We start from the raw sequence: 135,323 nt of genomic DNA, 5'->3' as shown, positions 1-135,323 counted from the left end.
AGAACTCATATATGATTTGAAATTTTGATATATACTCTTATTTTCATCTATATTAGTAAAGATCCACGTTTTCATCTTCAATAATTATCTAAAAATATATTTGCGCCCGGTGTTTACACCAAATCACATTATTTTACTATTGTTAAGTCAAAAATTAAGGTTAGGATATGTATTAGTTAACTATGATTAAACAATAATGATATAAGTTAAAACACGTGTTATATATTTATTGAGTAGGTGTAAAAATTGCGCGTGTGTAAATTTTTAGGCAAATAAACCTACTCCCTTACCCTCCGTCCCAATTTATTCGATGCACTTAACTTCTTTTTAATTCCGTCCAAAAGAATTATACATTTCCATATCTAGAAACAAATTTAACTTAAAACTTACTCTTTTACCCTTAGGGCTGCGTTTGGTTGGAAACAACTTATCTCGGATAACTAATCCCGTGATAAGTTATCTAGGGATTAGTTATTCCACCCTCAAGGTGGGATAAAAAAAACTATAATCCCGGATAACTAATCCGGATTAGTTATCTCAAAGAAGTTTTTTTCCAACCAAACGTGGGATAAGGCGGCACTAATTTTTATCCCAGGGCTATTTTTGCTTATCCATCATACCAAACGAGCCCTTGATGAAATGATTTATAGCCACATAAGTAAATATGGCTTGTTTTAGACCACAAGTTTTAAAAGTGTTCGTTTCTTTTTTAAACTCCGTGTTTTATCAAACTATATTACATGAATGGGGACAGAGGGAGTAATGGTTTTATCGGAATATTAATAAATATTAATTCAAGCAAATTAGTAAAGTTAAAAAATTAAAACTCTACCTAAAAATAATTCTTGGACAGATTATATGAACTCACAAAAGAAGCAAAATTTTAAAGGTTTGAAAACAAATAGATAGAAGAATACTAAGAGTAAAATATGACGTAATTTAACTATTGTTATGTCTAAGTGTTCAAAGCAGTATTTTAGTAAAATTAGTTTCTGTTAAATAACAAAAAGAACCAGAAAAAATGTTAAGAACAGAAGCTAGATGAACAGAAATATTCAAGCCCACAAGTTTTGTGTTAAGAAAATCTAATCCCTCCTAACCTTGTTTGTCGTGGTTAATGGATTAATTTCTCCCATGATAGAACGGAAAAACTATTCTACAGTAGCGGCAATGCAAATTGCAGAAATTCGATGAACTCAAATAGCGGCAGCAAATCACACTGGGCACTTACGTTTTTTTCTTTGGAAAATATGCGAGAAAAAATGAATGAAGAGAGAGAGGGAGTAAAAAACGATTATATTTTTCGAAGTTCGAAATATAAAGAAGAAAACTCGAGGCGAGCCTCGGAAATTTATATCCACGGGTTTGCGAAGACATGACTGTTCGTCAAAGGCAATGTATGTTCGGTAGTGTCCATTCGGTTATTACCATTTGGAAAAAAACAATTAAATTCTGTGATTTTTTTTAATTTAAAATATCGCAAAAAATATCAGAATTTGAGAAAATAAATAATGGCATTTAGAAAATAAATTTGGTCCAAAAAGATTATTAATCAATCAAATCAATTGATCTAATCCAAAGCCGAAACCGAATGACAACAACGGCGCGAGGAGTCCCTCTTCTCAACTCTTTAAGAGCTAGAGGAGGTGATTCTATGTAGAAGAAGCTCACATGAAGTGCTTTATGAGGGACAAAGTGCCACAAAATGCCTTTGCAAAATGAAATTTATTTGAAGTCCTTCATTTTATTTTCCCACTATTTTTCAATTCACACTACGCATAACAAATGCCCAACCGGAAACAAAAAATTGGCTCCAAAATTACTTAAATTCACTAAAATGCGAAAAACACAAATTTAAAATAAAACCTAATAAGAGCAAAAGTAATTTGCAGTAGCATAGACCAACAACAAAGGCCCACGTATTTATTTCCCATGGAAAAGGTAATTCAAAAAGTCAAATTCTGAGGACTACAAAATCTACATCTTTAAAGCCCAACAAATATTTTCTAAAACATAACAAATGCCCAACCGGAAACAAAAATTTGCAACATCTAATATAATTACTTAAATCTCACTAAAAGATAAACACAAATAATGAAAAATAAAACCTAATAAGAGCAAAAGTAATCCACAAAAAAGTTGCAGTAGCATAGACCAACAACAAAGGCCCACGTATCAAAGAAAAGTAATTTGCATGGAAAAGGTAATTCAAAAAAGTAAATTCTGAGGACTACAAAATCTTTTTTTCCTCTTTTATTTATATAGTAGTAAAGCAATATATGATGCATATTAGCTAGTAATTAGTATTAATCAAATTACCACAACAAACTGAAAAGCATTAGGTTGTACCCAATATGTTCAAGTATACAGAATGTAAAGAAACCGAAAATGTCCATTAATTGATCAACTAGTGCTAGTTCTCAATGCTGCAGGAATAAACCCCTCGCCATTTCCGAATCTTCAGTAACCATAGTCCAGAAAAAAGGGCCCGAGATTTCAGATGTCCATTCAGATTTATACATCTTAATCTTAATAAAAGCATAAAATGAGGCCTTAGTGTAGAAAACCCAATGAAACGTTGATATTTTTTTCCCGGAAAACGAAAATTTCTATCACATGAGGGAAGGGGAAGGAACTGAAAACCCAATCTCTCCAAAAGAAAGCTATGGTTCATCGCCTTCTTGCTAGCACCTCGATCTGAAACCCAATCTCCTTTTCCTGGGTAATTCAACAAATAATATATAATCCAGAACTTCAAGCCTAACTATGACAAGTTAATAAGGAGTATAGACTCTTCTTCCAAATAATACACATCAGAAAGACTAAAATGAAATAACTTTGAGCTATCAAATCAAATATAGAGAATATAGAAGCATTATTTATCTTATATATGCTCCATCTCACTTAAATGACTTCACACCGAATATGGGGGAGAAATATCAGTGAGCTGACATAACTCTCTTGGTAAATCAGTATCATCCTTCAATAGTTCAATGTTAATAATGTAAAGCATAAAGAGCATGGAAAATAGCGGATTGGTGTAAATGTAGACCGATATTGTCAGATTCCATAAACTTGGAACTGGATTGAGAAACTTTGAGCTATGAGCCTCTCATGCTCTTGAATCTCGACCATGAAGGTGTTCATAATTCTACTTCAGAGGCTGCAGAGTTTGTGCATAGAAGAGAGTCATATACAGTAGAATCGAGGCGATTGATCTTCTTCATAATCTCGCAGAACTTCTCAACTCTAACAGGGTCATTATTTTCCTCAAAATATGCTAGAAACATCTTGACGGTTTCATCCATAGGGAACCAACTTTTTTTCTTAGGATTTTCCTTGCTGGCACCCATCTCCAAATACTTCAGAGCGGAATCTATCTGCGAATTTTTTATATGGAAATTTGTGAATGCATCGAAAGTCCTTAAGTTGGGTTCAACACCTTGTTTCAACACATTTTCATAAAGCAAATTTGCTTCTTCAATCATATTTCTGTTGAGATAGGACTCTATCATCACATTTGAAATTTTGATGTCATAGAATTTACAGCCTGATTCCCATTCTCTAAAACGCTTCTCAAGGGTTTCCAAGTCCCCCAGTTTGGATAGAGCCAAAAGCGTGATGAGATAGCTAATCTTGCTGGGAGTTGGGAAAACTTTCTTTAATAATTCCCATGCGCGATTGACTCCTGACGGATTAGAAGCTTTCTCATACAATGTGATTAAGGAATGGAAAGCCTCACGGTCGTGCATATCTTCCATTTTCTCCATTTTTTGGAGAGTATCATTCGCCTTATCAAGGCGCCCGGTATTGATATATATCCCAGCTAGGTTTGCATATGTGAACCAGTCAAACTTTACCTGCTGCTTTTCCATCTTTTCAAGAACGTCCTCAACTGATACTATATCCTTCATTGAAGCATAACTGTTCATCAACTGATTATATGTGTACAAATCAGCTGCAACATTTCTCTGCTCCATTTCTTGAACTAGTGCAGAGACTTTTCCAGGCTGGCCATTGTTTAAATGAAGAGATATCACATTGTTATAATTTAAGGTAGATGTAACATTGAGCTCTTTCATCTTCTCAAAAAGCTTCAAAACTTTATCAATCTTTTTCTGCCTGCAATAACAGCTGAGAAGTGCTCCATATGTTTTAATAGTTTTTTCTGATTCTTGCAGGCTGTCGAAATACTTTTCGGCTGAATCTGTGCCCTTTGTCTTGGCCAGAAGGTCTATCCGTATTGCACGATCACCATTGGTGATCATAATTTTGCTGCTTTCCATCCATTCAGACAGCTGCATTTGGAAGTTTAATGATTAAGACAATATGTCCAAGACGGAAATAGCAGCTTATGCAATTGAAGGGGAAAAAGAAAGAGATCAACTTAGATAAGATAGATAAGACTATCAGATGATTCTTGAAACAAGAGTAGTTTAAATTGTAGCAGTCACTGGAATATAGTAGATATAGCAGGCAGTCTAAAAAATTGGACTAACGCAGATCCAAGCAAGTCTTCTGCTCTTCTTTTGCTGTGATTATTAGTAATATATCATAGTCATTTCATTATTAACTGGTCAAAGATCGAGACACTAAAATGAAAACACGATAACACAAGCAATAAATTTGTATGTCAACACAAGTCTAGATTATGATGCATAAACCATATATAGCTTATAACTTTAGCCGTTCTTCTCCAAGCTCAATAAAAGATGTCATACATATACATATTTTTTGGCATAAATAAAGGAACTCGAACATGTCTAGGCTAATTAGTGTCCTTTTAGGAACCAAAGCCTGCTGTACTCCATAGCTTCCAAATCTTAAATCGCATGATAAAGTTAGTCTTGGAGCTGCCAACTGAACACCACAAATTAAAAAAACATACTACCTGCATCTTACCACCAAGTCATCTCTAGTAGGTATTTTTTTTCCAATTCTGCAGCACCTATATTTTCCTATGCATGTAGAACTAGACAATACATTTAGCTTCAATTCTTTGTCCATCTCTTTTCTTTCCCATTCTGGTCAAACCGAGTTCAATTCCACACATAGTTTTTGCAAATGCATTCAGCACTATGCAAGTCACAGAATATTCTCCTGTTTCCTCTTTTATTTGGAGTACAAGTTTCTACTCCTAGCTGACTAGGCTCAGTAGTTTATGAGTGAAATTAGCTTGATTTTCGTTTTGCTAGTGAGAGATTTATAGCAGATTAAAGAATTAATTTCTGAAGCAAAAATGTGATATTGGAGACAATAAGTCAACAAGCATATTTATTCGAGACTCCACTAATTGCAAATGTATTGAATGTTTGACAAAACCAGTAAAAGGGTTATGTCTTTCCACTCTGAATCTCAAACAAAGACAAAGGCAATGAAGAATTAGAAAAAACTTACAATTTTTTAATACAGGTTTTTGCTTTTTGCTTTGTTCAGCTCCAAATAGTTCTGTACTTGCGTTTAACAGTTTACCTATCTGTAGTTTTTGCATCTTCTTTATGCCTTTTCTAATACATTTTATTACCTCGGGGAAAAAAAAAAACTAGTACAATTTCTTTCATGCTAAATGTTCAAGGAAAACTCAGTTGGGTGTGTTTGGCATGAATACATTTACATTAAGAAGTCATTTTTTGGTGTTTGTTTAAGGGAAACACTGATTTCCATAACTCACTTATGGGCGGAAGTCATTTTTCTTTGTATACTTCCCCCATTCTTACTCCACATCACTTGCTCTAGTCAACACTTTTAGGCATTATTATCAATCTTTAATACTCATAAATTTCACCAGAACACTATCCAATTTGCTGACATTATTATGCAGAAAATATTTTCCATTCACCAACCAAACAGTTGAAATGTAAAGATTTTTCAGGAAAACACATCTCCATGGAATGTAAACTTTATCATACAATACTGAGTCCAATTAGCTACTTTGCAAAAGTGAACTAATAATAAACTGACAAATACTTAATCACTTGAATAATAAAAAAGATATAATACCTATCACCTTAACTTGGCCTCAACTGACAACTAAACACGAGAATGCACATCTAGACACCTTAACTCGTCTGCATTGTGTCTCCTGGACACCCGACAACTACCAAAAAATCACCATTTTCCCACTGAAATTTCCCCCTGAATGTAGCAGTGTTTTCACACGGAAAAATTAGAAAGTTTCCCAGCTTTCAATGGGAACCTGTTTCTCACCATGAGTTTCCTTAGTGAAACGGTTAAGTGGGAATGAGATGAGAAAATCATGTTTTATAACACAAATTTCAAATTTCCCACTGCATATCAGTGAGAAAAACCTCTATTTTTGGTAGTGGACATAAATTTTGTATTATGCCTGATAAAAGAATAAAGACAGGAAGAGATAAAAGATAGATACCTGAAGGGCAAGATCAAACCTATCGGTTCTACGTAAATGGTTGATACAGTCAATAATATCTAGCTTTCTTAAGGGTTTCCCTTCGTTATGCAATTTGTTTAAAGCATCTTTCAAATTAGTTTCTGCGTCTGTTCTGTTTAAAAGGTCCGACAATTTCCGGCGACCGGCGTTTCTTCGGTTGTATTGAGTAACGACCGGAGTTGATACCGCCACCGGAGTTTCTGTTGAGAAGCATCGGCGATACGTCGTCGTTGATCGGAGAAGCTTCAAACAGGTAGCTCTGCTCACCATTTTTTTCCCTGGTGTTTTGCGATTAAGAAGAATGGGTGGGTTTAACTAGGGTTTTACTTAGAATGAAATGTTTCCATTTTAACAAGTACGACGTCGTTTTACAAAGAACTTGGCCAATGTTTGACCTAACTCACTCAAAAATTAACCTCCAATTAAACCAACCCTATCTTTTTTTTTTTTTAATGACATGGAACCCGCAGCCGCTACCCTTCGGGTGCGCACAGTAAACCACCCCTACCTTTATAGGGCAAAGATCCATATTTTATTGGTCTTCTTTGACCCGCTGGTGCGAATCGGTCGGTAGCTATGAAACTAGTTTGGGCTTGATGGTTGTTTTATTTTTCGCTTTTTCCTAGGATGGATTTAGGAATTCATACCTGATAAGAGGGTGGATGTAATTTAGCTCGGACGAAGCGTGAGGGAGGATTTCGGCTTTTTTCGATAGACCTCCTGCTCATAAAAAGTGTAACAAAACAAAATAGTCAGGAAAATAACGGCATTATAATAGCAAGATAAACAGAGCGAATCAAGGTAACAGGTACGAGTAAATTTGAAGAATAGGATACGTACGGATGCTAGGCATGCTATTAAATGAGAAGAGGGGTAAACGAAGTAACAATGAGTGATCTTCAAAAAAAAAAAAAAAATTAACAATGAGTATAGAGGTAGAATTACTTTGGCTCCTAATGTATAACTTTTCTGTTATTTTTTTTATTATAACAGTTTGTTATTTAAAGTTTGATTAATCCACTTTAACATCACATAAACTATATTAAAAAGAAAAGCGTTCACTATCAGAATTTTTTTTTTTTCGGAGCTCGCAAATGATCGCTAGGTTAAGTATAGAGGTAGAATAATTTTGGTCCTTAATATATAACTTCGACGTTAATGATTTTTAAAGTCTATAAATACAAAGGTGGTTTACTTCAATCCAAAGGGTTGTTTAATTTATATGTTAGTTAGATGGGAATTATAATGCTAGAATTGTTTATGTGGTGATTACTAATGAAAATTTATTATGAATAATTAATAATGAAGAGAGTACAACCATGGATTAATTACTTTTACATAACATATTATGTCTTTAAATTGTCTAATCTTTGTATTGTTAATAAATGTATTCTTATTTTACATAATATGCACAAAAATACATTTATTTTTTGTATAACTTAGGCAAAAGACAAAAAATTGACCCTTAAACTATACCTCAAATGTCGATATCACACTTAAACTTTACTAGTGACCTATTACACACCTAATATATGAAAAAGTGATATTATTTACCCCTCTAGACACCCAACCCAAGCGCGTGAACAGTTATTTATTATGCATTAAACTAAAAAAAAAAAAAAAATCAATTAAAATCCCTACAACTTAAACGGTCATATTACCGTTACCCATACCCGATCCATCAATATAAGAACCCTAATTTTTGTCTCCCAAATTCGTTAAATCAACCCAAATTCGAACTCAAGCCAGATTTTTGAAGCAAAGGTAATTTTTGTCTCCATTTTTCATTAGTTCTTCTCCAACTAATTTTTTATTAGTTCCTCTCCTTTTCCTTTTTTATTTTCCATTGTAAAGCTTCTTATTTTGCATGTATCTTTTTTGTTCTATGTAGGAACTATTTTTTTCGATTTGTGAATGTATGTTTTTTTCATTTGTTTTAATTAGTTCCTCTCTTTTTCCATTGTTTTTTCCGTGTGTGACTAGCTTCGTTTGTGCCTTTGGATTTCGGGTAATGAAGGTTCCATAATGGATAGATTTGGCTTGTCTAAGATTTGTAAGGAGGAAGATGATCATGACCTTTCTGAAGTGCGATGCAACCATGGATTTTTATTGCCTTTAATGACCTCTTGGACCCCAAGGAACCCTGGTAGAAGATATTGGAGTTGTCCACCATACTATAGTGTAAGTGATTTTTCATCAAGAATTGAACTTTTCTAGTTGGAAGTTTTATGCCTTTTACCTATATTTGATTGATTGTAGGGTGCTAGATCATGTGATTTTTATCGTTGGAAGGATGATGAGATTGATCCAAGATCCAAATTTGTGATTCCTAAACTAGTGAGAAGAATTGGTGAACTTGAAGCATCATTTCAAGCTTCCGGAAAAGTTGATGACAAGCCTACTATGTCTACAAAATCTGTAGAAAGCAAAATTGATATGAAAAGCATAGAGATTGAAATGGATAATTTTGGAGAACAAATTAAGAAGATGAAAGAAAAGGAGAAGAAGTGGAAGAGCAAGTCGGCAAGTCCAACAAAAGGAGACGAGTACTTTGGATTGCCTTGTTGTCTATTGGCATTTTAGTTTTAAGTTTTGTGTTTTAAAACATGTACTTAAGAGGTTATTATATGAAGTTGCCCTAAGAGGTTGGTGTACTTGTTAAGTCTTTTATTAGAACTTGTTGGTGGTATTGGTAATGTTTATTAGAACTTCTTGATGGTATTGGTAATGTTTGGTTTAGTTTGCCCTTAATGTTTGGTATTGCCAAGTATGTATCAAAATTCGGAAAGCGGAAAGTAACGAAATTCGGTAAGAAAACATAAATAAATTACATTCCGAAAGAAATTTCATACATAAATTACTTAAAAAGAAAACAAGGAGATCTAATATATCACTATGATCTCCCGCTTTATCTTAACAATGAAGACTATGCGGTTCCTACCTTGACAGGCTTAGAAACACAACACATTCCCTTCCCTCAATCCGTTAGCATCGATAAATTGTTTCCAGCCTTGAGAGAGGCGTATATATGCACCAATTTTATATTTCATATAGTACGCACGATGGTCGTAAAGAACAACAATTTCTTGGCTAGAGTTTGGAAGAAATTCCAAAATGTTAGCAGGAAGGATCTGCAAAAAATACATGTTATTACTAAAACTAAAACAATTGAAAATAAAAAATAAAATGGCATGATGAAATTAACACTTACGAAATCATCATTTTCAATATATGATCTCGTCAACTTTTTCTCAAAATATGCAAGCATGTTAGACTGAAGGCTCATGTTAGAGATAGAATGAAGGCAGCCTAGAATGAATAATGAGGTGTGAGTGAAATAGATTGCCTATTTATAATGTGTTATGCATTTAGTGTCCCTAACTACTAACTAATCACTCACAAATATTGCCTTCAACGTTGTTGACCGGTCATAATCCCTGAGTAATCCATTCAAAGTTATGACCACCACAACCATTCAATACACATACGATCAAGTTGAAAGTTAAACCACCACGACCATTCAACACACTACCATTCAATACACATATGTCAATACGTTCAAAGTGTTGAACACTACAACTATTCAATTCCATTCACTACTATTCACAAAAAAATAGTTAATCACATATGTCAATTCAATACAAAACACTAAGGCTAGTTAAATGCGATCGCAAATTTGCCCAAAACGATCTTAAATGCGATCTCGCTAAAAAACGAGTGAATTGCGGTCATAACTGCAAAAACGGTGTTGCTAACGATCTCAATGCCAAATCGAGTCATAAATCCTAACCAAAAAGCGACATGGTTAATTTTTTACAATGCGGTCCTTACCAAAAATACCTGTGAGAATGCGATCATAGTTGAGTAGTGGAACTTCCTTGGCTTGATTGTGTAGCTTTGGCCATTTTTTGAATATGTTTTTCCGCACATTCACACACCATTTGCCTTGAGGTCATAGCATCTTTTCCCTTCTACTTCACACCACTTGTTGCTTTATGTCCAAGATCACCAGTTACCACTGCTGAAGACTTAACAGTTCTAAACCTTTGACTTGGCAGCCCAGGCTACACAAATGAATAGAGAGTGTGTTAATGCTATTTGTAAGAGGCTCAATTTAATAGAAAATGATAGTTGAGTGATAAAAAACTTATATTAATGATAGTTTGTCCACTTTGTATGTGCAGCACCCCCATTCCAACCATACTTGGCCTGCTAATACCAACATTACAAAACAAAAAAACATTAGAAGCTATTAATTTATAACCTATTATTGCTTTATAAAGTAGATTTACCTTCTTTGAACCTTTTTATCTACCCCTTCCTTTGCTAGTTGGAGCACTGCAGTAGTTGAATTTGGGATAGCAGCAGTTGTAGGATGTGGGATAGTAGCAGCAACATTTGGGACACTTGGGCCAGCAACTGTATTACTTGAACTCGGGCCAGTAGCAGTAACATTTGGGACACTTGGGCCAGCAGCTGCATTACTTGAACTTGGGCCGAGTAGTATTAGGTTCTCTAAAACATCTCCTTTTGTTGTGACCCTTGGTATGATATTTGTTGCATGTCATCTCAATTCCCCTCTTGGATAATTTTCGAGTTTTCTTATTTTTAACGAACTGCTTTCCTCCTTACTTTCTTGGGTCTACCAGGAAACTTCCTTACTTCAGGTAGTGCAACATAAGGATTTGTTGATTGTGGCCATATTTTCATATTCAGAACTGGCTGAATGAAATGGTTGTATGTCTTCATGTATGTTTCTCCTTTATACTAATGAGAATTGTAGTCCACTGGGTTGAGCTTCTTAAGGTGAAGAGCTGCTATCGCATGAGGATATGGTATGTCCTTCAACATCCATGCTCTACATGTACAAGTTTGCCTAGGCAGATCCACAATATGCCTATACACTCCATGAAGCACCTCATACCCCGTATCAGAATTCCACTTAATACTACACTTCATCGATTTCTTTGTGTTGTCTCCTAGTAATTTCATTGCCATTGGAGAAACATCACAGATTCAATTGTTACAAAACTCCCTCGTTTGTCCTACTCTCTTCATCATTTTTACCCTTATCTCTTCAAGCATTGTAATTATACTTTTGTGTCTTGCAGCTAATATCCAAGAGTTAAAACACTCAGCCATGTTATTATCTACACTATCAACTTGTGTGGTATATTTGAAGTAAAGCTTACTCCATCTTGATGGATTGTAGTACATCAACTTTCCATTCACCAACCTAACAGTGAAAATGAAAAACATTTTTCAGGAAAACACAACTCCATGGAATGCAAACTTTATCATAAAATACAAATTCCAATTAGCTACTTTGCAAAAGTGAACTAATAATAAACTGATAAATACTTAATCACTTGAATAATAAAAAGGCATAATGCATAGATAAACATATCAACTTGGCCTCGACTGGTAACTAAACACGAGAATGCACATCTAGGCACCTCAACTCATCTCGATGTGTCTGTGGATATAAATTTGAACACGAAAAATCGAAAACCAATAGATAACCAAACCAATAGGAAAAAAAAACCCGACATTTATTTGGTTTGGTTTTTAAATTAAAAGCGACTATATTTGGTTTGGTTTTGGTTTCAAGTCTAAAAAAATCGAACCAAACCGACTTTATGTATACATATTTTAAAAATTAAATTTGTATATATATGTGTGTATATTTTAATTTTTTTATGAAAAAATTACAATTTATATTGTGTTTTTACACTCTTGATCTTGGGCCATGCTTTTGAATTAAACTAGATTGGGTCAAAATATTTTGATGGACTTCTAATGAAATGAGCCCATCTTTGCAGTTGCGCTAAGTAAAAAGTAAACAAAATGTGGACTTCATCTGCAGAGCACTCAGCCACTCACAATTACAATTTACACATTTCACATTTGTATTGCCTCTCTCTTAAAAGTTAAAAGTACATTCTCCAAAAACCCTAACTCAAGAGGTGTCCATGGAAGCAATATCTCTATGGCGATTGATCGTAATTTCATCTCTTAAGCTTTTTCTACATTATCTTTTCGAGTATATTGTTCTTTGTATTGTTAGTTTCTTCTTTTTCTTCTTTCCTTTTTCAATAGGTGATTTAGAAATTACTTTTTTGGTCCATGAGAAAAGATTATGCCATTTTTGAAGCCTGGGACAGTGAAGCAGTCCATTTTGGGACCGTGAAACACTAGGGTTTGCAGAGAGTTTTGATTTTCTATTTTCTTTCAATTTGCTAAAGAGAAGAACTAAATGGGGGAACCAAATAAGAATAATTAACAACGAAATAAATGGAAGGTGGGGGGGATGGGTAAAAAAAAGAGGGAGCGAAATTTCTAGTTTTTTCTATCATCATTTTTTTTTTAAATTTGTCTTCACCTGTGATTCCATCTTTTGTCTTTCTCATGAGATGGAACCAAAAAACGACGAGAGGTGAAAAGATCCTTGAAGCCGGGGAGACAATTTCTCGACAGAGAAGGTAACAAAAGGCGAGTTCTTGATTCAAGTATTCCTACTCCTCCAAAAAAGCACAAAAAAACAACACGCACTTTGAATACGATCTTGGCATTGAAACGGGAAGGAAACATCTCAAATTTGGAAATACTTTTCCAAATGTATTGATAAAGATGGTAGCGAAAGGCCTCGTGCAATTATTGTGCTAAAAAATTTGTACGATAGTAGGACAAATGGAACAATTGCGTGATGGAATCATTTGAATAATACTTGTAAAAAGTCCGTTTAGATTCGTTGACGGAAGCAAGGGAGAATCGGTCTTACTCTATTGAAGGAGGGGGACAAGGAGGTAATAGTGGTCTTGGTAAGATGGAAAAGGTCGTGTTTATTATCAACGAAGTGCGAAAGGCTATTGCTGAATTTGTTATAATTGATGAACAACCGTTTAGAGTCGTCGAAGGGGAATGTTTTAAGAGATTGATGTCATTTATTTTGCCTAATTTTGTTTTGCCCTCTTGTATTGTTGCTAGACATTGTTTGAGAATACATCACGAGGAAAAAGAATAGGTGAAAAAGCTTATTAAGAACCAACATATATGTCTCGCTAGCGATACATGGACATCGGCGAAACCTAACCTATATGGTTATAAGCGCCCATTGGATTGATGATAATTGGAACTTGCGAAAAGAAAATTCTTAACTTTTTTCAAGTTCCGGATCATAAGGGTGAGACAATTGCAAAGCCCATCGAGGCTTGTTTGATAGATTGGGAGGTTGACACTCGTTCACGTGACCATAGATAATGCTCGATGATCTTTGATTAGACACTTAAAGGTGAGGATTGATGGTGGAAAGGTATAAATCTTGAACGGTGACTTTCTACATATGGTGTAATGCTCGCATTACGAATTTAATTGTAAAGGAAGGGTTAAGTGATCATAATGAGTCCATTTCTCGAGTCGGGGAATGTTGTGAAGTATGTTAAGTCCTCTTACGATTTGCTTCATTTAAGTTGTTTGTTGAAAAGGTTAAAATAGATAGTCGTGGTCTTTTGAGTTTAGATGTCGAAACTAGGTGGAACTCAACATATATGATGTTGAGTGCAGCTATTAAGTTTGAAAAGGCCTTTTTCGAGGATGTTTGTTGATGATCGCAGTACCAAAAGCATTGTCTTGAAATGGCGGGAGCGAGAGGGCATCCAAGTGGGGATGATTGGAAGAAGGTAAAAGGTTTTACAAAGTTTCTCGACATTTTCTATCGGATTACTTTGAAATTTTGGGAACTTTGTATGTTACTTCAAATTCTTTCTTCCATGAGCTTTTTAATCTTCTTGGTTTTATTAAAAAAAAATTCTCATGGTGATGATTTGGTGTTGATTGATAGCTGATAAGATGCAAGTCAAGTTTGATAAATATTGGGCGATTTTGATAATATAAATATTTTATTATTTGTCGTTGTTGTATTGGATCCCGGTACAATATGAGGTATGTGAAGTTCATTTTGCCCGATACTTATGGTAGTTTGGTGGGAAATTTGAGATCGGAGAAAGTGATGAATACTTGACTCGTTTGTATCATCATTACCAAGATTAACTTCTTCTAAGACTTGATATTAATTTGGGAGGTCAATTTAACATGTTGACTGAAAGTGATAGTGGCGAGATATGTCAATCACAATGGGAAAAATATTTGCAAGAGGAAGATAATGTTGGAAATAAGAATGATCTTGAGAGGTACTTGATAGATGATATAGAGTTAACCAAAGATTTGAATATCATGGCTTGGTGGAAAGATGCAAGCAAAAGGTATCCAATTGTTTCTAGGATTGCGAGAGATGTTCTTGCAATTCCTATTTCTATTGTTGCTTAGAATCGGCTTTTAGCACGGAGGACGGATTCTTGATTCATATCAAAGTTCTTTGTCCCAAAAGCGTAGAAGCTTTAATTTGCACTCAACAATGGCTCGAGGTCAACTCCCAAAGAATACAACATTGAAGATATTCTAGAGGAAATTCAAAACTTGAAATAGTTGAAAAAGGTAATTTTATACCTTTAACTCTTTGTGAATATGTTTAAGTTTAATTCGTTCATTTAATGTTAATATTTTAATTCTTTTCTTTCGGAATATCCAGGATGATGTTTTCGGCATTAATTAGCTCAAATGATGGAAGCAACTTCTGCTATATTCTTGTTGCTTGAAGTTAGGATGAATTTTGTTTTAATTTATTATGTGAAAGAGTGTTTTACAGGAGTTTTTATTATGATTTTGTTATTGTAATACAACTCTTTTTAAAGTTGGATGATGAAAATGACATTACTATTTTTGTTTGTGTTGAGCCCTCTATTTAAAAAGTTGATTCATGTTGAGCCATGTTTATTTTATTTTATTCATATGTATGGTACATTAAATATGAAGTAGAGACTAATGAACTTTAGTAGATTTTTTGAGTAGCTTCATAATCCTAAGCTTGCCTGAAATTATGAAGAAAATGGAAACTGATTGAAAAGACTTCTCTTTCTCCATTTAGGATATCTGAATTGCAGCAAGACCTTCCATCAATATTTCATGAAATCTGGCTATTGTTAAGATTTATTATTCTACTTAAAAGAAGAACGGACGAACAAGAGCCACGTTTTCTTTTTCTTTGTATAAGATTTATTATTCTTTTGTTGTATAAGATTTATTATTCTTTTTCTTTGTATAAGCTTTATAAAGCGACTCTTTATAAGCAAAAAAGTATGATTTTTGAAGCCATGAGATACTATGGACTATAGTCTTGAAGGGGCATCTTGCTATTTGAGGAATGGCTTTAACAATTTCAACTTTTGTTTTGTGCCGGCTCTCTCTTGTTCTTGGCAATACTACCCATTGCTAAGAATAAGTATGCTCCTGAGTTTTAGGAGTGACTATTCTTGGCAATACTATTTCAAATAAGTTTAAATTCAAATAGTGACTACAAGGTGTTTTAAAAACCGACAAAAATCGAAAAAATCGATAAAAACCTACAAAAACCGATATAGTTTGGTTTGGTTTGGTTTGACAATTTGAATAACCGACTCAATTGGTTTGGTTATTTTTTAAATAAAAACCGATCAGCGAGCCGTGACGCACCTACTGTGGACATCAGACACTGACGTGGCACATAAATTTTGGAGGTGTCTACCTAATCATTTTGTAAGTTGGAGTATTCATCTGATAAAGTGTAGATGAGTTGAGGTGTTTACGTGTACATTCGAAGTTAAGGCATTTATCTATGTATTATGGCTAATAAAAAATTAAAGTCAGGAAGAGATGAAAGATAGATACCTGAAGGGCAAGATCAAACCTATCGGTTCTACGTAGATGGTTGTTACAGTCAATAGTATCCAACTTTCTTAAGGTTTCCCTTCGTTATGCAATTTGTTTAGAGCATCTCTGAAGTTATTTTCTGAGTCTGTACTGTTTAAAAGGTCCGACAATTTCCTGCGACCGGCATTTCTTCAGTTATTTTGGGTAATGGCCGGCGTTGACACCATCACCAGCGCCGAAGTTTCTGTTAAGAAGCATCGGCGATACGTCGCCGTTGATCGGAAAAGCTTTAAACATGTAGCTCTGCTCACCATTTTTTTCCTGGTGTTCTAAGTTGCTATGAAGAAGAAGAATGAGTGGGTTTAACTAGGTTTTACGAGAATGAAATGTTTTTGTTTTTACTACTTCGATGTGTTTGACAACGAACTGGCCAGTTTTGAATTTTTGAAGTTGGAGAGGGAGTTGCCTGTGATTATACTTTGCAAAAAATCATATCGCTGTTTGAATGTACAGTGAAAAAATAAATTAAAATAGAGTTTAGGTGTTTTTTAAATTTCAAATACAACTTTAAATTGTATTTGAAATTTTCATGGTCAAGCGCTGAATTTTCAAATAAAGTGAAAAATAGTTTCAGAAAAAAATAAATAATTCTCATGGCTTAACAGGTCCTATTTAAGAACTATTTATTCTATTTATTATTAATGAAAAATAATAATATATCTAGACTGATTTGCCCTCTCTTAGATCCTGCTCTTTTTGATTAATTATTATTTTATTAATAAGTTTGTATTGAGTATATCTTTGCAGTGTGAGAGAGTAAAAGAAGAGAGGCCTTCGTTGTGACTGAAAAGTTTGTCACTCTTATCCTTCATTGTAATTGTAATCCGAAGGAAAAGAGAAGATGGTCTTCTTAGATAAATTGTTTAATATTAAAGAGAAGATGGACTTCTTTTTCTTGCCGTTAGACTTATTTGATTATTATACAAAATTTCTATTAGGGTAAAACCTAACAGAATAAAAAAAAAAAATTAAAAAAAGATGGTCTTCATTTAATATTCCTAAGTAAGAAACTTTTAAAGAAGATATTAATGAAATAATAATTAATCAAAAGAGAATGATCTTAGGGAGGGCAAATTAGTCCAGATATATTATATTTTCATTAGTAATAAATAGAATAAAATGGTCGTAATATAAAAGTTAAAATAGTGGAGGTAGCCGTAATATTGCAAACGTGAGGGGAGGTCAGTGAAACGAAGGAAAACGTAAGGGGAGATTTATGAAATTTTCCCAATATATTAATTTACCACAGAATCTTAATTAGGTATTTGTTACTTCTATTCAATTAAATTTTACTCCTTTTTTCGTAAACTCTATGTTACCAAATATTTTAATGTAGTGAAAGAGGCTGTATAATTTACTATATTTTTACTTGTATAAGCTTGTTTTTCCATTATTATTCAATATTTCTAGCTTGTGTTGTATGTTCGATATTTGCTTGTTAAATCTTTCACCGGTATTTTATTGTTTAAAAGTTAAAGAGCAGTTGACAGTAACGTTCATTATTTTAAATGATTATCGATAGTATTTTGAGTTTTAGTTTAAACATTGGTTGGGGAAATGTTGAAATTTACAAAGTTTGAGATTTGAAGACACTATAAACATGTGTCTCACTAATCACTAGTCAATGAGTATAGAGGTGGAATTAATTTGGTTCCTAATGTATTACTTTACAGATTTTTTGATATAACAATTCGTTATTTGAAAGTTTGATTGATCCAAATTTGCGCATAAACTCCATTTAAAAGGAAAGCGCTTGCTATCATGATATTTTTCTTTTTGGGGCTCAAAAACGACCGCAATTAAGTATATAAGTAAAGTTATTTTGGACCCTAATGTATAACTTTGACATTAATGACTCTTCAAATTTACAAAAATACTTACTTTCAATCCAAGACTCGGAAAACTTCAAAGCCGTTAAAGTCAATTAATACTAGTAGTAGTAAACAACTAAGGGGTCGTTTAATCTATATGTTAGCCAGGTGGGGATCACGATGTTAGAATTATTTAAGTAATGATTAATAATGAATGTATTACAATGAAATAATCAATAATGAAGAGATTAAAACCATGAATTAATTACTTTTGGAAAAATCTAAAGCATATTTTGTCTTTAAATATTTTAATCTTCGTACTGCTAATAAATGTATTCTTATTTTATGTTATATGCAAAGAAAATCTTGCCAACTTAATACATATATTATCTAACAGTGTTAATCAACCACAACATTAGTTGTTCAGCAATTATTTTATCTTGATGAGGCATATCAAATATTATACTATTAATTTATAGAAATTTTATTTTGGAATTAATTATATTGCTTCAGTTTATTTCTTTATTATTGTTCAAAATATTGTGCTTTTTTTGGTCTTCACATTCTTTTCTCTGTATTCTAATTACCTGTTTTTCTTTATTTTTCACTCGGTGTCTAGTATCTGCATCTGGATTCACGTCGAAAAGTTCCACTTTGAGGGGTAAAGCGATCCTTAACAAAAGTAACTTTGTACCCGGAGGACTCGAAGCCGAGACTCTAGTCAATAATGAAGAAGTACTTACCACTCTATCACAATCCTTATTGGTCCATATTCTAATTTCCTTGCATGGATCCCTTCACGTGCCTCTGTTGTTAGTTGTGCAGAAGTAATTTTCGAATATTTTTTTTGCACTTCAAGATAAATTATATTTTTCAACCTCAATCAAATATTATTCAAATATCTACTTAAAATTTACAAGAGTCGATTCAAGGAGCACGAAAAGCAAATTCATAACAAATGAACTCTACCTTCTCTTCTGATTGAGGTATTATTGATGAAATCAACAAGCATGCCAATCAAATGCTTGAATTGTGAAGAACCGCTTTATAGAGTAACAGTTTATGATATAAACATAAGTAAGACTAATATGCATTTGCAGATTTAGTCATTATAAGAAATTTGAACTTGATATGAGATCAAACGTGATTGCGGTGTCTAAATACAACCAATAGAGAATTATAGGCTCAACACCGCATAAAACTGGTATGACAGATAAAGATATGACACATATGATCAAAGAAAAATTATCGAAACGAAGAAGTGTTATGATAGGTGTTGTGTGTCATGACGTACCTATCAAAATGAAAGGTAAGTTCTATAAAGCAATTATAAAACAAAACAATCAACAACATCTCACTAGTGGGGTCTGGGGAGGTAGAGTGTATGCGAAGCTTACCCCTGCCTTGGGAGGTAGAGAGGTTGTTTCTGAAAAACCCTCGGCTCAAGAGAAAGCATGACAAAAAAGGCCAGAAAATCATTGATGAAAGTAAAGATGTCATGGAAAAATACTATAAATAAGCATTATGAAGAAAAGTAACAGAACTGCAGCAAACTAATACGTTAATCGAAGTATAAGAGACAACATATAGTAACAGGATTCCCAAGGAGAGGAAACTAAAAAGATGATACTACACCTACTAGTATGGAAGGATACACGAGACAACGCTTTACTACGTACTAACCTTGTACCCTAATCCGCGTCTTCCACAAACTTCCATCTAAGGTCATATCCTCGTTAAGCTGCAACTGCGTCATCTCCTGCCTAATCACTTCTCCCCAATACTTCTTCGTTCTACCTCAACCTCTCCTGAAATCATCCATAGTCAACCTCTCACACTACTACACTGGAGCCTTCATGCTTCTCCTCTGAACATGCTCGAACCATCTCAGCATCACTTCCTGCATCTTGTCTTCCACCGAAGCCACTCCCACTTTGTCCCGGATATTTCATTGCTAATCCTATCCTTTCTAGTATGCCCACACATCCATCGCAACATCCTCATTTCCGCAACCTTCATCTTCTGGACGTCGGATTTATTGACTAGCCAACACTTTGCCCCATGCAACATAAAACCAAACAATGTTATATGAAATAAGTGTTGGGTCACTAATGTATAGCATATCCACAAGATGGTGTCAATGAAATGCGCATGCTAAGATTGATGCATGGTCATAGAAGATTAGATAAAACTGCCATTGACCACATTAAAAGGAAGGAGCAAGTAGCACGCATCAAGAATAAAAACGAGAGAAGAGTGCTTAATGTTTATTCGGTCATGTCCTGTGACCTCTAGATGCACTAGTTTTGAGGTGTGAAATCTTGATAAACTAAAATAATTAAAGGAGAGTAGACCTAAAATCACATGGAAGGAAGTCGTCTCGATAAATCTTTAATCTCTTGGAATTCATCCCGGCATAGCAAAAAATATGGCACACATAAAGAAGATATATTTATATAGGGGATACCAATTTGTTCGGACTAGGTTTTAGTCACACCAGTACCTTCACTTTAGGTCTTACGTTTTCTAAAGTCTTTTAATCCTGTATTAAATTATATGTCAATAGAAAATATAGATAACTTTTAATGCTTTACTATTATATCATTATTATCACATTCGTTGTAACTTGCCGTCGTTGTTGCGCCGTCGTCATCATCATTATCTTTGTTATTATTATTATTATTATTATTGGATAATATGGGTGTATGTTGTGCTCAAATGAAGCAATATGGTCAATGATCATAGGCAAATCTAGCTTGTAAATTACGGGTTCACATGAACCTAGCAATTTTTGTTCATACCAAATATATTTGTATTAAGAAATTTATTATATATATCTATAAATATTAAATTATGAATTAGATTTTTATTATATTAAATTAAAATCACCGTAGAAATCTTAATTATTAAATCCCAAATCCTCCTCTACCAGTAATGACTTATATTAGGCCAAATCCACATCTGGATTACTATACTGTTAATTGAGCCCAATCCATATTAACCTCAAATAGCCCAATTCATAACCAAGCCCGAAATTGGGCCTACCTAATGCAGCCCAAATCTTATTTTTCTGAACAGCCCAAGCCTTATTTCCCTTCCCCTAATTTTTTTTCCCACTATAAACCTCTTATAAACCCTAAACCTAGCACATTTGCTCTTGTACAAAAAAAACACAGGAGAAGCGAAATTCCAAGCAACTTTGTACAATGGCGTTGTATCTATTGTACGAGTCGGCGTCTGGTTATGGTTTGTTCTATGCTCATGGTATTGATGAAATTGGTCAGAACACTGAGGCTGTTAGGAACTCTATTACTGACCTTGTTCGCTTTGGCAAAGTAGTAAAGATTGAAGCTTTTAACCCTTTTGAATCTGCACTTGATGCTCTCAATCAATGCAACGCTGTTTCTGAAGGTTAATAGTTTTTTGCTTCTGTATCAGTTTTTGTGTGTATTCAGGTTTGGGGTCTATGCATGTGTGGTTTTACCTCTATTATGTTAATGGGGTTTAAATTTTTCTGAGTTAGTGATATTGTGGTGCATGGTGTTGAAAGTCTCATATTTTTTTGAAGTAGAAGATACTCCCTCCGTTTCATAATAAGTGGTGTTTTTATCTTGCGCGCACCCCTTAAGAAAGCTACTCACTCTTAGGGAGTAAGAAGTGTTTTTACTAGCTTACCCTTACAACTTACTTAAAAAAAGAAGTTGTTCTTTAATGTTTTCTTGGTATCCCTTATTATGAAAACGAGAGAGTATATCTTTTTGTGTTCCAAGATTTTCATGCGGTCAAACAATTATGCTTTTGATATATTTTTGTGTTGCATTAGCTAAGTATTTATGCACCAAAATTACCAAGTACGAATTTAGAAGCTGAAAATATGTTGTTTTTAAGTTTTATTCACTGGATATGTTGTGCAATGTATCGAATTTTTTGCACTATTGATGTGATTTTACTGCTACTAGAATTAACCTACTTTAGTTTCCAGGTCCAATCCTCATTTACTATTAATTGTTACTTTTAGTTGGGTTTTAAGTAACTGGATAGTGTTAAAATGCTGAGAAATGTGGTTGAAGCAATGGTCTGTCAGGCCGAGCTATTTGATGTACTTTATTTTTCATTTTTCCTCAGTTTTGTTTGTTAGTTTATTGTGCTGACTGGATTTTTTGAATTGGTGTTCCAGGCCGAATGACTGAGGAGCTACAGAACTTCTTGGAGCGTAGTCTCCCAAAAGTCAAGGAGGGTAAGAAAGCTAAGTTCAGTTTAGGAGTGGCAGATTCTAAGCTTGGGTCTCATATCCATGAAGTAACTAAGATTCCATGCCAATGTAACGGGTTTGTTGAAGAGATTTTGCGTGGAGTACGATCGCATTTTGGGAAGTTCATCGAAAACCTAAAGGTTTATTTTCTCCCTTTGCTTGCCAAACAATTTATCCTTGCCTTAGTTCACTTTGAAGTATCCCTAGTTTTGTTTTTATCTCATCTGTTCGAGTGGCTTGGGCCTTTAATTGATATTTTGGCCTTTGTTTGGGATAAAAAAAAGAACAGCAAACAGGCAGTTGACCCTTGTTATTCACTATTCTTTATTGCTTGATTATCTAACATAGGTCAATCAGGAGTGTATATCTTAAACTAGTGTATATCTTAAAAGTTTAAAACATTCTCAGATATGTGAACTCCTACTTATTGTTTTGACCTTTTTCTTGTAGCCCGGTGATTTGGAGAAAGCCCAACTTGGTCTGAGTCACAGTTACAGCAGAGCAAAGGTCAAGTTCAATGTTAATCGTGTTGACAATATGGTTACTCAGGCAATTGTCCTACTTGATACTCTTGATAAAGATATAAATACCTTTGCCATGAGAGTCAGGTATGCTTCTTCTTTGCCTTATCTCGACTCATATGTTCTCAGTATTAACACGATACAGACGACGTGCCATACCATAATCAGATTGGTACTAATGTAAACTTACATTGCTGATGCTTGGTTTGTAGTTTTCGTGTCTTCAAATGGATATGTGTTTGTATGACATGCGTGTAATTGCATGGAGAGTCTGATGCATGCTTGGAACTTCCTTGCCGTTTCTCTATCAGTTCAACTTATCTCAGTAACAGATAATATATTTCAAAAAATATTTAGGCCACTATTTGGTATCAGATCCGATGTTCTTGCGTCTGCATGGCTTTCTGGAATATGGATGAAACATATGTTTGTTTGAAGGCCACTCTCAATCTCATTCTATTTTGATTCCTGAATTGAATACATATTGATGCAGAGAATGGTACTCTTGGCATTTCCCGGAGTTGGTCAAGATTGTCAATGACAATTACCTATATGCCAGAGTTGTGAAATTTGTTGATGACAAATCCCAATTGTCTGAAGACAAAATTTCAGCACTGACCGAAATAGTTGGAGATGAAGATAAAGCAAAAGAAATTGTAGAAGCAGCAAAAGCATCCATGGGTATAATATTAACCTTTTACAAGTCATGGAAAAGATGCTTATTCCTTCTGTTAACTCGTTTGGTTCTAATTCCCAGGCCAGGATTTGTCGCCAGTTGACATGATTAATGTCAACCTATTTGCACAGAGGGTAATGGACCTTGTTGAATACAGGAAGAATCTTTATGATTATCTGGTTGCCAAAATGAACGACATAGCACCAAATTTGGCTGCTCTGATTGGTGAAGTTGTGGGTGCTCGCTTAATTTCTCATGCTGGCAGTCTCACAAATTTGGCAAAGTGCCCTTCTTCTACCCTTCAGATCCTTGGTGCTGAGAAGGCACTATTCAGGTAATCTGCTCTTATGAATTTTAGTTTGCACTTGCTCATCGTCTCATGTCAGGTTTGCTTTATTCAGCTACACATGATACCTACATTTTGTCTAATCACATTCTAAGTGTCACTTCCTATCATTTTGTTTCAGGGCCTTGAAAACCAAAGGGAATACGCCAAAATATGGACTCATATTCCATTCTTCATTCATTGGCCGTGCCTCTGCAAAAAACAAAGGTCGAATGGCTCGTTATCTCGCAAACAAGTGTTCTATTGCTTCTCGTCTCGACTGTTTCTTAGGTCAGTGTCTTACAGACTAGAGGCAAACATTTCGTCACTTCATTACCTAATGGTTTTCGTACAAGATTTTGTTTCTTCGTTTTTTTTCGTTCTCACTTCCTTTCCCGTATTTGTCTACAGATAACAGTACTACTACTTTTGGAGAGAAACTCCGTGAACAAGTTGAGGAGCGCCTAGACTTTTATGACAAGGGGGTTGCACCACGAAAAAACCTAGATGTGATGAAATCTGCTATTGAAACAGTCCAAGACAAAGGTGAGTTTTGGGAGCATGATGCTAGGTTTCATATTGAGTTACAATCTCTACACTGGACATACTAAACGTAACATAATGAAATGCTCATTTCCTAAGATATAAGGAGAATATATAGACTTAATGTTGTTCAAATAGATGGAATTGGTACAAGTATACCTGAATGGTGCACATTCTTGACAACTTGTTGCTAGTATAATAAGAGTTTTGAATGTTGTATCATGCTTCTCTTGTACTTGCTCAGTAAATGCTATTAGGCTTTATCTGCATGCATTATTAAAGATGGATTAAATGTATGTTTATTGGCTGAACATCAGTTTCAACTAATTCCTAGAATTTTGATTGGATATACATATTTTGGCTTCCACATTGAGTATCTATCAACCATTTGTGTGCTGCAGACACAGAAATGGACGTCGATGAGACTTCCGCAAAGAAAAGCAAGAAAAAGAAATCCAAAGTTGAGACAGTGGAATATGCTCAACCCATGATTGAGGACACAAATGGCGATGCCTCCGAAGAACCAAAGTCCGAAAAGAAGAAGAAGAAGAAGGAGAAACGGAAATCAGAACAGGAGGCAGAGCATGAAGAGGATCAGACTGTTGATAACGCAAATGGTGTGCATGAGGATGGAACAGCAAAGAAGAAGAAGAAAAAGATGAACAAGGAGGAAAATGGAGAGGAACTCCAAGCTGCAGTTGAAAGTAAAAAGAAGAAAAAGAAGTCCAAAGTCCAAGATGATGAATAAATGTACAATTTTTCCAACCTTGGTCTTGACATTCTTCCTCACCTCTTCAAAATAGTGCTTGTATGCCCCACCCACACCCCCTTTTTCTATTCGTAGGTTCTTCCAGTTTTGCTTTGTGAACGAAGTTAGTATTGCTAGAGAGCTATGTACCAAACTCTCATCTTCGTTACTAGTATCAGAAAATCAGAATGGCCTTACTGTGATTGCTTTCCTTTGATGTGGGTTGGTTCCCCTGGATTTATTTTTAGTGTATGTCCTTTGTATTCCAGATTTAAGCATACAAGCATCTTTTGTCACGGGGAAATCTTTTGAGATCTGGATATGGGCATTGAAAGTTACTTTTATGCATTATCGTTCAAGCTCCTTTACCTCAAAATCAAGCAGTATCTACCTGTCCTTCAATCAATTTGTTTCAGTAGTGGTGCAGTCCTGTAAGAATTAGAAGTTCCTTTGTTTTCTGCTTTCCGGGATGTCTATCTCACGTAACATGTCTTGATCTGAGTTTTGGTAATACGTATCATATATAGAAGTCTCGGCGTGTAACTGGATTCCAGCAGCATCAATTACTTTTTAATTGGTCTTCTCCATTTTGCTAAATTTATGCGTAAGCTGTCTAGTTTTGGGTGGAAAACAAATTTACCCAGTTTGTGTTGTATCCTAATTCCCATGCCTTTAGTAATTGGAATAAATCTCCAAGCTATAAACCAAATGATGACTGCAAAAACATACTTCTAATGTGTGGTATAAGAGGAATATAGGCATGTCCAGAGAGTACATTGATGATGATAACAATTGATTGCCCCATAGAAGCTGATGTCCGTGGGTGCGCGCGCTTCCCCATCTCTTTCTGGATTGTTTTTTCTCCTCCATTTGTTTCTGGATTGTTGTTTCTCCTCCATCAAAAGATTCCTCGTGTTCTTCGCTTAAGGACATGAATTCCTTGTGTGTACATTCAGAACATATTTGACAGACGTGGAGGCTCAAGCTTAAAAGCAGAATACAGATGAAAAAGAAGAAGCTAGAAAGTCCCACCTAGTTAAAGCCTCCAAAGTTTATTTGAAATTCATCATGGCTAGACATATAAACATATTTCTTACTTTGATATGCATTTTGAGTGTGTATAATGAAATGTAATTGCCTATTAGTAGGTTCCTAGTTACAGTCCGACATATTTCTCTTCAGTGCCATCTCCATAAAGGGCTCATGAGCAGCACGTATGGAACGATAAGTAGGAGGAAGCCGAACAGAACAAGTATTCTTCGAGCTAGTATCTCCCAAAACATCATCCCAGAATGGATTAACAATATCTCTCTCTCCACTTGCATCTTCACAGCTTGGTTCTCCTAGCACTTTTGGCTCTTCACCATGCAGAATTTTGATCCCAAACTCCATAACTGTGATTCCATCTCCTGAGGTAACTGTGACCTCTATACCATCATCACTACTCAACTGATTCTCAAGTTTCCAATGGCTTAACCACATCATTCCTTTCTTCCCTTCTGGAACTCCGTAGAACAAGGGCTGGTAAGACCATTTCAAACTCCGAGTTAAGTTATTAACTGTAATGCATGGGCAGTCAAAAGTTGATTCATATGGTTTATTTTGCACTGGCCGATAACGAAGGGGTCTTCCTTGAGCTTTGCGCATGGGAAGTTGAGCTATTCTTGGAGACGGAGTTAGGCGTGGGGGACGGAGAATGCTTGGTGAGAGCCCAATCGTGGAACGCTTGTACACAATACAAAAACTCAAGCCTTCGATTCTGGAATTACAGGTAGGCACTTTGAAGGATGTACGTGACTCATTTGTAAACTTTGAGCTAAACCAAGAACGAACATGTTCACCTGGAAGAAAAGTGCTAAAGACACCTGGTTGGTACAGTCCCTGCAAAAAAATAACCCATAAACATTTATAAGTTCTTGTCTATGTGAATATTCCAGGTGTGTGCTCACAAAAGACGAAAAAAGACGAGCAAGATAAAGTGAAAATAAAATATCATATCTTTTATAACTAATTAAGCATTTGCATATGTTGCATTTAAGAGAAGATACGCCTGTATAGGTAGCAGGACATACCTGAAGAACAACTTTCTTCGTCTTCCTTGATGGAGTCCAACCTTTACCGTGTATTCGGTAGTAACTCAGTATATTAGATGTAAGATTGATCATGACATTGTCCATAGGAGCCAAGTTCCACAAGCCCAACTTGCAAAGCATCTCTGCTTCAGTATTTCTCAAGGGTTCTAACTTGAAATTTCCGTCTATTTCAACTAATTCAACGCAATTTGACACAAGCAAATCCTTCAGTCTAGATGATTTAGATTGATATGATATTTTCTCTAACAACCTGCAGTTAGTAACATTAAGATGTTCTATACTGGGAAGCCCTAAGAGCGACTTGAGCTTTTCACAGCTTTCCACTTCTAGCTTCTGAAGTCTAGTAAGATAAGTTATGCCCTTTGGTAGACTGCAAAATTTATTTTGGCTCAAATCTAAGTTTTGCAATAAGGAGAGGCTACCGAAAGCAACTGGAAAAGCATCGTCAGATAGATTGCATTTAGCAAGGCTCAAAGTAACCAAAGAATTAGGTAAACTAATATGTGAAACTTCAGGACATATTGTTCCCTTCCACATCCAGGATCGAAGGAATCCATACCATGGTTGGACCTCTTCTGCAGTAGAAATCATTTCGTGAACTGCAATTTCATCAGCATACAGCTCTCTCAGCGAATCCATTTTATCCAGATCCATCAGTACATATTCAAGATTTGAGCAACCAGAGATATTTAGTGTCTCCAGACATTTTAGCATGCAAATGCTATCTGGAAGTCTCTGCAAATTTTTGCAATTTTTGAGGTTCAACAGAGTAAGTGATTCTAGACATCCGATGGTCTCATGAAGTTCAATCAAGCTTGTACAATATCGAAGGATCAATTTCTCAAGATTGGGGAGTCCGGAAAAATCAGGTGTTCTTAGAAGCTCGTAGGAATGGCTGAGATCGAAAATCTTCAGATATTTAAGGAACTGAATGACAAAGATAGAAATGATAACCGTGTTAGATAAAACTAAGTTAGTTTCTTCTACACCTTAAAGAATGAAGCATATTATCAACACACCTTGACTCCATGCCAAATTTTCCTCAAGCTGCTACGTTGTAATTCAATCACTACAAGGCTCTCTAGAGGAAAATCAATTGGCATGCATTCTAGTTGCAGCTCTGACCAGCGCAACCATCTTAATCTCTTAGGAAAAACATCAAAAGATCCTTGAAGCTCAACGTGATCGAATTGGAGCAGTCTTAACTTTTGCATATTTGCAAATACGTCTGTTTCCAAAATCAGCTCATTTGTTACTTCTTTGGCATCTGCCAAATGCCGTGGAGAAAAACCAAACCTTTTCTGTTTGAATTGACCTCTCTCGGGATTAGAATATTTGAGAAAGTTTTTTGCTTTGTGTTTCTTGAAATCAATGGCGGAAAAGCTTGAGTTAACTATGTCATTCTCCATGAGCATATCCATGTCGAGGATAATGCCCTGAATTGTTTGAGTGGCCTGTTCAGATAGAGGACAGAAAATGATGAGTAGAGGCAAGTAGGCATTAAGAAGGGAATGACAAAAAAAGAAGATGATGAACATAACCAAGAAGAAGAAGAAGAAGAAGAAGAAGAAATAGTTAGCTCAATAAATGAAAATTTACAAATATTGCTGGTTCAAGAATATATAACTGTGAAGCAAAGGTACTCCTCATCTTCAACCCATTTTATTGAACTTAATTGAGAACTATGTTAACTACTGAATCAACATGAATAGCGCTAGTTTTAGCAAAGGATAAGCTATCAGTGAAAATCTACTTAATTCCCTTGAATTGTTACTTTAAGAGACATATAAGAGAGCATTCCTTACACGGTTCTGGATTAAGACATTAAAGGAATCCTTCGAACGCCACAGTCTAGAGCGTTTCCCAGGCTCGGCTGGTGATTCTTGGCGAACAATGTCTCTTCCCATATCTCGAATCATTTGATGCATAATCAACCTGTTAGACGTACTAACTTTTATAAAATTTCTGTCAATGAGATTCTCAATTCCGATTACAGTGTAAAAATTGCACCTATTGAGAATAGCTATTGCTAGATCTCTGTCCTCCCCAAAGAAAAAGCAAGCTAGGTGGAGAAATAAATTTTTATCATGATCATCCTCCAGAGATTCGTAACTTATTGTTAGTTTCCTGATAATTTGATGATTCGGAATTGTTTCCAGTTTCTGTATTGTACTTCTCCAAATATCCATGTTTCTTCCTGCCAAAGTAGCACCTAGAACTTCAAGTGCTAATGGAAGCCCTCCACAATGGATTGCTACTTGTTCAGAAAACACTTCAAAGCCTTTAATAGGACAATGTTGACCAAATGCATGCCAACTTAAGAGCTCAACCGATTCGTCTCTATTCAAAGCTTCAATCTCATAAAGCTTATGCACATCAAAAGGCCTAAGCAATCTCTTGTTCCTAGTTGTCACAATGACTTTACTTCCGGGGTATAACAAGTCCTTCATTTCCAGTAAAGCATCCAATTGATCACGGTTATCTACATCATCAAGAACAAGAAGGATTCTTTTACAACTTGCAGCATTTCTCATCTCAGCCATTCCCTCGTCCACAGAAAAGATAGGTTTCTGCTTTCTTTTGCAAATATCAGAAAGAAATTGCCTTTGAAGAGTAACTAAACCTTTACGGTGTGTTGAATTTTCTCTAATCTTGGACAAAAAGCTGCTACCATCAAACTTACTGAAGTTCAAATTATACACATACTTTGCCATTGTTGTCTTGCCTATCCCACCGAAGCCAGAAATAACAAGAGTGTCAACATCAATAGATTCATCCTCTAGCCATGAGTTGATCTTTTCAACACGCCGCTCTATTCCTATCAGATGAGGGCAAACATACAGGACTGGCCTGCTCAGTTTATTCTCAACCACTTTAAGGATCTTCTGGATGAATTTGGACTCATGTCTGAAATGTTTTAACAAAAATGGAAAAGTAACCAACAAAATTTCCGTAGGTTCGTGGAATCGAGAACTAAATCACGCAGCATGAATAATCGGAACACAGAAGCCTAATAGAGTGTACATAAATTGTTATCAGAAAGACTAAGAGAAAGACATCTTAAGCAATTATAATAAAGATAATGGTATAGAAAAGTCTAACATAGATTAAAACTTCTCCTTGGTTCAAAAGGAAAGGAAGAGAGAAGAATTGATGTCATAAAGCAGAGAAAATTGAAGTACCAACTTGTTTAGAGGAACTTCCTCTTATCCCATTCCCTCTTGGAGAGGGGGAGGAGTGTTTTACTTGGTTAACAGTCAAACTTCAACTTTTAGAACTCTAGCATTTTGATTTAGAAACGTTTACGAATGAAGCACCAAATTATATTTAGCAATGTTTAATTCCTCTATTCTCCTAATTAGGATTGCTCCCCAATCAAATACATTTTCTCAGTTAATTGTCATAAATCATCATCGTCATGTTTCAACTTTAACAAAGTGGACATTTGTGTTTAAAAGAAACTCATAATCGTCGATGAAGCATTGCTCAAGTGTATTTAAAGTTAGTGAACTTACCCCTCAGCTTGGTTCTGTAAGACCATTCCTCCCAAATCTGCAACTTCTTTGAGTGCTTCCCTCCATTTTCTAACCATAGCTTTCCACTCATTTCCACTTTCATGCCTATCAAATGCTTCACCAATTCTCCCCTTTTGTTTCCTAACATCAGAAGGATCCACATGGTAAAATATGGGAAGAACTGCACGCCTTGATATCCTTTTACAATCCAAGATCATTACTAACTCATCAAGACACAAACTTGAAGACACATAATCATTTGAGAAGATTATAATTGAAACCCCTGATTCTTTAATACCCTTTTGCAATTCCAACTTGATTTCTTCTCTTCTCTCATTTTCATCACCACTTCGAAATGTTGCAAATCCTGCTCCCAGCAGAGCTTCATAGAGATGATCCGCAAAAGTATTGCCAGTGTCTTTGCCTTTGAAACTCAAGAACACTTGAGACTTTAGTTCAGTAGCCATAGAACAAAGCTGAAGAAACTGGAATTAAGGATTTTAGGCTGTCAAAATTGACACATCAAGTTTACATAAAGAAGGGGGAAGAAGGAAAGTCAACGTTTTGACAGGAGAAAAAACAAAGTCTCATGATTTGACTTCTTGATGCATCACGCAGCTTTGGTACACCATTAGTTTGTGAATGAGAATTATTACAATCTTTACATACTACTGCTATAATTTAACTTTTGTAAAGATGTGATGCAAATAAAAAAGAAATGCATATAATAGGAGACAAATTGTGTAACACATTGAATAACATGGAGCAATGAAAAACATTGTATGGTTAGGAGGCCAAATGTAAAAAATAAAATACATGATAATATGTAAACTGAAAAATAGTACTTTGAGGGGTCGTTTGGTACACGATATTAGCTAGGATATCTCAGCACTAACTGTGGGATTAATTTTATACTGTGGGATTAAATTTATGGGATAAATTTATACCTTATATCAAACAAAGTATAAAGTGCATCCAAAACTTAAAGATGGGATATCCCATCTTATCCCTTTTATCCTGGGATTATTTTATCTCATCTCCTAGATGGAATAAATTAGTCCCAAGAGACAGAATAAATTAATCTCAAAATTATAATCTTGGGATAATTTTATCTACGTACCAAACGGCCACTGAAGGTACAAAATACAAAGAACTCTAAAATGCATTAAATTATTTAGGCCAACCGATTTTTATGAAAACATGGCCTACTTAAATTAATCACCGCCTTTTCTTACTCTTTTTTTTCCCCCCTAAATGATGCATACTGATTTTCACTGTCTTAATTAATTTATTCGTCGCATTGATAAAGTTGGGAGCAAATTATTTCAGGATACTACAACAACAATATATTCAGTGTAATTACACAAAGTGGATTTGGGGAGAATAGAGTGTAAGCAGACTTTACTTCTACCTTGGAGGTATAGAGACCGTTTCCGGTAGACCCTTGGCACAAGGATAAGCAACTCAATTCAGTATAAAATGTCATGGCAAAATACTACAAAAGCATGATAAGGTAGTATGAAATAAAGGTAGTAGCTATTACAAGTCAATACGATAATAGACATACAAGAAACAAGAGAAAGAAGTAGAAATCGAACAACAAAAAACTATAAGAGTAACAGTACGAATTAGTATGAACGAAAACGTAGGATGAAACACAACTATCTACTACTCTTCTACCCTAATTCGTGTGAGCCATAGCTAGGGGCGGATTTAGAGGCAACCGAGGGTGTTCACCCCAACATCTTCGGTAAAATCTTACAATGTATATATAGGGTAGATTTTCTATGATTATGTACATATATTAACTTTCGAACACCCTGAATAAATGCAAAAGATTAGCTCAAGCGGTTCAAGGTGTTCAAAATTGTTTCTAGTGTTCTAGGTTCGATTCCCATTGACAATATTATTTTTTATATTTAGCTTTTGTTATTTTTTTTGAAAATCGATCCACCTTCGCCATGTCCTATCTAATTACCTTTCCCCAATACTTTTTCGGCTTACCTCTACTTCTCTTTAAAACTCTCCGTAGCCCTAATACTTATTTCAGAATGAATATTATTATTATTATGATTTGATTTTTTTCTAAAAAAAATAAAAAGACATAAGCACCCGTTTTACTTATACAATCGAACATAAGTCATCAAGTATATTCAATGACACTACAATATTGTGAATAGTTCCAACATGTTATATTTGGTAGTACTTAGAAAAATCAGAATTAAGCTTATATCCAGAGTCTAAACAAATGAAGAGGAGTAATCCATGTTCTTTAAATTGCGTGTGAAAAAAAAAAAAATGAAAAAGAAAATTGTCGCGGTTATGATTAGAGAGTGTACACTAGCTGGGGGTGGGAAGCAAGAAGATGATTGGGAAGTCGCCACGTGGCTCTCAACTATACACCAACATCGCCCTTTTAACACGATCCCCTCCGTTTCCGAGCTTATTAGGGTTCTCGAGTGTTCTATCTCAAGTTCCTTAACAATACCCACAAGGTAAAGTTTATTTTTTTAGCTGTTTAATTTGCTGCATTGGGTGAAACCCCATATGGTAAAGCTTCAATCTTGGCTTTATTTTTTTATTTTTTTTGATAGGTTTTCAAGGGATAATGAAAATTTAGGTGGGTTAAGGGATTCTTGAGTTTGAGGACTGGAGTTGTTTTAAATCTTCAGTACATTTTTGTGGTTTGAGAATCTTGTATTTATAACTTCTTGAAACTGTGGGTTTGCTAGTACATCAAGTATCTTGTATAGATTTCTTCTCTTGCTACTGTTTATGGTGTATAATTTTGAGTTGCCTTTTTAGTTTGGCTTAGTTTTAGGGTTCTCGAGGGTTTTATCTCAAGGGCCTTGACAATACCCACAAGGTAAAGTTTATGTTTTTGGGTATGTAATTTGCTGTATTTGTTTTACTGGGTGAAACCCCATATGGTTAAAATTCAATCTTGGCTTTATTTTCTTAGTTCCTTGATGGGGTTTCAAGGGACAATGAAAATTTAGGTCGGTTAAGGGTTTCTTGCGTTCGAGGACTTGAATTCTTGTTAAATCTTCAGTACAATTTTGTGGGTTGAGAATGTTGTATTCATAGCTTCTTGAAATTGTGGGTTGCTAGCACATCAAGCATCTTGTATAGGTTTCTTCTCTTTTAATTTGACTTAATTTTAGGGTGAAAGTTCTTGATTTTGAGTGGAAAAGAGTTGTTGTTAGACTTGGAAGTATAATATCTTTTGATCTTGGTTAGTTCACTTTCTCATATGCATTTTTGTTATTTTGGCTACATTTATCCAGAGTCTATTTTGGCATTTGGCCTACAAATTTATCTAGTGATCCGTTAATTTGGTGTTACTTCGCCACAATCATCTTGATATATTTTTACTTGAGATTCAGATATTTGATTTATGTGGATATATAATCATCTGTGATCTCAAAAATAGTTTATTCTGTCTTTGCTGCCATTTATTAGGTCTTTTGTTCAAAAGCTTTTTAGCTTTGTTAAGTGAAAGAAATTCTAAATATGTATGTATGCAATCCAACTTGGATAGGGTTTTGGTTAGAGCACTTGCTATTTTACCATGTATGTGAAGATTGGCCCTGCTAAGTTTCCATCTGTATCTTTTGCCTACTGCAGCTGCAGCAGCTTTTGCGCATACTTTCTCTATTGCTATGGATAACTTTAGTGGTTTTGGGTTGGGCAAAGCATGTAGGAAACAGAGGACTGATCTGTATCGACGGCCTCCAAAGGAGTCCCTGTCTCTTCTGGATTCTCATGATAATTCATCCATTTCTTCAACACCACCATCTGATAGTTTGAGCAAAGCATCAAGTTGTGACAATGCTGATTATGGTAATATTTCGAGAACATCATATAGTAACCTCAGTGATACTGAGCAAAAGGATGGTCAGATAGATATGAGTAGGTCTAAAGAAGAAGACCTTACAACATCTCAGATAGAAGATCCCAAAATAAATGGAACTGTGACATGCAATAACCATTCTGGACCGTCAGGAGTAGCATCAGATGGAATTGGGAATGATAACAAAGTCAAGAAAGTGAAACTCAAAGTTGGTGGTGTTACAAGAACAATACACACTTCTGTTGCTGGGTCCTCTTCAACAAAGTCTTCATCCTCTTCAGATTCCCCCCAAACAGGGCAACCTAAGGTCATTATTTATTTTCCCGGTGTTATAACTTCTTTATACTTTGCTTTATGAAACTTTAGAAGTGCATCACACTGACCGGGGATGCACCGTGATCTAACACTAAAGAAGTGGTGCAGCATACAATCTGTATTACTGATGTTGCTTAGAAGACTGGCTAACTGGTTTTTCTTACTTATGAACTTTTACTTAACTTGTCTTGAATGAGCATGTCATATTGAAACTTTTCTAGAGTTTACCTGTCCCATCAGCAACTTTTTAGGTCCTTTAAGTAGTTTTCACCTTTTTATGGACTGCAATAGCCAAGTTCATGTGTTATTCTTCCTTGATAAAAGTTTAAACATAAAAACACCAACTAAGTCCATAAGAATCTGACTAGTCACCTATCATACCACTTCCTCCCGCAGCTCGCATGAAGCCTTTTTTTTAGATTCCTAAGGTACTGATGATTGATGTTTTTAGAGGCTAAATTTGAGGTTCTCTCTTTGTATTTCATAGCAAAACACAGGTGGACATTATTCCTCTTATACTGGCAAGGCAATTGGCTTGCGAGGTATCCCTTGGAAGGATTTTGGTAAAACTGGTTTTGGCATTAGGAGAGTGAATTCCTCGACGGATCAGTTACCTGGGCAGATTGCCCATTCAAAGCAATTTGGAAAATATGAGGCAGCTCATAAAAGCAAGTTTCTGCTTAAAAGACATTTATCAGGTGAAACATATGATGAAGACAATGAAGATGACGATGATGATGAGATCCGTTACCTGGAGAAGCTCAGGTCTTCCAAATACTCTGCTGGTTATAGTGTCTATGAGGATGATGATGATGAAATTGGTTGCAGAAAACAGCGGAAGATATCAAAGGTGTTAAGTCAAAGTAGCAGTGTTTATGGCGCAGATCTGAGTGATTACAACTCGCTTAAAGTAGTTAAAGGGATTAAGAAATCCAAGTCCGAAAGAGCATCTCAGGATACCAACTACGAAGAAGAAGTGGTTTCTGATACTGAGTTAGTACCCAAGAGGAAGAAACAACTAAAGGAATTCACTGATATCTCAGTAGATGATAGGAGAAAATTGGCTGTGACTACTCGCCAGCGTGCACTTCAAAATGGAAAAGATATTTCTTCCAGTGCAGGCTTGAGTGCAATTGAGTTCCCTCATGGACTTCCACCTGCACCACCTAAAAGTGAGTATTCCCTCCGTCTTCTATGGTTCACATATTTCTTACGAGGATCAGCTGATGAATTCAGTTTAATCTGGTTGCAGAACAAAAGGAGAAACTCTCTGAAGTGGAACAACAGTTGAAGAAAGCTGAGGCTGCGCAAAGACGCAGGACGCAAGCCGAAAAGGCTGCTCGAGAGTCTGAGGTTTATATATGTTACTCATGTTTGTGGGCTTATGTGTTTTCATTGTTCATATAGTTTCCATAGAGCTATGTAAGTGGTTTAACATATATAGCTTTTTGCAGGCTGAAGCAATTAGGAAAATCCTCAGTCAAGATTCTAGTAGGAAAAAGCGAGAAGATAAACTTAAGAAGCGACGAGAGGAGTTAGCACAGGTGAGAGTACAACGCAAGTAAAGCATTTTGAAATTTTGAAGTTTGATGTAGCCCCTCCTACTTTATAGTTTTTGGCAATTGTCCTAATACTTAGTTTTTGGGTCGAGATCTAGCATTTATGCCTATTATCTTCTGTTTTCTATTTTTCCCACTTCTACAAACATGATACTTATATTGAGGAAATAATTAGAATTATGGTTGGCATGCAGCTTAGAAACTACGTTTCACTAGAAAATTCACCGTATTTTATGTTTTTATTTTTCTTATTTCTTTCTTTCTTTCTTTCTTTCTTTCTTTCTTTCTATCTTTTTCCAGTCTTCTCTGTCCCTTCTTGGCCATCTATAGGAACAGTTCCTTTTTGTTCATTCAGTTCTTTAGTCCCACTTTTCCTGGTTCACCATCCCTAGCTATGGCAATAAGAACTTCCTCCCTTCTGCCGATTCTGATCCTTACTCCTTTAAAAGAGTGTTGCATTGTCTTTAAAGTGCCTATGGCATGTGCCTATATTCTTAGATGAGCACGTCCAAATCATGTGTGTCTATTTCCATATAATTCTAGAATGTCAGGGTGAAGCTGTTAGTCTTTAAAGAGAGTATTTTCATGTTGAGGAGTCAAAAGTTACAATGTTAACTTCTCTTCTGCTCTTTACTCTTTAGTATATATGTCACAGTTTATCTTTTGTGCATATATTTACGTATTCAGGAGAGGACTGCAACAGCTGCTGCAGTTTCATCAAATGCTATCAGATGGGTCATGGGTCCTTCTGGAACTGTTGTGACATTTCCTGATGAGATGGGACTCCCAAGCATATTTGAACCTAAGGCTTGCAGGTGATGATCTGTAGAACAATATGCTTAATCTTGGAGTTGTTAGCTCAGGGACCTTTTCCCGATATAAACGTTTTCCCCCTCTTATTTAACTACTGATCACTAATTTATATAACCTGCTGATTTGGGTTTTATCTGGGTTTTCAGCTATCCACCTCCTCGCGAGAAGTGTGCTGGTCCATCTTGTATGAATACATACAAATACAGAGACTCGAAATCAAAACTACCTCTCTGCAGTCTCCAGTGCTACAAGGCAATACGTGAGAAGATTCAACCTCTGAGTGCTTGTTGATTGAGCAGAGCTCCTACAGCCCTAATACTGATGGGCACTTGGACTCTTTTGTAGAAAATTCATGTGGGAACTGTAAAAGAAATGGTTGTGCCCCATACCATCTTATGATTCCTATCACATACTCCAGCTGATATAATCTGTTGCTTCAGCTTGATTTATTGTTCATTGTACCGTACAGTTGTTGACAGTACCACCTTTGTCGATCCAGTTAGCATCAGTGTGTCTATTACTCCATTTACCAAGATTCCAGTGTGTGGGAAATAGCTTAAAAAAGCCACCATATATCTGATAATCAGTCTTTCTACCGTGAAATTTGAAGTGGGACAATCGGATATCTACATCACGCCTTCTGAATGGAAATGCTGCAAGTATTCTTACTTAAAAGAGTCGTGAAGAGTGAACAAAAACTAAAAGAAGAAACTTTTCTTGGTCTCCTTCGCGACCAATAAGATCATGCTGAACGGGGATGGAAGCGCTGAGTGTGATCTCAGAGTTTGGTGGCATTGCCTGTGGCAGAGATGGTGGATGGCTATGTAGGGCCCTATAATAGGCATCCAGAATAGTCTTAGCTGCAGAGCTTTGTGGGGAGCAAGTTGAAACTTTTTGTCTAAACGTTTTGAAGTGGGATGTCAGTCTAAAACCTCTAATGCTGTGAATATCGTCAAGAAAGGAAATGTGGAATATTATCAATTAAGAGCCTATATTCAATATTGTTGCACTTGCTGGAATATGTAAAAGGCACACAGTCTGCGGACTTCCTTTGCTAATGAAAGATGTAAGCAAGACCAAGTAACGTTTATCTTCCTCAACTAGTATATATACCATATATTTGCATCAAACTTCTCTCATTTTAACCATAAGATTTAATCACATGGTTGTAACCACAAGTAACTTTTGACTAATAGTATCGCCCACACAAGGCGTAGAAATCATTAAATACAGGATTTTCCAGCTGAGGAATTGAACTCAAGAACCCTCAATCCTGAACAGTAACATTGATGTCAAATCCGAGAAAGCTGGTTAATTAACTTTGGCCTTAAATGTAAATCACTATCTGGTTATGGAATGCATGGAGGTGATCTTCTGGTGCTATTGATATGGAGAAAGCAACACTTCATCATCATTCATATTTTCCGTACATGTAGAGCCTGAGTCATGTACACTAGACATACTACTAGGAGACTGAAAATGGCACTTATGGAAATTCCCTGTAGGATACCTGTTGCGACAGGGAAAGCTGAAATGCCATCCTAAAGTTGCTTTACTGTGATGACCTGCAAAATCAGACATTATTGTGCTGGAGACACGATCTTCGTTATCTGTCCTCTACAAAGGTGGTCCAAAATCCAAATGGAGAATATCAAGTTATCTTTAGGGCTCGTTTGTCCACGAGAATTATTCACTTTTTTCGGAATATTTTTTCATTTTTTTTCACTTTATGGTGTTTGGTCATAAAAATTTCAAATACAACTTGAAGTTGCATTTGGAATTTGGAAAACAACCAAAATTTGTTTTTCACTTTTTTTTTCACTTTCAATACATTCAAACAATCAAATATTGTTTACAAAAACTACAACCATACACAACTCCATCTTCAACTCCAACTCTAAAATACCAAATGAAGTGAAAAATATTTGGTTTTCATGGCCAAACGCCTACTAAGCATTCGAGTTGTTAAGCTAGTGTTTGGTCATAGATCCCAAAAAAAAAAAAAATGAAAAACTTGATTTGGGTTAGTTTTTTAAGTTTTGAAGATGTGTTTAGCGTAGTTTTTCAAAACATATTTCACTTTTGTTTTGGAAAACATAAAACATTACTTATACCCATAAGTTCTAAAAACTATCAAGAATACCCAACCATACAAAACATGCATACTTGTCAATCCCAAATTATGCAGAACATGATATTTTAATAACAACGATTAATAACACACTTACTAGCTACTACAATTCAAATTACAATACATTTCTACAGTTGGCAGATCAATTTTCCCTAGGCTTTATTCTTCTACTATTTGGGCACAGCTTAGCTCGTTCACTTTATAGAAGAGACTGTTTTAATTGTGAAAACATGATAGATACAACTTTAATGGAGGAGCATGGTAGATAGAATTAGTTAGGTCATAAATAGATGAGTTTTTTTTTTTTATATATAAAATACAAAAGTTTGGGGTAGTTTTTAAAAGTTTTGAGAAGGCCAAAACATAGATCTTGGCCAAAAAATAGGTTTGAGCCTGAATTTGGGATTTAAAAATTTGTTTTCAAAATTTGTCAAAATTTTATGGCCAAACGGGAGCTAAGGACTTAGTCTAAGCATGTCAAACTTAATTAGGCAATCATTAGGGATAGGTGAATAATGGTGGAATGAGCAAGATTTGTGGTCCAGGGGGTTGGTGAGGAGGTGCACATTCAAGTATGTATAGCGTAGGTATCCTTCAATTCTTGCTCTTGATATATACTTCAAATTTATTAGGGTAGGTAATGGGCAGTTGAGGCATGTTCTCGTAACATCAGTTAGGTAGGGGCATAAAGGGGCGTCGCGAAATTACATAGTTAATTTTATATATATAACAAAATGTTATCTCCTCTCGACTTTTTCATATGTTTGCTTGTTCATATTTTGAATTCTTTTAGTAAAAATCTTATTCTGCCACTATATACAACTGTAATAAATTCATTCTGGTCTAATTACCTATTGATCAGCCGGAATCATTTTAGGCACCAATACTGAAATTACTACAATGTACCAAGACAAATGATGGAAAATTATGATATTGTTTTCTCTTTCTTTACTTTTATATTTCGGGTTATCTTAGGCAAACTTTGGCGTATTGAAAGTTTGGAACAATCGCATTCATGCTATGTTAATTAAATTAAAATAAGAAGTCTCCCTCATAGCACATTGACTAAGCGTATAGTTATTGCTGATGGCTGTTACAGTATTTAAGTAATGCAATTTGGCTGATTGTTTTTGGACGTCTTTTTACAGTATTTAAGTAATGCAATTTGGCTGATTGTTTTTGGACGTCTTTTACTAAAACAAATACTATAATCTATTGTGGCATAACCTGTCATGCACGTTGATGTTTACTTGAGATCGACACAGTTTATATATTCATTAATCATATGCATTGGCAAATCTTTTGTTCTAATATTTAGTTTTTAATCATTATTTTTTTTGATTTATAATCTTTTTTTTGTGTTGCATTTCTCCAGAATTCTATCCACATGTCTAAATCTTTATTGGGTAGCTAAATCAACATTTGATGAGCTGACGAAGAAGAGCTGTTTTAACAATATTTTGTTTAACATTATTTTTCATGATTAGGTTTGTGATGAAATCATGAGATGAAACCATGATTTGAAATCATGTTTGGACATACAATTTGGATTTCTTAAATTGTATTTTTTGTTATAGATATAAAAACCCCACAAGTTGTAAAACTATCAAAATATTCTCAATTCTTATACAATATTACCAAATGAGCAAGTCATAGTTTATAATAAAATTAATACGCTACTAGAAGGTCTTTCTAAAAAATACAACATCAATTGATCAAACTTTAGTTCAATAAAAAAGAAAATTTAACATGAATAGTAATGTAACTATTTTTTAATATAATCCTCCCACATGATAGACATAAATAAAGGTTGGTAAATGATTAGTTGGAGTAATTGTTAAAAATATCTACCAACTTATGAGTCCTTTTTTTTACAAAATATAAATTTATGGATCAAGTTTTATATTTAAAAATTTTGAAATCATAGTTTGAAACCCCAAATCATGCCTTTTTAGATGATTTGGGATTTCAAACCATGGTTCAGATGAGATGAAGTGCATGTCCAAAGGCTGATTTTATCTCATAATTTGAAATCGTAATTTCAAATAGCATGTTCAAACGCGTACTAATAAGCTCTCAATTTCAAGATTAAGGACCCGTTTGGCTTAGCTTAAAAAAAAACAGCTTATAAGCTGAAAAAAATAAGTTGGGCTACTCCAATTTATTTTTTTAAGTTTATTTTAAGCACAAAATGACTTATAAATTGACCGGTCAAACACTCAAAAAAGCTGAAAATAAACTGTTTTCAGCAACTTATAAGCTAAGCCAAACGGGCTCTAAGGTAAAGGTTCATATTTTAGTCAATCAGTGGGACCCAAGTACACGACTTCTACTGTACAACTACCCAGGGTAACGTAGAGGATATCTAATTGTACTAATTTTAACTTCACTATTCCCTATGGTTTCAGTAAACCAACAATTCTATCATTATTTAAAATTTAAATATTAATCTGGATAATAATGCTCCATTATTAAGTAGTACTACTGTATACTCCATTTCTTGAATGATTGGCTGTAACCATTAATCTGAGATTACAGTGGCAAAGTCACATTAGAGTGCATGGATTACAGTTGGTGCAATTAATACAATCAACTTCATTTTTTTTTAAATACAATCACCTTCTTTGATTCTTAAAAATCTTTACTTTGACCTTAAAACAATATAATTAAAGTTTTATCCTCCTGTTGTTTAGGAAGTTTTATCCTCATATTCCAGAAATATCATATTTTTCTGTTGAAAAATGTTAGATTATAGTAAAACTGTCTAAGTGAAAGTTAAATATATACAGTTCTCTTCTACCAAAACTTGAGATAGTACGAAAAACTTCAAAATTATGAAGAGTTTTTTTATTATTACAGTTGGAGCAATTAATATAATCAAATTTGCAGTTAACACGTAAATATCGACTGTTAAAATGTGACCATATATATAGTGGAGTATTTTTTATTTTTTTTATTTAGACACCTTTCTCTTGCCTATAATCATGGGTGAACTTTTAGCTCAACATAAAGCAAAAAGTACACAGTTAAACCTAGGTGTTTAAGTGGCCATCTTGGATATAAAGGTTTTTACTACTATTTCATCTTTAAATGAGTACTTTTTCCATAAAAGAGAAGCATATGTAACTGTTCTCATCTACAAAGTTATTATAAACATGGTAACATTGAGAGACGATTGGATATTTCAACCAAACATCTTTTTCCACCAAAAACTCTAATAAAGTTAAAAAGTACTTACTCATATCAAAATTCAAAATTTTGCAGACCAGGGAAAGAGGAATCATTTCCATCAGAAACCCTTTCCTTCAAACTTCCTCCACACACTCCGCCCTGCCCCCCGGCCCCCCTCCCCAACCTAGAGAAACTCAATAAGATGATAGAAAGAACAGTTTTTTATTTTTATTTTTATTTTTTTTAGTAAAGGTTCGTGTAGGCGTTTGGACATGAATTTGAAATTATTTATTTGAGTAGAGGTTGATTTGAAGTTAAAATGAGTCACGCAATTTAAATTTTAAAAGTTGTATTTTTTTGTTATAAGCATGGAAACCTCATAATTTGTGAAAACGATCAAATCTTCCCAACTTTTATAAAATCTCACTAATTGAGCAAATCATAGTTCATAAATAAGGTATCGGAATATCCTAAGGTACCGCATTAATAAATCACATTTTACCGTATTTCTTTTATAAATATGTTCGGGATTACATGCTATTACAAACTTTCAAATACACATAGTTTTACAAAAGATGCACAAACTACAGAAGACGAAAGTAGCGGAGATAGGGATGCTCGGATTGATATGTGGGCATACTAGGAGGGATATGATTAGGAAAGAAGTTATACAAGGTAAGGTGGAAGTGGCCCCAATGGTGGACAAGATGAGGTAAGCGAGACTAAGATGATTCGCCGTGTGAAGAGGAGACTAATGATGCGCAAGTAAGGAGGTGTGAGTTAGGGAGATAAAGGTATGTTGAACAAAAGAACTAGGGGAGGTGATTAGACGAGACATGACACATCTTCAGCTTACTGATGATACAAACCTGTATAGGAAGGTGCGGAGATCGAGAATTACATTATAAGGTTAGTAGGTAGTTGAATGTTCTCCTCATTAGTGGTACTAGTTAGTAATCGCGTAGTTCCTTTCTCTTCCAGGTAAATTACGATTTGTCGCTTCATTTGCTTTCTCTCATGCTATTTTGTTATCATACCTTTCTTGATACCACGCTTCGATTTAGTTTTCTCTTCTTTCAAGTTGAGGGTCTATCGGGAACAACCCTCTATCCTATAAAGGTAGGAGTAAGGTCTGCCTACTCTCCTCAAACCTCACTTATGGGATTATACTGGTATGTTATTGTTGTTGTTTAGTAGTTCAATAAATCTAAAATCGCAGTAACTAGTTATTCTTTAATATAATTCTACATGGTATAAACAATCTTTTCGCCTCGAGCATGAGCCTTTTTTGAAAATATAAACTTATCAATCAAGTTTTAAATTAAAAGTTCTACCTTTTAGGTGTATTTGAGATTTGAAATTAAAATTTTATTCTAATATTATAAATGAACAAATATTTTAAATTAAAACTTTAAATTTGAAGTCTAGATTGCATAAACAAATGGGCACTTTTAGTCGGAAACTATAAAAAGAGAATGAAAAAGAAAATTAGGACAGGAAAAAATTACTATTCCCTCCGGATAAAAAAAATGGTTCACTTAGTCATTTACACACCTTTTAAGAAAATATTAACTTATAAATAAAAATACGTAATTTGATTAAATTATCTATAATTAAATAGACATTTAAATTTGATCATATAGCACTTAATAGAGATAAATATAGAAAAATAAGATTAATTCTTTATTGATTTGTATAGTAAATATTTTGTTGATCTTGAAAAAAAAAAAGTTATGGACACTTTTTTTAATAAGGAGGGAGTAGTATATAGTGGGGACCTGTGTTGAAAGAGGTGACAGACAAGAGACAAAAGCAAGTGTCTTTTAAACACAAAGAAGTGACCTTTCTCTGCCTACTCTTCCGACTGTTGCTACTCTTTGATTCTTGAACCCCACCCCCCAACCAACAAGCCCATGCTGTTTCTTTCCTCGTTTTAAGATTTCTTCCTCAAAATCCACGCGCTCACTTTGTTGTTGTCTACTAAACTACTTTCTTGCTTTCAAATTCTTTCTTTCTTCACTACCCTTTTGCTTCAACTTCTTGTAAACCGCTTCACTGGCAGTTTTTTTCACTCCTCAGTCCTCAGATCTCCTTCTCTAGTTGAAGGTATGTTCATTTTACTAAGTTCTGCTCTGTATTTGTTCTTCTATTCTTTCTTTTGGTTTTATAAAGTTGAAATTTTGTGTTTTTTTTCTCTCTCTTCTTGGGTTATTGTTTCTTTTTAATTCTTGGTTTTATTTTTCAACATTCTTGGGGTTGTTTATCATTCGCCTAGCCTGTTAGTTTTAAATTTCTTTGCCTTCTTTAGTGTCATTGTTCAGTTCTTGTTTTTTTAATCTTGATTAATGCTTCTCCGTCTTGTCACTAATGATCTTGGTTTTCACGCTTTTAGGCCTTTGTTTCTCTGAAGTTTTTATTTTTATTTTTTATGTTTATACTTTTGTTACCCTTTCTTGTGTTGATTGATCTTTTTTACAATTTTGGTTTTGGCTTGAGTTTTGAGATTTTTGTGTATGTTGGTTTCTGTTGTTCTTCCGGTATCACTGAGAAATTTTACTTGTTTATTCTGAAAATTGTAGGAAAATGGGTTATATTTCACGGAAGTTATTCCCAGCATGTGGGAACATGTGCATCTGCTGTCCTGCTATGAGGTCTCGATCTCGACAACCTGTGAAGCGTTACAAGAAATTGCTAGCTGAAATCTTCCCTAAGTCACCAGTAAGTACATTAATTTTAGTTTTCTTGAGGTATAACTAATAGTAACTGCTCTGTTATGCTGGAGAAGGAAAGTTGTTTGTTGGTGCATGTGATACTAACAGTCAATTACTCTGCAACTTGTGACTGCAGGATGGCTCACCTAATGAAAGGAAAATAGTGAAGTTATGTGAATATGCAGCAAAAAACCCTTTCAGAATCCCCAAGGTAGTGACCTTCTTTTGCATTGCCTGTGAATGTGGAACAAAATGATGCTTAATTTTTTTTTTTCTAACATGTTGTGGCTTTACTTGATCAGATCGCAAAGTATCTCGAAGAGAGATGCTACAAAGAACTGCGAAGTGAGCACGTCAAGTTTATCTATGTTATTGCTGAGGTGTACAATAAGTTGCTTTGCATGTGCAAAGAGCAAATGTGAGTAATTGTCGTCCTTATTTATAACTACCTTGGTGAAGTATAAGAGTTTAAACCACAAAATTGTATTACTTTCCTGAATATGATAGAGTGAAGCTCAGTTCTTTCTTTCTTCATCCAACCTTGCTATGTTTTAGCCGCGATTTCCATTCTTTAATTTCTATAAGCACTTTCTCAATTATAAGCGTTAAGACCGATAATTAAAAAAAAAATCTCTAAATTATGCACAGGTAGGGCATGCCACAAATTCTAGTTTGATATCAGTCATCATTAATTGAGGTTTTCCTTACCATCAAGCCATTGCATGTAATTTATGTACCACAGGTTCACGTAATACTTAACATCTAACTAGGCCAATAATATACCGACCTTTGATAGGCTAGCCCTTGTTATAAGTCTGTATTGCAGTTGATACACTTGCTGGTAGACTGATTCTATTATGTAATGCTTTAGATTCTCATTGTTTGGCATAACCTGTGCTAGGTAACTCGGAGATCATTATATTTTGTTAAATGAAATCAAGTAGGTGTACGCCTCCACTTTATCTTCTAACGATGTATTATACTACTAATTTCTGTATCTGCAGGGCATATTTTGCTTCTAGCCTATTGGACATGGTTGTTGTACTGCTGGATGACTCAAAGAGAGATGCTATCAGAATTACTGGTTGCCAAACCCTGACCAGGTTTATTTATAGTCAGGTGATTAATGAAAATATCGATGAATGCAGCTGTGTATAATGCCAATTTCTCAATTGGGGGTTCAGTTTGGGTGTGTAATGAGTAGTTTATTAATCTAATTAATGTGTAACATAATTACATAAATATCTTCAATGAGATGTAAAAGTAAAGTTCTTGAATGTCTAATTAATTGGATATTCTTTACACTGTGCTGTTCTGGTTGATTAAATAAAAAGCTTCTATTGGCTAGAAAAGGGGTACTCAGTTTTCAATATTCAATTCTGAGCAATTCTAAAGAATTATAGGAGAGTTTAAAGCTAGTGCCTCGTTTATTACCATCTACTCATTGCAATGTATGACAATATAGTTCAGTTTAAAAGAAGATTGGATTTAGGTTCTTTTATGTGTAAAATTACTTACCATCTTATTTTGGAAGCAGGTAGATGGAACATATACGTATAACATAGAAACTTTGGTTCCCAAAGTATGCTCATTGGCACGGGAGACTGGTGAAGAACATCAAAAGCGCAGCTTGAGTGCATCAAGTTTGCAATGTCTTTCAGCCATGGTACTGTAAAATTACTTCTATGGTTGGAGTCAAAACCCTTGTTTTAACAATGATTCGTTTATATTGGGCAACAATTCTCCTCATACAAGTTTGCTGAATGTTTAGTTGGATCTGAGTAACCGAATCCACCTTTGTAGGTTTGGTTCATGGCCGAGTTCTCTCATATATTTGTTGATTTTGATGAGGTTAGTAGAGTTCTCTCTCTCTCTCTCTCTCTCTCTATATATATATATATATATATATATATATAGAGCATGAAGGTCTAGTTCCTTATAGTTTAGTTATTGCTTCCCTAATTTTGAAATGGTTATGGATTCTTCATTTGCCAGATCATATTTCATGGGTCTTTATTGGGATATTTGATGTGAAAGTTCTGGATAGCATTGTAAATCTATTTCCCCACCTTGGGTGACGTCCTAAGGTGTCCTTATCCTTTGCTTGTTTGCATTTATTGCTGATTTGACACATAAGTTATGCATGATCATGAGCTCTCAAGTAAAAACTTTACACCAGTAAATGAACTAAAGTGTTCATGAACAAACTCACAAAAACTTGATCTGTGCTTGTTAAACAAAATGAGTTTGTGCTTATTGTATAAAACAATATCAGATGACCTGAGCTCAGTATCACTGCTTTCCTATTTTCCTTTGTGAATATAGAAGGTCTCCGATTCTTTCAGGAGCATAATCTATTTTCTCTCTGTCTCTGCATGGGGGTTTTACTTCCCCAAGTCCAAGTGATACAATAGGAAACGAAATGTTTCTATTTACCATGTGTTGTCTTTATTCATAAAAAACTAAAGAAAACGAAGCTTGAACAAAACTCACAAATGACTGAACGAGCTCAATGGCTAACTAGCTTTTTTAATGGGCTTGAGCTCAAGCTTGAAGGAATTTACTGAAGTTGAGCTTGTGCTCGTCACCTATCACATATGCTAAGTTTACCAAGTATGGCTGTGCTTGTAGTATTAGTCAAAGCAATTTCAAACCTCTGGAAATCAGCTTGGGTTGGCTCATTTTCAGTTCTAGGATAAAATGCATGGTCTTGTTTTCCATTCTAGTTGGTTAATCTTGATTTTCTGACTGGGAATTATCCAATTTCTTCTCAGAATCTTTTATCTTTTGTTAGAGGGTAGCCCGGTGCACTAAGCTCCCGCTATGCGCATGGAATGTTTTATCTTTTGTTAACAAATGAAAATTACTAGCCATCATTAGTGTTCTATATCATCTCGTGCAGATTGTTCATGTGACTCTGGATAACTATGAGCCTGAAATGCATAATGAAGACTTTGAACGAGGGGAGGCACACCACAATTGGGTGGATGAAGTTGTTAGATCTGAAGGAAGAGCTGTTGGTAGTGAATATGGTCCTTCCCAAATTAGACCCAGACCCGATAAGAAAGATCCATCTTTATTAACAAGGTTTGTGCCGCTAAATCCAGAAAAAAGTTGGTTTTTCACCAGATGATCGTGACTGCTGCCAATGTGTAGATATCTGTTTTAATCACTTTATCTACCTATCTTTTTGTCTTTCTGCCTCAAATTGTTCTTACAGAGAAGACATTGAAACACCAAAAGTGTGGGCTCAAATTTGTCTTGAAAGGATGGCTGAGCTGGCCAAAGAGAGCAGTACAATGCGCAGGGTGTTAGATCCAATGTTTGTCCATTTTGACCATGGGAGGCACTGGGTTTCTCCGCATGGATTGGCCGTGATGGTTCTCTCTGACATGATCTACTTTGTGGAAAGTTCAGGTAATCTGCCAATACACTGCTTCTTGAACCTCGGTGTCATTATTCCTAGTGTAGTATAGTGATGTGCCTGCATTAGACAACTTTACCTCTGTCCTTGTCCTCATGGTGGAGATTCTTGGTAGATTTTGCTCATCACTCTACAGTTGCATAACCAGAAGTCAATTGTAAAGCGGGTGTTTCTTTGATGGTTTTCCCACTGAATTTCTGCTCAGTATTATTTCTTCGTCATAGATTTTTCTTTTGCATATAGCAAAAGTTGCTACATCTGCTCCCCGACATGCTTTTTCCGCATTGTGTTCTGGAAAACAAGTTAAATAACAAAAAGCACTGTATATTAAGTATATTGTTTAAACTGGTGGGTCAAGGACTGGAATCTTTTATATCACCATCTAATACTTTGCCATGAAAGTATGACACTGGTTTCCTTGTAGTCATCATAATTTTACTGGACGTTGATGGCACAAATATTGAAATAGACTTGATGACATCTAAATGTTCTCTTAATTCTTGTGGTTTCTCAGGGAATCAGCAATTGATTTTAACTGGTGTAATTCGTCATTTAGACCACAAGAATGTGGCACATGATCCTCAAATGAAGTCTTATGTCATCCAGACTGCTACTGCTTTGGCTCAACTCATTAGATTGGAAGCTAGTCTCTCAGATATACGATTCGTCGGTGACTTGTGCAGACATTTGCGTAAAAGCCTTCAAGCAACTGTCGAATCAGTTCAAGAGCAAGAGCTAAACTTCAATCTTGCACTTCAAACATCCATCCAAGAATGCTTCCTAGAAACTGCAAAAGGGGTAATTTATGTTAGTTAATGAATGATTTTGATAGGCTTTTGTATTTCTATATATTAACAGATTTTTCTCTTAGATTGTTGATGCACGACCACTGTTTGATATGATGGCGATGATGTTGGAGAAGTTGCCATCTCTTAAAGTGGTTGCCAGGGCTACAATGGGATCCTTGATCATTCTTGCTCATATGATCTCATTAGCATCTGTTGTTTCACGATGTCAGCAGGTAACAAATTGCTTGCTTTGTCATCACATGCTGGATCATCTTGCATCGCTGGCTAGCTTGTTTATCGGAGAATATGTTTCCTCCATTTGAGTTTTTAAAGCAACCATGTGTGAGGTTAATCAATAAAATTTTCACAGAATGTTGGATGTGGATTTTTTTTTTTTTTTTGGGTTGTATTCTAATGGAAATGGAAATATTTTCTGCCATGCATGATTTCTTATCTTTTAACGAAAACTGATATGTGATATCAATGGGAAAAATGAATTGTTGTCGTTGATGATTTGAAGTGCATGTTCACCTTCTATATCATTTGCGTTTCAACAGGATTAATTTTGTATTTCATTATCTTTTAATGCGTACGTGTTCATCTTCTATATCATTTGCGTTTCAACAATATTTATTTTGTATTTCATTATCTTTTAATTCTTCTAGGTATTCCCTGAGGAGCTGTTTGTTCAGTTACTGAAAGTGACATTGCATCCAGATGTTGAAATACGGATTGGAGGACACCACATCTTTTCTGTTCTTCTAATCCCAAGTTCTAACCATATTAAACATGACATAGCCAGATGGAATGCCAATGGCACATCCACATTTGTGTCAATAACAGCTCTACTTGAGAAGCTTCGAAAGGAAAAAGATGGAATTAAGTTGAAGGACGGGCATGGTATTCAAGATAATTTAAAGGAGAGGGATAATGTTGATGAGGAACACAAGCAGGGTTGGGCCCTAAAAAATACACCCAAGGTTCCAAAAATTAGTTCCATGATTGACTGCACCGCTGTATCAGTTGGCAGCTTGAACGAGGGTGTAAGAACATCAATGATATCACTTTCTTGTTTTTTTTTTTTTTTTTTCACTAATATCTGGCTCCATGCTTTTTACTGGTTGACACAGGAACCTTACATTCTGAAGCTAAACAAGGATCAAATTGTCCAGTTGCTGTCAGCCCTCTGGCTACAAGCCAACATGCCAGATAATTTACCTGCAAATGTTGAAGCTATAGTTCAGTCATTCTGCCTAGCACTTATTTCTTCACGCGTTAAGGTGTGCATTCAGGTTATTCACCTTGTGATTGTAAAAAAAGAAAAAAAAAGAAAAGGAAAGGAAACTAAATAAAGTTTGAGTGAACACAATTCCATGCAAGGTTTAAACTCTTTCTCTAAGCATCTTGTATCTAATCTATGCTCATGATTGTCAATTTTCTGTTGTTGCAGAAAACCAACAATAACTTACTGATCCGCTTTTGTCAGCTTCCTCTATCACTTATGAAGTTATCCCTGGACCCTAATAATGGTATATAACTGTATTTTTGCAACTACTAATGGACTCTTTGGTGTCTGGTAAAAGTGAATTACAATTACCTTGTGAGCTTCTTCTTTCAGGGTTGCTGCCTCCAGCATACCAGCGTTCACTTCTTGTGTTATCAGCTGCAATGCTAGCATTTATGGCGAAGATTTATCAGATAACTGACCTGAATATTTTACTTGAAACATTGCGGAATTTTGGTGTGAGTACTCCTTACGTTAAACTTTAATTAAGTTCATTTTCAATCTCACACCTACATTTTCTGTTACTGGGGTAGAATTAATGCAAACATGGAGTCTTATCTTGCCTTTTCACTAGAAACTATTTTTCTATTGTTAATGTGTAAGATATTTGCAACATTCCTGAAATAGGAAAAAACAATTTTGCTGTTGTTCAACAAGTCATGATTACAACATTAAGGAAGTAAATGTTTTGCTGTTGTTGAACAAGTTACGGAAAGCGATGTTTCATCTCTAATACCATGTTTGTTTAACAATTTTTTTTTATCTTAACATATATGCGTGTTAAATGCTGTTCATGCCCTCCATGTTCAGGTTGATCCTTTTCTGGGTATCAATGATGGTTATCAAGTATACCTGAAGCCTCACACAGATGTGAGAAAATATAGTTCTGTAGCTGATAATGAAGCAGCTGCATCATCACTATCAGAATTGCGGGACAAAATTCAGGAGTGTCATGAGATAATAAAGGATATCTTAGTTAAAAGTTTGTCTAGCATTGCAGAGGTACTAGTTGTCTTGAAAATTTGATGCATACTTCTTTATTTCTTAACTAACTCCTGCTCTCCCCAGCCACCAAGAAAAACGAAAGAAAATAATTGCAAATAGACTTTTTTGGGCCTGTTCTTGCCTATGCGTGCTTTACTTATTCTTTTGGGGTGTGCCATAGGTTGACGAAGATGACATATTCAAGCAGCTGTCAGAAGATTTCACACCCGATGATACCTTCATCTTTTGTCTAAAATCAATGGTTGACATGGATCATGTTCAAATAGAATCACACTCCCGAGATTCACCTTCATTTGACGGGGTATGCTCATCAAGCATTCACATTATTCTTTGTGGCATGAGACGGATGCTGGTTTATGGTTCATCATTATACTTGATACTCCCCCCTGCCCCGATTCATGTGGCACACTTTTCTTTTTAGCCTGTCCCTAAGAGATGGCACCTTTCTATATTTAGGAGCCGGTTAGACATAAGTTTCTTTTACTTTTAAAAAAAAAAAAAAAAAAAAATGATTATTTCAAATCAGTGTTTGGTTAACATAGTGTTACAGTTTTCAAAATCCAACTTGAAGTTGGATTTCAAGTTTGAATAAGTGTTGCAAACCAATATTTCACCCAAAAAAATTACTGTTGGGGAGTTCTCAAGTTTTCAAATATAGCCCCATAATTTTGGATTTTATAAAACAAACCCCATCTTTATATCATCTACCGATTAGAATAATTACCCAACTAACCATCAGCTATCCACTTTCCCTTCGATAAAAATACCCAAAACATAATTATAAGCATGTTTGATTGTTTATTTCAGGTAGGATACTCAAGTTGGGCTGTTTTTGATAGTTTTTAGAAATTGTGGGGTATAAATCATGTTTCTTGTTTTTTGAAAAAAAAAAAAAAAAAAGCTCATCCAAACATGAGCTTTATTCCAAATATACTTTCGCAGAAAATGATAACCACACACAACTTCGCCTTCAAATCAAACTTCATTCAAATTCCAAATTTCAAAAATTACTTGTAATATATGTCCCAAATGCCTATTTAGAAACATTCTAACTTTAAAATTATCATTTTACCCTTAATGAGATTGTTTATAGCCAAACAATTGTCTTTCAAAAGTCTTTCTTTCCTTTTTAAACTATTGCCCAGTCAAACAAGGCCCTATAAAATGGGATGGAGGGAGAAATAAACAAATCTGTCCATATCATTCCCTAGTTTAATGGCAGTGTCTGCTAACAGTTTCCTTATTGTTAATATATGCTCTCATCTCCCTGAGTCACAACCATCTTTATACGTTTGTCGCTTATTGATGCAGGATTTTTCTCCAAATTCATTTGTAGAGGATGAACAAGTAAGTGAATCCTCAATAGCTGATATCACCAGATTTATTCCCAGAATTCCTATGTCTCCATCTCCTTCGATGTCTCATGTTGTGAGCATTGGGCAGCTTCTTGAATCGGTAAGCTTCCCCACCATCCCTTATCTGTGTCCACCCACATGCATCTGTCTATTTGCCTTGCTTATCCCAAGAGATAAGCCTGCTTGTAGAAGGAGAATATAGTCAAGCCAAAATAATTCATTAGTTATTGACAAGATCAGGGAGGTGTGCCTAATAGTTGATTTGCCTGTTTGCTCCGACTATTTCCACATTATTAATGGAAGTGTAAATTATTTAAAGAAAAGAAAAATCTTTCATGTAATTAATTACAGAGGTAACTCGCGATTTGCAACAATATGTCTGATACTACTTTAGGCGATGCTGCATGATATCACTTTTCTGCAAATTGATTTCACCTTTTATAGCAATCTAAAGTTTTCCGCCTTTTGTATTTGTTGTTCAATATATAGAATTTTGAAAAGTTGTCTATTAACTTCATATTTGATCCAACACTAGCAAAGCTTTTGTGAGCATCAAGTCTATCTTGTCTGAAATTGTGTGAGATACATGCAATTTTAATTAGTAGGAGTAACATATAAACATGATAAACATGCTTCTTCATTTAATGCAACATCCTGCAAAATGAGAAAATGTGAGTTAAATCTGAAACAAAATTGTTAAATTTCTGATTAGTTGTGTACCATTAGTTCTTTTGTTTGCGAGCTGGTCCTGCATTCAAGTTTGTATATAAAATTAGCTTTATATTTGCATGTCTTGTCAAGTTAAAGAAATGGATTACATCATCTAATATTATTCTAGGTCCTCTTGGCTACTTTTTCTCCCAAAACAGTTTTTCTCCCTGATTGGTATCCTTAATTTATGACCACTACTGCTGTTTGGCATGAGTGCGATTTAGTTGGGTTGTATTAAGAATTGAAGCTGGAGACAGATAAAACTGGATTGATGATATGGAAAAAGTACAAGTATTCATTAGTTTTAGTCAGTCCAATGCATTGGAGCAGGCAGATCACAAACTTCAACATTTTTTTTAATGGGATTTGAAAGGAAAAAAAACCAGTCAATCAAATAGCATCTCCTTCTTGTTCCTTAAGTTGGATTCTTTTTTCAGGCACTCGAGGTAGCTGGTCAAGTAGCTGGTTCATCTATTTCAACGTCACCACTTCCATATGATACCATGGCTAGTCAATGTGAATCTCTTGGCACAGACTCAAGAAAGAAACTTTCTAATTGGTTAGTTCATGAAAATCATTGTGCAAAAGCGGCTGGCTCGGCATATCCACCGTTCCCCGCAAATGGGCCATCAGCAGTTGCTAAGGTGATCATGCGTCAACTGTCTTTTAACTAGAGCCATCAATTTATGAAGTCTAGACTTTTTGCCTACTTGCATTTGATAACCATATGGTATGTTTTAACGTCCCCTACTTGTGTTGGCTGCAGATACTTCAAGAAGATGGGCCTATTAGGGGGCCTCCGCTATCAAATGAACCATGGTTAGCACTTAGGCTACCTCCAGCAAGTCCTTTTGATAACTTCCTTAGAGCAGCTCGAGGTTAGATGCGTGCAGCCGTACCATTTTGCTGTTTAGATGTAAATGACAGGTAGCTACGTTTAACTTACCCTTGTGCTCAAAACTCTGGTGCTGCCATGCCGGAACGTATCAAGTGCTCGTGGTTAATGTTTGTATAACTAAGGTGTTTGTTGAATCATTGTTGTAAAGGGCAGAATTATTAAAGCATTTCAGGCTGTATCTAGTTCTAACTTATGTGAATCTTCTGTAACTAGGCTTTGTAACTCCAGCTCCTTCGATCGTTTCAAATCCGTCTCTTTTCCACTAACTATTTGGATAGAGTTATTTTTTCCTGCTTCTGGTGCTAGATTATGTATTGCCTGGACCATAGGGGCATGTTCAAGTCCTCTCTTTATTCATATGTACTCTTCATTATTACTCATTATCTATTAAGTACTATCAAGTTTCGTAAAGGGCCAACTCATAATTGCTTGGAACTCATCATAAAGGGAAGTTACAATTAATTATCCTTAAGATTCATCACATGCAAGATTGTGGAATTTGATACGGCAAATGATAAACTATCTCGATATCGTGAATAAAATAATAATAAAAAAAGCTGCCAGCTACATCATCACATGCTCTTACGTATGTGCTCTTCATTATCAAGAAGCGTTTTGACTTTGCAAGTAAACGTTAGTTTTGTCTTTATCTTTAAGGATCAATCTTATTGTTCCATTTTCGTTCGTCTGTTATGATGCAAACATTTTGAATAAAATTTTGAGGAGAATGAAAATGAAGTTGTTATTCTCTTATATTTTCCTTCTGTTTAGTCCCGTTGTTATTGCGAGAGGTGCAATAGCGAATCTGCAGCAACCATACAACGTTAGTGGTATAATTCCTGCAGTATTTGTGTTCGGGGATTCAGTAGTTGATACAGGCAACAACAACTGGATTGCGACGTTAGCCAAGGGGAATTTCCCACAATATGGTAAGAACTTTGAGGGAGGAAAGGCAACTGGTAGAGTTTGTGATGGAAAAGTTCCCTCTGATCTTTTTGGTACGTACATCTCCATAATGTCTATTTGTCTAAAGGAGGGGGGTATGTTTTGATTTTATAGGCAAAATTGAAAGGGGAATTGATTCACCCAAAAAAGATAAAATAAGTACTAATTGTTTTAAGATTTACTTTTGTTATAGTGGAAGAATTGGGAATAAAAGAGTTGCTGCCTCCTTATCTTGATCCAACACTGCAACCTAAGGATCTCATAACGGGGGTTAACTTTGCTTCAATAGGTTCAGGATATGATCCACAGACATTAGCTTTCTTGGTATATATTTTTTCCTTGTTCCTTTCCCCTTTTCTTCAATGAATTTCCCTACTTATCTTTTTATCTTTCCTTTTCTTGATTGATGAAAATGCAGTCGGCTCTATCAATTCCGAAACAGTTAGAGTTGTTCAAAGAATATATTGAGAAACTTAAAGCTATTGTCGGAGAAGCAAGAGCTTTAGAAATTGTGAGCAACAGCCTTATTATAGTACTTACAGGCAACAATGACATTCAATTGAATCCAGCTTCCTCTCTAAACCCATCATACGAAGATATCCTGGTCAATTTTGCTACCACTTTTTTGCAGGTAGTAATTTTAATTTACATGCACATACTTGCAATTGTTTTTACAGCTGAATCTATTAAACTGTAATTGTCTAATGTTTGCTGTTTGAAATTTTTTATTTTGGAATTAGGACTTGTACAAGTTGGGGGCACGCAGAATTGGTGTCTTTGGAGTAACAGCATTAGGATGTGCGCCATTACACAGGAATACTCAAGGAGGAATTCAAAGAAATTGTGTAGATTCTCTGAATACCAAAGCATACTCGTTCAACAACAAGCTATCCATCCAGATAAATTATCTTGATAATAAATTTCCGGACGCGAGAATAGTCTACATTGACTTCTACAATTTCCTCCTTGATCTAGTCAACAACCCTACAAAATATGGTAATACTGACCAATATAACGATGATACTACTAAATTGATCATTTTTTCATTTTATATATTATCTTTGATGGTAGCATATTTTAGGGCGCATTTAGTATCATGAAAAAAAAAGTTTCATAAGGAAAATCACTTTTAAAATTACTTTTTTGGTTTCTTATTCAATTTTTGATAGAAAATAAAAATAAGTGATGATATAGTGTAACCGCACAAGATGGAGAGGATGGTATGATTTAGTGCTTAATTAATGATAATATTGATTATTAAAAGTTGACAATATGTCTAATTATTTATTAGGCAAGTCATATGCGGTAAGAATTGGGTTCTTTATAGAGAAAAATGCATGCCCTTTTTGATGAAAAATATTTTCGCGGAAGAAAGTTATCTTGAATACTGAAGAATAACTTAGTAAAGTATTTAAAGGAAAACCATTTTTGTCCATACCAATATACTTCAATTTTATTTTTATTTTTTAAAAAGTTTGAACTAGTACATGTAATAATATCTCGCTCCGACTCTTATATAAACAGTTCGTTATTCATTGCCTTCAAAATTAACCCTCTTATTAACTGTTAATTCTACTTACCCATTCATTATCATAAAATTTGAATAAGAGTTTAATTTCATTTTATTTAATTTGTTGTGGCAGGGTACAAGATTGTCAAAAATGGATGTTGTGCTCTCGCTGGGATAATAGACTTACCTTCCTGTCCGATCGCATGTTCAAATGATTATGATTACATTTTTTGGGACCTCTTTCACCTTACTGAGAGAACTTATAGACTCTTAGTCCATCAAGTTCTTCAACAACATCTTCAAACCTTCATTTCATAACCAATTCTTTTTCAGCGTGATAGCAATACTAAGCGAAGTGATTTTTGTGTTATCAACTAAACGAAGTGACTTTTTTCACATCATTTTCAATAATTATGTGACTTTTCTGTTACAAAATAAAGAAGAATAATTCTATTACACCATTATCAATAATTGAGGGACCATATAGGTATAGGCCATCAAGTCTTGTTTATGATGTCTGATTATATATGATCGAGTGGCCAGTCCACGAAGATTTTTCTGGTGCACTTGTACTTGGCTATTTTTATTTGGATGTTTTATAATGTAGCCACATTCTTGAATGTTGGGCAAAGCTAAGCTTTGATCGAGCGGACTCTTTTTAATTTTTTAACCAACACCTTTTCATGAGACCTTTTCAAATGTAATTGCAATATTAACTATATTATCCTGGGAAAATAATCATTGCATCTGGAAGAATACAAAAAAATACAGAGTTCCAACTCCATTATTTTCTAAAAGAAACTTATTTGGCTAAAAACAATAGAGTTCCAGCCACGTTTTTTTTATTTCTTTGATTTGGCCTGAAAAGAAGAAATACACAGTTGAAACAAATAAGCATTCTATCTAAAGAAGAAATAAAACAAAACAGAAAGTTGGGATAAAATATGCATTTAAGAAGAAGCAAGAACAAATACAAATTTGGACAAATAAATAAATTAATGTATATGACTACATAACAATCAATGTTTGTTTTAATGGGTGGGAGTTATTTTTTTCATAAAAGAAAAAACAATAAATGTTTGAGAAAAAACTCATTTAGAGGCAATTTTTGCAATCCCACGCACCTAAAGGAGAGTATATTCATCCTCTTTATCATGTCAGCGTCTAGGCGATCAAGGCTATCAAATTGCCTAGTTCACAAATTGTTTTCAGACGCAGATCCCATCCTTCTAGAAGATAGACCTGTTAATGGACCTCAATTCGCTATCAAAAGAACATTAATGGTTAGAACTTAGGTTAGCATAGTAATTGCATAATAGCTTGCTTAATTCTAACTGATTCAGAACTTATAAATTCAAAATTTTAGTTCCGCCGTCACCTGATTGAGTGCATTCATGACTAGTGTTTGTATAATTCATCATAAAGGAAAGACAATTAACCAACAATGCATTTACAGAGCCAATTAATCATTGTCTAAATGTTAAACACCAAATTGATGAAATTTCAAGTGTGTACGTACATATGCACACATTACATATATAAACATGTTTAAGTCCTGAACATATATAAAGTATAAACGGTCAACCATAGAATAACAATTCCTCGAAATTAAATAAATCAGTAAAGCAAGTCGCACCATTAGTGCTATTTGCACTATGTGATCAGATGGAAACATGAGATCGACATGATAGGGCAACTAGTACCAACTCTATATATCTTGAATAAAATAAGCTGCCATATATTTCATGCCATGCGCGTACTCTCATTTATCAAGAAACGTTTGACTTTGTCAATTAACAAAAGTCTTTATAAATGCTCCATTTATTTCGTGAGTCTGTCATTGACAAACAGCTTGAAGAAATTGAGACAATTAATAAAAATGAAGTTCTCTTATATTTTCCTGCTGCTAAGTACCTTCGTTATTGCTAGAGGTGCAATAGCGGATCAACAGCCATACAATGTGAGTGGTATTATTCCGGCAGTATTTGTATTTGGGGACTCCATAGTTGATACAAGCAACAACAACTATATTGTGACAATAGCCAAGGGGAATATGCCACAACATGGGAAGAACTTCATGGGAGGAAAAGCCACTGGGAGATTTTGTGATGGAAAAATTCCCTCTGACATTCTTGGTATGATCCTCATCATGGCCTTATTTTGCTTCCTCATACTACATCTATAGATAAATGTTGGTTTATCAAGAAAAGTTCTCTTACTGCAATTATCCCGATTATCCTTGTTTTGTTTATATTACATGGTTTTACTATATCTAAACTAAGTTATACACACGAAATGACTAAAGCAATAGTTCAATTAATTAAAGGTAGTAAATGAGCGGATTGGATAAGAATTGTGTGGTTAAAATGGATCATTTTCGATCGAAAAAAAAGTTTGCTTGGATTAAATAACAAGTCATACTCCAATTTCGTCCAACTTGGACGACCCTCCTCCTTTTAAGTTTGCATTTTGACATAAACAATGAAAGTTCATGTATTTTCCTTAGATTATTAGTTTATTAGTCCTTTCAAATTTAACAATTTTCAATCTTAAAATTTGGTTTGCTTGAGTTTGAATTGTATTTCACCCGTTAAATTACATTATTTGGCTTGTTTTGACTTAATAGTTTGATGGGCCAATTTGTTGATCAATCCATTGGATCAACTGATCAAGTTTACAAACCGGTCATAACAACCTATTTAAACTTTAGCAGCAAGTTAAACGAGTTACTAAAAATGTGTTAATTTTGCCAGCTCTAATTTATAAGTTGGTGAGAGATCTTCATGTCAAGGACGTAGATTACAAGTTTGAATTTTATAGAATTAAGTGGTACAATCACTATTGATAAGACCTTTTGATTGAGGGGCAGAGGAGTTCTTGTATTTTGACTATAAATTGTTCATGCAAATAAGCACATTCGTCTACTCCTGATGGATTAATTGAGTATGTCAATAAATAAAAGATCAATATCTATTTTAAATTCTTGAGAGTTTTCTTAGCCTAGTGGCTAGTATTATTAGTAAGACAAACCGGAGCAAGTTCGTACAACAATATTTAAGAAATTCAATTGAGATAGGAGAACGAGAATGTCTATTATCTAAGAATGGAAGGCGAGAGTTTAATTTTTTTTTTTTTTTTTTTTTTACGCAAAATTGGAGAGGGAAGGTACTAATTGTTTCAACTTTATATTTGTTATTACAGTGGAAGAACTGGGAATAAAAGAGGTCCTACCTCCATATCTTGATCCAACACTACAAGCTAAGGATTTAATAACAGGAGTCACTTTTGCTTCAGCAGGTTCAGGATATGATCCACAAACTAATGCTTTATTGGTATATTTTCTTTTCCCTTTTTTCAATTAATTTTATATATGTTTTTCATTATTGATTTTTTTTTTTTAAATTTATGAAAATGCAGTCAGTTCTATCAATTCCAAAACAATTAGGGTTGTTCAAAGAATATATTGGCAAACTTAAAGCTATTGTTGGAGAAGCAAGAGCCTTAGAAATTGTAGGCAACAGCCTTTTTATAGTACTCACAGGTCACAATGACATTCACCTAAATCCAGCTTCCTCTCTAAACCCATCATATAATGAGATCTTGGTCAACTTCGCTTCCAATTTTTTGCAGGTACTAATTTAAAAATTTGCATACATTACTTTTTTAATTATTTTATAGTTGAACCTAATTGCCTAATTTTTGTTATTTCAATTTTTCTTGTTCGAAAGGAGTTGTACAAGTTGGGGGCACGCAAGATTGGTGTTTTTGGTGTATTACCATTAGGATGCATGCCATTTCACAGAAATACTCGAGGAGGAATTCAAAGAAATTGTGTAGATTCTCTTAATAAGAAAGCATACTCATTTAACAACAAGCTCTCTACTGAGATAAATTCTCTTATTAACAAATTTCCTGACGCTAGAATGGTCTATATTGACATTTACAAGTTTATGTTTGACCTAATCAACAACCCTACAAAATATGGTAAGTGTTGTCCTTAGTTATGAGATACTCCATCCATTTCAATTTATGTGGTACATTTTGACTGAACACATAGCTTTAAAAAAAAAAAATACAAATTTAATTTCATTAATTTGACTTAATTTGTTGTGGCAGGATTCAAGATTACAAAAAATGGATGTTGTGCTCTTGTTGGAAAAATAGAATTGCTAGCTTCTTGCCCAATCGCATGTTCAAAAGATGATGACTACATCTTTTGGGACGGCTTCCACCTTACAGAAAAAGGCTATAGACTATTAATCAATCAAGCTCTCCAGCAACATCTTCAAACCTTCATCTCATGACCAAATTCACCATAATCATTCCCTCCTTCCTTCCTTCATATACACAAGCATTCTTTGTACTTTAATTTCCTCTATTTTGTTACTTTTTTTGAGGTTCCCCTCACTGTTTTTTTCTATTGATTGTTGTCTTATTAATCCATTTCGGGAAACAAAAAATTGTATTTCCTTGTAAAAGTAAATAATCTAAATTTGCCAAAAATCTTTACAATTCATTTATTTCTCTGAAGAGTGGGTTGCTTTTGATTTTGGACATTTCATCTAGCAAGCTTGTATGGTTCCAAAAAGAATAGTTTAAACCTATTTATTTTTTATATCATTTGTCTATGAGATAAATAATTATAAACTGCTAACTAATATCTTAAAGAATAATCGCTATCTTACAAGAGAAAAAATTTGCTTGACTAATAAGAATTTCAATAATGAATTTAAGTTTACCAACTTATGGATATAATATGAAATTATGAGTTATTGTACTTTTTTTGAATAAAAATACGATAAATATGAGTGTATAAAGTACTTTTGTATATTAAGTACCTATACTTTTTAAATGTTGTATCTGGCATAACTTGTGAGATATTATGATACGAAAATATAAACTTATGTTATGCGAAAAGTGTTGAAGGACAAAAATTAAAGACCACAAATTTGAGAGGCAAAAATTAAAGATCACCCCGAAATAGGAGTATTTGTGCGAATGACCCCAAAAAATTTGAATCAATTGACTAAACTATGTTAAATTTAGGGATTTCAAGGTATTATTATACCAAAATTAAAAGAAGAAAAATGTTACTCTTTAATACGGCGTAAGTTTATGGAACGGTTACTAATAGCTTGTTTGGCCAAGTTTATTTTTTCCCTAAAATCTTTATTTTAAAAAAAAGTGATATGTTAGAAAATGGCGAGTTTTTGGAGAAAATAAGTCTTTTGGAGAGTAGCGAGAAATAGTTTTGAAAATTTAAAAAAAATAGTTTTTAAAAATACTTTTTGAAAATCTTTAAAAAGTTTTTAACTCAAACACTATTATTGATTAAAAAAATATTTTTTAAATTAATTGATCAAATATAAATTATTTTTTATCAAAAATACTTTTTAAAAACTTGATTGAACATAGTATAAGTTACGGTGAGAGCGCCGTTCCACAGCGTCCAAGCTCGTCATTCTCGTTATTTGCCTACTCCAACACTCAACTATTTTTGCCCCAAAAACCTATCTTTTTCTCGAAACCCAGCAAATATCCACACCCTTCCTTCTCTCTCTCTCTCACTCTAATTTCTCTCTCTAAAAATCCAAGAAAATAATGGCACATTCTTGCATAGCCACAACTTCATCCATCTCTAAATTCAACTACCAAATTTGCCCCTCTGATTCTTCCACTCTTTCTCAAGCCAACCCCATATCCCTTCCATTTAAACCTCTTCCCTTCAGGTACTCGTATGGGTTTGTCTCTTTTTACTTGTATGTCTAGTTAATTTTGAGTATTTTCCTTAAAGTTTTCATCTTTCAGGAAATTAAAGAGTGTTGGGAAAGTGAAGAATACCACTGTGAAGGCTGTGTATTCTGGAACTGAATGGGAATCTGCAAAGGCTTCACGTACAGGATTTTGGTCTATCAGGTTTCAAAAACATAACCCAATCTTTTAATTTCTTGATAAATCTGCTAGCTTGTTCTTTTTTCTTTTTTTTTTTGTTAGCAGAAAATTGTCTAATTTATAGTCGGAAGGATACTTTTGGTTCTTGTTGTTAGGGTATCTTATGGTTGATGAGTGGATTAGGGCGAGTAGGAAATTGGAAGTTTTGCGTTTATACCCAATTTTGGTTAAACCAAGTTTAGACATTGCTAAGAAATATGGGTTTGTCTGCCTATCTCCTATTTAAGATGTTAATTTGAGTATTCTACGAGTACAATATTAGTAATAGTAGAAGAGAATATTAAAGCGAGCTTTGGATGAAAGCACAAAAATTGAATTTTGAATGCTTGAAAGTTTTGAACGTTGATTGTTAAAAAAGCATATAACAAGATTGTTAGTGGTATGGTGTCAAACATTTTGCGACACCCCAAAATGGAAAGAGTTCATATAAATTGAGACAGAGGAAGTACTACTTTTATCTTTATTTTCCTTTTCCTTCTTAAAAGGAATCTCGTAAGTTTTCTAATAATATAGATAGAAGAGTGTTTTCTTAGGTCATTTTTTATGGGATTTTATAAGGGAAAATCCAGTTTTGTGGACTTGTGAAATGCATAAATCTTAAGAATTCATTGTTAATGACTTAGTTGCTTTGTCATCTTATGTGTCATAGAAATCCGTTATGTCATATGATTAACCCCCTGTTATTGAATTTTGCAGAGATGATGTGCAAATTCCATCATCACCTTATTTTCCTACATATGCCCAAGGTCAAGGACCACCGCCGATGGTAGCAGAACGATTTCAGAGTGTGATCAGCCAGCTCTTTCAATATGTAAGAATTGTGTTCGTATGTTAGAGTCTCAATGTACTTGCTAAAATTTTAACTCCTGTATTCTCTTCTTGTAGAGGATCATACGATGTGGTGGAGCAGTTGATGATGATATGGCTAATATCATAGTTGCACAGCTTCTTTATCTTGATGCTGTTGATCCCACAAAGGTATATTTCTTGACTGATTTGGGATAGACTTGGTTAAACTATTACAACAACAACATACCCTGTGAAATCCCACAATATGGGTGTTCTTGACTGGCCAACACTCCTCCCCATACAAGTATACAACATCGTCGGTCTAACCACCACCCTGTAGAACCTGCCTTTAAGTTTTGGTTAAACTAGATGTTTTAATTTAAAGGAGATTCTGCATTAGGCATTCCTTCGGTAGTATATATCATCGTTTGTATTTGTAATTTTAATTCATCGCATTTGTTTGTCTAAATATGATCTGTCTACTGCTTAATTGCTTGAACAACTTATGAATTTCTTGCCTCTTTTCATTCTGGAATTTTCAGCATGACATGTCAATTGACATGCCAGCATAACTTCTTTGCTTTGCACTAGCTTATTGAGGCCACAGTGGCCCAGTTATGCATGAACCGAACAAGCGAAGAAAGTTAAGGCCTAAGCGAAATGTGTGAAAATTCCACCTTTCCCTCTCTTTCGCTTGGCCTAAATCACAGCCCTCATACCACGACTATATGAGGCTTGCCCTTGATCAACTTCATATTAAATGAATAAAACCATGCTTTTTATGGAACAAGAAAGAATACACAGATGCTGCTATGGTTTTCTTTTGACATATGTTTGTCCTTTTCAGTGAAGCTTTTAATTCTAAAACTGTTTTCTACATCCTTTTTAATTTACTTTTTACACAACTTTCTTTTAATTCAACTGAGCACCTCTTTAATGTACTACACAGGACATTGTCATGTACGTCAACTCTCCGGGAGGGTCAGTAACAGCAGGTACAACCAAGTTTATCTAGTCAAATTCATTTTGTTTCTGTTGCCAATTTGCCATAGTTATTTCAGCTTTTATTGCATAGTATTGAACTGTCATAATCAGATTTGGTTATCTACTTTAATGCATGGTGTATCAAATGCTATGCACCTATTATTATCTCAGGAATGGCCATATTCGATACCATGCGGCATATTCGACCTGATGTCTCCACTGTCTGTGTTGGACTTGCAGCAAGGTACTGATTTGATTACTTATGTACCTTTGCGTTTCTTTTAGAAGACGATTTTACTGTTCATTGTTGCTTGTGATCCGTATATATGTGAAAATCACCTTACACAACCCATGATAGGACAACATAGCTCTCCAGTGTAGGTTCTTTTTTCATTTTGTTTAAGTAATTCTCCAATTCTTTCATATTATTGGCATTTTTGACACCCTCTCCTTTCATTTGGTACTTCACGTGCCTCTATTTTATTATTCGTAACATCCTCTATTTTGGTGCCAAAGTTTCGCCAATAATTTGTTTTCTTCAGAATTTAGGGGAACTATTAAATTTTTGGGATTGGATTTGCTTTTCCTTCTCGTCTTCCTCTCCCGTTTATTCTTCATTTCCTCCTTTTCCTCACTCTTATCCCCTTTTAAGCCCGCTTCCTATACTGTGCCAGTTCACTTGATCCCAAATTCCTGAGAACTTTTGTGATGTTTGTTTGAATAGATGTGTTATTTGATACTATTTCCACGTTGATGTAACATTATTTTACGATCCACCTACCTTTCACACGGTTATTTCCTTGACGTTCGTATCTTTTAGATGGGTGAGTGGTGGAACATTTTACAAGTTTATTCCAAAATAGTTTTTTCATCAGTTGAGACTTTGTATTCAGTTAATGGATTTTGTGGAGTCTATTTTACTATTAGTCCCTTAAGGCGATTACTTTAGCATTTTTTGTTTCATGGAATAAATAGATAGCCTTGCTTAGCTAATTTATGTTTTGCGGCGTTGCAGTATGGGGGCTTTTCTTCTCAGTGCTGGCACTAAAGGTAAATTGAATAGCTGAATCAAAATAAAGTAACTTTGTTTATGTTATACTTCTAGTTTTTGCTCTTAACTTTTAATGCTGTTATCACCTTGAAGGAAAGAGATATAGCTTGCCAAATTCAAGGATAATGATTCACCAGCCTCTTGGTGGTGCTCAAGGTGGTCAAACGGATATAGATATTCAGGTAATTGCTCACTCTATTGTATGCCACAGTTCCTATTTAAAAAATTTGCATTTAGGGAGTCAATATGGCGAATAATGGTTTATAGAGTACAACATCTGATTTAAACGTTCCATGCTCGCTATCCATCATAAACAAGAGATGCTAGAATCCTGATTCCTGACACTGGAAAAATTACAATTTGCTCAATATGCTGACAGATAAAAGTACATTTGAACAATGCACTAAAAACATAAGATAGATGGATAATTTCCAATTCTATGTTTATTTAGAGAATGCAATACCAAGGGGTGGTTTATAAGGTAAAGGATCCAATGCCAAACTCCCCAGGCCAGAACCTCTGAACCTTGGAAAAGCAAAAATCAGTCTGCACAAAGTGCTTACAAAGAAAGTACCAAACATTGAAGGAAATTTCTAGTTATTTGTTTATTTATTAGAGAAGCGTAACAAGTGGGACAATGTGGCAATGTTGTTGGTGGTGAAATATAATGCATTCATGATGGGGTTATTCCCATCAAAAAGCTAATCTTTTAAAACTGTTCATTTAGAGAATGCATCTAGGTTAGACAATATTCCCCAACTTGCTTGGGATTGAAGCAAAGTAGTTGTATGTAGTTTAGACAATTTAGCAGTGATGCAAGTTAATTTACCAATGTTCCAGCTTATGTACCCAAGCTACTCAGAGCTTATTAGACTTCTGTTTCTCCTGTGCAAAACTCAACTTGTGAAACTTCTATCTGATAAGAAATCGTTTCTATTTTTGATGCTAAGAAGCTGAGGCAGACATAACTGCATGCTGTTGTATTATAACACTAGTATGTGTAGATTGGTAAGGATGGCATACTTAAGAGCTAAAATCAATGCTGACAATGATATACAGGCTAATGAGATGCTGCATCACAAAGCAAATTTGAATGGGTACCTTGCCTACCACACTGGTCAAAGCCTTGAGAAGATTAACCAGGACACTGATCGTGATTTTTTCATGAGCGCAAAGGAAGCTAAAGATTACGGGCTAATCGATGGTGTCATCTTGAATCCAATGAAAGCCCTTCAACCACTTGCAGCAGCTGCTGAACAATCATAGTTGAATTGCAAGGGAGGTCAATATTCTCTCCTCATTTTGCTCTTCCCTCCTGGATTATTGATACGGTCATGACTAGAGATTGTAATAGATTGCTGGGTTTTGGGTAGAACTAGTATTCCTGCTGCCAGGAGCAATTTGTACGCGAATTTTTACAAGTTCATCAGAGTTAACAGTTGGGGAAGAGTGTAATGTACCTGTTCAAATCTCATAGACGTTTTCGCATAGGTCTTGATATTGTCTTAAAAAGTAATTCACTACTTCCACCTTTCCTGTAATAACAATCAAATTCATGGCATGCATGTCAGAGATTCTTTTTTCCCTTTTTGTTCATGCTTTGTTTCTTGAAAGAGCACATGATAAATATTGGCATTGTTTCAAGTGCAATGCCAGTACCTGTTGAGAAGTTGTTTCCTGGCCATTGAAATGACTGAATACAGTTCATGAATTTCAAGAAAGAGGAAGGTTACATAGCTTAACGTTTAATAATTCATTGAATTCACCAAGTGGAGGGACTAGGTAAGCAGATTCACAATTAATTGAAGGTTTTAACTGTATATGACAAGGACTATAATGAAGTATGTCAAGAATTCAGGAACTAAATAGTATTTTTTGGGATCTTAAATTGCAGTTATTATTCTTCAACCAAAACAAAATGATGGGGTGCACTTTTCCATTTTTAGCACTTCGGTCACTTTCCATCTGTAGGTATTCAAGCCTTGTGTAATGCCAAGTCGATATCCTAATAATTGCAACTTTTCCAGCGAAAGTTTGGGCTTTATGTTGAGTTCAAATAGGGTCGCACAAATGGCCCTATTTCGGGGTGGTCTTTAATTTTTCCCTCTCAAATCTGTGGTCTTTAACTTTTGTCCTTCACCAATTTTTGCGCGGTATAAGTTTATATTTCTGCAGTCATAAGTTTATATTTTCATATCATAATCCCACAAGTTAAGTCAAATACGGCAAAACTTTCAAAACTCAACATAAAAATGGCCAAAAACACTTCAAACTCCGCAAAAAGAGGCACGTTTCAACTCAAAAAGTAAAAGAACATATTTCTCAAAAAGCATAACTCCAGTTTCTGGACACTACAACAAATTCTGAAAATACTAAACAACTTATGCTGCATAACTTAATTCCTACATATCTTATGCCGAGCGAAACAAAAGTTCAGTTTCCGAACATAAATGTTACATAACTTATGCCGAGCGAAGCAGATCTGGATATTTTCATTAAATGTGCAGCAGAGACAAAAATTAAAGATCACATATGAGGGACTAAAATTTAAGACTGGTGCGTTTGAAGGGCAATCAGGCAAAAACTTCGTTCAAATTCTCAATTTACACAAACTTTTCAAATAACATACAACTATCCAAATACAATTTCAGTGTTTACAAACTTCTTTTGACTTTCAAATTATAATGTTACCAAAACGGCTAATGGTGGTATATTAGATTAGAAAAAAGTTATAATGTAGAATAAAAAATTATCACTGATCGAAAAGGTTGAATTTTTCGGTAAATGCGACTTTTGTGTTAATACGGCGAAGTACTATGATTTTTCTATTACAAAATATAGTTATTCTCATATCTCCTTAAGTATTAAAGAGTGCAATTGTCAACCGCATCAATTACATTTGATTTTATGCTGATCAAGTAATTATTTACCAGACAAACAATCCAAACTTGTATAATTACACCTAAATTCAATTATGAGGTGACTTTCCAAACCAGCTATTATATATATATTGTTTATAGAGTTCAGTACAACCAAAAACCCTTCCATCCTCTTCTTTCCCAAGTCCTTATTCACAAGCAGTAAATTTTATCTCCGGAATTAATAAATGTAAGACACGTGTCTTTTATACGCACATTTATTATATTCTTACTTTATTTATCAAATGGTAATATTAAATTATTTAATTTAGTGTGAGTAGTGATTAAGGATAAATATCTAGCATTCACAGACCTGCTTCCATTCCAAGTTATTAAGGGATGTTGTAAAAGCCCATTACGAATACAGTAATTTTAATAAATATAGTAATTCTAATATTTTCCTATATAAGTGTACCTATTGTGTGCAATTAAGAAATATACGAGAAGATAGAACTCTCAGATATTCTTCCACATACCGTGACTATCACCATCGACATAGAGTTTCTTCTGCTACAGGGAGTAACCTGTAAGTTCTCGTTTTACAATTTATGCAATATCAATTAGTTTAGATTTGTTATGTAATCCTTGATAAATTTGAAACATTTTTATGGAAGTAGGACAGAAATTTAAGAATGAAGTTCCGTCAAATGCACATGTGAGGGGAAATGAGAATAACAGAGATCCATAAAATGCGGAATGGAATATGTTCCATTTGGACGTATTGTCTCAAGGGTCTAAAACCAAACCCCTGTGTCTGTACCCTTTCAAGCAATTGTCCCTTTTTATGAACAAAGCCAATTCCATTTCATATACTTATATTTCTATATATTTACACTATTAGCTTGGCATGTGTTGGTCCTTCATTTCTTCTTTTGTCCAAACATCAAACATACCTAGTCTACCTTATATTTTGCCTTTTCTCTCTTGTCTCTACGTTTTCATGTCATCCACCCATGTTATTGGCTTGGCTGTGGAGGTTTTATATATTGCCCAAAACGTGAGTTTTCGCTTCTGTATATTGGCAGTAAAATAATATTTACATTACTCGATTATTATTTATTATAATATAATTACAAGTAATATATAAAAAAATCGAACTAGTTATCTGAAAATAAGGGAGATAATCTAGTACAAAAATTAATGGTGTGTTTGGTATGAAGAAGAATGTTTTCCACAAAAAATATTTTCTTGAAAAATTAAATAAGTTATTTTCTTACTTATTTTATGATGTTTGGTAACAAACATAAAATATTGTCCCAGATAATATTTATATATAATCTAGACACAACCATTATGGAGGTGGGTTAAGGGTTGCGGTGGTGGAGGTGGGGTTTATGGGGGTGGGCAGGTGTGCTGGAGGATGGGGGAGATAAAACTGTCACTTAGAGAAAAAAAAAAAATCGGTACTTTCGGTAGTCAATTTTTTTATTTTTAAGGAATTTGTTTTCCTAGAAAAATTATTTTCCAAACATGAAAATATTAGAAAGAAAATGTTCTCCTCCATACCAAACACAGGCTAAATCTTCACTTATGTATAAAAAATTGATTTATCTGTTTTTTTTGGTATATTAAATTTGATTTATCTAGTACACTCACTTTAACTAGGAAAACACAAAGAAGGTATACTTAACACCTTAGGGCCCGTTTGGCCATGAAAATTTTTCACTTTTTTCCAGGAAACGTTTTCACTTTATTTGAAAATCAACGTTTGACCATGAAAATTTCAAATATAACTTGAAGTTGTATTTGGAATTTAGAAAACACCAAAAAACTTATTTTCACTTTTTTTTCAATACATTCAAACAACCAAATATTCTTTGCAAAAACTATAACCAATCACAACTCCATCTTCAACTCCAACTTCAACTCCAAACTCCAAAATACCAAATAAAGTGAAAAATATTTGGTTTCATGGCCAAACGCCAACTAAATGAAGAGAGTAAATCAGATTCGTCCGATGTTGAGACAGTACTTTGCCTAAAGCTAAACCAATACAAATTTTTTCAATATAAAAGGTGTTGGGGCCTATTATCATATTGGAAGCTAGCTAGCTAGCTAGATTATACTATGATGAACCAATGTGCGGCATCCTAAGGTTCTATTTGTTTTTAATTCTGGAAATTAATATGGAAAGCAAATTGTTTAATTAGTGAAACGAACATGTGCTGGCTAAGAGCCCAATCATTTTTAGACTAAAGAAATCATTTGTGGGCAAAGTTATCAAATCATGTTTTCGGACAGAAAGGGCGGAGAATGATGACTAGCTAAGGATTCTGCCTTTCTTCAAAGTCAAAGATTTGCTTCAATGATATGGTTGAACTTTGTAGATACCATACTTAATTAGTGCTACTTCTTGTTGGTTTTAATTAGCACATCTGCTCTTCCATCAGAATTATTTTCACTTAAATTTGACATATACATACTGCATTTTGCATTTCATTTCACTACTAGAGAATTGATTACCTACAACACTATTTTATTCAGATTATCTTTTACCTATATCCTATAATGCAGTGTTCGGGTTGGCAAATTATGTAGAGGAAAAAAAGTTGTGTAATTTTTTTTTTGCATCAAAATATAATATTATATAGGTACCGGGCACCAAGAATATGACCTAGTAATCAATAAAATGAACGGAAAAGGCTCAAATATGCCATCCAACTATCGGAAAGTATTTTATCAATAAATTTATGAATAATGAAATGGCTCATTTATGCGCCATCGAACTGGTGAAATGACTCATATATGCCACTCATCAATAATCCTTTCTTTTATGCCATCGTCTACCAAAATGACTCATCCATGCCATTTTTTATTAACGCCGATTTTATAATACCGATATGACACGTGGCCTCCAATTAGAGATCTACGTCGCCAATTTTAAATACCAAATTAATAAAATATCCGATCCATACACCTTACCCACCCATAACCATAATCTAGTTGAGGCCACGTGTACATGGTATTATAAAATCGCTTTTAATGAAATATGGTATGGATGGGTCAAAAAATAGCGATGGCATAAATGAGTCAAACTAGATATGCATAAATATTAGTTTGATGGCATAAATGAGTCATTTCCTATAGTTCGATGGCATAAATGAGCCAAACTATTGACGAGTGGCATAAATGAGCCATTTCCAATAGTTGGATGGCATATTTGAGCCTTTTCCGTAAAATGAATAAGGAATCATGAGTTCTTAGGCTCAAATATCATACTAGCTGATTTTTCTGATCTGCCTAAACTTTAGTGGGTACACGTTGTCTAATATATGTACTGATAAAAAATAGCAGATAAGATATGTATTAATTTCTGCATTAACTTATACCAAGTTTGGTAGCTAGTAAAGAGACACCTTATTCATGTAGTATTAATTTTTGCATACTTATACCTACTATTTACGAGTGTTATTCATGTATAAAATTAGTACGATGTTTGAATTGCAATTTAGAAACCCGCATAACTAATACATATATAAGTTATGAGAGATCTATGTATTATTTTATCTTAGGGTAGAAGATGGAATAAGTAATACATGAATAAAAAGTTAAAATGACAATATTACCCTTATCATTCCCCACTTAAATACTTTCATTTCTAAACAAAATATTAATTTTAATTGTATACAAATATTAAAAATATATAAATTATTAACTTTTAATATAACAAACCAACATCCAAAGAAATAATTTATGCATAACTAAACCCTACATAACTAATACATGCATAACTAATACGTGCATTACTAATATCTGCATAACTAATACCTGCATTATTAATATCTTAATTAATAACACCCGCATAATCCTAACTAGTTACCAAACGACCCCTCAATATGACGTGAAAAAAAAATAGTGGGGATAGCACACGAGCAAACAATCCACTTAGATAAATTCGGAGAAAAGGCCATAAATAGTCTCTTATCTATGGGAGTAGGTCTAAAATGGTCCCTTAACTATACACTTATCGGTTTTAGTCCTTTAACTATTCAAAAACTTATCAAATTTGGTCTCCGTCTATTTTTTATACAAACCCATAAACCTCCGTGAGATTAATGTTAAACCATTCCTCAAACCTGTCTCTCTCTCTCTCTCTCCCCGCTTTTTTTCCCTCAAGTTTATTCTTTAACCTCAACTTTTTTCATCAAGCTCTCTCTCGCTTTTCGTAACCGACAGACTGCGTCGGTTTTGAGGCTTTACCACTAGACCACTGATATTCTTTGTTCATATATTTACATTGATTTAATTTAGGGAAAAGGGTCAAAAATACCCCTCTACTTTGGAAAAAGGGCTAAAAATATCCTCCGAACTTATTTTGGGTCAAAAATACCCCTCCCATCCTTAAAGTTTTCAAATATACCCCTGTCTTGATGGAAATTATCCCAAAATCAAATCATTTTGAAACTGCTCCATCATTTAAACTTGACTAAATAATAACCCATAAGATCTCCTTGTTCCCCCAATTTATGGGTTATTATTTAGTTGGGTCAGGTTTAAATGATGGAGCGGGTTTAGAAAATGATTTTGAGTTATTTTGGGGATAATTTCCTCACAAGACAGGAGTATATTTGAAAACTTTAAGGATGGGAGGGGTATTTTTGATCCAAAATAAGTTCGGAGGATATTTTTAGCCCTTTTTCCAAAGTAGAGGGGTATTTTTGACCCTTTTCCCTTTAATTTATACTGTTTTTTCGCTCTAAAAAATCGACGGAGTTCGTCGGTTTTTTTATAAAAAAAAAAAAAACAAACCGACGGACTCCATCGATTTATTTTAGAAAATAATATAAAATATAATTACATTTTTTCATGCATTTTTGCGCAAAAAATAACCGACGCAGTCCGTCGATTTTTTTCATCGATTTTTGTCAGTTTTTTAGTAGTGTTTGAGAAGAATGGTTACAGAAATTGTGTGCCGAGTTTGTCTTTTCGAATTTCGAGACTCGAAGGCGACAGTCTTGCGTAATGCTTCTTTTTTTTTTTTTAACAAGAGGAATTTGAGGAAAAAGAAGCGGGGAGAGAGAGAGAGAGAGAGAGACAGGTTTGAGGAATGGTTTAACATTAATCTCACGGAGGTTTATGAGTTTGTATAAAAAATAGACGGAGATCAAATTTGATAAGTTTTTGAATAGTTAAAGGACTAAAAGCGAAAAGTTTATAGTTAAGGGACCATTTTAGATCTACTCCTATAGATAAGGGACTATTTATGGCCTTTTCTCAATAAATTCGTGGGGACACCATATGCATCCTTTGGAAAGAAGTACACATAGAGTAAGAAAAGAGAGAGAGAGAGAAAGAGAAACAATAATAAGTGAGCAGAGGACAACAATTCTTGACAAAATACAGAAGAGAACTGTGAAGAGAGAGTAACTGAGGTTTCGGTTCATTGAGGGACTGCTACTACTTGTGCTCTCTCTTTTACTCTGCCTTTGAATGACTCAACACAAGAATGCTTGTGCCTTGTCTGATCACTCATCAACGATCCATCAAACAGTGGAAAAAAGTGAGTGACAGTTATTAATTTTAACGCCCAATCACCAATCGAAACATATCGTATTGTCCCGTCATTGCATCACTCACCCTTCTTTTCTTTTCTTTTTTTTACCAAAACATCATTCACTATTTGACCACTCATTTCTTCCGTAATTCTCACTTTTCATACCGCATAATGGGGTGTTCGTAGTTCGATTTAGGTCGGTTATTGATTAAAATTATAATCAAATTAATTTAATCGATTTTTAAATGTATAAAATTATAATCAAACCAAATAAAATAATAACCACCAGTTTGGTTTGGTTTGGTTTGATTTTTCGGTTTATAACTAGCAACCATGAGACTTATCAAGAAACATTAAAAAGTTAAAAAAGACATGTCTTTTCTTTGGTTCAAACGATAACTTTTATTTATAGTTTAAGGTGGAACATACATCATAAAAATATTTTCACTATTAGTGATAGTGCGATCTTTCTAAGTTACCCAAAGTCATTAAACTATTACATATAAAGCTAAAAACTAACTTAATAGTGGCTGCACCGTTTTTGTCATCTTAATACACATACCTGTAAATAAAGTAAAGCATATGAGCTTTTAGTTGTTACAAACATACATAGTAATTAAACATAAAGACCACCTAAAATTAAAATGAAAATATATGAAATAAAAAAACTTTGTGTAATGATCCCAAACTTTGAGGCAGTACTTGCATTTTGCCCTCAATTCTCCCATTTTATTAAAAAAAAATTGTGTAATGATCCCAAACTTCAGATGTTTTTCTATCATTATCCCCAAGGCTGAGGAACCTCCAAATCTACAACCTCTGTCCTTTTTATATGAAAAATATTAGAAGTTTAGGACCCATTCAGACAAGAAAAAATAAAGGTATAAATTCGAAAAAAAGAAGAAACAACCTAAAATCAAATGGCTGACAAAGAAAGGCTAAAAATTTAAGTTAAAGACATTAGACTCTAATGTGAGGAACACATTAGTAGGTTTACACTTATCACTTAAAAGAGTTAAAAGACTTAAAGACATGAGCTTGGACATATTCTTAAAAACATGGGACTTAAACAATCATGTGAAATAAGTAGATCAAAAATCAAATTAATGATTAAAAAGTATAAAATATTTATAATTATTTATGAAAAAATAATATTATACATATAAATAACTATAAAATTTATGTATATAATTTATCGGTTTGGTTCGGTTATTTATTCGGTTATTTTTTAATAGAACCATAACCAAATCAAATATTATCGGTTTTTAAAATTTAAAACCAAATCAAATGTCGGTTTTTTTATTCGATTTGGTTAAATTTTCAGTTTGGTTTTGATTTTAACCAAAACCGTGAACAGCCCTACCGCCTAATACACAAGTTCTAAAAATGGTGAAAGTATTTCATATAATTTTGTTTTCACTTTTTTATAAATTGAAAATAATTTTTGATGTTTTTTCTTAGTCATTGAACATATGATATATCGAAATAAAGTCATATAACTTGATAAATTGTCTCTTACATATTTTATCAAATTGTGTTTGTTGTCAATAATAATAAATGTTATTACAGATAACTTAATTCGGCGATGTAAACATATTACTCCTTAGTCCTTACTACTTTTCGGGCACAATTAAACAAATTCAGGCCCCGTTTGTCCATAGATACTAAAAAAAAAAATCACTTTTTTTTGGAATTTTGGAGTTGGAGTTGTATTTGGCCATAGTTTTTTAAAATTGTAGTTTTTGGTGAAATATAGTTGTAAAAAAATGAAATTTTTTTGAAAAATAAATTTTTTGAGTTTTTGGTATTCCGGAATACGACTTCAAGTTGTATTCGGAATTTTCATGGCCAAACGCTGATTCTGGAAAAAAGTGAAAAAAAATTTCGGAATAAAGTGAATAATTCTTATGGCCAAACGGGGGCTTAATTAACGGTAGAAGGGCAATTTGCAGGATTACCCTTTGCAGGGGGTGGTCTTTAATTTTTGTCCCTGAAATTGGTGGTCTTTAACTTTTGCCATCTCTAAAAATGTTTTAGTTTCGGGTTCGAACCTTCGCTCAGTAAAAATTTTTAAAAAAATTAACAAGATAGAGTTTGGATTCGCAAGACAGAGTTTTGGCCTTCAGGCAGAATTTGCCTTGCTAATCCAAACATCTGAGTTGTAATTTTTTTTTTTTACTGAACTGGAATTTGGAACCACAACTTTGGAGTATTAGGCGAAGGATAAATTTTAAAGACCACCAATTTAAAGGGCAAAAATGAAATACCACCACAAATGCAGGGCAATCCGCGCAAAAAATGAAGGTAGAAGTCATCTAATACTATTTAACAAAGAAATAAAAGGAGAGAGAATGGGCCCGTTTGACCATGATTTCGAATCAAAGATTTTAGATATTGATTTGAATCAGCCAGATTCGAAACTGAAATTTGCATGGATGTATAATTCAAATCTCAAAAGCCGTTGTAACCAACAATTTGTGAAAACAATCAAAATTTCTTCAATTCTTACGATCTTACTAAATAAGCAAATTATAGTTGGTGAACAATGTTTTAAAATTCTAAGGCGCCGGATTAATAAGTCGCATATCTGAAAAGTTACGTTTATAAATAAATGTTTGCGATTATATGCTATTACAAACTTTTAAATACATAGAATTTTACAAAGATTCGCTGGTTCAATAAAAATTAACAATAGTAGTAATTAGTTATTCCTTAATATCAGAGGCGGGGCCAGGATTCAAAATTTGTTGGTTCGGAATTCTAATTGTTTGAACTTATTGTGTTCTTAATTAATAACTTGTACATATTTGACAAAAAAATTAATACAAATATATGGTTCGGACAAAAGCTATTGAGTTAGGTCGAACCCACTCCTGAAGGACTAGCTCCGCCCCTGCTTAATATAATCCCCCACATGGTACATAAATTTTTTTTTACGTCGAGCATGAGTCTTTTTTTGCAAAATTTAACTTATGATTCTATTTTTGCAAAATATAAATTTGTGGATCAAGTTTTAAATTTTAAAAGAAGTGAAATCACAATTGAAAGCGAAATTTTGTTTAAATTTCATAAACAAATATTAATACTTATTACAAATCAAAACTTCAAATTTAAGCTGCATAGCCAAACGCCTACTAAATAGCTAGTGGTTGATTAAACTTTTATCATATAGTGGAGTTGTATATTGAGCTAGAAAAGTGAAGATGCCTCACTAGAAATGAGTATAACGTACAAGTGCTACTGTTGGATAGCGTGGGAGAACGTGCGCTATAAACCAAAAAGCCCCCTTACTTCATATTACTCCTACTTTATTATATATTGCCATGTCCATACATTCCTTTCTCTTCTCCTTTCCTAAAACCACCCTCTTCTTCCCCAACCTTCCTCACCTCTCCTACATGATTAAATCATTTACCAGAATATAATTATATATAAATTTTTATAGTATTCCTTTTTTATTATTAGTAAAATATACCCAAAAATAATAGGTATTTCATGTTATTATATCAATAAAAGTTTAATAATTTTATCTATTTATTTGACTGAACCTAATTCACGAGAAAGAATTCGAGGGATAGACCCCTCTGTTTTGCACCTAGAAGAAATGGTAGGTCAACTTAATAAAATTTGTAATTAATTTTTTTATAAAATAAATTGTTATAGTTACGTTTTCTAGGCTTAGGTCAAGGGGTAAAGAGGTTTGAACTCTGTGCCATGCAATTTAAGACTGATATTTAAATAGAGATTAGTAAATTCATAGACCTATTATCCCCAAGTTACAAAAATTGTCGTTGGTCCTAAAAATTGTCTCGTACGGATTTTTGATCCTTAAAAGAAAATATATTGTTATAGTCGATAAACATGATTATTAAAATTAGAGAAAAAAATAAGGTTTAAATTTACCTTTATATTATCCAAAATTGTTTAATCCTTTCCACGTTACATTTTAGTCAATTCATACTCTTGTTATTAGCATACGTTTAAATTTTGCACCTGAAATATAATAGTAATAATTTAAAATTATCGTGGAATAGAAGCCCCGCTAAAAATCAAAGGTACTATTTTTGCAATGGCAGGAGTAATATCAGATTAAAATTAACTTACTAAAAGGCACAACATTTAGGTAGTAGATGGTTTTTTAAAACTTTTTCCATAAATATATTGTAAGTGAGATTTGAATACAAAATTTACAATATAGTTTTCTTATAGAGTAATATATACTACTCCCTCTGTTTCAATTTATTTGAACCTATTTCCTTTTTAGTCCGTGCCAAAATGAATGACTTCTTTCCTAATTTGGAAACAAATTCACTTTATGAATGATTTACAGTCACACAAATTTTCAAGGCTTATTTTGAACCACAAATTTTAAAAATCTTTCCTTTTTTTTAAATATCGTGCCCAGTTAAATAAATTCATATAAATTGAAACGGAGGAAGTAAATCAAAAGCACTCAATGATAGCATAATGAATCCAATCCGCCACCCCTCTTTGAACCCTTAAAAATAGCCCGGGGCTTCGCGTCTCTTTACTTTCACCCACTACTTATTCACTAGTGTTTGGAACAGAAAATCTGGTCTTTATCACCCTTTTTATTTAACACAAAAAAAAAAAAAAAAAAAAGTAGCTAGCTTGGTTCATTTTCCAGGTGTCTATCCCTATCTCTTCCTTGACCTTTACTCTCCCAGTTTCTCTTACAAGGGTCAAAAACTTGACAGATTTTATAAGTTGTTTACACACTGTATACTGTGTATGTGAGAAAGGGTTTGTTTTGTTTGTAACACACAACTGTGACTATTTGATGATGGATGAATTGAGCAAACTTCATTCTGCTATTGCATGTTCGGTTGAGGGGCCGATTAATAACAGTGTTAGTGATGATAATAATCTTGTAGCTGCTGTTCATCATCATCAGTTAGAAGCTGTTGATCATAATAAAGCCAGCTTGGAGACTATGTCAGATCTTATCAAAGCACAGATTGCTAATCATCCTCTCTATCCTAACTTACTTTCTGCTTACCTTCAATGCCGAAAGGTAAATCATTGTATATTATATACGGTCTGTTGATGATCACTGTATTCATTGTGTACACAGTTGTTATTTGGTTATTTATATATGCCCTTTATTAGCTTTGCACTTAACAAGATTAAAAAAGAGCAAGAGTATTCATTTATGTTTTTTTTTTTTGTGGGTACTTTAAGGTTGGAGCACCCCATGAATTGGCATCAATTCTTGAAGAAATCAGCAAAGAGAACAACCTAATATCCAGCTGCCACACTACTGAAATTGGAACCGATCCTGAACTTGATGAGTTTATGGTGAAAACCCACATAGGAAAACGTCCATATATTCTAATGTCTAGCTAGCTAGAACATATCACTATATTTTTATTTGCTAAATGAGGGTTTTCTTCTTGTTTTTTCCTTGGTGTTGAAGGTATCATTTTGTGAGGTTTTGCTGAAATATAAGGAGGAGCTATCAAAGCCGTTTGATGAAGCCACAACGTTCTTGAATAACATAGAGTCACAGCTCAGTTCCCTTTGCAAGGATAACTTAATGACTTCAACAAGCACCGCCTCTTTCAACTCCAACAACTATCTATCTGGTACCTCACTTTCTTTTTGTCCTTTTCTTGATTCTTTTAACATAGAGTGAAACACTATTGATATACTATGATTCTTGACTCATCGTCGTCTTGATACTAGTGTTGTACATGCGTGTGTTTATGGCTTTTCTTTTGGGGGTTTGGTCAGAAATACTATTCCGTTCAACTTTTGAGAAAGATAGATTCGGACCCCCTTATACTTTAGCTGGGCCCTTCTGTATATTGTATATAGGGTTACAAGACCGATGTTTCTCCAGTAAGCATGTTGGTGTAGCCTTGGAAATTGATACTTTTCAGAGGCTGCAACCATGGAACTACTATTTCTGTCAGACTTTGTTTCTTTATCTTTCCCACTCGAATTAGTAATGTTTCTTTTAATTTCCAATGCTTGAAGAAGATCTATCTATAATAACTACTCCCTCCGTCCCAATTTATGTCAACAATCCAGACATTTGAGTCATGAGTGAATTTTTTTAAAAAGATGATCAAATGTGAAATTAATTAGAGAAACAAATGAATTTTTTCTTTATAATTGGGTGTTCTTTTCCTTTCTGAAATGGTATTACACGGTGATGCAAAAAAACTACTAGTTGTTTGGTTGGCTCGATTTTTTTCATTAAAATTTCGAAGAAAGTAATTTAGGTTTTAATGAAAACTCGCTTAGATGGTTTACATATGATAAAACCTCCCTTGAATGATTTGGTTGTTACTGATGATATTGAATATACAACCGATACAATCAGGCCTAAAATGTATAGACACTATGCAGGTCCAATTTGGTAGATGGTGCACTAGTTTCAAGACCTATGGTGCACTAACACTTTGTTTCTATGTTATGGCGCCGAAGAAACCCACCTGCACATGAACATGTGATTTTCTTAGCTTTGCACATGATGGATATGCTGAAATATGGGATGTGTAGTAAATTAGGTATCTGTCTCTAATATCCATTTGTTTGGTAGACAGATGAAGAACCAAGGCTTAGACATGGTTTAGGCATACAAGGAGATTACTTAGTGGTGTTTGTTTCAGTTTTTCCGAAAGCTTTTTTTTTTCTTTTTCAAACTCGTAGTTATGCAATAGCTGCAACAGTGCCACCCCAAGTTTTTTCCTGTTTTCTTTTCTTCTTTTTGTTCACTTCACTTCCCGTTACCGTTGTATAAAGTTCTTTATCACTTTTTTTTATTATTAAAACTAGCTTTAATGTGTGATTTATTTCGCGTGAACGATGTACCGTTGGTAATGAAGAAAGAGCTTCAGGTGAAATATGTTTATGCATTGAAATTGCTAAATAGTTTCCAAATATGCCCCTTGTAAAATGTATAGTCATGTCATTTGTCAGACCTTTTCTGTGCTTTCTTTGTGTCATGATTTTGTCCTCACTCTTTTTCCTAGTCATGTAATAGTGCTTAAAGTCTGGATTTCTAATAATTATTGTGGCAAGAGGTACCTTTCACATGGAGTTCTCAAGGTTATGAGTACATCAGCACATGTAGCTTGCTTTGTTTTGTATGCAAATCCATTTAAACAAAACTCTTAGCGGACAGGTAGCATATTTGTGAGAAAATTTAGTCCTCAGTAGTTTTATTCTGCTGAACATTTTACTTACACATAAATGGTTTTGGCGCAATATATATATGTGCCAACGCAATCTGTTCTAAGGGGAGGATATCTTTTCTCTACTTCTGAGAATCATTATTACTTTCAACTAGGAAACAATAGCTGCTATGCATGGATTATACAAGCAAGGATCCCTTTACAAGACCTTAATATTTTTTAATTTGATTTGCTAGCTAATATAATGGCTGACCTCTCCGCTACTGTTGAGGTGGATTTTTTTTCTTTATACTTCAAAATAAAGAGATATCATATATAGTCATCTTACTGTTTGTGATTGTTGCTTTCTCCTGTATCCATTTCTTTCCTCTCTATGCATTCCGGTGGTGCTGAAGTCTTCCGGGTATTTATTGCTTTCCTTTCTCCTGTATTCATGTCTTTGCTCGCTCTCTATGCATTCCAGTGTTGCTGAAGTCCTTCCTCTCCTGTATTCATTTTTGCTTTACTTTGTGCTGCTAGACTCTGAATTAATTAAGGATGACACCAAGAAACATTGGAAGAATAAGAGGGACCAAGGTTTAATACTTAAAAAAGATCATCCATATGTAGTTTGATGAGATATACTCCCAAGTTTTATGCAACTTATTTTCTGTTTGTAATCTTTAGAAATCCTACTTAGTACAAGCTATGATACTACATGATTCAAGCATCCAAATTTACTACCTAATGTATACTAGGATAGGACGTCTTTATAATCACAGCTTGGGGCCACATGTCACTTTGTTTACCACCTCAAAATTTACGTACCTCACTGTAAGTTGTAAATCTTCGTGTTGGAAAGACCAATTTTGCATTAGGAGAGACCGAGTATATAAGAAATACATTCACTTTACTCTTTCCATGTTCTCTCTGGTCATACCCACCCCCCACGCCCCCTCCCCCCCACCCCAAAACAAACAAATTCCATATGGTACCATAACGTGGTGTTTGCCTATGTGCTTCGTACATATTCTATAAAGAACTGTTATGCCCAAATAGAAATTCAGATTGCATTATCATTTTTGCGTTGCTTGATTTTGTTCAATTCAGCAACTGTCTATGAAATGCAACAATACTACTTGAGTTCTCATGAAGTGCATAACCGGATTTGTTCTCTCACGAATATTATCCAGAGGTAGTAACACAGAAGTCACTCAATTATGGGTAATGATCTCCCAAAGTCATTTTTCTTTCTTTTGTAGCAACAAGGTCACCTAACTTTCCCTATATCACATCAAGTCACCCGATTAATAGTTGACCAACAAAATATGACAATGACATTTAATTTACTTCACATAGGCTTTTTTTTTCCTAATATAAAGCCGGGGAATTTAGTTATGTTAGAGCTGTGTGCTGTGTGAAAATGCAGACCCATTTGAAATTGGATAGTTTTGACTGAATCCCTTCTGAAATGTGATGATGCATAACTAAATCAAGCATCTTTAACTGTGCAAGAATTAGATTCCATTGCTCCTTAATGGTTTCTGCTGTCCTGATGGGTAACATCTGCATGTTACCATGTACTGAAAACTTTGTGTGTATGTCTTTTCCATTAGCTGGATCCTTGTATGATATCTTAATTAGTGTTATGCAGCTGTACAAGGCTCCATAATTACTCGAGATATGATGCTAAAACCGCTCAATTTGGATCTGTTCAACTGGAAGCTTGGTCATCTAGTGAGCCGTTAAATCAATTGTTAATGTGTTAATTCTCATTTAATTAAATGGCCAAAACATTTTATGTCTCATACTATTGCTCGGGGCTATAAAGTATTCCATGTAAATAGTGTTGCTTGGTCGGATATCTTTTTTTTGTTTGTAAAACAGAAACATACCATGATGGATCTTTGATTATGAATGCAAAAGATGTGCCGCGCTAGGTGATGTAAGCATATCAGTCCTTTTGATATATGTTGGATGTCCATAACAGATGAAGCAGGTGGTACCTCAGATGAGGATCTAGGCTGTGAGGAGATGGAAGCAGCGGATAGTCAAGAGTCTCCTGCTAACCGTGAAGGCGATAGTGAGCTAAAAGAAATGCTGATGCGGAAATATAGCGGCTATCTTAGCAGCTTGAGAAAGGAATTTTTGAAGAAGAGGAAGAAAGGCAAGTTACCTAAAGATGCAAGAATTGCGTTGCTAGACTGGTGGAATACCCACTATAGATGGCCTTATCCCACGGTAATTTCTAGTACTTCCCCGTGCCACTTGTTTAAGGATGTCTCGCAACTATGCTTTAGCTAGAATTGCTGGTCGAAACATTCAAAAACTTTTCTAAAGAGATCTGGCTAAACTAGTTCATATTTTAACGGGTCTTCAAAGTTCAAACATTATATATAGCATTTGTCACGAATAACGTTGCTAGTTCCTTTTACGCCTCGATTTAATGGTCATTTCCATGACTTGGAACTTCTATTCAAATGTCAAGGTTAATATGATAGGATTCAGACTTAAATACTTTTTATTTGCCATTCTAATTGATCGATAGATTCATGTGATTGGAACGTGCAGAATTCAGGATTAACGAGTTTATAGTGCTGATCATCAGGTTTTTTCTATTCATGTAACAATATATAGATGACATTAATGCAGGAAGAGGAAAAAAATAGGCTATCGGAAATGACAGGGCTAGACCAGAAGCAGATAAACAACTGGTTCATAAACCAAAGGAAGCGACACTGGAGGCCATCGGAAGACATGAAATTTGCTCTAATGGAAAGTGTCAGCACTGGATCCATGTATTTCGATGGATCTGGATGCACTGGAAGTATTGACACTTGAAAATGAGAAGAAATAAGATTTGCTATAACTAGCTAACACGTAGTGCATAGTATGACAGAAACGTTTGTATTTTGAAGTTTATATATTCACTTACATTCAGAACAATTGTTAATTATATATTCTCTTCCTAAGTTCCCATTATAGAATTCAAAAAAAATGAATACCTGCTGCGCTGGTAACCTTTCCATAGTTACTGGGATGAACTTGATTTGAACAAGAATTTTAGACTAACAATTTAGATGGGGCTTAAAGCTAACTGGTTTAACTTATCTGTTTGTTTGCTAAATCTCAGAAATTGCTAGAAGTCTTTTTTTTTGGGGGGTTTAAAAAAAGGCAAGAAGTCCAGTGTTCATAAGTCAAAGTTAATTAGCTTATTAGCACTTGCAGTTTGATCAATTTGTTTACTACTTTATATTTAAAATCTTTCTCAGTTCTCAAAATACCCTTCTCAAAACAAAACTCCTAATATTCATCTTTTTCCATGTAAAAAAAGATGTTTAAATTTATATTTTCTTGTACAATTCATCTTTTTCCATGTAAAATATATGTTTGAACTAATATTTTTATTTTTTAAGACATTTGACTCATGTTTATCAAATATACCAATTATTTATTATTAAATTCAGTACTTTTATCTAAATGCATAATAAATCATGTGTCAAACTTTGACATTTGTAATTGGGAAAAGGACATATATGACTGGTCGGTCATAAATAATTCCACCCTCTAACTCAATTTTTTTCAAATCCAAATTATACCCACTAAACTAATCTCATTCATTACCCAAAATTTAAATAAGATAATTTTCAAATAAAAATCCAAACACAAAAATGTTTGAGGCTATTTTTATATATAATATGTGTCATTTGTGTATAAAATATGTATCATCTGTAATGTATAGAAACTGTATAAAATATGAATCACTAAGGTATGTATCATTTTTGTATATAATATGTATCATTTGTGTATATAATGTGTATCGACAAGACACGGTGTAACCCATACTGTATAGAATAGAAAATTGTATCATTTTTGTATATAATATGTATCATTTTTTGTATAGAAAGTGTATATATAATTTCAGCATGTGTATATAAACTGTATCAGTTTTGTATAGTAAGTGTACCATACGTATAAAAAATGTATAATAGAAACCGTATCATTGTGGTATATAATATGTATCACTATTGTATATGTAAAAAAAAAATATATATCATATCATTATTGCATAATATGTGTATAATAAATGTATAATTTATGTAAAATAAATGTATAATTAATTCCAGCATGTGTATATAAAATGTATAATTCTTGTATATAAAGTGTATATATAATTCCAACATATGTATATATATTTTATACTTATTTTATTGTTGGGCGCGGCCGCCCTTGGCATTATTTTGGGCCGACCGGCCATTTTTTGACATTATTTTGGGCCAAGCAGACTCCTGGGGGTATTAGGCCCAAATATTGGCCAAATGCGGCATCACTTTGGGCCATTGGACACACAGTGTCCTTTTTCCTTTTTAATTCTAGAAATAACATTTGGCCCATGCTAAGTCTGGGCCCAAAACTAATATTAAAATTAAGGGAAAAGGACACTGTGTCCAATGGCCCAAAGTAATGCCACATTTGGCCAATATTTGGGCCTAATACCCCAGAGTCCGTCTCTACCAAAATAATGCCAAAAAATGGCTTCGGTCCGGCCCAAAATAATGCCAAGGTCGTCCGGCCCTAACAAAATTAAAGCCAAAGATATATACATATGTTGAAATTATATATACAAGATTTATACATTTTATATACACATGCTGGAATTAATCATACATTTATTTTACATAAATTATACGTCAATTATACATTTATTATACACATATTATGCAATAATGATGTGATATTTTTTTTTACATATACAATAGTGATACATATTATATACCACAATGATACAGTTTCTATTATACATTTTTTATACGTATGGTACACTTTCTATACAAGACTGATACAATTTATAGACACATGTAGGAATTATATATACACTTTCTATACAAAAAATGATACATATTATATACAAAAATGATGCAATTTTCTATTCTATACAGGGTAGTTGCACTGTGCTGATACACATTATATACACAAATGATACATATTATATACAAAAATGATACATACCTTAGTGATTCATATTTTATACAGTTTTTATACATTACATATAAGTATTGATACATATTTTATACACAAATGACACATATTATATATAAAAAAAGCCTAAAACATTTTTGTGTTTGGGTTTTTATTTGAAAATTGTCTTATTTAAGTTTTGGCTAATGGATGAGATTGGTTTAGTGGGTATAATGTGGGTTTAGGAAAAATTGGGTTAGAGGGTGGGATTATTTATGGCCGACCGGCCATATATGTCCTTTTCCCTAAAAATAAATGCAATTACTTTTTTTCTCACTTTTTGTGATATTAAGTTATTGAAAGATTAGTTCGACATTTTCTGCAAATTTCAAAATATTAAAAGCTCTCCAAAAATTAAAATTGCACCCAAAGTATTTAAAAATTGAATAAAGACTTTTTGTCCTTAGTTTAGACTTCTCTTTAGCATTATTTATTTATTGAATTTTATTTAGATTTAGACTAAATTTCTTGAGATCCAACTTAGCTGTAACATCTGTGTGATTAAAAATATCCATTATGAACTATAACACTTTCTTTCAAAAAGAAGAAAAATAATTTGGTTCAAGAGACATCAATTATATATGCTACATTTATTCTTTCGATGAGATGTTAGTATATGTTATTTTCATTTAAGGTATACGAACTACAATGAAAATATGAAGAGAATTGATGACTTTTCTTAATATAATTAAATTCTTCTGCTTTCCAAAAACTTATGTGATGAGGAAATGACATTTCTTCCTTTTGTTAGTTTATATTATAAGTGGCACATTATTTTATAAAATGTACATTCTAATAGTTTTTTAAACAAAAATAAAGCTTCAACGCTTCATGCTTAATTTAATCATGTGTCCCTATGCTAAACAGACGGTGCCTAATCTTTTTTTAACCCCCCTACCCCCCCCCCCCCCCCCACAACCCAAAAAAAAAAAAAAACGATACTCAAAAACCTTAAATATGATTGTTCTCTTTTGTTATAATTGTTTGATACTCCCTCCGTCCCGATTTAAGTGTCTTACTTTTCTTTTTAATTTGTCACAAAAATGGTGTCTCTTTTTATATTTAGTAAGTTCTGGCAAGTTTTAGACCACAAGATTCAAAAACTCTCTTTATTTCTTAAACTTCATGCCCAGTCAAACTAATGCACTTAAATTGGGACGGAGGGAGTATTACTATTGCTTGGAAAATTAAAAATTATGTAATATTTAGGTACACATGCATAAAATATGTCATTTTCTTTAATTATACACATCAGTTATAGTTGGAACGATTCTAAGGATTTACAAGCTATTGAGGTTAATGCGTATATTAAAGGAGGTGACATATTTTAAGTAGTTAACCTATCTATGTAATAGACATTTGAGAATACAAGCAAAATTATTTTTAAAATATATGTTCGGGTCCTCAATTGAAATAAGTTGTAATTTATGTGTTTATTTAAAATTTACTGGTAATTTTTTTTAAAAAAAATATTAAGCTAATAAAGCAATATATAGTAGGAGAAAAATGAGGCACATAAAATAAGCTATTAAAAGACAACTAAAAGGTTGAATTTGGAAGAGAAGCCTTTTAGTTAGTAACCATCAGTTAGAATCCAATTAAGTGACTACAAAATCTTTGGATTCCCCTTATAAGTTGTAATGTAACCTTAATACTGTTAATAAATATTATAATGATCAAATTGAACTCTACTAATAATAGATAGACCAAAGTGAAAGACCGAAATAAGACAAGTCATTGATGTAAGTTTTAGAAAAGCGAAAAATGACGATCTACTTTTATGAACTATATCAAGTATATTATTCTGTTTTAAAAATGCATGCAATAGTGTTATATAGATATCAAAATTAAAATTCGATACATCTCTTTTTTCTCCTCCAGTCTTCTTTCTTCAATTATATCACTACTGCTGTTGTTTCTTTTCTTTGGCTACTTTTACTATTTTTGCTGTCGGTACATAATCGATTTTTTTTTTCTCATTTCATGTAAGGTAGTCTTTTGCTTCCTTATCTCAAAAGATTATGAGAGTTAAATGAAATTTTCATTTTTATACGATGGTATTCTTTGGGTCACTTGTGCCATCACCTTCAAAATGGCTTAATATTGGAGTAATATCTTTACTTGACAAGGGCTCAAGTAACCCCAATTATTAACTAAGGAAAAAGTTATTACATTTCGCATAGTTAAGGGCCGCATTTAACCCTTTACTCTATATTAAATTACACACGAGACCTGTTAGCTTTCAGGGATACAAGTAAGCTACTTGAGTAACAAGGAAGACCTCTTTGAGACCAAGGGTATTTTATCCTATTTCCCATAGTTAAGGGGCAAAAATGACCCTTTTCACTCCTTGAAATATTACTCCCTCCCTCTTAATTATCTGTAGTCGGTACTAAAAATAGTCGTCTCAAATCATTTATCGTTTTAGAAGTTTAAGGTACAATTAATTATTTTTTCATCATTTTATTCTTAATATAATTTTATCATTATTTTAAATTAAACATAAATAAGTGTAAAATATTCAAATATCCGCTTCTAATTAATATTTGTTAAAGTGCTTGTAAAACCGAAAAAAAAAAGAAGGGTTTAAGTTAGAAATTTGATTTTCGTTTGGAGGTTAAGTTGGTAATTGCCTGGGTATAAATGGGGCAGGAGTAGTAAAATGTTTGTTCAACATCACTTGGATTACCCGACCGCCATTGTCGAGCGAGTCTATTCCTAACGCCAATCTCCGCATCCGTCCCTCCATTTAATCATCTCTAAGGTGATGAGTTTTCTTTCGTTTTATCATCTCATTTTTTTTCCTTCTTTACATATATGCCCTTTTATGCACGCTTTGAATTCCCTCAAGTATAGTGTTTATTTTTAAGAAATCATCAACTGTTCATAGACAAATAGATTGTACTATATGAGTGGTTCTTCTTTAGTATAAAATTTGGTAGGTAGTAATTTATGATTGTTTTGAAGCGTTGATATTTGTATTTGTCTCCTAGTCGGTTCTAGGGTTCCTTTGTGGAAGGAGTAGGGTTTATACAGAGGGGAGAATAAATTCATGTGTAAAAATTTGCTAAAATTGCAATAAATAATAGATATGATCACTTAACTTAAAAATATAATGGGTTCAATGCTAATAATCTTAAAATTGAACCCATACAGTTTAAATCCTGGATCCGCCTTTGGGTTTACGATCCTTTTTTACCAGCTTTGCAGCCTATGAAGGCCTGCATTGCATGCTTTTCAAGGTTAACTTTGCCCTACACTATTACCCATCTCAAAATCTATTTACTCTTTTGATCAATAAGGTAGTCTAGAAGCTTCTGCTGAGTTGGATAGATTAAGTGGAGAAGGAGATTGAATTTATTTATAGTCTGTTTATATGAGCAGAGCTCCCCTTCATATCTTTGAGTTTCTGTTCATGTATAAAATAGAAATATTCTTTCCTTCGCCCTCCGTTAACAACCTTTGTCTGAAAAAGACAAGTGAAAGATAGATGTTGATGCTATTATATAGGTTGAAATTGATTGCGACTCTAGAGAAGATATTGGAACGGCATTGTTCTTCTTTATGAGTTATTTGTCTTTTATTTTTGTTAGGCACTGAAATCTTCTATAACTTAGTACAAGTTACAAATCCACTTTATTGCCAAAAAAGTATCTCTTCTTGATCAGTTATGTAGTTATAATATCATCTAATTTTTTTTTTTTTTTTTTTTTGTAATAGGGAGATTATATCATTGGGTTCGGAGGCTTGAAGCAGATAAAGCGGTCACTGCTTTGTTTACACAACATTTTCTTCAAGAAGGGTTTTTTTTTTCCTCTTTACAAAAATGTCTGTGACAGCTGGTGTAAGTGATACAATTATTGCAATTAGGGAAAAGCTCAGGGGTAAAATTGGCCAAACAAAAGTGAAAAGATATTGGCCTGGTAAAGCTCCTGAATGGGCAGATGAACCAGAAAAAGATGAGGATATTAGGATGAACAGGGAAGCAGCGCTTGAGAAAGCCTTTCCCAGCCAGGGCGGTTTAGACATTGCAAGAAAGGATGATGCAAGGCTGCGTCGACTAGCAGAGAGTAGAGTTGATAACCGTGAGGAAATCAGAGCAGATCATCGACGCATCCGGCAAGCGGAGATTGTTTCAACCATAGAAGAGGAAAATAGAAGACTGGAGAGGATGGAATTTGAAGAGGATGATGAAGATGCCTTGGATGAAAGGAGGAGGAGAATCAGGGAAAAGAATCTTCAGAGGCAACAGGAAGAAGCTCTGCCGGAGGAAGAAGAAGAGGAGGTAGAGGAAGAGGAGGAAGAAGAATCAGAATATGAGACTGAATCAGAGGAAGAGACAACAGGGATAGCAATGGTGAAACCAGTTTTTGTTCCAAAATCTGAGAGAGACACCATAGATGAGCGTGAGAAGCGTGAGGCAGAGGAACGAGCTCTCGAGGAGTTAGTGAAGAAGAGGTTGGAGGAGAGAAAACTTGAAACAAAGCAAATAGTAGTTGAGAAGATACGAGAGGAAGAAATAATTCAGAAAAACTTGGAGCTGGAAGCTAATATTGCTGATGTAGATACTGATGATGAGGTGAATGAGGCTGAAGAATATGAAGCTTGGAAGTCCAGAGAAATTGCCAGGATCAAGAGGGAGAGAGAAGACAGGGAGGCTAGTAAGAAGGAGAGGGAAGAAATAGAGAGGGTAAGAAACATGACAGAAGAAGAGAGGAAGGAGTGGGAAAGGAGAAACCCGAAACCTGCCCCACCACCCAAGCAGAAGTGGAAGTTCATGCAGAAATACTACCACAAGGGTGCTTTCTTCCAGTCAGATGCTGATGATATAGCTGGAACTTCTGGTGCTGATAATATATTCCACCGCGATTTCTCTGCACCAACAGGGGAGGATAAGTTGGATAAATCCATACTACCAAAAGTCATGCAGGTTAAACACTTTGGTCGCAGTGGAAGGACAAAATGGACACATCTTGTCAATGAGGACACAACTGATTGGAACAACCCGTAAGTACCTTAAACCTTGTATGTTACATGCTCATCTTTGTTCAATCAATTTGTCATGTTATGCTGGTTTTGTATTTCTAAATAATGCATGTTCAGTTGCGTCCGGTTGTTTATTTCATGTTAGCATCTGGTTTAATGGTCTCAACGCAGTGGTGAATATTAAGTTTCACTGGTTGTGATGATCTTAGCTGCTCACTCACTTTGGTTGAAGGGATGTCATGTCACAGTTTGTACTCTTTAGCATATTTGATTTTCTTGAAACTGGTGATATGTCTCAATTTTGGCCTTCAAAATTGGATTTAGCATACATAAAAGCAAAGGATAAATTTGAGTTATATAATAATTGAATTTTCAATCATACTTTAGATGTTCCACAGTTGCGTCAGAACTATTAGGAGTGTACATCAAAGCAAAGAATAAATTTGAGTATAATCATTGAATGTTTAATCATACTTCAGATGTTCCACAGTTGCGTCAGAACTATTAGGAGACTAACGGCTCTTAATATGTGAACTTTGTTCTGGAGTCTTAGTTGGTCTTTTATGAAGTGGACGATTTGTAGCCAAACCATACAGCACTTCACGTTGATAGCTGCTCTCTCTTTCTCTCTGTTCCTTTTTCGTTCTTCTTACTGGGTAGGGATAAGGGGAAGGGGGAGAGAGGGTTGGGGGGGGGGGGGGGTTTGATATGAGCCCATGGGTCTTGTCTTGTATGCTGATGGATTCCTGCAAGCTGGATTAATGATCTTCTCTTTCTATTATTCTTTTACTTGGAGTTTTAAGTAATCATTATTACCCTGGCCAGTAAAGTTATTAAATTTTAACTAGCCAAAGATCTTAAGAGAGAATCATGTGCATCTCAGGGTGTAGAGAGGTTTATCTTATGTGTATCAGTACTTAGGGCGGGATAAATCATGGTGGTTGAGAGGATTCCAAAGGAGAAAATTTTCTTTTGCTAGGTGGTTTCTGGGAATGAATATATGAAGAGTTCGATTGTCTATTGAGATGTTTCCTGTCTGAGTGGTACTTCTAGCATTGAAATCATCATAATTTTCAGAAGATGAGACAATCAACAACTGTTGGGGCCTTGAAAATTTTGACTGTTGAGTGATGGGGCTAGAATAGGAGCATCCTTTTTTCTCTGTTCCTGTAAAAATGCTTTTGCGTCCTGTTTTGATGGTTGGTAAGTTCTTGTCATGGCTAATGTACCTGGCCTTCAGGATGGGAAAAGAAATGAGAGCCTCATATAGCATATGAAGGTTGTGAGTGGGAGTTCAGAGTTTGGGGCCTTGAAACAACTTTAGAGCTGTGGGAGTGAGAGTGTGCATAAACTTTAGGTGCTTTCAGTTTTGCCTTGAAAGTCCCTACACAATTACCTGCCTGACTAGTCTTGTATTAAAGTGAAATACTTTAAAAAGATTCATACATAGGAGTAAGCAGATGTGCTTTATTAAGATCAGTCTGGAGAGACTTGTAATTTAATTACATTAGCGAGACAACGGGACACAGGGTTTTGCTTCCAGTTCAGTAAGTTCGATTTTTGAAAGGGAATTCCCCAAAATTTAAGCACTTTTTCACTCGGTAAAATTATGTACCTTCAAATAAATAAATAAAAATACTCTTCAGTTGGGTAATGCCTTTAGAACCTATAATACCTTGCATCTGGGATTACAGCTAAGGCCAGTTTAAGAAAATAGCTAGCATCCTTGGTCCCTCCATTTGATCGACTGGTTTGCGGGGCTTAGCTTGTACTGAGAGGAAGTATAGTAATGTCTGGCCAAGTCCCTGTTTTACATTGAAGACTTCGCATGCCTGCTAGTCTTTGTCTAATAGTAAGACTGCTGCTGTGCATCTCTACTCTTTTGCCTTGGCCACTTGAATGCTATTACTTGCTGCTTAACAGGTGTAGTCTCTATTTGACTTCTGCTATTCAGTTAGGCATATAGTATATGCTTTCTGGTTCAGTGTGTATATTTTAGTTGAATCTTCTCCTTGTGGGAACAAGATATACTTCTGTATTCTAGTTTACGGCGTATAGTATATGCTCTCTGGTTCAGTGTCCAGCTTTATCTATGTATTATTCTGCTAACAGTCTCCTAATTCATTGACTGACAATTGCCGTTGGGAGCAGGTGGACATACAATGACACTCTTCGGGCCAAGTACAATACGAAAATGGCTGCTGTTAATGCTCCTATTGCAAAGCCTAAGGGTAAGAAAATGAAGGATTGGGAGACTCGGTGAAGCTGTACTATAGTCTGGTTCCTGCTTGTGCTCATGATTTTTCTCTCAGATCGTTCGAAGCATGGTCACTGTCTTTCTATTTTGCTTGTTGCATTCAAATGTCATCTGTAGCTCTTGTGCAAAGTTGTATGAATTGCAGAGCTAGCTATGAAGCACGTTCTTGTAGCAATTTCAGAATTATCTGTCTCCTGATTGAAGAATTCACGCATTAGGGCATAGCTTATATTCCGCTTTTCAATTATAGGTATCTGCTATACATAAAGCATGGAACTTGTTCTCAGTATCGTTCACTATTCTGTATGCTCAACTAAAATCATGAGTTGAACTTCTGAACCATTTTATCCCCGATCAGTTCATGTTTTCTTCGGTTAGATACTTCCATAAGTTACAAGAGAGAGAGAAAAAAGAAACATCTCCTGTAAATAAGTAGGTTTCCCTTGTTGCTTTCAATTCAACATAGTTCACTATTATATTCTCTAAACCCCCCCACCCCGCCAAAGCCCCCGCGCCCCCTCTGGTCTCTATAGTAAAAAGGAGTTGTCAATCCTATTCTCTTTCCCAGGTGTGATACCTCTTTAGTATATTCGCCTATGTTCTTCATTTAATGGAATATATAGAGAGTTATGACTAATTTATTGGCTACATAATTGAACTCATGTTAAAATAGTTATAATCTTTCGTAGGGTAGATCTACCCCTTGAAGTTGAGCTTCTGACGTCTTTCTTCTCCATGAACTAATCCATGGAAATAAGTCAAAAGATGGAAAAGGTTTTCGGGTAGGGGTGGGCGTTTTGGAATTCGGCGAATCTAACTGAACCTTGAAAAAGCTTCGAACATTATCTAATGTGATTATCTCAGAGGTGCCCTGCAGCCCCTTCCATCCACAAGTTCATCAATTTGTGATGCATTGTTTTCATTTGTAGCTGTCTGTGCAATGGGGTTCTTACTAAGGGGTCTTACCTTATGTTATATGCATAATGATTGGGTCTCCTTCTGGTATGACATGATTGAAGGGGAGGCGAAAGACGTGGGGGTCACAAAAGATTTCGTGGGTTTATCGATGGGGATAGGGAGAGTGGGTTTATCTGACACTATCTTCTAGCTAACTCCTCACATTTTGATCCAAATTATTAGCAATTTGGCACCCACATTCAGTAAGAACCCTGGGGATGACAGTGATTTGGACATTTTTCCAGTGATAAATTTATCTCCCAGGGTCTTGTGTATGATCACCGTTAACCTCCTCAAGTATACTAAACATTTTTCATCAAATTAAAGCTTGGTTAACTGGGGATCAGATTCGGCAAATAAAACGCCTTGATAAAGTATAATTTTCTGTTGCTATTTAATTGATGATAGGATTACCAACAGCAGACTTAGATTTTTGCAGAGACATGACTGACCAAGGTAGGTAGGGGAAGAGTATTTATCTTCATGCTAAATATATATAGGAAGAAGAGGGGTTCTTTTTTCTATTCACTGTCGTGGATGTAACGCATATATCATTGAGGATTAGAAATATTTGCTATTATGAGTCTGTGACACATAAAAGTGCCACACAAAATGGCGAGTCATCAAAGGAGTTGCACCTTTGTATTTTCGATATCCTAAAATTCTTAATACACTTAACTATTTATGAAAGATTGATTTTCTCATCTTTTTTTCCTTTCTTTTCTTCTTCCAGTGGCTGTTCAACTTTCTCAACCAGTGTGCATAAATATCAAGTTAATTTTTCAAATGGTCATTCAACTTAATGAGTCTATCTATCTTTTTCGTATTAACATTAAAATAACTTATTATTCATTTGTTTCTTTAAAAGTACGACGGTACACTTGAATGACGGAATCTGTTAATAACAACAACAACAACAAGTGGGGTATGAGGAGGGTAGTGTGTATGTAGACTTAGAATTTGTTAATAACATTAAGATTATTTCCCAACCATAAAGCTAAAGAAATAGAAGTGTACGCAATAAGTTGAATGTGTGCACTATAGTTTTTTTTTTTTTTTTAAATTACTAGTGGGTAGAGGAAGGGGAAATGGGGAGACGATTACAACGTAGGGATTCGATCAACAAGGTGAAAGTTCAGGTAGTCAACTAACTAGATCCCTACGTGGGCACTATAGCTAGGTTACTCCCGGATTAATAAATTTTGATCACTAGTTATAATTGAACTTTTGTAGCATCTAAAGTCTGAATTTTAATCTCGAGGATATGTCTAATATAACGGTCGGGAAAAAAGATTCTATTCATATCAGTAATCAGAGAGCATTAGTGTGACAAGCTCATATTATCTGATGACACAGAGACAAAAGAATTTGATCCACTGTATTTTAAATTCAATTGAAAATAATGTCGAATCCCAGTACATTTTGAGCCCTTACTGGGATCCATTTCAATTGACATTTCTGGGCACGAATTACTATTTCAATACTGAACTTCAGTATTTGCAAAAACTAGTTTGTTCATAATATTTACAAAATACTGAATTTCAAGTGGAATGTTGAAATACTGGTTCATATTCGAAGCGAAATCTTGTCTTTAAATTAAGCCTAGGATAAGTTCTAATAACGTTTTCAGGATACAAAACAAATGATACGTAATGGTAATATAATTCTACCATAGTTTTGATATATTTCTGAAATTGGGGTTGGGGTGGGAAACTTCTTAATACTTAAATAATAATAATAAATAAAAAAATTATTTGTATTATTTCTTCAAATTGCTGGTCCTACAAGATCTTAATATTTGATTATTTAACTAGAGGAGAAGAAATTGAACCGCAAGTAGAACCGTATATATCCTCAAAGATATAATTCGCATATTGTGAGAATATAAAGCCATGGTAGGTTAAAAAAAGGCTTAATGCATATGCGGTCTCCTAAACTTTGCCCTTTTTTCCATTTTAAGCACTTTCAACCAAGTCATTGCTCCTATCAACTTCTTCGAACTCGTCCTCAAGTATGTCTATCAAATACAATCCGACTTACATAGTATTCCATCTTCAATGTAGCAGTATGCTAATATATTCTAATTTAATTATGTCATCTTTTAGCTAAGATTAGTAGCAATTGAGAGAGAAAAAAAGAGTGACTCTTAATTAAGCTGACAGTGGAAGAATAGAACCAACAGAAACCGATACATTCATGACCTAATGAATAGCTTACCACATGTCTAAAATATTACTTTACTTTCATTTCTCCAATTGAATTTCTGCTTCTAATAAAAATCAGATTTAGGGGGTTTGAAAGACACACTTGAGAATGAGTTCATGGATTCAATGGAAACAACACTTAGTTGAGGTGCTAAAATGAAAAAAAAGGACAAGTTTAGGGGGCCGCATATGCATTAAGCCTTAAAAATATATATGCATAGAGCTAAATGACATGCAAAATTATGGATATGATGATGTATGATTGATAAATGACAAGACATATTTTAGCTGGAAATATCGACCATTAACTTTTCTATGATGTAAAGGCATATGTATATATACTAACAAAATTGCATCAAATATATCATCAAATCAAGACAAACAGAAAATCAAGAGATGGTAGCAAGTGCACTGTTTGAATTGACTGAAGTTGTGTAGTTGAAAGATATATTGTAGTCTTCTTATTATTGACTATCTTTTTAAATTTATTTTGGTTTTATCCTCAAATGGCCCCTTCAGCTTTCTCTTCCACTCAACTTAAGTGATCAGATTCTTTTGTCCATTCAACATCTGAAAATAACGGAAAGTATGCAAAAATAGAGGTAGTAAGAAAAAGATAAAAGACATGATATCACATCACTTGGGAGTAGTAGCAATTAGAAACTTTTTCTAAACTTGTGTACCTGACCCTAAGTGTGAAGTTCAAATGGCCCTTTTTTCTCAATTTCCTCCTTGACATCATCTTCAAAATCAAAATCAAAATCAAAATCGTGCAAGGTTTCACTTTCTTTCCCTTTTTCTTTTCTTTAGTCGTTACAACTGAACTCTTGTAAGTTGTAACGCCAGTTGAGAAGTGTAATGTACGAAGAACAAATTAAGGCAGTTAAGGTTCAAAATCTTACATGCCTAAGTCTGGGCAGAGTTATATTTTAGTATCTGTTTGATGAAAAAGAGTAGATATCCAATAGAATAGTTAAGGTGTGTGCAAGTTTGGAGAAAAGGTCTTGGGAGTAGTCTGCAAACGGTCCCTTAACTATGTACTTTTATGGGTTTGTTTTTAACTATCCAAAAACTTATAAGCGTACAAACTCATAAACCTTCAAAGAGATTAATCATTAAACCATTTCTCAAATATTTCTCTCTCCTCGCTTCTTTTTCCTCAAGTTCCTCTTGTTAAAAAAAAAAAAAAAAAAGAGAGCATTCTAGATCGCTGTCGCTCTCGAGTCTCTAAAATTCAAAAAAGACAAACTCGTACACAAATTTCAGAACTATCCTTCTCAAAACGGACTAAAAAAGTAAAAATCGACGAAAAAAAACCGATGGAAAAAACATGACGGAAAGACCGATAGATTCGTCGGTTTTTTCAATAATTTTTTTTAAATCTTTTTTTTTTAAGAAAACCGACGGATCATGGTCGCTTATTTTTTTTCACAAAAATGCGCGAAAAAATATAATTATTTGTTATATTATTTTCTAAAATAAACCGATGGAGCCCGTTGGTTTTTTATTTTTATTTTTTATTTTTTTATAAAAAACCGATGGAGACGGAGTCCGTCAGTTTTTAGAGCGAAAAAACAGTATAAATTAAATCAATGTAAGTATATGAACAAAAAATATCAGTGGTCTAGTGATAAAGCCCTTTAGTGCCAAGGAACATACCTGGGTTTGACTTCAAGTTCCTACATTTCATTCTTTAATTTTCAAAAAAAAAAAAAAAAATCGACGTGAGACCGTCAGTTTTTTAAATTTTTTTTTTTTTAACAAAATCGACGGATTGGGTCGGTTTTAACCGACGCAGTCCGCAATTACGAAACACGAGAGAGAACTTGAGGAAAAAAGCTGAGGTTAAAGAATGAACTTGAGGAAAAAGAAGCAGGGAGAGAGAAATATAGGTCGGAGGAATGGTTTAACGATTAATCTCACTAAGGTTTATAAGTTTGTACGCTGTTTGTATAAAAAAATAGATGGAGACCAAATTTGATAAGTTTTTGGATAGTTAAAGGACTAAAACCGGTAAGTATATAGTTAAGAGACCATTTTAGACCTATTCCCATAGATAAGGGACTATTTATGGCCTTTTCTCGTGCAAGTTTGCATAAACATGTACTATTCCCTCCGTTTCAATTTATGAACTCAATTGATTAAGACATTTAAGAAAGAGTGAAGACTTTTGAAACTTGTGGTTCAAAATAAGTCTTGAATATTTATGTGGCTGTAAATCATTTCATAAAGTGAATTCGTATCCAAATTAGGAAAAATGTCATTCATTTTGGCACGGACTAAAAAGGAAATAGGTCCACATAAATTAGGAAAGAGGTCATTCATTGTAGTATTTAAATAAAGGAAGTGAAAGAAAAAGATTTTGCTCGAAATCTATAGTTCTATTTTACAGGTGATATCTGGGATATAGTTTGGCTTTTATATGTTTTACCTTTTTTTTTTTTTTTTTTTTTTTTAGTTTCTTCACGAGCTGGTAGGGGTGGAGGATTTTGAATAGAAAATTACTTGAAGCAAATAGCTAAAGAAATGATGACACAAAAGTTTACAGTCTAGTGATATTGATGTGAATCTCCCACAGAGCAAGATGTATGGTTCAATTCCTTATCTTCTTCCTCGATTCCTTCGCCTTTTCTGATCCTCCAATGTAATAGAAAAAAGGAAAACATTATTGAGCAAAACAAGATTGGGAAGGGAATCAACAAGATTTTTGCCAAAGGGCATTTGCACAAAACATCTTATGGTTGTATTCATATAGATAAATGTAAGATGATACATCCTTAATTACTAAGTGAAATTAACAAAGGCCTCACAGGGTCATGTCTTTTTTCTTGAAGTTGAGACAAAGGGACACACAAATGGGACACACTTGATTAGCTAGGCGATCAAACAGTTAGGGGATACAAGAAAGTACTACTAACAACAAAAAAAAAAAACAGAAATGATAGTACTCCAGATCTATCTATGAGGGACATCATATATTAATCAACCCATAAATCAGACCATTAATTAAAAGCACACATGCTAGCAGCATAGACAATTATATTCTTCAAGCGACAAGTTTTACTCCTCCAGTGCGAATTCCTCAATCAAGTTCATCTTGTTGAGTGGATTGAAGGCATGAATTTCAGCACAAGCACATTTGCTTGGTAGCACATAGGAACCCAATCCATCAAGTGGCTGAACACATGGCAATGGCAACTTACGCGCTATAATCACAGAATTAATCACCTCATCCGTTGGATGGTACACCGAAAGCACCTCAAATCCTCGTAGATCACGAGGATCGAGAACAGGATACAGAAAAGCGCGCGCACCATGTGCACTCCTGAGCATCAGGGTTGCCCCTGGAGCCATATACTTAGCCAAATGATCAACAACCTTAACTTTGTCTTCCTTATCCATACCAACCAACGCGGCCAAGAAGACTACGTCGTAGTCCTTCAGGGCGCACGTGACATCCATGATGTCCGTCGTGTGGAAAGTCATCCGCTCGGACAAGTCAGGATCGGCTGCCACAAGGGCGGCCGCCATTGAATTAGCACCAACATCAATGTCATAGTTGTGGAAGTAGGTGGTAGTAAGATGTTTAGTAGCCAAAACAAGAGAGGTAAGTGGCATAGGGCCTGATCCAATAAAGGCAATTTTGTTTGGGGTTTTATTAGTGTTTCTAGCAAGGATGTTGAACTCAAGCAAGCTGAGTTTGATGTAATTGTCAAAATAAGGGAAAATGTCAAGATGGTCCAGGGGGTTTTCAAAAGAGCCAAGAATTTTTGAAAAGTGACTCTCTAAAAGGCCTTCAGCTTCCCCACATATCTTAATGAGCTGAGACCTGATTTCTTGAATTTTTGGGCATAGTTTTGAAACATCAATGGGATTAGGGGGCATGCACGTGTGCACAAGGTCTGTAAACAGCATGTTGACATCTTTGGAAGGGCTAAGGTTCTCCAATCTCGAGATTTGGTCATATAATTCACACACTTTTTGTACTACTGGATTGCTGTTTGGGCACACCATGTCGACACTATGATGAAATTGGCAAAGAATTTGGGAAGACCAGTGTGTTTTGAACAAAGTTAAAATAGCTAGAAATTCCCCTTGGAATTATAAAAAACAATGAGAATTGTTGTAAATTTTTTATTTTTTTGAAGTTGGGACTTTGGAGGAAACACTCAATAATCTGATGCTTATGAAGCCTCCACAGGTCACTATTTATCGAGGGATTTTTGGGGGACCCACATACACAAAAAGGAGGGGGGTGGGGTGGCGTGGGGGATGATTTGTTGCATCGTTCATTGTTAGAGATTTTTATATAATTTAATTGATTTGAAAGAATATGATGAAATGTTGTGCTTTGTTTTCTTATCTTACTGGTTAATCACTTGCCACATTTCAACTTAATCACCAGTAGAATCAATTCTCAGGTGATTTCTTTAACAAACTAAATCATTTGTAGATATTGGTAGTGTAACTCATTTTTATACTATTACTTAAATGTGTGAGGTAATTTGTTTTATTTTTAAGAGCCTAATTTACATTATTTTTTTGTCTTGTATATATCTATGGTATGATTTTCTTTCAACATATATGTAAGATTATTAGATTAACAACAACTAGACGCAATACTATATAGTTCTATAATTAGGAATGTCAAACATTTAAGTACTGCAATTAAGTAGTAAATTACTCAATAAAAAGGTAGTAGGTTGATTAATCAACAAGATCATAGATTTAAAACATGAACTTCATTTAAATTTTAAAATTACTAGCAACTTGTTTTGTAGTACTTCTTTGGACTTTTGTTGTGTTTCTAGTTTTGCATTTGTACGAAAACCCTAATGTTTACGGTTAGTAAGTTAGGCTTTGCTGGACCACAACCGAGTAGTTTTCTTGGGACTTGGAACAAAATCTCAAACTTACAATCCCAATGCCCAGGCATATAACATCTATTGCTCCTTGCTATTCTTAATAAGTTAATTAAAAATGACTTCTAATCGTAACTCCTTTATTTAACAATCTTGTGCTCCATAATGGAAGTAATTAAGGAAAATCCATCCAACATATCATAGCTTCCGAGGGTAAATTTATCTGCACCAGTTATTTACATTAAGTCAATATATACAATTATTACTTAATCATGATTGATTATTTTTTCACTTTGCAACTCACTAAATCATGATAAATTACTAAGTTGTATTGATTTGATGTAAGCACACGATACAAATTAGTTTTTACTGCTTGAGTGTATGGTCTACTTTTTTTTTCTTTTTTCTTTTCTTTCTTCCTTAAGCACTTCAGAAGAACACTTTTCTCCGAAAACGCAAATCTTGTAAAAAACCATTTTTACACTAATTACGATGTGAAGAGCAGTAAGGAGTTCTTTTTTGAATGAATAATAAATGAAAATTAAGTTGCTTGGCATTGAGACGTGATAATTATAATGATACATGAACAGTAATAAATTAAAAAGAAACTCAGATCTCTCTTGTTTCCTCATTTCCTTGCTCAAATCAAAACGTCATGAATGACAAGGGGAACAATTTAATGAATTTAGAAGAAGGAAAAAACCTAGGAATATTGGGAAAATGGCATGGATAATGCAGTAAGAATCTAGTAATACACACCTAAATTAGTCAAAAGCGCCAAATATATAGGAAACCATTGATTTCAATATCAGAATCTCAAACTTCTTATGCTTTCCCACTTTAGATTGTCCACACCACGATCCCACTGCATGACCAAATTCAGTGCTTTAATTCTAAGCTATTTTTAATACCTTTTCTTTAATCCTCTCAATCCCAAATTGGTATTCCTATTGTATTTTTGAAAAATCAAACAGATTGGACTTTGACGCAGGTTCTAAGCATATTCTTCTGTTGTTTCGTAACAAGAAAAAAATGTAGTAAGTTATTTTAATTCCGATACGATTTATGAAAAAGTACTACCTCAGGCTCATCCATCTGTTTTTGTATGCCTTTGCAGTTTGCACATCCTTAAAAAATGTTAAGATTAATGTTTCAATTAAGTTTAAAACACTTCATCTGATAAAAGTTTTTCCAAACTAAATGAATGTGAATTTGAAGATACATTCATCATTTAGTATTTTACGTTTTAGGTTCTTGAAAGTTACATAAAAGTTACATGTATTTTAAGAAAAACTCATGAACCTATTATAAATTCTATTTAATGAAAACTTTTATGTTATGTAATTTTTATCTTATAAATAGTGTTTCATTCTTTTGAAAAATGCAAGCACTTCAAGAAACAATTTCTCCTAAAAACTTTTGAGAGACATTGATCAAAAGGTGAAATTACAAATTCAAAAATAGAAGAGCAACGTTCTTGAATGCTACTTATTGTGTGGCTTAGTTGAATCCCGAAGATAGAGTTGTCATTTGTTCTTCCGTTTGCTCGTGGGAGAGACTCCAACTATCTTCAAGAAAAGTCTTGACGTGCCTCTAAGCCAAGCAAGTCCTATTTTGAGTTTCTAGTATTATTATCATTTGTATTCTAACAATTTGATGATATTTCAGTTCCAGCAGTTGGAAGATATTACTATCCTTGTTCTAACAAAAAATTCTCCCTCCGTCCCAATTTAAGTGTTTTAGTTTGATTGAGCACAAAGTTTAAGGATAAAAGGAGATTTTTGAATCTTGTGGTCCTAAATCAGATGTGTATAATAATGTACTAAAATTTCATTTGAATCTTGTGGTTTTAAACTGTCATGTAAGATGTTTGAATTGTCAACTTATTAAATATGAAAGAAACATTCTTTTTGGGACAGACCAAAAAGGAAAATAAGACACTTGGACCCATTTGTCCATGAAATTTTTTCACTTTTTTCAAAAAAATTATTTCATTTTATTTGGAAATCAACGTTTGGGCATGAAAATTCCAATTTCCTATACATTTTGAAGTTGTATTTGGAATTTGAAAAACACCTAAAACTTTGTTTTCACTGTTCTTCACTTTATTCACTTTCAATACAATTAAACAACCAAATATTCTTTGCAAAAATTATAACCAAACACAACTCCATCTTCAACTCCAACTTTAAAATTCCAAATAAAGTGAAAAATATTTGATTTTCATGGCCAAACGCCTACTTAAAATGAGACGGAGGAAGTACTATATTTAGTAGCCTTTAATTATAGTATTTTTAGACTACCCTTTATTTCTTCTCAAGCATTTCCCTTGATTAATACTCCAGTATAATAGAAAGAAAAAAAAATAGAGGAGCAAAATTTGTTATTTTTCTGAAACGTCAGATAATTTGAAACGAATTCAGTTCTTTTGGGTAAAAATCATCTGCACCGATATTTACACCAGCTGAATAAAAGAATACCATGTGTTGGAACATCTACATTTGTCAGAACTAAGACTAATAGTTGGGACCATTGAGAGTATGAATATTTTTAATTTTTAAAACAAAAATTGACTTGTGTATGATCTAAATTAGAGTTGAATCAAAACTGCCTTTCAAAACCATTGTCGAAGGAAGGCAGTATTTGTTATGTTCAATATCGAATGGACTGCCTCTATGGCATATTTTGGTTTCACACCAAGTCTTGAAATTAAATATGAAGATAATGTAAGACCTATAGAAACTGTCAATTTTTCTTGTAACCTTGCGTGCAAGCATTTGGGTCCCTAATCTATCTCAGCGATTTTCCACATATGTATAAGGTGCCCACAATAGACAAGATTTTACGTTGCAAAGTTTTAGCTACACATCTTTTTTCGAATTTGTTTTAAGTATTCATTAAGTCGCTTTCATACTTCTTTAAAATCTTAAAAACTTCTTTCTCGTTTTTTTTTTGTTGGGAAATACATCAATTCACATGACACGTTATTAATCATAATAAGCATTAATGATAATAAGCATTATTTCTAGAATTGCTACCTTTTTTTAAACAATTACACTGCAATATGATCAGCTTGTAGTTTCTCAAGTGGCCATTTAAAATACCAAGGTGGAACTTTAAGAAAAATTACGTCTCCATCAATTACTTCTGTCTTGTCAAGAAAATAAGAAGAGTTCCATTTTTGTTTTTTCCCCCACTTTTTATAGTAGCGGATTTTTGCGACTTTCTCTATTTATTTTACGTGATACTATTACTATAATTTTTCTTTGATTAAATTTTTTTCTAAAGCTCTTGAATCTTGATTTATCAAGCATGTTAACGTAAATAGTACTTTTCATGCTATTCTCAAACATATAAGTTTTATCTCAAAAAAATTGACAAATGTGTGTTTTGCTGTTCTAACATTGAATGGAAATAACCAATAAAAGGAGAGTTAATTTTCTGCATGGCACACAATAGCAAGCAAATTATAGTTGAAAAATAAAATTAGGAAAAACAAAGAAGAACAGTAGGAGTGTAGCTCCGACACTGATACTTAAGTGAAAAGTTGAACAATATTTTAATATACCTCCATGTGCTGCAACAAACGAACAGCATTAGCCCTTCATAGTGCCCTATGAAATTACCAGCACTATATGGCATACTACTGCCATTTTAGAGTCATTGTGACAACACCTCGAAGCAAATAATTCACTCACGGTAAAAAAGAGTCATTGAGTATCAAGCCAATATGTGTATGACACGTATTTGCACATATAATTTTCTCGAATAACCATAATTAATTAATATGTATATATATTTCCACGCTTCTTCAAGGGCAGCGCCATGCGTCTCAAGGAGCGGGAAAAAAGAAAAAAGAGAAAATGTATTTATTTTTTATTCTTTTTAAAATGAGATTTTTATTTATTTTTTCTCTTCTTTTTAATTAGTGTTGAAAAATCTGCATAGAAGGCTCCATATTCATATTTGGTCAAATGATGTCATGTACGTATTAGTCTTTCGTTATCCTTTTATTTTTATGCAGCTATACTATTAATTTAACAATTGGGATTGTACATTGTAGTCTTGATAAAAAAATATATAGTATATTTTTTCTTGGAGCGCCGACCTACGACTTTCTTTGTTACTAATTACATTCTATGAGTTCTTTGCGGCACTTACTATAATATTACTTGGGGATCCTAGCTCTAATAATTGATCGAAATGGTTCAAGGAACATGTTCTGGTGAATGTACAAAGAAAGTTTATTAGTAATTTATTTACTTAGCATTTTTGAAGATCTTATTTGGTGACAGTGTAACCAGTCATTTCAGCTAGCGTAAACTTTACAACCTTTATGATCTTTTAGATGTGTTTAACTTTTATAGGCTGGAAGTGTAATTTTTTTGAAACTATCTTTTTGTTTTTCACGCTATCCAGTCGAATAAAATGGATATATTCTTTGTCCCATTTTATATGAATTTAAGTGATTGAACACAAATTTAAGAAAGAATTTTTTTTTTCCTAGAAAAAAAAAAAAAAAAAAAGGTTGCGCTCAACTGTAAATTCATATCAGTAAGGGTTGGTTAAATGAGAGCTTAAATTAAATTATTTTTAATTAAAAAAAAAGTGTCATGTTTTTGGGATCGGTTGAAAAAAGAAAATTTTGTATATCTATTGCACTAACTGTGTAAATATTTATTTGTACTGTTAGTGAATATAAAATAAATTATTTTCAAAATATGTATATCGATTTGTTTAATATTGAGGTTTTTTTGTGGTGGGGGTGTTAGAAGGTGATAATTTTGTATAGTTACGTGTAACCTTCCTTAACGCAACCTAGTGATAGAATAACTTTAAGTTGACAACTAAGTTATGTAAGAATAATTAATCACTTGGTTCGACAAACACAAGAAAATGGAATAAGAATACCGTAAGGAAGAAGCAGAAATAAATATTACCAATTTACAGTATATCTTCTGAATTATGAGCTTAATTGTTCCATCAAACAAGAATGCATCTTATCCTATCATTGATTGTTCGTGTCACTTCATTGCACAAGAAATCGTAACATTACGACAAATACCATAGAAAATAAAAACAAAAGATAGATTGTTCCCTATTTGGACTTAGACAACTCGTTAATGATATTGCAAAGACTACTAAAGGATATGGTAGGATGGTTACGATTCGTCCGACAGCGGCGAAATTATGATTTGAATTTTATGAGTTCTATATTTTAAGGTAGGAAAATAAAAAATTAGCGATTGAGTTCTAAATTTAATTCTTGTATACATTTATTGAAATATTTAATACAAATATAAAATTTGGACTAAAATTATTGGGTTCAGCCGAACCGGTACATAATATACTAAGTCTTCTCATGTGTTCCCCTCTAACTAGATGTTTTAGGTTTGAGCCACGAGAATATAAAATTCTTTCGTAAGAACATTTTACCCTCTAAACTAAAATATAATGAGAGAATTATCCAATAGATGTTTTAGCGATGGGGTTTCCTTGTTACATTATTCTATAATATATTAAGTTAATGCTATGAGGAAAAAAGTAATGGCCTTTGTGAAGTTTGAATGGCCACCCCTTGGAGAACTACTCCGACAGGCTAATACTACTACAAAACCATAATGTTGACATTTCATGTCATTATATAAGAACCATTTTGTTACTTATTAATTCAACTTCCTTACGATGTGATGGTGCTTTTCTTTTTTTGCGTCTCCATCTTTTACTATCCCATTGCCTTTCCCCCCTCAACTTCAATGGTCCAAAACAGATATAGCCATTCACTTTTAGCCTTTTCTCTAGTGCTCAACACCAATAGGTTGCTTTGGTTCAGTTGGGACTTCCCTTTTCATTTATTTATTATTCCCTTCATCCTAATTTATATAATGGTGCCACCCAGTATTTGCGTGGTTATAAATCATTTCATTTAAGGTAAATATAGAAAAATGTCATTATTTTTGGGACTTACTAAAAAGGAAAGAAGAACAACATGCCCAAAGGTATTCTTAGAGATGATAATGCCGGAGGGTAGAGTGAACAGAGGCAACTTTATCCTACCCATGGATATGGATATAGATTGTTTACGAAATACCCTCGGCTCAAGTATCACACAAAGCAGTTTGAAACAGAAGATACATAAGTAAATAGGCATAGCAAATAATTGAGAGAGCGTAACATAGCTTTCAAAGCAAAATAATATGATAACCAAAGCACAAGAAATAACAGGTAGTAATAGAAATATATCATTACTAAAAATAAAAGAGTGTCATATAAATTACGATGAAAGTGGTATATTATGCAGACATTTTTTTTTTTTTTTTGAATAAAACTAGTTGATCTCACTGTATCTTGACTACTCTATGTTAATATTGCAAAAGGAAAAGAAAGTACTATTTGAGTATTAAATGTTCATGCTAGTAACTCTCCTTAAAAACTTTGAAGTGCAACCATGTTGATGAAGAATATTGGAATAACTAAGAAAGAATGTGTATATAAAAACAAGTTGGGATATTTTGAACAAACAGAAAATATATAATTTCGGTGTGTTATAATGGTCAAGTTGGATCGGCTACAAATTGTTAAATCATTGGACCCTGTTTCACTCGTAATAAAGTAGAACTAATGCGACAACTCGACATTGAATTTGATTTCACTTTTCATCTTTGTGCTACTCTCTTTTTTAGTCACACTTTGGAGAGCTTGTCTCATTCTCCTAAAAGAAATTCTTCTTCTTTTTACTTCTTTAAAAAGTTTTTTGGTAACAGTGAATATATTTTTCGACAAACGTAAGCTTGAACTTTCCACATTAATGGAGCCTCTAAAAATAGAGGAAAGAGAGAAGCTCACTCTTATTTATTTTTTTTTTAAAAAAAAAAAAAGGGGGGGGGGGGGGGTGGCTAGGTTTTTTTTTTTTTTAAATACCTAAATAATGTGAAATGCATGAAGTTGACTTTAACATTCCAGTATAATGAACTTTTTAAATCATCATCAGTGTAATTTAAGATGATATAATAGGTTATTTATCTATCATTTATGCTAGATTGGCAATCGTTGATATTAAATATAGTTACTTGTAATTCTCTTTGAAGTGACCTGGTACATAAAACTTAATCTAGAATAATGGCCTAAAATTCACCAAATGTGACGGGGAAAGGCTGACGAGGATAGGGTCACAAAGGACTGACAAACTTCTAATCAAGCAAGCTATTAAAGAAGTGGTATACATGATATTTTAGACGATTTCCAAATTTTGAAATGAGAGAGTAGAAAATATATCACAAGTTCACACGGTACACACGCTTTTGGGCTCGATAATCACGTAGCCCAAATAACAAATTTGTGACAAAAAATTGCACGGATTCCCTTCACATGGACTGGTCTTTAATTTTTGCAAACCGGTGGTCTTTAATTTTTGGCCCTGCTTCTTATTTAATGAAAATTTATGGGCCAAAGTATCCTTATTCGCTGGCCTATGAAACCAGAGATTCGGGTTCGAACACTAACAGAGCCAAAAAAAAAAAAAATCGCAAGTCAAGATTCCATAACAAACTATGCCTATTTCGGGCAAAAGTTATGCCGTAAGGCATAGTTTTTATGTAGTTCCTTTTCCGGCATAGTTTTTGTACTATAACTTAATTTCTACAAAATTATGTCGGACAAGGCATGGTTCTATAAGATAACTTAATTTCTACAGAATTATGCCAGACAAGACATACTTTACATAGAAACTATACCTTAAGGCATAACTTTTGTCTGAATAGGCATAGTTTGCTATGAAATTTTGCCTTGCATTTTTTTTTTTTTTAAACTATTGGGGGTTCTGAACCTTAATTTAAGTGATATTTTACCACTTTTTTATTACTTAAAGTGGTGAAGGACTAAAATTAAAGACCATTGATTTGAGGGACCAAAAATTAAAGACCACCCCTAAAAAGAGGGTCAATCGTACGAAGTCGCCCAATTTGTGAAATTTGTTAGGCCCAAACATATAACATGCATCATGGGCTTGGGTCAAGACACTAAAGCCGTTTGGATTGGGCATAAAGTTGCCGCATATTTCGTTTTCGCTTTTTTTGAGTGTTTGGTGGCTTAACAAAAAGTCGTTTTGTCTTAAAATAAGTTTAAAAAAATAATTGGACCCATTTAACTTTAGTTTATCTAAAGCGACTTTAAAAGCCAAAAAAAATAAGTTGGACTACCCCACAACTTATTTTTTACTTATGTTCTAAACAGCTTTAAGCCTATAAGCCAATCCAAACGGGCTCTAACACTCTCTCTCTCTCTCTCTCTCTCTTAAATTGTCTTTATTTTTTTTATTTTTATTTTCTGTTGCGCTCCTTGAGTTTGCTCTATTTATAATTCGATTCCTATTGCCTTATTATTGCACAAATTAAAAACTCGGCCAGGAGACAAGAAATAGATAAATAAATAAAAAGCTAGTAATCTGTTCTACTCCCTATCTTGGCGTCATTCTTTTCATTATTTTTTCTATTAATATTTCTATTTCAATTGATTCTAGAGAGTTCGTAGACTTGAAGCAATCTCTATATTCTACGCAAGTTGGCATAAAAATCAAAATAAATGATAACGAAAGAATCTGTATATCCAAATTGCATAATTGAAAAGTGAAGCATTATAAACCAGAAGAAGAAATCAATAGGGGGATAAATCAATAATAGCATGTTCTTAGGCTGCAATGAAAGTCAAAATGATAGGGTCCGTGGCTGCCACAAGACATCGCGTGTCAGATTCTCATATGTCTATTTCAGATTGTGACATTTAAAATGTTCTCTACAAAGCTCGCCGCATCATTTTTGTTGAATTATTTCTGTCGATTTTACAATTTTGAAAAAAGGAGAACATTTCTAGTGGAGTATATTTTTAGAAAATAAAGCTATTTTTAATACGATAGAAGATTAGCTGGACCCTGCCATAACTTCTGTGCACACGGTACATTGTGTCATTTTTTTATACTGTCGCGTTAAGTTGATCTAAAACTAGTAAATGTCTATGATAATATTAATTTGTTAACATAGAAAAATACATGTTGTAACCGTTAGAACGTCATATTGATGCAAAAAATGTAACGATTCAAGCTCATGGCACGTATTGTTTGTTTTGGCCCAATAAACCTCAAAGATTTATAGGCTACGCCATCATCGAGCCCAAAATCATGTGTACCATGTGAGCTTGTGTTATGTCTTAAAAATTAAAGCTCTTCACTTACCTCTTCTATTCCAACATAAGATTCACCTAAGGTGTGATGTTTACCCTTCTTTAAGGCTTGCCAGCCTAGCTAGAAGCCTGATAGTACTTCTCTTTGACCCGCCCTTGTCGGCATCTACACTCCGTCATGAGCGTCACCTAAAATTATTTAAACCATTTGTGTATATTAATAAAATTTTACGAAAAACAATTTGCTTAAATCATATGGAGGTTTTCACATGAAGATTACATTAAGGAATTCTTATATTAGACTAAAAGAAAATATAATGCATTTCGTAAGAAGATCAATTTAGAAATATGCTAGCTTTACCTTTTCGTGTGGCTTCTATAGTGATGGGGATGGTTAGCCGCTCATTTTGTCCAAGCAATAAGATTACGGTTCTATATTTCTTTATTCTTTTTCAGAAGTAGAAATTCTTTGTCTTGTTGTGTATTCTTTTTTATTTATCTTTTGAGAATTCGGCGCTTGCGTATTCTTCTGGTATAACTGTCAATTTATGTACATTTCAAATGAGAGATTAAAGTCATTCAATGAAGCAATAATTTCAAAGATTGGTGGAAACAAGAATTTCAAAGACTGATGGAAGCAAGAATTTCAAAGACTGATGGAAGCAAGTTTTTTTTTTTCCTTTTCTGTTTTGGGAAGGCTTGACGTATGGAAAGAGTCAAAGAGAGAAAGAAGAGATGCAAAGTAGAAACACATGTTCAATTTTCTGTTCTTGTATTGTATGAGGGATATTTTGCACGACAATTTTCTGTTTAGAATTTATATTGCACGACAGCTCAACGAAGTCCATATAGCAAAAATTACTATTGTAGTTATTTTTCGGTGTTTCTCATAATGATTTCTATTACACTGGGGGATTAAGAAAGGGAAAAGGATGGAGGAGGAGTGAAGGACAAAGTGAATTGAAAAAACACCGATTGTGTGATTGATTTCACAGTATCATTAGACCATAGGCGAATATATGGTATATTAAGAAGTCTACTAAATATGTATGAATATCAAACTTCGAATGTAATAACCGATAAGGTTTGTGCGTTCAATGACATCCCAAATCTTGAATTCGCATCTGCACTAGATTATAAGCCTAGTGGTTAGAGTATACGAGGAGTACTAGGTAATTTATCTAATAAGATCCTTTTATAGCTTTTCTATGCAATAATGAACTTTATCATGTAACATGAATTCTTTTAATTTTTTAAATTATATAGAGAGAAAGAAAATTACATGGTGGGAAATCAAATTCTCACCAATAAGTAAACGTACTTATCATCAAATTATGATTTATTTTTTTATTTTATTTTTAAAAAAGAAAATTGCATTAGTCGGGTCTTGTACTTGATGATAGTAGTGCGTCCATCAAACAAGAGGCGGAGCACAATATTGTCTACCAGCTTCTCGTACCGGTCAAGTAGGTTAATAACACAAGATTTTACCGTGGAAAACTCATTTTTCAAGGGATTAAAAACGACAACCTACCACGTAGGATTTCACTTCACTACACTGAGCAACTTCAGATTACAACTTCTTGTAATCTAGGAGTCAACTTCTTGTAATCTAGGAGTTTAACTCACATAAATCCCTCACCCTTACAATACACCTATTGTAAGCAGCAACTCTTGACTACCCTTAGCCAAGCACACAATCACGTTGACTAACTCTAGCCAAACCAACTAATAAACTTGACTAACTCTAGCCAAGGGTACCATTCAATAGATTGAATAGGTAAACTGTCTAACAACTACTGAGAATTTAAGCTACCTACAACAACTTTTTGAAAGAAGAGTAGGTTTACAGTTTAAAGAACAAATGAACAAAGACTCACAACAAAGAAGATAGACAAATCCGGTGTACGTATCAGACGTTCTTCACCAGAAGTGGCTTTGTTCTTCGAGGAGCACTTGAGAACTTGTGGCGGCAAGGTTTGCACAAGATGGTTTAGGTTTTCAAGCGATACCCAATATGTTGGAACAAGTTGTATATATATTGGGGAATATGTGGGTAAGATAGAGACTACTTAGCCCATGTTTGACTTAAGGCATGGGCCGCAACATTGTTGTACAATTATACAATTGGCGTAACAGTATCTTTTCTATTGTTGTGATTTGTCATTTAAGTACAAAAAAGGACAGATAGACGAATTAATCGGTGTCTCTCTCTATTTCTTCAGCAATTTGACAATCATCAAAATATAGAACGTACTTTGTCTTATCAGTACCAAAGATGACTTGATTGAGGGTCAGTTCCACTTGTCGATGCTCAATTTGTTCAGGTTGATCCTTTGTAAATACCTTTTGCTCTTTGTCCAGCTATAGAATTAAGATTACAACAAACGATCTTTTCATTACTTGTTGAAATTGTTTTTCAATATATTCTTTTTTACTATTCTTCTGTACGTATCTCTAGCATAATTATTCTCCTTAAAGCTACCTTCCTTATTTCCTAACGAATAAATTCTACGATTAGCCATGGAAAATTAGTTAGTGGTTGTTCCATAACTTGACTAATTGACTAATCTGGACTATCAAATACAATAATTTTGTTTCCGAAGCACTGGATGAAAGAAAGTGGCAGTAATTTTCAAGAATGAGTGGCAGTAAGTTTCAAGAATGTGTTGATGAGCAGTTGCACAAAAAAGATGTAGTATTGCGGAAATATTCACATATTCTTCCTCATCTTGGTACCTCGGAATTCTATTTGATAATGGGTCATATTTTATCATAGTTTATTCTTCTAAGGCATTGGTCAGATCCGCGTATGCACAAATTTGGTTATGAATTAGGTCTGCTTTTTATTTTTATTCCCGGAATTATGAACCACTGTCGGGAATTTTTAAATCTGTTATTCTAATATTTGAAATTTGCTTATTTTTCTTTTATAGATTTAGCAATGATACATCATGATTCATGCCATATATTGACATGAATTTCTATTTAGCAACACTTGCAAAGCATATTTCTATAAAATCATGATTTAGGGCCTGTTTGGAAAGCCACCTGGTAATTGGAATTGGTGTAATTACTAGGGTAGTAATTCACCTAGTAATTCAGTGAAGTGTAAAATTATCGTAATTTTTACAAGCGGTGTCAAGTGTAATTACACGTTTAATTTAAAAATAAAATTTAATTATAAAAAATTTAAAATTAATATTGAAAAAATATTGCCTTTATAAATGATATTAAATTAGTTATTTAATAACACATTGTTTCTTGAAAATATATTAATTAATAATCATATATTTGTAACTAATATTGTAACAAAAATAATTGATATATATTTTTCAAATTAATATTTAATTTTAATTAATTATAAAACTTAAAAGAAGACTTTTTTTTGTGAGAACGTCATGGATTGGATGTTTGACAAAAAAAATAATATTAATAAATATAATGCCATAACATTATTCAAATGTTTGACATAAAAAATCCATCAAATGTAAGTAAAAAATAAACAACATGCAATGTGAAAGCAAATAACTTAAAATTGAAAATATAACCTAAATTCAAAATCCAAAAGAAAAAGTTCAACATAATACTCTTATGTCAAATTCCAACATTACATAAGTAAGTTCCAACGTAACTTAGTAAATAATTCAAAAGAAAGGAAAAATATAAGTCTATAACCTCATTCACCGAAATTCTACTTTAATCGTTATATGTCAATTTGTTAATAACTCATTCTTTCCAATATTAAGATGTGTAGTTTCAAATATTAGAATAATAACACGGTTATGCTAAATGAATAAAATAAAAATAAAAATACGAGCAATTACATGGAATCACAAGAAGTAAAGGTTGGGAATGAAAAAGAAAGAAAATGAAAAATAAATAATATAAAAAGAAAAATACATTTTTAAAAAATAAAAATAATAAAAAAGAAATTAAAATAATAGAAATAAAAAATATTAAAAATCAAAAAAATTAAAATAATAGAAATAAAATAAATTAAAAATAAAAATAAATTAAAGTAAAAAAATAAACAAACTAAAAAGTAACCGTAGTTACTGTAATTACACCCATTCATTCTCCCCCCCCCCCCCCCTTTGTAATTACACCGTCAATTACACCCAATTCCTACCTAATAATTCTTTCAAACAAATGCAGCAAGCCAGAATAATTACACTCAATTACACCCAAGATGGGTGGCTTTCCAAACAGGCCCTTAGAGAACTATACGCGTCATAATTCTTAAATTATCGTTTTTGGTGTCTACACGATGTAAGGTAAAGTTTTCCCCAGTTGGTACTCGAGGTTAATAGATCTTTGAGCCGGGCAACATTAAAGTCAAGGGAGAAGATAAGTCCAAGTCTACAATAGATAGTCCAAATGGCCATCATTTGCTTTCATAATTGACCAAAACCCAATTGCTAGAGATGTTAGTCAATCGTAGTTCTTATTTTATCCCACTTCCCGTTTTATCAGAGATGTGAACATGTTAGTAAAATGATGGGAAATGACTAACCGGCTGATATGAGTTCCTTCTGAACCATCTTCATCAAGATTCAAGATCTTGCTTTTAAAATCTAACAATAACCATTTATCATTTATCAAGAACAGGGATAATTCCTTCTGTCATCAGAAATACATCAAAAACTACACCAAATTCATTATGTGTGGGCTAAGCAATTCTACTATGGTGTGTCACTTTACAAGTCAATGGGATAAAACTTCCTATAACAGAATAAAATACAACCTCCACTCCTGTACAAATAGTGACAAAGCACAGGACAAATGATGTCTAATAATATAAAAAAAACCATGTATAAGACCAACGTGAAATTCATCCGATCTAAAATTCTTCGTGGACTTCGGGGTCCTCATAAGCAGGAGCTTCATAACTACTAGACTCTTCAGAAGCTTCAGAGCTTGTATATGTTGTTGATTCACCGTAATACGAGTCCTTGGGGACCTGGGAACTTTCAGCTATAGTTTCCTCGTAAAATTCATCAGACACCGTTCCATCGCCTTCTACTTCCTTTAGTTGGAGAAATTCAAGTAAATGATCCACTCCATTAACTAAATCATACACCATCAGTCCAACCTTTCCTCCAACCCAACTGCCCAACTCGCTCCCAACCAAGTAACCAAACCTACCCATGGACTGCTCCCCAAGATAGCCAACCCAATAGGCTCCAAACAAGGTACCTGAACCCCTCAATACCCCCTCAGTTGTTGTACCCCCAAGATAAAGTGCTTCAAAAAAGTCCCACCCTCCAGCAATAATCGGACCAACAATGCGCTTGGTTTTCCGCACAGCCAGTTTTGCAGCTTTTGCTCCTTCTTTCTGAGCTAGTTTAGCTGCCTCTTTTGCTGCCATGCCTTGTGATATAGCATCAGCCAGAGCCGTCTCGATTGCTGAGTTCCTTGCTCTCTCCACATGGGAAGATCTGATGTTATAAGAGTACAGCTTCACACCTTCCTTGACTAAACATGCTACACTTCCCGTACTTCCATCAAAACAGTGCAACCAAGTAAAATCCCCACTCTTTGATGCAGCCTCTTGACCAACCAACTCCCTGCATTTTTCAGCTGGAAAGCAACAAGATATTAGACAATTGATTGGAGTACATAAATAAGGTGGAACAGAATAAGCTAAGCACCAAATAATGGTGAATAGGACGGTTAACACTGAAGAAAACCCTTGTCCTTAAAAGTTGTGACGATGTCAATGATACAATTCTAAGCACACAATATTTAAAGAAAAGTGACTCAAAGTAGCTCCTAGATGAAACTGAAGCTGGCAGGGAAATACATGCAGATTATGAAGTATGAGCATAAAAGTATCCTGCGGCAATGAGTGCACAATATAACACCAAGATACAACGCAAAGTGATTGCCAAATCGAGAACGTAGTAACCTTCATTCCCTCCTACTTGAATGTATAGCACTACAACAAGAACCTCAGTTGAATGGTCAGTGCAGCAAATTATCAAGAAATAAATGGTAGACAACATATGTAAGATGCAACTATCCAGTAGCAAAGTTAATACTTTGCTACAACAAGAACCTCAGTTGAATGGTCAGCGCAGCAAATTATCAAGAAATAAATGGTAGACAACATATGCAAGATGCAACTATCCAGTAGCAAAGTTAATACTTCTAATTGGAGGGGATGGGGGAAAATGCTATAATGGATTAGCAAGAAAATCACAACAAATTAAAAAAAAAAAAAAAAAAAAAGGTAGAAACTTCAGAAAGAGATTGAATATTAATTTCCCAGTTAACGCCATGATACCTGAATTAACACTGTATAACGGTGTGGCTTAGAGGTCAATGAAGTGGGTGGAAGACCAAGAGGTCTTAGGTTCAAACCTCAGCGGCGGCGGAAACACTAGGTGATTTCTTCCCACTAGCCCAAGCCTTAGTGGATAGAGTTACCCAATACATGTGATGGTGGGAGGTAGCAGGTAAACGGTGAAATAGTCGAGGTGCGTCCAAACTAACCCGGACACCACCATTAAAACATTGTTTTGTATTACATAGGATCCTTGTAAATATGGTTACTTATTAGAGCAGGCTAACAATTCCTATATAAAGCATTGTGCATTGACTTCAATCATCAAGACAAGTGGTTTTTTCTCTTCTCATTTCTCTTTTCACATCTCTCTTTTTACGAGGTTCAACATTCCAATCTAGACATACGTGTTTCACAAATCACAGAGATATTTCTCACGCCTTATTTTAGAATGGTAGGCATAATATAGAGAAGTTAAAAAATTCATCCGCTGAGAGTTGTTAGCTTCACGACATATTAACCTCTCACTATCACTAAATCAGGAATCGGAAACATAGGATTTTCTGAAATAAACTGACTCATCTTCTTTCCTTTTTTCCAACCATAGATTGACACTCCCTAGTTTTTTGGTGAAGGATACTCCCTAGTTCAACCTCATCTTCTCACTTATCTCTTTATCTCATATCCCCTCCCCAGATAAAAAGAATCTAAAAGTTGTCACTTCATGTAATAGCCACCAGATTGAAACTCCTTATCGATCTTCTCACTTTTTCACTTTTTTGGGGAAAAATATCTTCTACACCAATCAATACACTTTGTCTCTAGCTTCTATCATCTTCCTACGAATAAGAACTTCAGTGATTCACCTTGTTTCTCAAAATTTAATCTCATGGTATTTCATAACAGAATATAATGTGGGATAGAAGGGATAGGAAAGGATATATCTCGTTAAGAGGATATTAGTCGACTAATCTATCAAGAACAGGAATTGTTGAATGTTAGTAAAGGATGCCAGATAGTTTAAACTGGTTGATATAGCCGACTGACAGTCATATACCATAATTTAAAAAGGTTAGCAGGCAGGAGGTCACAAATGTGGATGTTCTAGGCCCTATAAGAATTGGATTTCAATATGTTTATCAAACAAAAGAATTGGATTTCAAGACAAGTAGAGTACTTGTCTTCCCAGTAGAAGGATTTCTTTAAGAGAACTTCAATCTAGATACTCACTGGAAGAGTTGACAAGCCAATATGGAGGATCAACAGTGCCCTTTTATTTTACTTAACATTTTTTTTTTAACACGTATTTAGTTATGCATACATAGCTCACAGTACTTTCTTGGTAGCTGAACACAAAACTTCTTATATTTTGGTAAAAGAGAAAGTTCAGGTGAGATATTTATACTTTGATAGCTTGTTTGCTATTTGTGATTAAGCCACTCATTCACTTGTATATATTTTTTCCACACTGAGGGTACTGAATAAATGATAAGTATTTAAATTACCAAAAAGTTACTAAAATATATGTAATTCTTTTTGGCACCATCTTGGAGCACCTTTTTTTTTATTATAACTGTGGTGTCCGGGCCAGCTTGCGCGCACCTCGACTAATGACACAGGATACCTGCCACCTCCCACTAACAACAAGTACGAGGTAACTCTGTCCACGAAGGCTGGAACATATGGGAAGAAATCACTTAGTGTTTTGTCTCTGCTAGGAATTGAACATGAGACCTCATGGTGCTCAACCCATGTTCAACCCACTTCACTGACCACTAGGCCACACCCTTGGGTGCTTGGCGCATATTTAGTAAAATTATTTGATTTAATTAAAAAAGAAAAGGTGCAAGACATTACTTTTCCTGCATCCTCCATCTTTCTCTTATTTCTCACACAGTGTATTAGAGAAGAGTCCTCCCAACCCAACTCAACCCAAATATAATTTCCTTACTTTCTACCTTAAACGTAAAGAGAGAAATTCTGCAAGTGGATGGGAGGTTAAATAAAGAATTTGACTTTAAGCATGGTTGCAAGTTGCAAGAAAGAGTAGCCATCACTACTGTAAGAACCTAAGACATGATATGACACTGATAAAGAAAGTGTTTTCCACATTTATGAGCGTAGACTAAGCTTAAAAAAACCTGCACTTTGCCAAATTTGTTTCGATTTTGACAGATCATATGCAACTTTCTACATTCATGTCTCAGCCAATGAGCCCTAGATCTAACATTTTACACAGTGGTACAGGCAAAAACTGCTACCCTCTCAACTTCAAATTTTTTGTTGTAATTAAAACTACATTAGTTATAAAATCCTGTTATATTATATAGTATTTACCCCCAAATCTTTACAACCAATAATTAATGTGGAACGTGGTCTCCAAACAAACTAACAGAGTTTTCGGATCCAATTATCGAATTCTCCCTTATGCAAAGTTATCACCCAAACTATATGCCTGAGCACTCAAAGCATTGGACACAATGGACTGCCAAGTTTATGATTTAGAGTCTAATACTTTTGTTCTCTACCTCCAAGATCACAAGATCCCTTCTAGCGGACAACTGTCCATGTACATTTTACAGACACACACTGTCATCTTCCGTACAAGTAGAAAATCCCATATATTATGAGCCATCATTACTAGCCTTACAAAACTTGTAGACATATCAAGCATTATTATCAAATATTGACCTTGCATATATCTAACAAAACACAACGAGATTTCTCATGGATCTATACAGAAAATAAGAAGTTGATCTTCCATTTACCTAAATAGAGATGAAATTTTGATATCATTTATCGCCCGGGCAGTCAACATAGTGAGCCTAAAATAACACAGTGAGTCATAACAAACTAAAAGCGAAGTAGTCGAAAAGGTAAAACGCATGGATTCGTTAGACCCATACAAATAATCTTCAATAGTCAACATCAAGCCCCTCAATTGGACAAATACTTCCAAAATCAATAGCAATTAAACCCTTTTCAAATTGAGTCAATCAAAGAAAAAGGGGTTACTTACCGGTGAGGCTGAGAACAAGGAGGCCAATGAGAAAGAGAAGAACTTGAACTCTCTTTTTCTCAATCATTGAACTTAAATTAAGTATAAAAGCGAATCTAAGAAGATTGGAACGATGGATCTACAGCAGTTAAAGTATGTTATGTATAAACCTTGACTCAAAAGACAAAGAACAAATGAATATTGCAAATAGTCGCCGTTAAATTTATTTATTTATTTATTGATTTTATTTTCAGTTCGTTGATTAAGCGGGAGATGAAAAAGTGCCGGAACTAACTTGGAAAAACCGAACGGTATAGGTTAAACCAAATTTATTTGGGTCATTTGTTCACAGATTAATTATTACTGTAGGAGATTATACTAATAGATTATAATATAAATTATTACTCCTGTATACGGTAAAAACCGGACAACGTTTGTCCGGTGAGAACCGGGGAAAATAAAGGAAAGAAGGCAAACAGTAGCGCTTGAGCTGAAGAAGCTTTGATTAAAGTCGTCGTCGTGCCGGTTCGACCGTAGTAATTGGTCGATATCTCCATGATTAAAAGGTCGGCCCTTTTGTCGGTTCAAACATATTGAATCGGTCGTGGCGTTAGTCCGCTTTCTTCTTGTCCATTCGGATCGTGGCGTTGGTGGGATAATCGATTATTTGTCCGTCACGTATGGTAATCTTGTTGCCACCCGCCTCTGACAGTCGTACGGGTGTCAGACCGTACGACCTAACCTTATCCATATTAAGTTTTCTTTATCCTAAAAGGGCTCCATAATGTATAGAAGGCCCAAAAAGGAAAACTATAAATAGGGGGGCATTCCCTCACTTTAGGGGGTTGGCTTTTCAGATCCAAGAGTTTTGTACTTTGAACATATATATTAAAATTCTCTCTCACTTTGATTTCTTCAGATTTTGGTCCGGTTTACAGCTTAAATAATTCATAGAATCACTCTATTCAACGTTGCACGGATTATATATAAAATCTTAGCTTAAATATATAATTCCTAAATATCTTTGCCCAATCAATAGCGTACCAACTCATACTTAAGCCGTTTCATAAATAAAATATACACGTAATCCTTTTGTTCATCAAAGAATAGATTAAAGTGCCACATATCCTATACCTCATTCACAAATTTAACTTATTATCCAGTTTCGGAGTAAAACAACTCCCTCCTCTCAAAATAAGTGTCTCAACAAAGTTCTTAATTTACCATTATATCCTTAATTGGTGCATCTTTTTAATGAATTTGAAGATGATTGAAATGAGTAATTAATATTATGAGTAAAACAAGAAAAAAGAAATTGTCTTCTTTTGATATTCCTAAGAGTGACAAGTAAAAGTGAAAATCTATGTTTTGAATAAGGACGAGTAAAAGTGAATAGAGGGAGTATGTATTTGACTAAACTATCTATAATTAAAATTTGCATATTAATTTGACATATTAGGATCTGGTCACTTTAGCACTTAAGAAGGGCAATTTTGAAAAGTTATCGTTAATTCCTTCTTGATTATGTAAGTGAACATTTATTTTGAATCAAAATAAAAAGGTCAAATGAACACTTATTATGAAACTATATAGGTTATGAATTATTATGCAATAAATAATAATAATATGGCATATTATACGGTGATCAATAAAAGGAGGATTGTTATGCAACATTGATTCATTCTATTTTTTGCTTTAGATGTTTTTATCCACGTTTCACTAAGACTCGTATTTCTATTTCACATTCTCTCCATTATAATAATATATAATTTTCTCTTTATTTTATGTTATATTAGCAATGATAAGTTTAATACTGCAAACTAAATGCTGCATTGATGCAAAGTTTGAGAAATTACATATTTTATTCATTATGCAGAATTAAGTTAGCAATGCTGTGTTTTTATGTTAGAGATCAAACCATATATTAATATTGAATTTAACATTAGAATTGTTTTTTTCCTACGTAGCCCACGGAAAGACTAATTCGTGTTATGACAATTTTATGCATTTACTCAATGATGCATAATCTGTTTGGTAATACCTTTCTATTTATTTTTTCCTTGGAAGGTTCGGACAAGAAAATGGAGAAGGAACGAAAAAAAAAAAAACTTTGAACCTTTAAAATTAGGCCACTACTTTTCTCAAATTGTGGTTCGCATAATCAAGAAACAGTAAAAATAAAAGGAGGAGAGGGAAATTCCACGTGCACTTTTCCACACATTCTAAATTAGGGAAAGGTTCAATTTTTTCTTGAACTATCTGGTTTCACTTAACTTTGCCCTAGGAGTTTATGACCAAAATATACTTTTAGTCGTTACTCTTTCCTGTCACATTTGCACTTTGTTTTCAGCTGAACAAACAGATTCTCGTTGTTTATCATTGTCAACCTAAGCTTAAACATGGATGGCACGTGTACATGTTTCATAACCTTTTCTATGTGACATCAAGCCGTCCAGCTGGTTATCAGTTTCCTCCACATGACGTTCTCCGGAACAATGGAAATTAATAGCAATGCAGATTAAGCATAAATACTCCGGATTCATACATAGTGGATCCATCATCCAACGATTGAACTTTGAGTTTGAGTTCAAAACTCTACCATAACTCATTTGATTTACTAGGTTTGAAATTTATTTTTTGTACTTGAATAGTAGTATCTCAACACATATACAAGGCCAGAGCTAAAGCTAGGGCTCGGATGAACCGATAACTTCTACCCTACATCTGCCCCTTGATCTACAGTAAACGTTTAAGCCAAAAATGAGTTACGAAAACGAAGAACAAAAAAGGCTTAGGAACTCACAGGGTTTTACTGGAGAACCAAATAAAATAAAACACACAATTCTGATATGTGAGCAACGGAGGTAATGGAAATTAGTGAACTCCTAAAACTAGGAATTCGTCTTATGAATGTAATCTCAGTTCCATAAGATTCTGCACATTAGTATTTAGTATAATTTTGTACACTTGATTAATTTGATGTTCACTCCTCTGTATACAGGAAAACATTCTATAATTGATTCCAAGAATGATCAGACAAGAAATGTCTGAATTCCAATCGAAGATTGGACACAAACACTATCGTAAGTCCTTATCCTCGGAAAGCTTCAATTCTATCATTTTATAAACAGGGTGCATTTATAATAGTTCTATATTTGGTAGAAGATTTCAACAATGTAGTAATCCTGAAGCATTCATCATGCAGAAAAGAGAAGAACAAGAATAGAGAAAGAAGTTTTTCCCAATCATTAACTTAAGGAGTCAAGAGAGATGCATAATCCTAGTTCTTGAGTATTACACTTGATGCAAGTCAAAATGATGAATATACAGAATGCATCTGAGCCTGGCAAAGGGAATGAGCAACAGTTTTCGAAAGAGACCACAAATTTAAATTTGTTGCTGAGACTGTTTCATTCCTCGTACATGATTTCCCTCGGTCGATCAAACAATAACAAGCTTTTCCCTCCTAAACTTCCAACTTTCTAGAATTCAAAGAAAAGGAATTTCACTGTTGAAATTACCAACTTACCTCTATCACAATTGGAGTTTTTACTAAAACCCAACATACGCGAGGTTGTGCCTCTAGATTATCCTACGAATACTGAGGTTAAATTGTTGTCCTAACACTCACTCATATAGTACCTGCTTAATGCTGTCACGACATAACTAGATTCGGCAAATGCTGAATGCTGGGACCAGTTACTTACATAGCCGTCACACTGAGGAATCTTGCATAATTCATAATAATCGCTTATAAATAGCTCATGCAAAACCTAGGGAAGGTAAAAGGTAGCTATTCATCACACACTCCTCTCTTTTCTTACCTAAGAAACCCCCTACCGGCCTGCAACTAAGGCATCAGAGTTATCCCCCCAGGGTATCCAAGAGAGTACTTCGGCCATTCACCTCTTTGTTCTCAGGGCTCTGTCACTAGTATCCATTGCAAGGTTTGCACCCAAACTAAATACTATTGCTTTGGCCTCTGACATTTCTAATCTGGGGTCTATGTAAGTAGCCACTAACACAGTTATTTCCACTTCGAGGCCAACAACTTGGTTAGGAAACATTTATCGAGTTCAATTAAAACCATAGAGCTTAATTCTGAATAAAAATCATGTACCTTTTGAAACTAATTCCCCACCATGGTCAGGCCTCATTATCAAGAGCTGAAGAACTGAAGTTTACTCCACTAGTAGCAAGATATTAAGAAGTCCAAAACATCATATATATAGTTTTTATCTACGACAGCATTTTGACACAATGTGATGTGATCCAATCTAAGCAATTGTTTTTAAAACACACACACACTTCAATGGTGGCATAGCAAATATGTCACTCTATTTTTTGAAAGGCAGCACCATGGTTCTACCAAGAACCTCAACACAGTGAATCATGCATGCTACCCTGAAACACATTGATAGCATTGATGATACACGACAACTACTAGTACAAGTACTACTGCTCCTCAAACCCAAATAAGTTGCCTGTAACCACATTCACTATAATCTTCTAAAATCTTCACTATCAACCATGAAATGACAAATAAGTTATCCCTCATTGTTAACATCATCATAAACAAAAACAAGAAGGTAAGATTAAAACATTCTGATCCCACAACTCCCAACTAATTTTTGGCATTTACATGGTTCAAAGACTAAACAGATACACACAGCATAACAAACAAAGTCAAAACTAACACAACATTACCATCCAAAGAAACTATTAATGTGGACTAATGGAAGCAAAGTTATCCAAAATAGCCACAAAGACAACCATTTGACAGTCAAAATTTAAACAAGCCTGAAGAAGCAATGGGCTGCATTGAAAACGGGGTCCGCAATGGCTTCAACAAAGGATCAGCAGCAACATCCACAGCCAAACCAGTACCATCAATAACATCATTTAAATACCTCAACCTATCAGTCAATTCCGTTGCCTGTGCCCTCAGCACATTATTCTGTGCAACACAAATTGCATATCTTTCTGTTGTCTGTTCAATCTTAGCCACAATGTTCTTGTTTGCACCCTGTAATCTGCTCACTTCCCCTGTCAAATCTTGCAAAAGCTTTTGCTTCTTCATCCTCGAACGCCTCGCTGATTCCCTGTTCGAAATCATCCTTTTCCTCTTCTTTTCATCCATTCCTGCATACCTTTGATCATCTTCTGATGCAGATGAACTAGCACTCTGCCTTAAACCTGACATTTTCAATTCAATACTGTGGCTATAATTCAAGATTAACTTTTTGGGACAATCAAAAAAGGTTGTTCTTCAATAATAGAAAGCTACTATTTAGAGGGTGTCAAGGGTCTTCATGAAAAGTCATAAAAATGGTAGAGAAACAATACAGAGAAAGATTGAACAAAACAAAAGCCTAAAAGGGTGGTGGAAATCAAGAAGATCATAGATTGATTCCTAACTAAAGAAAACCCAAACTCATTGTCTGAGAAAAAATCAACAACAACCCCAGAAATACCCACCTTGGAATCTCCACAAAGAACACAAACAACAACGTTAGAAATATGATTTCAAGATATGGGGTTGTCTCAAATTTGAGACAATGAACAAAGGTTGATCAAAAAGGAATCAAGCAAATAAGCAGAAACTAGTAAGCCAAAAATAAGAAAGGAAATTATGAACGACAAAGACAAGAATGGTAGGTGGAGAAAATTAGGGAAGAGATTAATATGGAGAAACCAGAAAGTTTTTTTGGAGGAAAAGAGGATTACGTTACTCAACCTTTGAAAGGTGTTTTTGAACTGGTTAGGATAGTTTGAAGGCGAGAAGAATGTTCGGGATGACAATTGTAAAGCCCAAAAGTAGAAAAATACAAAATATTCATTGAACTCTACGTATATTTTGAAAATTAATATTCATCCCTTTTAAGTTTTAAGTCCCTAAATTAGTACATAAAATTGCTAATTACTTTGTAACCGAACTCATTAATAATCAAAATCAAAGTTCCAGCGCAATATTCTTAGGAAATAAAATATATTTTCTACAGTGACTAAAGTGATTTTTTCAAAATTCGTATTTTCTGTCCATTTTTTTTTAAGTGATTAAGCTCGTGAATACTAAACAATAGAAGGTTCTTTAGGTGAGATAGTGCGAGGTGGGACTAGTCTAATTGATTCCAATCTAATCTCAAATAGTGCACTGAGAAATTCAAAATAATATCCAATTGAAGAATAATACCTTTATAATATTTTAAATAATGTCAAAGTTAGCTGAATTGGATAAGAGTAGCAAGGGATGGCGCGAAAAGACGGATTAGGATAGGACCGTATTTCATTAGTTTACTGTTTTGGATTGTAAGAAGTATTAATTGTTTAAAGTGTGGATTAGGATTAAACGAATTGGGAAAATATTCTTCTTTATTACATCTGGAGCATAACGAGACGAGGTTTGTTTGTAATTTTGAAGAACAATCAATTTAACAAAACAGTAAAATCATATAGCATGTATTTGCGCTAATTCGAAAGGCCCCTTGACAAACAAAACAAGAGTTAAAATTATAATTCGTCTCCATTCCTAAGGAATCAAGAAGGAACGATTCCTTCTTGATTTTTTTTAAATTGTCCCCTGGACTCTTGCTTTACAAAGCTTTTGATGAACTATTGAAGAATGTCCAAAAACAAAGTATTGGATCAATTTTATGTTTCTCTAAATTTTATTCATACTTTAATTAAATATTATTATTTTCTACTGTGGCATACACCATTTTTTGTCCAAATTAAAACTCCAAGATTACTAATTTTGAGTTTACTTCCTTCCAAACGCGCACAAAAACGAAAAAGGAAATTTAGGTGACAATGAGGGAGTTCTCTTATTCACTCCCTTTAACAAATTAGCACTAAAGGTTATGCTGTGGAGATAAATAATCTCCTATTCTTAATTAGTGATTTCGAATTCGAGTCTCAGGGAATAAACTCTATCTTAAGTAGAGAGCATTTGATTTTCAAAGTGAGATTTCTCGATATGAATTCGAATTAATCAAATCCTAAAATAAAAACATCAAGTGGAAAGAAAAGGAGGGAATTCTCTTATTGTAGTAAATGGTTATTAGGTTCCACATTTTCTTGGAAAAAGACAAACTTTGATGCGTGCATGGAACTACCTAAATGACTGCTGCTAGTTCTAGATATCCCGGCGGGATAATGAAGTGAAAGCTATTTTCTGGTTAAAAAGCATGCTGCAAATAATGATTGTTCGGCTTATTTAAATTAAACAACACTTTTGCAAAGTTTTGGTGATAAATACAGCCAGGAGCGGAGCCAAGAAGGACCTAGGGGGTTCATTCAAACCCCTTCAGCTGAAAATTACACTATTTTTACATGGTTAAAATTATTTTTATATATTTATAATACATGTTGAACCCCGTTTAGCATCTTCGTATTTTTACTTCTTCATATTTTGAATCTTCTCAATGAAAATTCTGACTCCGCCACTGAATTATATTCTCCAATCAAACGATGTGAATTGACCAAGTCAAAGTATATTAGAAAACGAAAAAGTAGAAATTTACTTATGAAAGCTTCTATTTGCCTTCAATTTACTCTCGTTTATTTTTCGGTCTCGCACCGTTAATTTCTTATGATGATTGTCCAGCTTGACTATGATATTTGTTATGGTGGAGTCACATAAATAAAGAAAAAAAATTAAATTTACCCCTAAAATAGTAATTTGGTTTACATATACTCAAAGCATGCTTTGAATAATTAAAAAGGTTTAAATATGCCCTTAAGAAATTGAAAAGGTTCAATTGTACCCTTATGTGGTTGGACAGATTTTTCCACGGTAAAAAACTTTTAATGAAAGAAGCATATTTGAGACGTAAGATAATTGTGGAGGCTCCTACGAGCCCAAAGAGGTTATGTATAAGACAAATCGCTCACACTAATGACATATTTAGACAATTTCTCCGTCAGAAAATAGAATGATTTAACTCCAAAACTTATAATTTTCTAGGTTACCGCACCTAAATTTTTCGAAGAAGCACACAACAAACATGACACTTCTTCTTTTCTCTCTCTTTTGGGAGGGGCAATTGATGCTATATGTATTTATAGTACGATATTATTACTCAGTAGTGTGTTAAGAAGAAACATAACGAAAAATCAGATTATAAAGTCTTGGTCAGTGACGTGTGCGAAGCTGTGTGGCCTAGTTTGCGCTGATTCTACTGAATAATACCCTCTCAATTTCACTTTGGATTCCCATTCTAGAATATATTTATTCCGTGTATACTTTTTTTGAGTTTCAGAAACAAAACCAAAGTAGATGTCTAGTTAAAACCAAAGTAGATGTCTAGTTTTCTTAGGCAACCGAATTTAGATTTATTCTAGATGTTGGAAACTAGCTCAGTCATTGATGGCAGCTTTTATTTCTAATTTTCAAGATTCTGATTTAACACCCAGCTCTTTCTTCGCATTTAACATTAGTTTCCCACGTTTCTGGACCAATTTTTGCCCCTTTTTTCAGTCATTGAATATTAGTATAGTTGAACTGATGATGTTTAGTCAGTATTTCTTTGTAATTCTTAATCAAATTACATCATATATAATGTTATTAGAGCCTTACTGATATCTTTTGGCTTATAATGTTGAGATTTTAAGCTTAAGCTTTAAAGATAAGTTGGTATGAATGAGAAATGAAGGGAAGAGAAATGGAAGGAAATTTTGAAAATTCGAGCAAAGTTCCTTTTGAAAGAGAACTTTGTACCACATTGATGGCAGAAAGGGAGAGCTGCGTATTTATATTTGAAAGCACATACTCTAACTCATAAAGAGTTGAGAAGAGAGCCTCTCTCGCGCCATTGTCGTCATTCTGCTCGGCTTCGGTCAAATGATTTGATTGATGATGTTTTTGGACCAATTTTACTTTTTCAATTTCATAATTTAATTTCCATTTCTGATATTATATAATAGTATTTTTGCGCAAAAATTAATTTAAAATTAGCATTCCTTTTTGGAAAAAGCAAGTCTTTTTCCGAACAGGCACCATACCTGTTCGGAACAGATATTTACATTAAAAAATCCTAACTATAAATTCCACAGGCTTCGCCTCATATTTACACACAACGAAAAAAAAATATGAACCCTGAAAATTCTTAACTTCTTCTCTTCATATTCAATGCATCGTTTTCAAAAACAAAAACTGTAAGTGTGGTGTGATTTGCTCCGCTATTTGAGTTCGCCGGAGTTCTGTAGTTTGCATTGCCGCTATTACAGAAACGTTTTTCCGTTCTATCCTGGGAGGAAGTAACCTAGATCCTTGGCAACCGTGAGGGGGTTATAATTCCTTAAGAACACACCAGCAACTTGTGGGCTCGGAATATTTTTTCTACATCTTTTACATTTCTGTTTGATTATTTTATTTCTGGTCTTGATTAATAAACAAAAACTTGTTTATTAATTAGTGTTTCAGATTACAGAGAATAACGTATAACACAATAAAAAACAAGGTCATCCAAACCAAATTCCATAACTCAAACCATATCTCTAATACACACAGAAAATTGTTTTTCCATTCTCATGTTTGGCTGAAATACAAGGAATCATCTGAAAGAAAAAGGCCTAAAAAAAATTTAGAAAAACTAAAAGAGTGAGTACAAGCAAATGGGGATTCCAGAACTTTGATGGATAGTATTATTTCGTAAAGTTATTGAAATTCTAATACATTTTTACAGTCAAAAGATTACCAGGCAAAAAAAAATTGTGGATTCTGTTCCCGGTGATTCCACAAAACAAATACCATGTTACACTGAACAGTTTCTATCTCTCTCATTAATACCTCAGTGCTTAGTATTTCTCCCCAAAACCCGATCAAATCAGAATGTCTTACCAGGCTTTGTAGAGTAGATTGCTAAGGGGTTCAACACGAGAACTTCCAGTCAGACAAGTGTTCTCTTGCCATGTCACTCCCCTAAAACCACATTGTGGCAGATGGTCAACAAGCCAAGGACCCGCCAGCAAACTTTGAACTTTGCAAACAACGGCCACGAAATCGTCTTTCATGAAAAGCCAGAGCCATGCAAATTCATGATGTACCTGTCAGCATAAAAATGTAATTTCTTTTCAGGCATAGAACCCAAGATATAAAGAAAACTATTTATACACGTAGATAAGACCATGATGAGAATTTATCCAAGCATACTTTAAAGGTAAACATCAAAGCAACCGCACCAGTCTATGATTTCATATGGACAAGCTGGAACACAGTAAAGAGAAGACCAGTTTCTTCTAAATCAAATCATCTACAAACTGGAATCCTCTAAGCAAGATGAAGATAGTAACACACTCCTATTAGGTCAATAGGGTTATGTTTAGGTTATTATTCCCTTCTGTTGCATTTATATGCAGTATTGCAGTTGCAACATTCTGTAATTTGTTGTATCCACATGTAAAATGTAAGGTTTAATTGTCCAATGGCACAGTGTTGTTTTTGTATACATTTATTGTATGAAGATACTGTAGACGTTTCTATACACATAGTATTGTACTTTATTTATGTAAAGAGTCCATCTCAACAAGCAGACTTTTGTTACAGTCTGGAATTTAAGGGTAGAAGCGGTACATTTTGTGGAAGTATGAAAGGAATCATTTTAGAAAATGAAAGTACAAATTTCTTTAGCAGAGAAAATAGGTCCACCATGGAATCTGATCCATCTGCTAAGTAGAGAAATAACAGATCATTTAGTATCATTTCATTCTTTAACTCTTTTCATCCATAAGTAAGAGCTTTTTGAAACTAGAATTAAACAGTCATTACTGAACATGCAAGGCTTCTATTTTCAAACAGGCAAATTCACACGGTTAAAATTGCAGACATTGATCTTATCTCCACTTAGTAAGATGCATCAGATTGTATAAAGAAGCTTACCCGATTATTTTCCTTAAAAAAAAAAAAAAAAAGGACCAAGACATACAAGACTTGCATTTGGTGTCCATGCTAGCTTGCGTGCACATCGACTAATCAACTGGGTATCGCTATCTCCCACAACTAAAGGTATCGGGTACCTCTACTCACCAAGGCTTAAACAGATGAGAAAATCCATCTGTAACGCTATCTCCCACCACTACAGGTATCGGGTACCTCTACTCACCAAGGTTTAAACAGATGAGAAAATCCATCTAGTGTCGCCTCTGTTGGAATCCCAAATTTTGGTTCCAAAGTTGTTAATCTAAGTCTCAACTACTAGTTCACCCCCTTGGCATTCATACAGACACACATTTACGGACTAGATTTTTTATAAATAAGCCAACCCCTTTAAGCTTTCTATTATTTTCATTGCTAAGCAGATTTGAGGTTTTGGCCACTAGTAGAACTCCGTTGCACAAGTGGCCAGTTAATCGGACAGCTGCAGTTTATGGCAGAATCTAATGCTGCAGGCATACTTCACTCACTGGCAGATCCTTCACGAGCAGTTTCAGAATTTCAAGGACTAGCCACTATCAAGTAAATTTAGGACGAGGTCCTATTCGGTCCTAAAAGAAATACATGCTTAGGATCTGCTCGGAATAAAAGCTGAACCATCAACACCATCATGACATATATATCAGCATAATCACATAGAGGTTTGCAATAAAAAAATGAAAAAACAAGAATTAAAGAACACATCATGCAAACCTTCTGTTTCAGTTGCAACTATGTCTGAGCACAAAAGATTGCCTTTCATGACGAAGCAGACAAGTCCTCCACTGAATTGCACCCATGTACAGGTTTTAATATAATTAACCAACCCTTGCTGAACACAAAAAATAATTATGAAAATGTAATTAACCTCCATCGACCTCGTATGCTTAACTACTCTAAACCAAAACAGAAAGAGACATAGGAGGAAAAAAGCACATACCAGCTTTGCAATGCAATCATGAGCCGCAAAGACTTTTCTTTGTCCCTCTGAATACGTGAAATAACAATGACAGAATGAGTCGATTAGACCACTCTCAAACTTCTCCACCATAATTAACAATTGACAATATCCTTGTAGAGGTGTCCATCTATGTCAGGGACAAATCCCTTGTCTATCATTTCTTCTCTGATAATGTCATAGGTAATTCTATTGGGTATCAATCCTTTTTCCAACATCTCATTCAAAAGAGCATTTGCTTCTTCCAGTTTATCTTTCTGACAGAAACCTTTAATCAACACATTATAAGTGACAACATTTGGTTGCATTCCTTCCTTCTCCATTCTTTTCCTAATAGTAACAGCTGCTTTGGGGTTACCTTCTTGGCAATAGCCAGCCATCAAAGTGTTGTATGTCACGTGACTTGGGACCAACCTTTTCTCAAACATCTCATCCAGAAGTCTAACTGACTTTCTTGATTCTCCCCTTTTGCACATTGCATCTATTCGAATGTTGTACGTTACTAAATCAACCTTCACAGTCTTCTTCTCCATTTCCTCCAATAGCTCTTTTGCTGCTCCAACATTTCCCTCTCGATAATAACCACCTAATAAGCAATTATACGTTGAAATGCTAGGACAAATCAGTTTGCTCAACATCAAGTCACGAAGAGCGACTGCTTCTTCCAATTTTCCAGCCTTACTATGAGCATCAATAACTGTGTTGAAAGTTAGTACATTTAGATCTAACCCTTGCTTCATAACATCCTCAAACAACTCTTTAGCCTCTCTAAACATCTTCATTTTTGAAAAACCATTTATCATTACATTATAAGTCCGAATATTAGGCTCGAACCCCAATCGTATCATTTCTGCACGTAAACCAAGAGCCTGACCAACTTTCCCATCACCAAAAAGCCCATCAATTAATGAGTTAAATGTCACAATGTCCGGTCTCATCCCTTGAAGCTGCATTTCTTTAAAAAACTTCATAGCTGCCCCGACATTATCATCCTTACAAAACCCATCAATAAGAGTATTATAAGTTCTCGCATTTGGACTCACCCCCTGCTCCACCATTTCTCTCAAAAGTGCATCGGCTTTATACATCTTCCCATCCCCACCCCTCTTGCAATACCCATCGATCAATGTATTATAAGTAACCACATTAGGCATAATCCCTCTAACCTTCATATCTTCCATCACATCCCTAGCCTTATTCAACTTCCCCGCCTTACACAACCCGTTAATCACAATATTAAACGTGTACAAGTCAACCTCAATCCTCCTCCTAATCATCTCCTTATACACAAGCTCTCCTACCTCAAACTTTCCCTCTTTCACCACCCCTTTAAGCATCGGTTTACACGAAAACACAGATAACTTAAACCCATAATCCCCAGCTCTATTAAAAGCCTCAAGAGCTAAATCCACCCTACCATTATTAACATAAGCTAATACCAACATGTCAATAATAATAGAATTAGCACACACATTATCACTACATGTCAACAGTGTGTGAAAAACAGAAGAAACAGTATGGGGTTTCCCATTTTTAACAAAATTATGCAATAAAGATCGAACCTTTGGGTATCTTTTATCATTGACTAATAAAACAAGAACTTTGAATAAATTTTCAAGAGGGTGGTGATAAACCTGATGATTTTGAGACCACCTGAAGAAACTCAAGATGGAAGAAGAATCAAACCCAGAATCCAAAAGATGTTCAAGAAAAGAAGTTGGGTTAATGGGTTTAATTAAGTCCTTGAGTTTAGACCAGTGCTGGTTTGAAATGAGTTGTGAAACTTTGGATTTGAAAAGTGGGTCTGAAAACAAATTGGGTGTTGAGGTTGCTGTGTGGAGGAGTATACGGTGGTGGAGACAACGCCGAAAATATGTTGTCGACATGGATATTAGGCGATGGAACTGAAAGGACAAGTCTTGATTAGGAACAGGGAAGCATATAGAGCCAACTAGCAAAAATTGAAACTCGGTTGAAGTTGAACCTAGAAAAGTTTGGGCTAATTTCAAAAGTGTGGGTGGTTTTAGTTACGGAAAAGGGTCAAATATACCCTTGTACTATTGAAAAAGGGTCAAATATACACACATAGTTATCTTTTGGTCCAAATATTTTCTTGTTATCTTTGTAGCGCAAATATCCCTCCTTTATTAAAGTTGACCAAAGTAAACATGTGGCATTGACGATTGGTGAGGTGGACGCCACGTGGCATGCCACCACACCCCCCAACCCACATCTTCACTACCACAAACTATCTCCGCCATACTGATAACAACCGCCAAGTGCGCGGTTAACCATCTCTTTTGTCCATTCGAGTTTTCTATTAACGATGAAACTCGATTGTTCTTGAGAAAAAAGAACAAACTTTTGGTACAGTGAATATTAATAGTAAATCATTGACCAGAGAAAATGGAGTACGTACTTAATTGAGTAGCCAACAAATTACAACTAATATTCGGGTTGTTCCCAAAAGAACGTTTCTATTACTGTATTATTTTAAAATTGAAATACTAGTTGTTCTTTTTCGTGTTGAATAGTCAAAAAGATAATTTTAACAAGTATTTTAGATGCTTTTAACTTAAAAAATGATATTTTATTTGGTTTTAAAATTTAACCGAAAAGTATAGCTTATTTGGTTGCCATTGTATGGCGGGGATGGGTGGTAGTGCCAGCGGAGATGGTGAAGATAGTTGTGGTAGTGAAGATGTGGGTTGGGGGTGTGAGGTGGTATGCCACGTGGCGTCCACCTTACCAAATGTCAATGCCACATGTTTACTTTGGTCAACTTTAATAGTAGAGGGGTATATTTGTGCCCAAAGTATAACAGTAGGGGTATATTTGGACCAAAAATATAACGAGGGGTATATTTGACCCTTTTCCAATAGTACAAGGGTATATTTGACCCTTTTCCGTTTTAGTTATTACAGATACATTTTCCAACAGGCAGCCAGCCAGCCAACTTATTAATTGGGAAAAGGACACAAATGGCCGGTGGGGTGAAAGTAATCCTACCCTCTAACTCAATTTTTCTCAAACTCAAATTATACCTATTAAACTAATCTCATTCATTAGCTAAAATTTAAATAAAATAATTTTCAAATAAAAACCCAAACACAAAAATGTTTGAGGCGATTTTTATATATAATATGTGTCATTTGTATATAAAATATGTATCAGTACCTATCTATAATGTATAGAAACTGTATAAA

At 34.2% G+C, this 135,323-nt stretch overlaps 14 protein-coding genes across 17 annotated transcripts; 8 read left to right on the top strand and 6 right to left on the bottom strand.

Moving 5' to 3' along the window:
- Window positions 1-2,823: 2,823 nt before the first annotated feature.
- LOC132064372 (pentatricopeptide repeat-containing protein At4g01990, mitochondrial-like) lies at window positions 2,824-6,846 on the bottom strand. The gene is made up of 2 exons (XM_059457323.1): window positions 6,389-6,846; window positions 2,824-4,298 (listed from the first exon to the last, which is right to left on the bottom strand). The coding sequence occupies exons 1-2, from the start codon at window positions 6,677-6,679 to the stop codon at window positions 3,144-3,146; spliced, it is 1,446 nt and encodes a 481-aa protein (XP_059313306.1). The 5' UTR covers window positions 6,680-6,846; the 3' UTR covers window positions 2,824-3,143.
- A 14,336-nt stretch (window positions 6,847-21,182) lies between these two features.
- On the top strand, window positions 21,183-25,292 carry LOC132064371 (nucleolar protein 56-like). Of its 2 annotated transcripts, XM_059457322.1 has the most exons (9): window positions 21,183-21,435; window positions 22,202-22,416; window positions 22,727-22,884; window positions 23,291-23,478; window positions 23,555-23,807; window positions 23,941-24,089; window positions 24,210-24,344; window positions 24,743-25,091; window positions 25,186-25,292. In XM_059457322.1, the coding sequence occupies exons 1-8, from the start codon at window positions 21,231-21,233 to the stop codon at window positions 25,087-25,089; spliced, it is 1,650 nt and encodes a 549-aa protein (XP_059313305.1). In that variant the 5' UTR covers window positions 21,183-21,230; the 3' UTR covers window positions 25,090-25,091; window positions 25,186-25,292. The 2 variants fall into 2 exon arrangements, with proteins under 2 accessions (XP_059313305.1, XP_059313304.1); XM_059457321.1 differs by having other exon boundaries at window positions 24,743-25,292.
- Window positions 25,293-26,122: 830 nt separating this feature from the next.
- Window positions 26,123-31,459, bottom strand: LOC132064370 (disease resistance protein RUN1-like). Of its 2 annotated transcripts, XM_059457320.1 has the most exons (6): window positions 30,698-31,459; window positions 29,193-30,089; window positions 28,988-29,117; window positions 28,202-28,636; window positions 27,162-28,109; window positions 26,123-26,970 (listed from the first exon to the last, which is right to left on the bottom strand). In XM_059457320.1, the coding sequence occupies exons 1-6, from the start codon at window positions 31,162-31,164 to the stop codon at window positions 26,242-26,244; spliced, it is 3,606 nt and encodes a 1,201-aa protein (XP_059313303.1). In that variant the 5' UTR covers window positions 31,165-31,459; the 3' UTR covers window positions 26,123-26,241. The 2 variants fall into 2 exon arrangements, with proteins under 2 accessions (XP_059313303.1, XP_059313302.1); XM_059457319.1 differs by having other exon boundaries at window positions 28,988-30,089.
- Window positions 31,460-33,591: 2,132 nt separating this feature from the next.
- Window positions 33,592-37,772, top strand: LOC132064369 (uncharacterized). The gene is made up of 7 exons (XM_059457318.1): window positions 33,592-33,627; window positions 34,325-34,857; window positions 35,353-36,037; window positions 36,118-36,218; window positions 36,320-36,409; window positions 37,112-37,239; window positions 37,384-37,772. Exons 2-7 carry the CDS (start codon window positions 34,360-34,362, stop codon window positions 37,526-37,528), a joined length of 1,647 nt encoding a protein of 548 aa, XP_059313301.1. The 5' UTR covers window positions 33,592-33,627; window positions 34,325-34,359; the 3' UTR covers window positions 37,529-37,772.
- Window positions 37,773-44,397: 6,625 nt separating this feature from the next.
- On the top strand, window positions 44,398-55,127 carry LOC132064367 (protein SEMI-ROLLED LEAF 2). Its single transcript, XM_059457316.1, has 20 exons — window positions 44,398-44,645; window positions 45,119-45,257; window positions 45,387-45,461; window positions 45,553-45,668; window positions 46,255-46,369; window positions 46,788-46,916; window positions 47,054-47,101; window positions 48,153-48,337; window positions 48,471-48,667; window positions 49,189-49,472; window positions 49,546-49,695; window positions 50,128-50,505; window positions 50,593-50,742; window positions 50,913-50,991; window positions 51,081-51,205; window positions 51,558-51,749; window positions 51,913-52,053; window positions 53,064-53,207; window positions 54,256-54,462; window positions 54,585-55,127. Exons 2-20 carry the CDS (start codon window positions 45,123-45,125, stop codon window positions 54,699-54,701), a joined length of 2,967 nt encoding a protein of 988 aa, XP_059313299.1. The 5' UTR covers window positions 44,398-44,645; window positions 45,119-45,122; the 3' UTR covers window positions 54,702-55,127.
- A 209-nt stretch (window positions 55,128-55,336) lies between these two features.
- On the top strand, window positions 55,337-57,932 carry LOC132064368 (GDSL esterase/lipase EXL3-like). Its single transcript, XM_059457317.1, has 5 exons — window positions 55,337-55,714; window positions 55,855-55,985; window positions 56,080-56,292; window positions 56,402-56,657; window positions 57,305-57,932. The coding sequence occupies exons 1-5, from the start codon at window positions 55,444-55,446 to the stop codon at window positions 57,487-57,489; spliced, it is 1,056 nt and encodes a 351-aa protein (XP_059313300.1). The 5' UTR covers window positions 55,337-55,443; the 3' UTR covers window positions 57,490-57,932.
- A 1,066-nt stretch (window positions 57,933-58,998) lies between these two features.
- LOC132062710 (GDSL esterase/lipase EXL3-like) lies at window positions 58,999-61,705 on the top strand. Its single transcript, XM_059455230.1, has 5 exons — window positions 58,999-59,306; window positions 60,373-60,503; window positions 60,589-60,801; window positions 60,900-61,155; window positions 61,288-61,705. Exons 1-5 carry the CDS (start codon window positions 59,051-59,053, stop codon window positions 61,473-61,475), a joined length of 1,044 nt encoding a protein of 347 aa, XP_059311213.1. The 5' UTR covers window positions 58,999-59,050; the 3' UTR covers window positions 61,476-61,705.
- A 960-nt stretch (window positions 61,706-62,665) lies between these two features.
- On the top strand, window positions 62,666-67,537 carry LOC132064366 (ATP-dependent Clp protease proteolytic subunit 5, chloroplastic). The gene is made up of 9 exons (XM_059457315.1): window positions 62,666-62,900; window positions 62,980-63,087; window positions 63,820-63,934; window positions 64,009-64,101; window positions 64,862-64,907; window positions 65,068-65,140; window positions 65,912-65,946; window positions 66,041-66,129; window positions 67,007-67,537. The coding sequence occupies exons 1-9, from the start codon at window positions 62,773-62,775 to the stop codon at window positions 67,211-67,213; spliced, it is 894 nt and encodes a 297-aa protein (XP_059313298.1). The 5' UTR covers window positions 62,666-62,772; the 3' UTR covers window positions 67,214-67,537.
- An 11,328-nt stretch (window positions 67,538-78,865) lies between these two features.
- On the top strand, window positions 78,866-84,594 carry LOC132064365 (homeobox protein knotted-1-like 1). Its single transcript, XM_059457314.1, has 5 exons — window positions 78,866-79,394; window positions 79,562-79,678; window positions 79,797-79,965; window positions 83,492-83,742; window positions 84,154-84,594. The coding sequence occupies exons 1-5, from the start codon at window positions 79,161-79,163 to the stop codon at window positions 84,340-84,342; spliced, it is 960 nt and encodes a 319-aa protein (XP_059313297.1). The 5' UTR covers window positions 78,866-79,160; the 3' UTR covers window positions 84,343-84,594.
- Window positions 84,595-89,131: 4,537 nt separating this feature from the next.
- LOC132064364 (uncharacterized) lies at window positions 89,132-94,115 on the top strand. The gene is made up of 3 exons (XM_059457313.1): window positions 89,132-89,284; window positions 90,241-91,527; window positions 93,658-94,115. Exons 2-3 carry the CDS (start codon window positions 90,347-90,349, stop codon window positions 93,767-93,769), a joined length of 1,293 nt encoding a protein of 430 aa, XP_059313296.1. The 5' UTR covers window positions 89,132-89,284; window positions 90,241-90,346; the 3' UTR covers window positions 93,770-94,115.
- Window positions 94,116-99,644: 5,529 nt separating this feature from the next.
- LOC132064363 (nicotianamine synthase) lies at window positions 99,645-101,112 on the bottom strand. The gene has a single exon (XM_059457312.1). The coding sequence runs from the start codon at window positions 100,936-100,938 to the stop codon at window positions 99,985-99,987; it is 954 nt and encodes a 317-aa protein (XP_059313295.1). The 5' UTR covers window positions 100,939-101,112; the 3' UTR covers window positions 99,645-99,984.
- Window positions 101,113-115,524: 14,412 nt separating this feature from the next.
- LOC132064362 (uncharacterized) lies at window positions 115,525-120,430 on the bottom strand. Its single transcript, XM_059457311.1, has 2 exons — window positions 120,269-120,430; window positions 115,525-116,543 (listed from the first exon to the last, which is right to left on the bottom strand). Exons 1-2 carry the CDS (start codon window positions 120,333-120,335, stop codon window positions 115,804-115,806), a joined length of 807 nt encoding a protein of 268 aa, XP_059313294.1. The 5' UTR covers window positions 120,336-120,430; the 3' UTR covers window positions 115,525-115,803.
- A 4,389-nt stretch (window positions 120,431-124,819) lies between these two features.
- On the bottom strand, window positions 124,820-126,008 carry LOC132064361 (bZIP transcription factor 53-like). The gene has a single exon (XM_059457310.1). The coding sequence runs from the start codon at window positions 125,448-125,450 to the stop codon at window positions 125,031-125,033; it is 420 nt and encodes a 139-aa protein (XP_059313293.1). The 5' UTR covers window positions 125,451-126,008; the 3' UTR covers window positions 124,820-125,030.
- Window positions 126,009-129,712: 3,704 nt separating this feature from the next.
- LOC132064360 (pentatricopeptide repeat-containing protein At1g09820) lies at window positions 129,713-134,141 on the bottom strand. 2 transcript variants are annotated; one of them, XM_059457308.1, is made up of 3 exons: window positions 132,100-134,141; window positions 131,874-131,991; window positions 129,713-130,294 (listed from the first exon to the last, which is right to left on the bottom strand). In XM_059457308.1, exon 1 carries the CDS (start codon window positions 134,001-134,003, stop codon window positions 132,213-132,215), a length of 1,791 nt encoding a protein of 596 aa, XP_059313291.1. In that variant the 5' UTR covers window positions 134,004-134,141; the 3' UTR covers window positions 129,713-130,294; window positions 131,874-131,991; window positions 132,100-132,212. The 2 variants fall into 2 exon arrangements, with proteins under 2 accessions (XP_059313291.1, XP_059313292.1); XM_059457309.1 differs by lacking the exon at window positions 131,874-131,991.
- Window positions 134,142-135,323: the final 1,182 nt, after the last annotated feature.

Source organism: Lycium ferocissimum, chromosome 7 (genome assembly GCF_029784015.1).
Source record: "Lycium ferocissimum isolate CSIRO_LF1 chromosome 7, AGI_CSIRO_Lferr_CH_V1, whole genome shotgun sequence".
NCBI lineage: Eukaryota > Viridiplantae > Streptophyta > Magnoliopsida > Solanales > Solanaceae > Lycium > Lycium ferocissimum.
This window is presented reverse-complemented; position numbering and strand designations above follow the sequence as displayed.

What these genes read in the sequence shown, in the direction of transcription:
- LOC132064370 (XM_059457319.1), bottom strand. Translation starts at nt 31,164, where the DNA reads ATGGCTACTGAACTAAAGTCTCAAGTGTTCTTGAGTTTCAAAGGCAAA. An exon ending in ATGTCTTAATCCAGAACCGT is followed by an intron (nt 28,637 to 28,987) that starts GTAAGGAATGCT and finishes CTATCTGAACAG; the next exon opens with GCCACTCAAACAATTCAGGG. An exon ending in AAATTTGGCATGGAGTCAAG is followed by an intron (nt 28,110 to 28,201) that starts GTGTGTTGATAA and finishes TTTGTCATTCAG; the next exon opens with TTCCTTAAATATCTGAAGAT.
- LOC132064371 (XM_059457322.1), top strand. Translation starts at nt 21,231, where the DNA reads ATGGCGTTGTATCTATTGTACGAGTCGGCGTCTGGTTATGGTTTGTTC. An exon ending in AGTTCATCGAAAACCTAAAG is followed by an intron (nt 22,417 to 22,726) that starts GTTTATTTTCTC and finishes TTTTTCTTGTAG; the next exon opens with CCCGGTGATTTGGAGAAAGC. An exon ending in ACCTTTGCCATGAGAGTCAG is followed by an intron (nt 22,885 to 23,290) that starts GTATGCTTCTTC and finishes ATATTGATGCAG; the next exon opens with AGAATGGTACTCTTGGCATT.
- LOC132064372 (XM_059457323.1), bottom strand. Translation starts at nt 6,679, where the DNA reads ATGGTGAGCAGAGCTACCTGTTTGAAGCTTCTCCGATCAACGACGACG. An exon ending in GGTTTGATCTTGCCCTTCAG is followed by an intron (nt 4,299 to 6,388) that starts GTATCTATCTTT and finishes TTCCAAATGCAG; the next exon opens with CTGTCTGAATGGATGGAAAG.
- LOC132064361 (XM_059457310.1), bottom strand. Translation starts at nt 125,450, where the DNA reads ATGTCAGGTTTAAGGCAGAGTGCTAGTTCATCTGCATCAGAAGATGAT.
- LOC132064366 (XM_059457315.1), top strand. Translation starts at nt 62,773, where the DNA reads ATGGCACATTCTTGCATAGCCACAACTTCATCCATCTCTAAATTCAAC. An exon ending in TCAGCCAGCTCTTTCAATAT is followed by an intron (nt 63,935 to 64,008) that starts GTAAGAATTGTG and finishes CTCTTCTTGTAG; the next exon opens with AGGATCATACGATGTGGTGG. An exon ending in AAACGGATATAGATATTCAG is followed by an intron (nt 66,130 to 67,006) that starts GTAATTGCTCAC and finishes AATGATATACAG; the next exon opens with GCTAATGAGATGCTGCATCA.
- LOC132064368 (XM_059457317.1), top strand. Translation starts at nt 55,444, where the DNA reads ATGAAAATGAAGTTGTTATTCTCTTATATTTTCCTTCTGTTTAGTCCC. An exon ending in AGTTCCCTCTGATCTTTTTG is followed by an intron (nt 55,715 to 55,854) that starts GTACGTACATCT and finishes CTTTTGTTATAG; the next exon opens with TGGAAGAATTGGGAATAAAA. An exon ending in CACAGACATTAGCTTTCTTG is followed by an intron (nt 55,986 to 56,079) that starts GTATATATTTTT and finishes ATGAAAATGCAG; the next exon opens with TCGGCTCTATCAATTCCGAA.
- LOC132064364 (XM_059457313.1), top strand. Translation starts at nt 90,347, where the DNA reads ATGTCTGTGACAGCTGGTGTAAGTGATACAATTATTGCAATTAGGGAA. An exon ending in ACAACTGATTGGAACAACCC is followed by an intron (nt 91,528 to 93,657) that starts GTAAGTACCTTA and finishes CGTTGGGAGCAG; the next exon opens with GTGGACATACAATGACACTC.
- LOC132062710 (XM_059455230.1), top strand. Translation starts at nt 59,051, where the DNA reads ATGAAGTTCTCTTATATTTTCCTGCTGCTAAGTACCTTCGTTATTGCT. An exon ending in AATTCCCTCTGACATTCTTG is followed by an intron (nt 59,307 to 60,372) that starts GTATGATCCTCA and finishes TTGTTATTACAG; the next exon opens with TGGAAGAACTGGGAATAAAA. An exon ending in CACAAACTAATGCTTTATTG is followed by an intron (nt 60,504 to 60,588) that starts GTATATTTTCTT and finishes ATGAAAATGCAG; the next exon opens with TCAGTTCTATCAATTCCAAA.
- LOC132064365 (XM_059457314.1), top strand. Translation starts at nt 79,161, where the DNA reads ATGATGGATGAATTGAGCAAACTTCATTCTGCTATTGCATGTTCGGTT. An exon ending in CTTACCTTCAATGCCGAAAG is followed by an intron (nt 79,395 to 79,561) that starts GTAAATCATTGT and finishes GGGTACTTTAAG; the next exon opens with GTTGGAGCACCCCATGAATT. An exon ending in ATAGATGGCCTTATCCCACG is followed by an intron (nt 83,743 to 84,153) that starts GTAATTTCTAGT and finishes ACATTAATGCAG; the next exon opens with GAAGAGGAAAAAAATAGGCT.
- LOC132064362 (XM_059457311.1), bottom strand. Translation starts at nt 120,335, where the DNA reads ATGATTGAGAAAAAGAGAGTTCAAGTTCTTCTCTTTCTCATTGGCCTC. An exon ending in CCTTGTTCTCAGCCTCACCG is followed by an intron (nt 116,544 to 120,268) that starts GTAAGTAACCCC and finishes GTTGCTTTCCAG; the next exon opens with CTGAAAAATGCAGGGAGTTG.
- LOC132064360 (XM_059457308.1), bottom strand. Translation starts at nt 134,003, where the DNA reads ATGTCGACAACATATTTTCGGCGTTGTCTCCACCACCGTATACTCCTC.
- LOC132064369 (XM_059457318.1), top strand. Translation starts at nt 34,360, where the DNA reads ATGGATAACTTTAGTGGTTTTGGGTTGGGCAAAGCATGTAGGAAACAG. An exon ending in TCCACCTGCACCACCTAAAA is followed by an intron (nt 36,038 to 36,117) that starts GTGAGTATTCCC and finishes ATCTGGTTGCAG; the next exon opens with AACAAAAGGAGAAACTCTCT. An exon ending in TTTGAACCTAAGGCTTGCAG is followed by an intron (nt 37,240 to 37,383) that starts GTGATGATCTGT and finishes CTGGGTTTTCAG; the next exon opens with CTATCCACCTCCTCGCGAGA.
- LOC132064363 (XM_059457312.1), bottom strand. Translation starts at nt 100,938, where the DNA reads ATGGTGTGCCCAAACAGCAATCCAGTAGTACAAAAAGTGTGTGAATTA.
- LOC132064367 (XM_059457316.1), top strand. Translation starts at nt 45,123, where the DNA reads ATGGGTTATATTTCACGGAAGTTATTCCCAGCATGTGGGAACATGTGC. An exon ending in TCCTAGAAACTGCAAAAGGG is followed by an intron (nt 49,473 to 49,545) that starts GTAATTTATGTT and finishes TTTTTCTCTTAG; the next exon opens with ATTGTTGATGCACGACCACT. An exon ending in GGCCATCAGCAGTTGCTAAG is followed by an intron (nt 54,463 to 54,584) that starts GTGATCATGCGT and finishes TGTTGGCTGCAG; the next exon opens with ATACTTCAAGAAGATGGGCC.